General features: G+C 37.3%; 4 protein-coding genes across 6 annotated transcripts; 2 read left to right on the plus strand and 2 right to left on the minus strand.

Moving 5' to 3' along the window:
- Window positions 1–20,318: 20,318 nt before the first annotated feature.
- On the minus strand, window positions 20,319–37,943 carry LOC142345139 (glycoprotein-N-acetylgalactosamine 3-beta-galactosyltransferase 1-like). The gene is made up of 3 exons (XM_075397226.1): window positions 37,818–37,943; window positions 36,531–37,023; window positions 20,319–20,671 (listed from the first exon to the last, which is right to left on the minus strand). The coding sequence occupies exons 2-3, from the start codon at window positions 36,904–36,906 to the stop codon at window positions 20,319–20,321; spliced, it is 729 nt and encodes a 242-aa protein (XP_075253341.1). The 5' UTR covers window positions 36,907–37,023; window positions 37,818–37,943.
- A 14,896-nt stretch (window positions 37,944–52,839) lies between these two features.
- LOC142344275 (neo-calmodulin-like) lies at window positions 52,840–56,358 on the minus strand. Its single transcript, XM_075395856.1, has 3 exons — window positions 56,009–56,358; window positions 55,439–55,549; window positions 52,840–53,175 (listed from the first exon to the last, which is right to left on the minus strand). The coding sequence occupies exons 1-3, from the start codon at window positions 56,186–56,188 to the stop codon at window positions 52,915–52,917; spliced, it is 552 nt and encodes a 183-aa protein (XP_075251971.1). The 5' UTR covers window positions 56,189–56,358; the 3' UTR covers window positions 52,840–52,914.
- A 10,709-nt stretch (window positions 56,359–67,067) lies between these two features.
- On the plus strand, window positions 67,068–92,403 carry LOC142344924 (transcription factor AP-2-epsilon-like). Of its 3 annotated transcripts, none has more exons than XM_075397008.1 (6): window positions 67,068–67,336; window positions 74,503–74,988; window positions 84,890–84,956; window positions 88,193–88,445; window positions 91,137–91,397; window positions 91,750–92,403. In XM_075397008.1, the coding sequence occupies exons 1-6, from the start codon at window positions 67,334–67,336 to the stop codon at window positions 92,030–92,032; spliced, it is 1,353 nt and encodes a 450-aa protein (XP_075253123.1). In that variant the 5' UTR covers window positions 67,068–67,333; the 3' UTR covers window positions 92,033–92,403. The 3 variants fall into 3 exon arrangements, with proteins under 3 accessions (XP_075253123.1, XP_075253122.1, XP_075253124.1); XM_075397007.1 differs by lacking the exon at window positions 67,068–67,336 and adding an exon at window positions 72,849–73,783; XM_075397009.1 differs by lacking the exon at window positions 67,068–67,336 and adding an exon at window positions 72,849–73,783 and having other exon boundaries at window positions 74,542–74,988.
- A 35,264-nt stretch (window positions 92,404–127,667) lies between these two features.
- On the plus strand, window positions 127,668–128,842 carry LOC142344276 (U6 snRNA phosphodiesterase 1-like). Its single transcript, XM_075395857.1, has one exon. It carries the CDS (start codon window positions 127,683–127,685, stop codon window positions 128,574–128,576), a length of 894 nt encoding a protein of 297 aa, XP_075251972.1. The 5' UTR covers window positions 127,668–127,682; the 3' UTR covers window positions 128,577–128,842.
- Window positions 128,843–132,918: the final 4,076 nt, after the last annotated feature.

Below are 132,918 nucleotides of genomic sequence, written 5' to 3' on the forward strand. Positions count from 1 at the left end.
TCTTTATTTCCTGTTAAAATGGGTCTAGAGTGGTCAAAGTTATAATAAGCCTTTTTTTGTTTTTGTGCTGAAGTAGGGTTGTTTTTATGTTGCTCGTAAAAAAGTTCCTCGCTCGCTTGTGTATGTTTCAATGCACCACACCCCCTTTGTGATTTCAAAAATGATCTTGTCATAAACGAAGTTAAGTGAAAACGTTGACCTGGGCTTTTTTGATCAGAGAAATTAAAATTTTATATGGAAGAAACCGACAATTTCGTACGTCTAAAACCGTACAAACCGAATCTTCTCAAACTGACCATACCGAATTTTTCTTGCGTCCAAGAGTCCAATAACGACCATACCAAATTTTTCTTACTTTCGCAACCGTTAATTCCGAACAAACCGAACGTACCGACGTTTTCCTACGTTTAAAACCAAATATACCAACGATTTCATACAAAATTTTTGTCATTTTTGTTCGGTCTTCTCAACTAGGTAGTTCAGCTTGCTTCGTAGTTTGTCACCCTCCCCCTCCTCCTTCTTCTATTGCAACTTTTGATGCTCTGATCAAGTGTAGTTTTGATGAACGGGATCTTCCAGCCGAAAAATCTCAACATCAGATGAAAATGTTTGAAAACAAAGCTTTAACATCAAACTTCAAATTTGAAGAGGTGTCAGAAAATTGTCCAAATGTATTGACTTAGTTGAAAAACAATTGTACAAACTTACGGCAGCATCAAACGTTAATTTGTGTGTTTTTAAAGCACAATATAACATTTAAAAGTTAGCGCGTGCACTGTATTGGCCAAAAAGTCATATCACCCCTAAGATTGGGAGGCTGATAAGATCCAATTCCCAATTTAATCAGCCGCTCATTCGTATCGTCTGGAGAGTTTGCTGAACTCTTTTTCAAAATTTGGCATGTCTTTACCCTCAACATAATGATATGAAATTGTGTCGGGCGAACAGCAATATTCCCCGCCAAATTTGTGGATTGAATGTTTGACGAAATATTTAAAATTGCCCAGTTTCAAATGCTCGTCTTTCAGCGACATCGGATGAAAGAGTTCACGTCCTTTGGAATCGACTGTGTCATGGGCCAGTTTAACCCCAGATTCCTCCATACAGATTGCGAGTAAAACATCTTCTTCCGAAGTTACTGTCGTGTTTTGAGGACATCTTTGGCTCTGATGCAATCTTAGATGCTTTTACCTATTTGGACTTAAAAAGTGATTAACGAAAAAGTCTGACAAATTAAAATAAAGCTCCGAATTGTGCAGTGTCTCTCAAGTCAAAAAAATGAACCACTAATTATTTATAATTGAATATATACTTTTCCAGTAATGATATGCAATTGGAATTGAGTTTGTTAAGAGCCTAAAGAGATACACCCGTGTCCAGGTGAAAATATACCCAGATCTAGACTGCAATTTGAAAAGTTCCAGTACTGTTCAATGTCTACAAAAAAGTTAATCTCCAGATTCGTCACTGAAGTCACGCTAAACGGCTTCAATGTGTCAAATTCTAGATCAGGATCTGTATACTTGAACTGATATTCATTTTTTTGAATTTTTCGAATTATTAAACTTCCATTCCTTAAACAGAAAGCAACTTAAACTTATGAAAAAAATTTAGGTACAATGTTTGAACAGCATTCCTTGATGAACAATGAAACCAATGACAGCGCTCAAGAAAAAGAAACCCGAATTAAGACCTGCCCCAGTCCAAAAGACTGGACAAAAACAAAGCAAGAAATATGCGGTATGTTTAATTTCAAACGTAAGAAACCTTCGGTATGTTCGGTTTGAAACATAAGAAATTGTCGGTATGTTCGGTCTGGAACGTAAGAAAGCTTCGGTATGCGCATATCTCTTACGTTTAAAAACGACGACACCAAAACCCTCTAATGTCAATGACACTACTAATGTCAAATGACAATACCGAATATCCAATACCTTTACAAATGACGATAACGAAACTTTCTTATGTTTGAAAAACGCCGATATTAACTCTTTCCTATGGTAAATACCGAACAAAAACGATGATACCGACAAATAAGTCTTACGAACTTTTGTCGCTTTTGGCTAGAAAAATGTCGATACCGACTATTTCTTATGTTTCAAAACCGATGATCTCTTGACTAGTGTATTACAGTTGATAAAGTTATTCGGCGTTCACTTGCAAACTGTCTTGCCAAGCATTTTCAAAGCTTTTGAAGTGTTTGGAGGAAAACAATTCGTAGTGTAGCGCCCTTTTCTTACATTTGCTAGTTCAAGGCTTGTGAATTTTTTTGCAGTAGCTCATCCGCTTTTAGTAAACTTTTGCCGCTCATAAACGAAATTGGGAAACAAATATCCAAATTATCTCAACATTCTTTGTTTATTGATGATGACATTATCTCAAAAAAGGAGCCCAATGGTTTGTTTAAAAAAATAACAGCACCTCAAAAATCATTCGTTTGGTGACGAATAAACAAAAATTCGAACTGCGGTCCGTTCATGATATGAAAATCATAGATAAAATGGTCAAGAGTAATTGAGCCGATGGAATTAAATATCTAGGAGCTGCAGGATGCTCTACTAATCTCTTTTCTAGAGATGCGTGTCAAAAAGTTGGAGCAGTGTTTGAAACTTTAACAAATGCCGATCATCCTTTCGGGGCTATTATTGGTATTCTACGATACTGTCTTGGAGAACAAAAAAAGGTCTATTGTTTCCAATACAACTCGGTATCAAATGATAGCGTCCATCGAATTACTCTGAAGAAAATTCTGGGAGCCCTTTTGGGTAATGCTCTGCGGTCAAACAAGCCTGCCTGCCAATCAAGAAAAGGACGGTCTGAAATGTGGGGAATAATAAGAAAAAGCTGAGAGCAGGCCGAAGTCGTCTAATGCTGTTCCGCTGCGATTACGCAGGAACCACAATTATTATTATTATTATTATTATTATTATTATTATTATTATTATTATTATTATTATTATTATTATTATTATTATTATTATTATTATTATTATTATTATTATTATTATTATTATTATTATTATTATTATTATTATTATTATTATTATTATTATTATTATTATTATTATTATTATTATTATTATTATTATTATTATTATTATTATTATTATTATTATTATTATTATTATTATTATTATTATTATTATTATTATTATTATTATTATTATTATTATTATTATTATTATTATTATTATTATTATTATTATTATTATTATTATTATTATTATTATTATTATTATTATTATTATTATTATTATTATTATTATTATTATTATTATTATTATTATTATTATTATTATTATTATTATTATTATTATTATTATTATTATTATTATTATTATTATTATTATTATTATTATTATTATTATTATTATTATTATTATTATTATTATTATTATTATTATTATTATTATTATTATTATTATTATTATTATTATTATTATTATTATTATTATTATTATTATTATTATTATTATTATTATTATTATTATTATTATTATTATTATTATTATTATTATTATTATTATTATTATTATTATTATTATTATTATTATTATTATTATTATTCAGACTGGGTATTCGGATATTTGCTAATCATATTAAATCCGCTTATATTCGTTTGTTGTCTCATACGTCTTTACTGTTAGAAAAGTTATAAGTCAAAAGCTGGTCAACGAGTTTTCTCGGAAGCTGTAGAACAATTATGTAAAGTTTTAATTTTGCGTCCATTTCGGCAAATTTTCAGGAGAGTTTTGACGAAACAACATTGGTTTTTCCAATTGAAAATTGAACATACTCAAGAAAACGAATGGGCTGATATTACTCGTTTTAACGCTACCACAAGCATGATTGTCGTCACCACAAGCCCTTGGAAAATACCTTATTTCGGTTAGTTTCGTTCAGCTATTAAATATCGTCTGGTTACCGGCAGAGCTTTTTTTTTGTAAATCGGAGGACTATGAAAGTCATGGGCAATCTTGTTGTTTCATGCCATGATTGTGGGTGGAGACATGATTTGATTCTCTTGTCGGTTAGGAGATTTGATAATGTAGTACGTGCTACAGCTGGTCTCTGTCCATTACGCGAGCCAGATGATTTGTGGCTTTCCCTCTCTGTTACGTAGTAAATGAAAGAATATTAGCCAATCAGAATCGAGTATTTCTGAACTTTAAAATAAGAATTAAATACGTTCTAATATACGTAGAAAGTTCCGAAAAAGTTCATTTAACCTAATTTTAAGTAAATATAACCACTATATGTATCGATTAAGCTGGTTTTCGGCTTAATATTTTTAGGTTATCTAGACAATTGTTGGATGATTACGAACTGATTTTACGTCAATAACATCAGACAAAAAACCAGTAAAAGAGCATCGAAAAAACCTTGCCGCCTAAGTTTTCACTTGTTGCTTTGGACATTACTAATGCTTGTACGTTGCTTGCTGTATAACACGCTGTTACTTTATACTGAATGAATTCACAATCGAACTACAGGTTTACTGAGTTTATATGGTACCGCGCCCTAAGCGGAAAAATACGTTTAGCCTAATTGTTATGATAAACTGATTAATTATATATTAATGTCATCGGATGGTTATGACATTTCTGTGTTATTTGTGTGTCGTGGCAACACCTGCAGATCACCAATAGCTCAACAGATTTTTACCAGCATGGTTGAGGAATCGGGCTGCCCGAGAGTTATAAAGAATCGACAGCTGTGGAACTGCAGTTTTCAAAGGTAGCCCACCGAGCTCTGGAACTGAACTCATGCAAAGAAGCATGGCTATCCCAAGTTGAGTCACGAAGCCAGACAATTTGACACTACAGGGACACGCAAAAACTGTAAGGCAAAACCAAAACAAATTTTTACAACTTTGTTTTGCTGTAAATTTATAGTTTAAACAAAAAATTTAGACGGCAAGAAACCCAACCATTGAACTTTTGGATATTGCATGGGGTATTAGAATTTAACTAATTTTTGTAGAAAACATTGGTAAAGGGGCCCACAACAAAAAAAAACAATTTTTGCGACGAAAAAACATCGATTTTGAAAATTTTTGGTAGATTTACCAAAAATTCGAGAAAATTGATTTAGTCGGTTCGTATATCAAAGAATAACTTCTGATATAGAGAAAATTGATAGATAATTAAACTAAATTGTTCGATTTTGCAAATTTTTGGTCAATTTCGATGCCATTCAAAAAAAACATAGAATATCAATAAAGAATATTGAAAAACCGTATTTTCAGGCATAAAACCGTCCAATTTACTGGAATACTGTTCCGTACTCAAAAAATTGCACAAATGTTGACCAAAAATAGAACAAATTGAACAAAAGTATAAAATTTTGACAAATTTGTCAAATATCAATTTTCCGGTAAGAAGGTTCGTAATTTGAGTGAAACTCAATTAACACAAAAATTTGTGAAATATTTCACGACCTCCGGCCTACTGTAAAAAAAAAATATCGAATTGCTATAATTATTCCTCGTCGCTCGTTTATGTACCGTTTTGTCCGCGTCCTTTCCGTCCTTTAAGTTTTCAATTCTCCGTTTGGCCTTTTTTCTCCATAACGTCGCTCTCCTAAAACTTTGCTTTTCGTTTTCTCCGTCGACTTTTTACGTCATATGTGATGAAGTATGTTCTCGTTTTTGCTGTAGTATGTTGAGTATGCTAGTATGCTGGTTTGTTGTTTAGGTCCTATAGCTTTCTAGGATGTGACTTAAGTTTGTTCTCGAGTCACGGCTGGATTGTCCTTTGACTTTTCAATTTGACTAATTTACTAGCCTTCCTGTTGTAGTATATTGATTTTGCTGTTGTATGTTTGTGTGTAACTGTATGATTGCTAGTTGGTTTGGTCTTGTTGCCTTCTAGGGTGTGACTTAAGTTTGTTCTCGAGTTACGGCTGGAGTGTTTCTTGATTTTCCAACTGTAATAGTCTACAAACACCATTCTGTGGTTATTAAATTTATCCGTAGCTTTTTTTGATATTATTAGTATGTTGATCGGTTGTTTTGGTTTGGGTATTGCTGGGATGTGACTTGAGTTTGGAGTTACGGCTAGTAAATTTCTCGACCTTTTCCTCCTTTTAGTGTACTACTTCATTGCCGTAAATTAGATTGTCGTTAAATTTGTCGTTATAGCCCCATAATGAGCTATGTTAGATTGTTCTGCAGTAGCTTCTCACCTTCTTCCTAGGGTGTGACTTAATTTTGTTCTGGAGTTACGGCTAAGTTGTTTGGTTGAGTTTTTGCTGTGGTCTGCTAACATAGTTCTTTCCGACCTCATTTCCCGCCCGTTCTTTCCCACCGTCCCGTTTCGTTGCGTTGCGCGTTTCTCGCTCGCTTTCCCGCACATCCCGTTTCCGCTCCGTCGCGCACTGCTCGCTCGGCTTCTCGTCTGTCCCGTTTCCGTTGCGTCGCGCGTTGCTCGCTCGACTTCCCGTCCGTAACGTCTCCGTTTCGTCGCGCGTTGCTCGCTCGACTTCCCGTGTGTCTTTAGTCTCCCTCCGCGTTGAGCGCATAGCGTTCAGCGCTCCACTTCTGTTTGTCGGGCACTGTGTGCTCGACAACCTTTTTTGCTCTTTGGGCGGTTTGTTTACAGACTGTCTACAGTGTGCTGTGTTTGGTGCCTTTTTTGCGTTGGGATTGATTGTGTGGGTTTGATTTGTTTGGAGTGTGCTTATAAAAGATAACCGTGTGCAGTGGTAGCTTTGCTGGTATTTAGAAAAAAAAACATCGTGATGTCTAATAGTCTTGATCAAAAAGTCAAAAAATTGTACGCTGCCTGGTCAAAGCGTGAAGCTGAATTGCATGCTATACATGAAGATATTCTTCATTGTATAAATAGTCAAAGTAGGCGACTGAAAGTTGAACGCCTAGTAACAAAGTGCAACGAAGCATTTATGACTGTTGTAGACAAAAATGAGGACCTAATTGCATTTGCTGGAAAAACGGAGGATCCAAGTGCACTTGTTCCTTCATTAGAGTCTTACTTGGAGGCAATGACAACTAAGAATGACAAGATACTCACTTCAGCACGAAACTACATCAACTCTGCTGATGATAAAGTGAGTGAGTTCCAGGAACCAAGGGCTCCCATTCTCTCTTGACTTCCCTCAATTATGACCTCGTCAAAAACATCTAGTCATTGTAAACATGATTACGTAATTGCTAAAATGAAGCGCGAAGAAATTGAAAAACAGAATGAGGCACCCATTCGCCTTGCTAAACAGAAAAAGCAAATGGAATTAGATGAACTGGAGGAAAACAACAGGAAACGTTTGGCAGAGGCAACTCTGCAAGAATTTGAATTGCTGGACGCCGTTTCTAAAGGTAGCCAGTCTGAAACCACTGCAAGTGCTAGGAGCTCAATGAGAAGTGAAAAGGCTGTTCAAGACTGGATTAACACCTCACTTGCTTTAAGTTTTCACAATGAGGAGAAAACTAGTGAACCACAGGTTATGATTGACCCTCCAGAATGTCCTAGCCCCAACAATGGCAAAACAGTGGAAGATCAGAACACTGAAATTTCAAGGCATTCTATTCCCAAAAATTGTCGAGGCAATTACATTTTAAGCAATGAGACCTTGCAGCAACTCGACCCCTATTATACTCCACCTGAAAATTTTTTGGCTGCTGCTAACACACAGGCGTTTTACCAGGCGCACCTAAGGGCGCAAATGAATCAAAGAGGCCAGCAAGGCACGGCGCTTCCAAGCATAACTAACCAAGGAAATTCGGATAGTCACCCGCCTTCTGTACACGCCCCAGGGGCTTCTTCACCACCCATTCAACAGCCCATTCCACCACAGCCGTTCGCACCGCAAGAAAATCAGAATAATGCGACAGAGTTATTTCCAAACGCACAACTTCGATTTTCACAATCCAGGGGACCTGAAACCTCAAGTCTGCCCAAGAACAATTGGGCCCAGCAAATATGCTCCCGACAACAAATTAATTTTGTCCCCCGAGCACCAAACGCCACTCTTCCTCCTTTTCCGACAACAAATCATCCAGCCCCCGCAATAAACGTTCCCATGCACCCAAGCGCCCCACCAAGTCCAAACACTCAACAGCACAACTCCGAACCCGCTCGTCCTATTGACTTTCCCATTCCGAACCCAGTTTTCGTACCTGACCTCACCGCTGCCATCGCACACGCCCCTTTGATTAATCAGCCTCTCGTCAACAACACATTTCAGAATAATAATATCCGAGTACACAAAGTCGTACGTTCCGTTGCTCCTCCTGTCCCAAATATGCCTGATATCCCTCTTGGCCAAAACTTTGTGCCAAATATGAGTCATTGGCGGTTTCCACAGCATAGACCGTCAATAGTCAACCAAGACACAACCACCGTGAATAGCCTGCCTCCAAATGTACACACCCATATTGAACCATCAAGCACTAATGTTCAGCTACGAACATATCAGAATTCACCAGTTTTGAATGATTTGCAGTCACCATCAGGCGCACAACAGGAAAACCCGTTCGCAACTACTAGTAATATTGTACCAGTTCTAGCCACTCCGGTTTTTCAGCCGACATACCCTTATGTTGGGCCCACTCCGTTGAGTTGGAGTGGTCTGCAGGTGTCTGCACCTGCCCCTCCGATACCGGACAATGCGTCATTGATTAGGGAATCAGCTGATGCAATAACCAGCAAGAAAAATGATCCCTTGCCAGAATGGAAACTTGCTCAGTATAATGGCGATCCATTGCAATGGCACGAGTGGTATGGTCAATTCAAAAGCGCTATTGACTCGCAGTCGCTCACTGATGACGTTAAATTGACGTACCTTAAAGCACTCGTCACCGGTAAAGCAAAGATTGCAATCGCCGAATTTGCTTACTGTGGTTTAATGTACAAGGATGCACTGAGGACTTTAGAACGTAAATTTGGCCAGCCACAGGCAGTCGTAAGTGCACACTTGGATAAACTAAGCAACTTTCCGCCTCTTAAAATGCACAATAGTGATAACATCATTAACTATTCTGCAGCCATATCCAGCCTCGTTGGGGTTTTCAAGTCACTATCATATGATGCTGACATGAAGAGCGCTTCCCTACTTAACCAAGCGGTACAGAAGTTACCACCAAACATGAAAGAGTCATGGTCGCTCTTTACGGTTAAGAAGCACTGGGTTAAGCCTACCCTCCTCGACTTTAACGATTGGCTTAAAGAAAAGGCTGAGGCCCATGATCTTATGAAACAAAGCGCAACCAAAGCAAGGCCTGAAGATAACATTACTTCAGTAACCAAGACCAAAACAGCCTCAAAAGTATTTGCATCAAATTCACAACAAAGGGAAACAAAGAAGCAAATGCCATCTTCTTCCACAAACACTTACTCTCGCTGTATTGTATGCAAAGGTAATCACCGGCTATGGGAGTGTCGAGTTTTCAAGGAAAAGACTCCAACCCAGAGAGCTAAGTTGGTGGGGGATAATAAACTTTGCTTTTCGTGCTTACGCGAGAAGCACACGTTCCACCAGTGCCCTCAACCAAGAAAGTGCCAAGCAGAGGGGTGCAATAGTTCGCATAACACACTATTGCATGGAGCAGATAGGGTTTTTCCAGCAAAACAGTCAACAAATACCAATACTATCCAGCCTTCTGGCAACACAGGTCAAAGTAAAGCAACTAATAGTCAACAGCCGTGTAAAAAAAACCACAACAATGTCATCTGTTACTGATATTAAGGGGCTCCTTCAGGTAACGGAATTGCAGTTGGTCAATTCGTCCGGTTTAGATACCAAGGCTTTAGTATTGTGTGATACCGCCTGCAGTAACTCTTGGGTGGCCGGTAGTCTCGCAGATAGACTCGGTTTGCACGGTAAAGCACTAAAGCTATCTGTCAAGAGTATTAATACCGAAGAAGTAGTTGACACTGGGATTGTCGAAGTTACTGTGAAACCAAGAGAACATCAAGATTTCGAACCATTTACCATCAACCCTTTCGTTAAAGAAAGTCTGAACGTCGGCTCTGATATAATTAATGTACAGGCCCTGCAAAAGACTTACCCACACTTAGCGATCCTCGATCCCGTGACATATTCCTATAAAGACATTGAGATGATACTCGGACAAGATGTCTATCATGCCATCCGCCCGTTAGAGTACTTCTCTGCCGATGAGAAGCGTTCACCCGTTGCCGTACGCTTACCCATAGGTTGGGTCTTAAGCGGTCCGTTACCATCAAGTTCTTGTTTGACCTCAACGGGCTTTAAAGTGAATATCGAACATGAGAATGAGTTAGCAAGTCAAGTAAAGTCATGGTACGACATTGAATCATTCGGGGAAAACAAGCAGGTCGACTCCAGATCTGCAGCAGACGCAAGGGCTCACGAGATCCTTGAGAGTACCACCATACACAATGGCTGAGATACGATGTCGGAATGCTGTGGGCAGCAGACAACATCCAGCTCCCAAATAATTACTTCTCCTCCCTTGTGCAACTAAAATCGCTTGAAAAACGTTTGGCCAAGGATGAAGAGCTCAGAGAGAAGTACTCTAGTACAATTAAGAAAAATCTAAATAAGCGGTATGTAATTGAGGTTCCGGACTTTCACAAAGTTGAGAGCCGGTCCTATAAAGAGTGTACCTACCCCACCATCCGGTTTTAAACCCGAACAAACCGGGTAAGGTGCGGAGGGTGCTCAATCGAGCAGCAAAACTTCATGATTCCTCGATGAATAAGTTCTCGCTCACCGGCCCTGATCTGCTCCAAAACCATAATTACGTACTTTTTCGCTTCCGAAAACATCCATATGCCGTCTCTGCTGACATCGAGGGAATGTTTCTACAGGTTGGTGTATTACCATCAGAACAACCATCACTTCACTTTCTGTGGCGAAAGGACTGCCCAACTAACGTTGTAGTGTATCAATATACGCGCCATATATTCGGGGTTAAAGACTCGCCCACATGCGCCAACTATGCATTACAACGCACTGCAAGAGACAATACCAAATTTTAGCCCGCAGCTGCAAAAGCCGTCCATAAAAACTTCTACATGGACGATTACCTTGACTCAGTGGAGTCTCCTGAGAAAGCCATCAATAGATCGAAGGAATTGGTACATCTCCTCCATCTCGTTGGGTTCAAGCTTACGAAGTTTGCAAGCAATGTGCCAGATCTAGTTGATCGAATTGATGGTTCTCTTCAATCTACTGAGCCCAAGGTTATTGTTTCATGTCAAGAGGATTCATCGCACGCGCTTGGGCTAAAATGGGATCACACTAATGACACTTTAGTTGTGAGTCGGGGTACAAGCTGCGCTATCACCAAGTCCCTCACGCAACGCTTGGTCCTAAGTCTTGTCTCGAAAGTCTTTGACCCCATTGGTCTTGTCGTACCGTTTACCGTCGGTGCGCGACTGCTCTTAAAAGACATCTGGCGTGTCACAGGACAACAATGGGATGACGAGCTCCCACAGGACATGGTTCAAAGATTTTTGGTTTGGAGTGCGAACTTACCAAAGCTTGAAAACATCAAAATTCCTCGAAGTTACTTTAGCGGACCCTTTGATAGTATAGAGTTGCATATGTTCGGTGACAGTTCTCAGGATATTTTTAGTGCCGCTGAGGTTTTGCGACTAAGCAGTTTGGTCAATGGACCACATTTCTTAACTAAATCAAGGTTCCTTTTCGTGCCGAACAAAGACGTCATTAATAACATCAAACTTGGCGTCAATCAAGCAGTCATTATAGAAGACACTGTTTCTCTCGGTACATCTGTTAAAAAACAGACAACTCCCGTTCCGTCGTTATTCCCATTTGATAAGTTTAGTTCTTATTAAAAGTACTTGCGCATTGCCGCATACGTTCTCCGGCTTTTGCCGAAACATGCCGGCTACCGTAACCCCGATGGTGGCATTACCGACCCTACTGAGCTTGACGAAGCCGAGCGTCATCTACAGTATTTGGTGCAAGGAGAGTCTTTTGAAGCCGAAAGAAAAGATCTTCTTGGCAATAAATTCGTTAAACGGAGTAGCCGAATTGCTCCACATTCACCGTTTATTAGTCCAAATGGGCTAATCCGTTTCTCGGGCCGCATCAAGCGGTTAATTGAAGTTGGGTTTAACGTAAAGTACCCAATCATCTTAGATGCACGTCATCCGTTTGTAAAACTGTTCCTTGAACACACGCACGTAAAGCAGTACCATCAGGGCTTTGAATACCTAAGATCAATTGTGCAGGAACACTATACAGTACTGAAACTAAGATCGTCTTTACGTTCCATCAAAGCACACTGCCTGAGATGCCGAGAATTCCAAGCTGTAACTATGCAACCAATCATGTCTGACTTACCTAAGGAGAGACTTGCTTACCAGTCTCCTCCCTTCACGAACACCGGCGTTGACTACTTTGGGCCACTCTATGTTACTGTCCGCCGTACTAAAGAGAAAAGGTGGGGCTTCCTCTTCACCTGTCTCACTACTCGCGCTGTCCATGTCGAGATAGTTACATCCATGGACACCAGTTCTTGTGTTATGGGAGTCGAGCGGTTTGTGTCACGTAGGGGTACACCTGCCATGATTTGGTCGGACAATGGCACTAACTTTATTGGAGCGGAGAAAGAACTCCGAGAAAGTATGGAAAAGTGGAACGTTGTCAACATTGCAGCTGAGCTCGCTCACAAAGGTATTAAGTGGAGGTTCAATCCACCCAGCGCACCACATCAAGGTGGTATCTGGGAGAGGCTGGTACTGAGCTTCAAACGCGTGTTGTATACTATTCTTGGCACGCGTCGCCTCACGGATGAGGTACTGCATACTACCTTTCGTCTCGTAGAGAATGCTCTCAATTCGGGTCCTTAAACACACGTAAGCGCCGATCCGTGCGGTTTGAACGCTTTAACGCCCAACCACTTTCTTTTAGGAGAACACTCTCCCGGTATTCCGTCTGTTGTCGGCAACATTGAGCTCGACCATCGTAAACGTTACGCCCGTGCGCAGTCGTACGCTAATGCGATCTGGTCCCGTTGGATCAAAGAGTACGTACCGACGCTGAACCGACGCTCTAAGTGGCCGACGCCTGCCGAGCAACACCTTAAGAGCGGTGACTTGGTTTGAATAGTTGAGGAAACCAACCCTAGGGGTTACTACCCAACCGCTCGGATTGTGGAACTCCGTTACGGCTCCGATAGCGTCGCACGCTCCGCCGTTTTACAAACGCCGACCGGTTCACTCGTCCGCCCGCTTGTAAAACTTGTACCAGTTTTCACAACATCTTCTTCCGGGCCGGAGGATGTTACGTAGTAATTGAAAGAATATTAGCCAATCAGAATCGAGTATTTCTGAACTTTAAATAAGAATTAAATACGTTCTAATATACGTAGAAAGTTCCGAAAAAGTTCATTTAACCTAATTTTAAGTAAATATAACCACTATATGAATCGATTAAGCTGGTTTTCGGCTTAATATTTTTAGGTTATCTAGACAATTGTTGGATGGTTACGAACTGATTTTACGTCAATAACATCAGACAAAAAACCAGTAAAAGAGCATCGAAAAAACCTTGCCGCCTAAGTTTTCACTTGTTGCTTTGGACATTACTAATGCTTGTACGTTGCTTGCTGTATAACACGCTGTTACTTTATACTGAATGAATTCACAATCGAACTACAGGTTTACTGAGTTTATACTCCCACCATTTTCCTTGTAATGTTGATTACAAAATGGAAAAAAAATTAAAACCAGGAACATACTTTCATGCTAGAACAAACACAATTGCTCGAAGAAAGCCAAATTCATTCGTCTCATAAGCTCATTCGACAAGACATGATAAACAAAAAACAAAATAAAACAAAACCCACTAGCGTCGGGCGAAAGGCTCTCGAGCGACCAGAGAGCAGTTGGCTTCGGTAGCAGCCAGCTGGGGCTTAGGGAAGATTGCATTAGGATTGAGGTGGACGGGGCTTAAGAAGGCCGGACGAGAGAGGGGGTTCGAAAAGGCCAAGTGAAAGAGGGTGGACGGAGGAGTCTTAGGGGCGGGGATGACTCAGTGTGTTAAACTCTTCAGATCAAGCGCGGCCCTTATTTTTTCCTCAAAAGATTTGGCGAATCGCATACATGAAAAGGCGTAAGGCTCAAAAAAGCTTCTTAGTAACTTAACACACTCCGGCTTTTTTCCCTTTCTGTCTCGTTTTTTAAGACTAAAAGTTAAAAGCATCAGACGAAATGTTGGTCAAGCGAAAATTTGCATAAACGGACCATAGGACTATTATAATTGATACAAACTTTGTTTGACACTAATTAAAAGAATAAAAGAGAAATTCAAAGCCTGTCATCCATTGAAGTACTACGGGTTAGAGTCAGAAAAATTGATATCACACATATGGGAAAAATGATCTATTAAATCAAAAGAGCCGTGCCTAATTTAGATGCTAACAATAGAAACTACCAGAGCACTTAAGCTTGGGAATCGATTTAGGTGCATTGTATTGACCTGCACGAATACTGAACAAGGCAGTACAAGTCGTGAAAGACCATCCAAAGACTCACAAATGCAAAACACCCCATAATTGCAAGAACAGCCTGATATATACAACAATTCAACATTTTTCAGTCAAAAAAGGTTGTTGCTTTGAATCTAAATCTTAGCTTGCAAAGTTAGCATTTTTGATTTCAAACAGATGTTGAGAAAAGTGGAACTCGTTTCTAAGAATCAGTTACATTTTCATTGTCACTGTTTAAAGCAGAAAAAAATGCCACCCACAATCTATGTGGGGTGCCTCCAATTATGACTGTATGCGGAACGATATTAACCGATTGTAAACCAAGCAGTTTTCTTAGAAAGTACAAAATCAAAAACAGTTCTATATTTTTTTAATGTTAATTTAATAGTTCAGCTGAAAATTGTGTCTGGTGTGCCATATTTTGAATTAGGGAACGATTTAACATTGTTAAGAGAACTGTCGATTTGAGACAATTTTCGAGACTGTTTCAAGACAATATTTCTGTTTGGAAATTTTTTACTCCAAGTTATATTACATGGGGCGGATCATTGATATCTGGTACCCGTATCTTCATGTTGTCTACATTCAACTTCTTTAAACGCTCAAAAGGAATGCCAATTATCTGTAATCTCTATAATCTCAAACTAGTGTTATGCATTTTTTCGTAGATTGATTTATCCTTCACAAAATCAAAACTTTAGAATTTTGCACGATTGATTTTTTTTTCTCTTATATACAAAATCAAGCTAGTATAATGACTCAAAAATCTCCTGGGTTCTTAACACTTTCCCTAAGCAAGACCTCATTTTTTTTTCAGCTGTCCTTGAAAGATGGGGTGTTAAATGTCTACCACAATTACATAGCGTAGAGGAGAAAACTAATTAATAATGAACCCGAAAAATTTTTCATTGTCTAAGCCATTTTTTCATAGGCATAGATGCGTCCCTTCAAAAAATACTGTCCTTATCTTGAAAAATTCTGTCAGATTCTGACATACTACCGTTTTTCTGCCCGAATCTCGCAAGATAGCCAATTTCTGTCAGAATCTTTAAAGATATCATTTTTTCGGTTACATTATTACAAATTATCAACGAAAAAGGTCGAAAAGCAGCTCATCGGTCCTTAAATTTCCAGGTTTCAGAACTTCAAACTTCACAACATTTAGAAGTAGACATATTGAGAAAAACGTGCAATTGTTTATTAGTAGAAATACAAAAGTAAATTGTACAGAAGAGAAGCAAAAGAAAAATTACCATTTACCACAGGAAGTCCTCTTTAAAATTTTTTAATCAATTTGGGAGATTTTCAAAACGTAAAACAGCATTGCTAGAGTCATTTTGCTCTATAGTGTATCTCAACATTAATGCGACACTGTTGGGCATAGTTATATCAATATAAGCTGCTGTTCTGAAATCAGAAAGCTATTTTTAAAATAGAATGTAATTTGCTTCATTTTCTTTCTTAAAATAAACGTGACTATATCTTGGGCAATTTTGATTAAAAATGAGAGATAATTACCTTAAAAAGATCCAGTCAGAGCGGTGCCCGACTGGAGCGAATTAGCAAGAATCTTGCATGATAACCTTTATGTAGATCTTGTGAAATAACTGTTTTTAGGCATAGCTATTTTTTTGAACAATTCTGGCAGAATCTCGCAAAACAACTTTGCGAATAAGGGTCAATCAGGGTCTCAATAAGTGTGTCAAACTAAAATCAATGACCGAAATATAGTTTTGATCCAAATCAAAGAAAGGATTAATTTTCGAGGCAATTATAAAGAGATAGTTAGTATCTTTCAAGAACAATAAATTTCTCCCTGGTATTGGCCGAGTTTTGATAAGAAAACCAAATAACAACCAGGGAGGAACAAATCGGATACATACTGCCCCCCAATCTATTGTTTTTAATACCAACACTTGGAAATTTTTTGTTGTTGTTTACAAAACTAACATGTAAAAATAGCACATTCGCCAAAAGTAGTAAACGATGTCCAATTATACCTACAACAATGTTTGCAATTTTTGAGTGCCAAAACAGAATAGGTGCAATTTTTTTTCTAACTGAATAACAATTATCTGCAGACTGGTGTTCAAAAAACCTAATATTTTGCAAAAAAAAACACTGCTGCAGTAGATTTGCAAAACTTTCTCGCACACAAAAAAAACTAATTTTTGTGCAGCCGAGACAACGCTAATGTTTGGGCTAATTTTTGTGCAACCGACACAATTCTGTGCAACCGAGATAACACTGTGAACTTCTTTTGTTTTGCAGAAGGGACCATACAATTTTTCTGAGCTTTGAACCTTGAGTTTCATAAATGGTTTCATCTTTAATTTCCTGCTGGAGTCGTATATGAAAACTTGGAGTTCATGAAGGGTTCCTATAAGAGTTCTTTGGTTTCATAGTGCAATCGCAGAAAAAAACCATCGAGTATGATCAATATTAAATCGTATATGAACCGTATAAGAAATTCAATAAACCTCGACACCCTTTGCACACGTTTTTGGCCTTCACTATTTCCCGTCAGTAACAGTAATATTCCACTAAATCAGTGTTAAGTTAAAATTCCACTGATAATACGAACCTACCCTAATTTCACTAATGATTTTTTTCCGAAACTCATTTTTCCAAGCAAAGACCGATCAAAATTTTTGAATAATCACAAAAAGTTTTAATTTTTTAGTTGTTTGATGTTGCCACTTTTTTTACAAATTGTGATGGTGTAGGCACCGGATCAACTCAGTACACCAATCCACAGCTTAGCGAGGGTCTGAGTGCAGTCTTTGAATGATGGGACTTATAGGTAATATTTCAACTGCAGCAATGGAAAAAATTTATTTTTCTTCTGAATTTACTTAAAGAGAGAAATGGCTACTCAACGAAAACCAGGAAAGTATGAGACGCATTTTTTTTCCTGTCGTCAGATTTCAATTGATTTTGTAGTAAAACAGCGATAAAAAAATTTGAGCGTGAAAAATTTAGGCCAGTAGGTGAATGCTCGTTAGTTAACCTGGATTTCTTAGGAACTTACCCAAAACAGGGCTGGATATAATGGTTCTATAGTTTTGTTTGGTTTTCTCTTGGCCGATCTAAAAAGCTTTATCATGTTTCAATCAGCTCCGATTTTAACAATTGCAGCCTCCGGAACTGGTATCATGTTCAGTGCTCGGTCGCAAAATTCTCTCTTTATAAACTTTGTAATTCGATAACCGGAGTATATAAGTTACAGTATTATCATAGGCAACTGTGGGTTTTCCAAATAGAAATTTCCATAAAGAGATATTCTTCATTGTAAGATGTTCAAATAAGACCAAATATGCTTTGTGGTAACCCCAGAGCAAGTGGAGTCTAGATTGCTTAGCGAAATTAAAAATTAAAAAAAAAACATTCCAGAACAAAACTGATTGGTATTGTTATTTTTTGGATAATTATATAATATTGCTATTTTTTGGTATTGTAAAAGATTTTCGACCAACTTCTTTGTTTTTTCAATGGTAGTATCCAATTTGTATATGTAAGGACACCATACCCAACAATGGGCCTTGAACATAGTTTAATTAACGTTCATAATCCTTTAAAAACTTTTAAGGCACAATTGGTGCTTTATAGGTACATATGAATAGTCACACTCTATGTTAGAAGCACTCATGTATCCTTACAGGCACCACAACACAAGCTTAGGTACAGAAAAATGAAAAGACAACGCTCGACCAAAATGTACTATTAAAAGACAATAGTCGACTCATTTGAGCTATGAAACAAACTTTAGCGGGACTTTAAGACATTGTGGACTTTGGCCGGGCCCAAAATTTTAACAAAGGACTTTAGTTCTGTCCAGATATATGGCTGGGCATTAGATCGACCAAATTTTTGCAAAAAAAATTAGCTACGCTCTAAAAATGATCAAGTAAATTTGTCTAAACTCTTTTCAGGTGGTTGCAGCTTCAGGTTAAATTCAGGTGTTCATTTTCTTGAATGAAACCAGAAGGGTAACTAGCATTACTTGACTTGGATAACAAACATAAGGCTGAAAACAAAATTTTCAGAAACAGCGGAACCTTTAATATGTTTATCAATAAGCATTTAAATTTTTGCTACAAATTGAGAAGCGGCTAGAATGTCAACAGCGATAAGCAAGCTATAGTTTATATATAGTGTATCATGGTCTGATATTCAATTGTCAACCTCAAAGCAAAACGATTTTAAAAGCCTAGTTCGGTGATCACCATAAACAGTTCTTAACAACCATATCCAAGTACTATATGGAAATTATGGTAACTTGGATATATTAACTAGTTAATATATCCAAGTTACCATAGACTCCTTGCATGCTTGGATATGGTATTCAATAACGGTCTGTGGTGCCCGGGTCGAATATCCAACCCTAAAATCCTCACATTTTGATGTAAGAGTGGGGGGGGGTAATTTGTCTAAGGGGGGTGAATTGATGTAAGAGTGTGGGGGAAATTTGTTCAGAGGGGATAAAATGATGTAGGAGTTGGGCTGCAATGGGAGGACTTTTGAGGAATTACACCCCTGACTGAAATTGCCACGTAAGAGTGGGCTGCAATGGGCTGCAAAGGGAGTACTTTTCAGGAATTACCCCCTGAATGAAATTGCCATGTAAGAGTGGGCTGCAATGAGAGGACTTTTCAGGAATTACTCCCTGACTGAAATTGCCATGTAAGAGTGGGCTGCAATGGTCTGCAATGGGAGGACTTTTCAGGAATTACACCCCTGACTGAAATTGCCACGTAAGAGTGGGCTGCAATGGGCTGCAAAGGGAGGACTTTTCAGGAATTACCCCCCTGAATGAAATTGCCATGTAGGAGTGGGCTGCAATGGGCTGCAATGGGAGGAATTTTCAGGAATTAGCCCCCCTGAATGAAATTGCCATGTAAGAGTGGGCTGCAATGGGATGACTTTTCAGGAATTACCCCCCGACTGAAATTGCCATGTAAGAGTGGGCTGCAATGGGCTGCAATGGGAGGACTTTTCAGGAATTACACCCCTGACTGAAATTGCCATGTAAGAGTGGGCTGCAATGGGCTGCAAAGGGAGGACTTTTCAGGAAATACCCCCCTGAATGAAATTGCCATGTAAGAGTGGGCTGCAATGGGAGGACTTTTCAGGAATTACCCCCCTGACTGAAATTGCCATGTAAGAGTGGGCTGCAATGGGAGGACTTTTCACGAATTACCCCCTGACTGAAATTGCCTTGTAAGAGTGGGCTGCAATGGGCTGCAAAGGGAGGACTTTTCAGGAATTACCCCCCTGAATGAAATTGCCATGTAAGAGTGGGCTGCAATGGGAGGACTTTTCAGGAATTACCCCCCTGACTGAAATTGCCATGTAAGAGTGGGCTGCAATGGGAGGACTTTTCAGGAATTACCCCTCTGACTGAAATTGCCATGTAAGAGTGGGCTGCAATTGGAGGACTTTTCAGGAATTACCCCCTGACTGAAATTGCCATGTAAGAGTGGGCTGCAATGGGCTGCAATGGAAGGACTTTTCAGGAATTACCCACTGATGTAAGAGTTGGGCTGCCAGGGAGGGTAAAATGATGTAAGAGTTGGGCTGCCAAGGGGGGTAAAATGATATAAGAGTGGGGCTGCAATGGGAGCATTTTTTAGGAAAAAGCAGCTCAAAACTCTTACATTTTTTTGGGCTGCATTGGGCTTCCAATGGGGGTAAAATGGTGTACGAGTGTAGCATTTTCCTAAAAAATCCTCCCATTGCAGCCCACTCTTACATCATTTTGGGCGGAAAAATTCAACCCGGGTGGTCAACCCGGGATCGTGGCACCCGGTTTGAGTGTCCATTAATTTCCGCCTTGATATTTTAACTGATCAAAATTTTAGATGAAAAACAGGTCTAAGATTTGCATCCGTTCCTTGAATCCAGCGTTGACCAGTCTGGACAGAACAGCTTTGCTAAAAACATATCCAGCTCCTCCACTTGCAAAACCTCTCTTGGTTCTCGCATTTAGGAGAACCTTGCCATAGAAGAACATCTCGGAAGAATTCTTTGTGAACAGAAATCTCCTCAAGTTGTTCATTATTACGTATGTGTCGTCATCCGCTTTCAGAAACCATTCATAATCATTGAAATACTTTTGGTATAATAGCTCTAATGTGTTTCTTGTCTTAGCCCAAAGTTGGTTATATCCACTGGCAATCGTTACTTCGATTGTCGGAAAAGTCAAGTTTTCTGGAATTTTTTCAGTATAGATGCCACCTCGGAATTGAATGGTGTTCCCGTTCCAGTTTTTTTGGTGGTATAATTTCTACTTTTTAGGCTAATTACTCTTTAGGTTAAAAGTTTTAAACGGTGTGCGTGTGTGTGTGTGTGTGTGAGAGAGAGAGAGAGGGAGCGAGGGAGGGAGAGAGAGAGAGAGAGAGAGAGAGAGAGAAATTAAAAACTTTTCAAAAAGTAAAAGAACGTTTTCATTCTATATAATTCCACTCAAATTACCAGGTACATTGACTCTTACTGTTATTTCTGAGAATAGTGATATTCTTAAATAAAATATCACCCGGGTCGAATGCCCTCCCTAAAATCCTCCCATTTTGGTGTAAGAGTGGTGGGGTAAGTTGCCTATGGGGGGTAAACTGATCTAAGAGTGTGGGGGTATTTTGTTCAGAGGGGTTAAAATGATGTAAGAGTTGGGCTGCAATGGGAGGATTTTTGAGGAAATACCCCCCCCCACCTGAATAAAATTGCAACGTAAGAGTGGGCTGCAATGGGCTGCAAGGGGAGGACTTTTGAGGAATTACCCCCCTTGACTAAAATTGCCATGTAAGAGTGGGCTGCAAGGGGCTGCAATGGAAGGCTTTTGAGGGATTACCTCTCCTGACTAAAATTGCCACGTAAGAGTGGGCTGTAATGGGCTGCAATGGGGGCCTTTCAAGGAATTACCCCCTGACAACCATGCCACGTTAGAGTGGGAAGCAATGGGCTGCAATGGGAGAAAAAATGTAAAATGGTGTAAGAGTGAGGGGGTAATTTGTTCAGAGGGCGTACAATGAATTAAAAAGTGAGCTGCCAAGGGGGTTAAAATGGTCTAAGATTTAGGGTTAGTTTGTAGGGTGAGAGCAGGGCTGCCACGGGGGATAAATTGGTGTAAGAGTGAGGGGGTAATTTGTTCGGAGAGGGTAAAACGAAGTAAGAGTTGGGCTGCCAAGGGTGTAAAGTGTTGTATGAGTTGGAGGGGGGCGGTATTTTGTTCAGAGGGGGCAAAATGATGTAAGAGTCAAGCTGCCAAAGGGGATAAAATGATGTAAGAGTGAGGGGGTAATTTGTTCAGTTGGCGTACAATGAAGTAAAAAATTGAGCTGCCAAGGTTGATAAAATGGGGTAAGATTGAAGGAAAATTTTTTTCAGAGGGGGTAAAATGAGTTCAACGCTTGGCTGCTAAGTGGGTTAAAATGGTGTAAGAGTGAGGGAGTATTTTTGTTCATAGGGGCTAAAAGGAGGTAAGAGTTTAGTCACGAGGGGGATAATGGGTTAAGAGTGGAGGTTAATTTGTTAAGAGGGAAAAAAAGATGTAAGAATTGATCTGCCAAAGGGATAAAATGATGTAAGACTGAGGGGAGAGTTTGTTCAGAGGGTAAAATGAGGTAAGAGTTGAGCTGACAAAGAGGATAAAATAGTTCAAGAGTGAGGGAGTAATTTTTCAGAGGGGTAAAAAAGAATTAAGAGATTAGCTGCCAAATAAGGTAAAATGGTGTAAGAGTTTGGGGATATTTTTCAGAAGAGGTAAAATGAGGTAAGATTTGAGCTGCCAAGGGGGGTAAAATGGTGTAAGAGTGAGGGGGTATCTGTTCAGAGCGTAAAATGAGGTAAGAGCTGGGCTGCCAAGGGGGGTAAAATGGTATAAGAGTGAGGGGATAATTTTTTCAGAGGGGTAAAAAAGAATTAAGAGATTAGCTGCCAAATAAGGTAAAATGGTGTAAGAGTTTGGGGATATTTTTCAGAAGAGGTAAAATGAGGTAAGATTTGAGCTGCCAAGGGGGGTAAAATGGTGTAAGAGTGAGGGGGTATCTGTTCAGAGCGTAAAATGAGGTAAGAGCTGGGCTGCCAAGGGGAGTAAAATGGTGTAAGAGTGAAGGGATAATTTGTTGAGAGGGGTAAAAATATTTAATAGATCAGCTGCCAATTGGGGTAAAATGGTGTAAGAGTGAGGGGTAGTTTCTTCAGAGGAGGTAAAATGAGGTAAAATTTGAGCTGCCAAGGGGGAAGAGTGATGTAAGAGTAGGGAGTTATTTGTTCAGAGGGGGTAAAATAAGCTAAGAGCTGGGCCGATAAGGGGGGTAAAATGATGAAAGATTTTGGGGATAATTCTTTCTGAGGGGGTAAAATGATTTAAGAGTGGGGGGTAATTTGTTAAGGACGGGGAAAATCTAACAAATATTATTCATATAGATAGACCGTCAAGACTTGGACAAGCTTTGATAGTCTGGAGGTTAAGGAGAACCAACTGAGGATACAGAGCTGGTGCGTTTAAGACTGGCAGTCTTCAAGTATGGGGCTAAAACAATGTATGGTTGATGGGGTAAAATGATGTAAGAGTTGAGCTGCCAAGAGGGGTAAAATCGTGTGAAGTGAGTGTATAATTTGTTTAGAGTGGGGTAAAATGATGTAACAGCGGGGCTGCAGAAGGAGGATTTTTTAAGAAAATGCAGCTCAAAACTCTTACGTTTTTTTTTGGTCTGCATTAGGCGTCCAATGCGGGCAAAATTGTGTAAGAGTGAGGGGGTAAAAGTACACGTTAACCCCCCACTCTTGCATCTTTTTGGTCTGTCAAGGAGGAAAAAATGATATAGGAATATGGGGGTAGTGGAGAAATAACCTCCGCACCCTCACATCGTTTTACTCCCATTGACAGACCAAAAACATGTAAGAGTGGGGGTTAAATGGTTTTTAACCCATCACTCTTACACCATTTTACCTCTATTGGAAGCCTAATGAACCCTGAAAACACGTAAAAATTTTGAGTACAATTTCCTAAAAAATCCTCTCATTGCAGCCCCACTCTTACATCATTTTGAGCGGAAAAATTTGACTCGGGCACTTCTTTCGCTTTTCGAATTTTTTCGTTTGCGCCAACCCACTACGTTTGTGCCATCCCCACCCCATTACAGCTCATAGGTTGTTATATATAATTTTGAAACAGAGCACCAGAGCGCCGGAGGTGAGGCGTAAAACTTATACGGCTACAAAGCTTGGGAAGAGATCGAATTGTTTAAGGTAACAATAGAGTCTTCAATTGTTTCGTTGTTCGCAATGCAAAATTTCTAGAGTAAAATGACTCGATTTTGTTATCATTTTGTATGATTTAACTTATATATTTAGTTTTAAGATTATGAACCAAAACCAGTTTTTGTAGCACAAGACTCAAGGTAACCAACAACAAGTACAGTTAGAATATATCTAATCGAAATCAAGAAAAAAATTGAATGCGTAAATTGGCCCTAATTGTGCCTAAATTCTGCCTAATTGTGCCTCGATGTATCACTACGAAGAGCAGAACGAAATTCAGAATGACAGTCAAATAACACTAAAAGAGACTAACTACATATTATAAGCAAGGTCATATACTAACTAAATTAGTAAACACGAGTGTCGCAAACATAAAAATAATTAATTGGGTTCTCCTAACTAGAATTAGGCAATGTCAATTGCGCCGTAATATCCACTCGATAAAATAATCCAATTTCCAATACAATCAACTGTTGTGAATACGAATCTAAATGATAAATTGCGCAATCGAACTACGGAATCTACAATCTTCTTGCTAGAGAAATCATCAATTTGGCAAAATTGTGTAAGAGTGAGGGGGTAAAAGTACACGTTAACCCCCCACTCTTGCATCTTTTTGGTCTGTCAAGGAGGAAAACATGATATAAGAATATGGGGGTAATGGAGAAATAACCTCCGCACTCTCACATCGTTTTACTCCCCTTGACAGACCAGAAACATGTAAGAGTGGGGGTTAAATGGTTTTTAACCCATCACTCTTACACCATTTTACCTCTATTGGAAGCCTAATGAACCCTGAAAACACGTAAGAATTTTGAGTACAATTTCCTAAAAAATCCTCTCATTGCAGCCCCACTCTTACATCATTTTGAGCGGAAAAATTTGACTCGGGCACTTTTTTCGCTTTTCGAATTTTTTCGTTTGCGCCAACCCACTACGTTTGTGCCATCCCCACCCCATTACAGCTCATAGGTTGTTATATATAATTTTGAAACAGAGCACCAGAGCGCCGGAGGTGAGGCGTAAAACTTATACGGCTACAAAGCTTGGGAAGAGATCGAATTGTCTACGGTAACAATAGAGTCTTCAATTGTTTCGTTGTTCGCAATGCAAAATTTCTAGAGTAAAATGACTCGATTTTGTTATCATTTTGTATGATTTAACTTATATATTTAGTTTTAAGATTATGAACCAGAACCAGTTTTTGTAGCACAAGACTCAAGGTAACCAACAACAAGTACAGTTAGAATATATCTAATCGAAATCAAGAAAAAAATTGAATGCATAAATTGGCCCTAATTGTGCCTAAATTCTGCCTAATTGTGCCTCGATGTATCACTACGAAGAGCAGAATGAAATTCAGAATGACAGTCAAATAACACTAAAAGAGACTAACTACATATTATAAGCAAGGTCATATACTAACTAAATTAGTAAACACGAGTGTCGCAAACATAAAAATAATTAATTGGGTTCTCCTAACTAGAATTAGGCAATGTCAATTGCGCCGTAATATCAACTCGATAAAATAATCCAATTTCCAATACAATCAACTGTTGTGAATACCAATCTAAATGATAAATTGCGCAATCGAACTACGGAATCTACAATCTTCTTGCCAGAGAAATCATCAATTTGGGTAAATTTCTTCAGAATCAACCAACGCCAGTTGTCTTACCTGATGAAATAGTCTACGAGGAACCTTTAGAAGCACTCAACCAGCATCCAGAGCTCGATAGATTGACACGTTATACCCAATTGAAGGTCACTTAACAAAATCGATGGAAAAAGATTGACGAAATTGAAATTCCCTGCCGGGACAAACCCTTGGGCATTGGAGATACAAAAACAGTTTCAATGTTGTTTTTCTCAATCGGCGCACAAAGAAGGTGCATTTTTATTAGCAAACAACAACATTTGGAGATCGAAAAGACTACTACAAAACCATTGCGTAAATCCATTGAAGAGTCATTCATACGAAACAGAAATATAGCTTACAACAGATACGTTCTTGTTCTCCTTAGAGCAAAAAAAAAAGAGACAGCGTTGAAACTTTCCACTGTCGTCTAAAAGAGCAGTCAGAAAACTGCAGGCTGGGAGATGAACAAGAGTACATAATGAGAGATAATTTCATCACAATTAATTTAGGTTTTGAAACACAAAAAGAATTTCTTCAGTAGACAATATCTCCACAGAGATCAAATGAAGAAGCAATACAGATTGAAATTGGAAAAAAGCAAAAAGAATTCAGTCAAAACTGGAATGAGATTACCCAAACAGTGAATCTATTGACAAAGTCTGGATGCAGAAATCGTAACACGAATAGCTTCCAAAATAGACAACACGCCAATCACAACGCGAATGGCTTCAAAGACTACCGATTGTCTAATCACTGCAGCAACTGTGGCCACAGATGCAATAAAAATCAAAAATACCCTTCCCATGGATAAAATGCAATAACTGTGGAATAATAGTCAACCTGCAAAACTGTGTGAAAAACCAAAAAAAAACTTAGGAAACCCCAAAATTCAACCAGACGATCAAATGTGAACAAAATCGATGACGAGCAAAAAATTAATAATAATGATGACAATGAAGAGAACGTAACAGCAGCTACCGTAAATCAAATAACCAAACAAAAGACTCTATATACATTACTGACTCAGACTACTTTGTTGTGGCAATCTGCAGTGCTACGGCAACAAAAGTAGAACCACAAATTAACTTCATTGAAATCGAAAAAGATTTGAATACAGCAATGAAGGATTCATGAAGTGCTTGAAAGGTCAATAATAGACGAAGTCTGGCCAGCAAAATCCTTGACAATACATCATCAGCAGCTGATTGGATTCAATTATAAGAGAGAGAACTTAAAGTATTTGCAAACGAACCGACAAAAGTTATTGGTAGACTCAGAAAAACTTTGAAATACAACAACTGGGAGACTTTGGATGGAGTCCTAGCATTTGTAGAGCAAGAAAATACTGTGATTACCATAATCTGCATGTCAACAATCGTCATAACTGTAGTAAAAGACAACTCAATCAAACAAGCCTTAGTATCATATAAAGCAATTCATTAAAAAAATCAAACTCCAAACAATGAAACGCTAATTGATAGAATATCACATCCTACTGGAGCAAAAAAAAAACGATAAAAATGCTTCTTTTTTAACAATTGGTCTAATTTATGCCTTTAGCCAATTACAACTAGAGAAAAGTACGTCAAAGTTTAGTAACTTTAACATAATCTGCTGAAGTCAACGGAAACATAAAGATTCAAAACGTGAATTTACATTTTTAAAAGACATGCCTGCAGAAATTCACGAAGAGATGGCCTATTCTTATGGGGTGCTCCAAAACAGATTCTTTTTTTCACGATATTATAATCTTTACAAACGGATCTACAGACAAACAAATGAAATATGTCAACAATTGCTCTCAACAACTAGATGATGTCAATTTTCCCATCGGTTTCCCAAAATATCATTTCGCTGAACCTCAAAAAAAACGGTTGGTTCACAAATTTTCTCAACCATGGCCTTCTCCTCTTGCATCCAAAAGAGCTGCAATTTTAACAATACTACAATCAAATACGCATAAGATACTTCAACCATTCCTAGGCTCGGTACAATATATCAGTAATTTTGTTTCAAAACATAGCAAAAATAGGCCATCCACAACGTCCTTTGTTAAAAAGTAAACGAATTTTGTTTGGACAGAAGAATATGAGAACTATTCAGTGAAATTGAAAACAAAATCGGATAAAGCGCTTAAATCAGCCAGTTTCATCAAAACTTTGAAGAAAGTGTTAAATACGATGCATCTAGATTTGGAACAAAACAACAAAGGTGGCTGAAAACCAATAGTAGATGAATCTCAAATTTTCATTCCTAGTTAAGAGCAATATGTTGTTGAGAAGCTTGAAATAATGGTAAAAGTTTGATCAATTGGTCTCTTCGAATACAACATATATCTAAAAATTTCACAGTTATAGCTAGGCATGTGGCGTCATTTTTTTAATAAAAGAACACAGTCTAATGAAATGTTTAATAACTGATTAGCTAGGTGGCTGGACCGATGACTAACCTACAAAAACGGAAATTGTGAATTACATTTCAAGAATTCCATATGCGAAAGCCAAACTGCTTTTTACTTGTGTTGAGTGCAAATCGTATTAGTCGTAATCTTTAAATTTAGACAATCCTTCAAAAGGATTTTAAATCTTAAGATATCAATTATCCGAAATTTAACGGATAAAAAACAGAACTTAAAAGCATTGATAAATTGGATATTTCATTGCTATATCCACCTACAAAAAGAATTAGTTTAATAAACATTAAAAAGATTGTTCTAAACACAGAGTTTTGTTATTATACAATCACAGCCATCAAACCTTCAAGATATGGGCTCAAATTTACATTCAAGTACTGCAATTGCAATGCAAATTTCAAAAACTTTATTTCAAAAAACTAATCCAGCACCAAATAATTCGCCTCAAGTTAGTCCCATTTTCTTTGTTACTAGCAGTGAATTCGCGCTGCAAAAGTCGGAAATCAACTAATATGAAACGCTTGTCCCCATAAAAGCCCAATTCAATATCAAAATGCGCAGTCTGGCTAAAAAGCTTCCATTAAGAGCGGAGAAAACTGAACTTCAATTATAAACACCAAGCAAACAATGCGACTTCACTTTTTGCAGATATCGCGTTTTAATTCAGCAAAATCGAGAGTAATTTTTCAGACCTTTGTTGAATCTGATACCACAACCAACAACACAACAACAAGAGACAATAACTCGACCGGGTCAAGCATCTCTATAAACAACCTAAACGGATTGGAGGACAAAAAACTGGTCAAGATATTGCAGGGATCTACAGGAAAATTCTGTTGGCCACATTAACAGGCACAATGGCTGTCCTCAAAGAGTTTAGAGGTTGTGTGATACCAAAAAGACGAGATGCGACTAGAGGAGAGCAGCTTATTCATACACTTTTGGTTGAGAGAATTGTACTTGAAAAAGGATGCCTATGCAAAGATGAGAGAACAGCTATCCTTAAAGTTATAGAAGAAACTGTACTGAGGGACTTTCATTATTCATTCAACCCATCTAAGCAGCTTTGCGAATCTATCCAGTGCACAAAAGGGCTGTTGGCAATTTATCCATTTTGATCAACTGGCTAAAGAAGCAAGTGTCAACTTGCACGGAAATCGATGAAGACAATATTGCAGGGAGATTTTATCTCACAATAGCTCGGTCTGCAGATGCAGTGATTTGCAGCAGCAATGAGACGTAGTGGGTAATTTCAGGCGCGACTAACCTTGAGACAGAGAAGCAGTCTGAGGATGCGCCGAGTTCCGTACCAAGACCAAAAAAAGAAGTGATCATGTCCAGCTGTCAAGTAAATTTACAGACAATAAGCCACAAAAACGAAACATAGAGGGACTTTATGAGATTTGTGGGCCAAGAGGTATTTTGGGGGATATCAGCTGAACAACCAGCATAAAAAAGTACCTCCCAAAGCCGAGGTGATTTTCCCAAACCTTTGTTAGTGTAAATGTTGGAACGAAGGAAAAACTCAATATAGAATTGACTGGATTTGCCCAAAGAAGACCTTCTAAGGTAACTTTAGAGCAAAAAATACCTAACTACAAACGACACCTGAAAAAGAAGATACCAGTTGTTAAAAAATCAAAAGCTTTTGTATCGCAATCTCCAGCTACAACAAGTATTAATTTATTAAATTTTAAAAAGTTATATGCAACACATAATTTTGTTATTATATTTTCACCGCTATCAACCCATTAAGCTATAGGCTCACATTTAAATTCAAATACTGGAATCGAATTGCAAATAGAACTTCATTTCAGAATTTTTTCAAGCATCACATAATCCGCCTCAATTTAGCCGTTATTTCTTTGTTAAGAGCTGTGCAATCGGCTCCAAATTTCGGAAATCAACTAAAATGAACAATGTGAACAGCCTGACCCCATAAGTGCCCAATTCATTAAAATCGCGCAATCTCGCTAAAATTCTTCAATTAGGAGCGGAAAAAATAATTTTCAATTATAAGTAACCAGCAAACAACGGGCACTCACATTTTGCCAGATTTCGCGTTTCATTCCAACAAAATTGAGAGTACATTCCAGACCCATGTTGAATCTGATACGTCAAACTGGTCGAGATATTGCAGGGATCTTCGGTAAGAGTCTGTTGGCAAAATTGTCAAGCAAAACTGCTGTCCTCAATGAGGTTAGAGATTGTGTGATTCCAAAAAGACGAGGTGCGACTGGAGGAGATGAGCTCGTACATACACTTCTTGTGGAGTATACTTGAAAAAGGATGCCTATGCAAAGATGAGAGAATAGCTATGGTTAAATTATAGAAGAAAGTGTACTGAGGGAATTCCATTATTCATTTAACCCATTCAAGTTGCTCTGCGAATCTATCCAGTGCAAAGAATGGCTGTTGGCAATTTATCCATTTTGATGAACTGGCTAAAGAAGCGAGTGTCAACTTGCACGGAAATCGATGAAGACAATTTTGCAGGGCGATTTTATCTCACAAAACTCGGTCTGGAGATACAGTGAATTGCAGCAGCAAGGAGACGCAGTGGGTTATTTGCGGGGCAACTAACCGTGAGACAGAGGAGCAGTCTGAGAATGCGGCGAGTTCCGTACCCAGACCAAAAAGAAGTGATCATGTCCATCTCTCAAGTAATTTAACGGCCAATAAGGCAAAAAACGAAACTCAGACGGACCTTATGAGATTTGTGGGCCAAGATGTATTTGGTGGACTATCACCTGAACGACCAACATCAAAAAAATACCACACAAAGCCGAGGCGATGGTCCCAAATCTCTGATAGTGTAAAGCTTGGAACGAAGGAAAAACGCAATATAGAATTGACCGTATTTTCCCAAAGAAGACCTTCTAAAGTAACGTTAGAGCAAAAAATGGCTAACTAAAAACGGGATCTAAAAAAGAAGATACCAGTTGTTAAATAATCAAAAGCATTTGTATCGCAATCTCCTGCTACAACAAGTATTAATTTATTAAATTTTAAAAAGTTATATGCAACAAATAATTTTGATATTATAGTTTCACCGCTATCAGCCTATTAAGCAATAGGCTGAAATTTAAATTCAAATACTGGAATCAAATTGTAAATTTGAACTTCATTTCAGTATATTATTTAAGCATCACATAATCCGCCTCAATTTAGCCGTAATTTCTTTTTTACGGGCTGTAAAATCGGCTGCAAAATTCGGAAATCAAATAATATGAACAATGTGAACAGCCTGACCCCATAAGTGCCCAATTCATTAAAATCGCGCAATATCGCTAAAATTCTTCAATTAGGAGCGGAAAAAACAATTTTCAATTATAGGCAACCAGAATCAACAGGCACTCACATTTTCCCAGATTTCGCGTTTCAATCCACCAAAGTCGAGAGTACATTCCAGACCCATGTTGAATCTGATACGTCAAACTGGTTGAGATATTGCAGGGATCTTCAGTAAGAATATGTTGGCAATATTGTCAAGCAAAATTGCTGTCCTCAATGAGATTAGAGATTGTGTGCCACAAAAAAGACGAGGTGCGACTGGAGAAGATGAGCTCGTACATACACTCCTTGTGGAGAGGTTTGTACTTGAAAAAGGATGCCTATGCAAAGATGAGAGAATAGCTATTCTTGAAGTTGTAGAAGAAAGTGTTATGAGGGAGATCCATTATTTATTCAACCCATTCAAGCAGCTCTGTGAATCTATCCAGTGCAAAGAATGGCTGTTGGCAGTTTATCCATTTTGCTGAACTGGCTAAAGCAAGCGAGTGTCAAGCTTGCACGGAAATCGATGAAGACAATTTTGCAGGGCGATTTTATCTCACAAAACTCGGTCTGGAGATACAGTGAATTGCAGCAGCAAGGAGACGAACTGGGTCATTTGCAGCGCAACCAACCGTGAGACAGAGAAGCAGTCTGAGGATGCGCCGAGTTCCGTACCAAGACCAAAAAAGAAGTGATCATGTCCAGCTGTCAAGTAAATTTACTGCCAATAGGCCACAAAAACAAATCCCAGAAGGACTTCATGAGATTTTTGGGCCAAGAGGTGTTTTGTGGAATATCAGCTGAACAACTAGCATAAAAAAGTACCACCCAAAGCCGAGGTGATTTTCCCAAACCTTTGTTAGTGTAAATGTTGGAACGAAGGAAAAACTCAATATAGAATTGACTGGATTTGCCCAAAGAAGGCCTTCTAAGGTAACTTTAGAGCAAAAAATACCTAACTACAAACGACACCTGAAAAAGAAGATACCAGTTGTTAAAAAATCAAAAGCTTTTGTATCGCAATCTCCAGCTAAAACAAGTATTAATTTATTAAATTTTAAAAAGTTATATGCAACACATAATTTTGTTATTATATTTTAACCGCTATCAACCCATTAAGCTATAGGCTCACATTTAAATTCAAATACTGGAATCGAATTGGAAATTCGAATTTCATTTCAGAATTTTTTTAAGCATCACGTAATCCGCCTCAATTTAGCCGTTATTTCTTTGTTAAGAGCTGTGCAATCGGCTCCAAATTTCGGAAATCAACTAAAATGAACAATGTGAACAGCCTGACCCCATAAGTGCCCAATTCATTAAAATCGCGCAATCTTGCTAAAATTCTTCAATTAGGAGCGGAAAAAATAAATTTCAATTATAGGTAACCAGAAACAACGGGCACTCACATTTTGCCAGATTTCGCGTTTCAATCCTCCAAAGTCGATTGTACATTCTAGACCCATGTTGAATCTGATACGTCAAACTGGTCGAGATATTTCTCGGATGTTCAGTAAGAGTCTGTTGGCAGTATTGTCAGACAAAATTGTTGTCCTCAAAGAGGTTAGAGATTTTGTGATACCAAAAAGACGAGGTGCAACTAGAGGAAATCAGCTCGTATTTACACTCTTTTCTGGAGAGATTTATACTTGAAAAAGGATGCCAAGGCAAAGATGAGAGAACAGCTATCCTTAAATTTATAGAAGAAACTGTACTGAATGCATTATTCATTCAACCAATCCAAGCAGCTTTGCGAATCTATCCAGTGCACAGAACTTCTGTTGGCAATTTAAACAATTTGATATACTAGCTAAAGCAAGCGAGTGTCAAGCTTGCACGGAAATTGATGAAGACATTATTACAGGGAGATCTTATCTCACTACGGCTCATTCTGCAGAGTTCCATTGCAAAACTTTGAGTTGGTCCATTTTAGTAGAGATTTGACTGCATGTTGTTTGGCGGCATTGGATTAGCAGGCGCTGCATTTGCACTTTAACGCTACCGTGTATCTTGTTTTCATCAACTCTTTCATTGAATATGTGTGAGGCCTTGTTAGATAAAATGTTTTTTACGTTACTGTAGAACATATCATTGAGAATTCTTCCTATTTTGCTCAAAATTTTAGCTACTAAAACAGCTACGTTTCAGTTGATGAAGGCTGCTCTTTTTTCTTACTTGGAGTTTATTATGGTAGCTACAACTAAAATTTTGTTCTCATTTTTTTTGAAGCCTGAGCTAATTGGTGCAAATAGATCGGACAGCCACTATAGACTGTCGCTTTAGCATCCCCACAGCTTAACACTTGGCGGTTTTTTGAACTGTTCGGTCTTTACTAAGTGCTGGCCAAATAAATTTACATGTGGTAATTTTGAGATGCAGCGCCATGCTTTAGCTGCAATGACATTGTTGTTTGAATATGTAATCACTCGTATTAATTTTCCTGGTTGTCCAGTCGCCTGGCTAGTTATTCGCGAAACTTTGCTCAACTTCATTGCGTTGTTGTTGAAGTTTTTATCTTTTGCTTCAACTCTACTAATGTGCCTTAGTTAATTTCTAGAGGCAAGGTTCTCCAGTTGAATAAAAAGCCGGTATTGTTCTTCAATTCTTTCAATTGCTTTATTTAGACTACTGGAAATTTCAAACTGATTGCTAAAAAACTCTGCTTGTTATGGTCTTGGATCAATTGAAACAACAAAGGCCCCTGAGTAAATGACTGTTGATACTTGTTTTCTGAATCGTTTTATTTTATACCGATCTTCGCTAAAATTGCGTTCGTCTTGCCTTGATTCATCTGTTGTAGTTCTAGCCTCAAATAAAAGTCTGTCTAATTGGTTTATTTTAAAAATCAGCCTATATGAGGCTCACTCTTTTCAAAACTTCTCTATAGAGACTAGATCCGTCCATTTCCTCAAAATGACTAAAACTTGATAAACTATTCTTTTCAAGTATTCAAGGAAGAAAAAAATGAGAACTTTGCTACTTCGAAAAGGAGAACTTCAATGTTCACTCTCCAGCAGAGGATACTAGGTTTTCCTTTCTAATATATCTGCCGTGCTAATTATATTCTCTATTCATTTAACTGTGATTTTGACATCATTACAATTTACAACAATAAGGCTGCAAAGTTGGGCACTAAATAAAATTGTAAAACCAAATAGATAACTTGCGAGCAAGTTCCGTTACTCTAGGAAGCCAGTTAAAACTTATACATGCTGCTTCGAGTAAAAATTTTTAAAAAGTGTGTTTGACCTGAAATTCGATTCGTGAAAAAACTCAAAATGCAAAGTTATTTTTTAGCGCACACAAAAAATCGTATGTGGGTTGCAAATGCGACATAATAATTCAATATGTCCTCCGATTACATTCTACGACAACCTGTATTTCTAGGAATCCATTGCCACCACCAAACGTTCATACAAGTCATGTATGACCTAATTTGATTAGTAAGAATCAAATATTATATAGTATGACAAATAATAATTTTCGATGATGAGCAAGTCGGGTAATAAAGAGATACAACTAACTACTGATACTGCTACCAAGTTTATTCGTACTTTATTCGAGGGTAATGTGTACCGTATATACAATCAAAAGACATAAGCGAAAAACGTGATAGTTTGATTTTTCCAGAACAGTCTTTCTTGATGCCAATTGTGAACCAGAAGAGCAATTAGCAGTTTTTGTAAACAACCATACAACTGTTCACCAAATCAAGGAATTCACTAAAATTAGCCTATATAATTGCTAATAAAATTCGGGCAAAACCCAGGTTGAGATACGAACCGGAAGTGAACTCTGATCAGACCGTGCCAGACGAAAGTAACCTATGATCAGAATATTGCAGACAAAAGTGCTCTCTGATCAGACTGAAGTGCGCTCGTAGTGTGCTCAAAGTTGTCTCTAATCAGACCTTGCCAGACGCAAACGACATCTGATCAAAACCGAAATCAGACCATTGTCAAGACCATTGTGTGACAATGGCCCAGACCAAACCCAGACCACTAAGCTCAGACGATTGTGCGCTGAAAATTACCAGACTATCATGCGCTCGGAAGTCAGTCCTGATCAGACTATTGTGCGCTCAAAATAGCCTCTGATCAGATTCAATTGCGCTCAATTTAGTCTGATCCGCGAATGGTTTCCACAATGAAAGAATATCTTCAATATTTGCTATTTTATTTTCATTTCATAAAAAGTGATGATTGCAATATTGAATTCATCAAGGAAACACTAAGTTTTGCTAATGAAAAAAAGAACCAACTTTTGAGAAAAAAATTCTTTCGTATACCAGTAGTTCGTATTTCTGAGTCAATGGTTGAAGTTAGACCGCTCTATATAAGAAACGTCGTGGTCTAAATTTAATCCAAAATTACTCTAAAGGTGACCGGCATTTTCTATCAGCTCGACACCTTGGTTCTGATCGGAGTCATCGCACTAGATGTGTCTCTGATCAGAAAGCTGATTCTGGTTGCCTCTTGGCAGAGCCAACATCTCTCTGTAAAAAATACAAAAAAAATGAACAAAAAATGAGCTCGAAATGGTCTCTGATCAGACCCAATTGCGCTCAAAAATTTCTCTGATCAGACTAATGTGCGCCTGAATCCGCCTCTGATCAGACCATAGCCATTCAGAAGTGAGCTCTACCCGGACCCAGGTGTCCACCCTTATTCCACCTTTATTAAGCGAGAATAGGGATGTAAAACAGTTTCCACTCTTAAATAGCGGGGAAAAGAGTGTAAGAGTATAATTTTGAGGAAATTGCACGTTTTTACTCTTTACGCTCCTAACTCTAATTTTTACTTTCTTTACTCCACTCTTTTACACTTTTTTGTCGAATTTTTAGTAGGGAAAAGAATGGAAGAGTGTAATTTTAAAGGAATTACACTCTACGAAATACACTATAATTGTAAAGAAATTAAACTCTTAGAAATGCACAAAAATTTTAGAGAAATTACACTCTTAGAAATACAGTACAATTTTAGAGAAATTTTACTCTCTTAGAAATGCAATACAATTACACTTTTTTGGTCCACTTAATTGAAATTTATCTTTTTTTGATCGCCTAAATTAAGATCATCCAAAACATGTTTGACAAAAAACGAGTTCTGTCAAAGTTTTTGGTGAGGAAAAGAACCACGAAAAGGGCACTAACTGTGTAAAAATATTATTTCACTCTCTTTACACTCTTTTCCCTGTTATTTTTGGGCAAAATCCTCGGCCCGGGTAATCAGACCATCCCCAGACAAAAGTGACCTCTGATCATGCTTGAACCAAATATTGTGCGCTCGAACCAAATCCCAGACCCTGTAATTTTGGTCTGGAAAAACAGCGTGTGCGTTCGACTTGGGTCTGATCAGAGGTATAACTTCCATCTGGCACCTCAACCCGGGTAATTATGCTCAAAATGGTAGGAGCGGGTTACCTTCATTGTAAGTAACTAATCGCAGCAAATTATTTTTCAACATGATTGTGGAAAAGACCCTTTGAGACCCAATTTAATTGCAAGAGGTCATAAACTGAAAAAATTCCATCATCGCTTATGAAGAGGGTTTTATTGCACTGAGAGCTCCACGTACTCTTCACATAGCTAGCCCTTTCTTCCAGGTACTTAGGGGAGGTAGTGACGTAACACAAAATGCTAATATTGGATTCATTCCGCTTGTAACTACCCCTCCCCGGTGCAATGGATAGTAACCCCACCCCGTAACCCCACCGGAAAAGATCCCTTATTTTTGTCCATGATGACAAATCCTCTCTGGTTCTGTATCTTGTCGTAAGGAACAACACCGCAATGACAAAGCATAGCCCGTACATCACTGGCTTGCTTCGCGTTCTCTCCAGATCATTGTGAGGCATTAAAAATTCGCTTTTTGGATTTTAGACTCCTTTAAAGTATCAACTTTTATCGGCAAAAATTTGTCTGTTTTCTTCACCTGGCAGACAATTCGGATCAATGAGTCCCAGATGGATGTACTACGGAACGTCAAAAGTAAGTTAGCACCCCCTAGTTTTAAGAGGTTAAAATTCAATTTTTACGCAGTATTACTCAATCTTATTACCAAATATCGGTTCTATTCTATTCCCCCCCCCGCTTAGTGAGCATGTATCTTTTATGACCCCAAGGCGCACGTTCTATTTTTTTTACATAGTAACGTGCTATATAACAACATATAATTTACAACTGGGTGTCATAAAAAAACAAAATAGATCCCAAATATCGGGTCTTTCCCATTATAGCCCCCTCCCCATGAAATTATAGCCCCCCATTATGGTATAATTACCATGATTGGGGGGGGCTATAGGTTATCTGGCCACTAAGCTGGGGGGGGGGGGGGGGGGGGTTGGCGGTGGGCTATAATATGAAAGACCCCAAATATCTATAACAAATTTTTTCATTATTGGCTAGTGGTCTTCCCTAATTATGAAAATTACATAAGAAAAGGAAAGTTGTCACGAATTCACATTTTATTCACATGTTTTCTTTTTCATGTTTACTGCAAATGCAAACTTAATCATAGCTGAACAAACCTGAAAATGTATCAAATTTTGAGACAGCTTTCTTTTGACAACGAGCCTTGTAATAAGTTTGTCGGCTTTTCATAGGGGGTATTTGGTTAAGTTACTGTTACGTTATATCTGAATTTCATACTCCCAGAGAATCGATGGTGTAATATCAATTTCTGAAAATTGATGGCAAAATGGAGTAACATTGTGTTAAAATTTTAAATTTTACTCGGCAAATTTAGGTAAAACTAGGGTCTGCTAACTTAGTTTTGAATTTCAGTGTACTACTGAAAAAAAACGTTTGAATCACTGCTGCTGCAAACAGTCTTTTTAATATACTGGACTTAACGTGTATATAATAACGTACTGCCTTCTGACGAATCGTTTTGTTAGTTGTCTTAAACAAGGCCAGAGGCTACGTGAAACCGTTACGAAAGAACCCTGGGTACCATTTCATCGGTCATCAAAAGCTCAAGGCAGAGAATTTAAATTGGAACATTAATTTTAGACTTGATATTATATATACATAGAATCAATTAGACAACCTGTACACAAGGTTCATAGTCATAAGTGCTTTAACAAAACGGCATATATCTACATTTCTCCAATGATTGCATATTTCTCCAATGATTGAAAATCAATTACATTCTGATTCGAAAGTCAACAAATTATCGTAGGCCAATTCAATACTAAGAGATAAATGTTCTGTTTAGTGGTGAATTGGCTAGACACCAACTAGTTTTTCTTATCGCTCATGTATTTCAGGAACTTGACAGTCAAAGCTCCTAAATTCTGGTTTTTCTGACTTGAAATTTTTGCGTCTAACGGACTTGAAATTCTTCCGACATGCTTATTACCCGAGGCTCCAGACAAATGGAAAAAGTTGTAAAGGGTTACACTCCAATGGGAAAACAGTTTCAAAAATATATTCTAGTAACACACATTACGTTTTGTTTAAAGCTCGTCTGACAAAAACAGACTACCCTGAGAAAAAAATTCACTCATAGCCTTAAAAATTTAAGTACTTATGTACCTAGAATCTTAAGACTCGTCTTTGATAGCATGAGAGCAGTGTTTGCTCTGATCACGTGTTGGGTTATGGGTTTTCGCAAGCGGAATAAAAAGCGTTTTTGACTAAGTAGAAAAATTAATTTCTCAAAAGGAGAGAATAACAAGAAAGATATTTTACAGTAGAATTTATAAAGATACAGGACAGATCTGATTATTAGATCAAGATGGTGATTTGATTTTGGGGATGTCAAGAGGCTCAAAAAATCAGCTGTATAACCATTATCAGTGCGAGAAAGTCAAAATACAAAACTAATCTTAGCACCATGATTTAGAGTGGGGGTCGCAAGGGTTACCCAAAGGAAATTCCCAGAAATCACCCTTCTGAAAAATTACCTTTCTGAAAATTTCCCAGAAATCAGTCGCAGGGGATACCATAGATAGTATGCATTTACACTTTTCGAAGAATTCGTTCACATTTCCGGTGGTATCAACCATTCAATACATGTTGGGACGATTTTACATCAAATAATCTCACTCTAATATTAGTTATCTAGATTCCCCAATTTGAACCGAGTATTGATTCTAAGCACAATTTCTTGACGATTCATTTATATAAATTCTCTGATCAAAGTCAATTTGCTTTTGTCTTTTTAATCTGGTAAGTTAAACTTTCTTTCTATTTCTCACTAAGTTTAAGATTGTAGTTTGATCGATATTCTAACACCCCCACTCAGACTTGAGCTGATTGCGTAGAGTCTGTTCCCATCAAAGCAGTTCTGAATGTTTCCACCTTCGATGCGCGTGAAAATTTCGTGAAGATGTGGTCTGCCAATTTCTCAGTAGGAACGTAATGAATTGAAATGGTCCCATCTTCCGTCTTGTCCCGAATGAAGTGAAATTTCATCTCAATGTGTTTGCTCCTCTTTTGCATGACTGGGTCTTCGCACAACTTAATACTACCCTGGATGTCCTCTCCAATTGATATTGGATGTTTCGGTTGGATGCCGATGTCCTCCCGAAGTTGTTTCAGATACAATTTCTCTTGAACTGCTGCTGCCGTGCCCTGATATTCTGCTTCTGATGAAGAAAGAGCAACTGTGACCTGATTCTTGACACCCCAGCTGAGTGCTGCGCCACGCCCGTTGAGCTTGAAGTTGTAGCCCGTCGTTGATTTTCTGTCGTTCACGTCACCAGACCAGTGAGCATCACTTTCCCCCACTAATTCATAACTAGCTTCTTTCTAGTTCATAACTAGTGTAAGGAAGTTTTAAACCTTTTGAACCTTGAAGATATCGCAGAAGTCTTTTTCCGCACATCCAGTGTTGATTGGTAGGTGCATTCATAAGTCTGGACAGAATGTTGACTGTAAACATGATGTATGGCCTCGTCTGTTTGGCCAGATACAGAAGTGATCCAACCAAGCTTCTGTAGATCCTCTGATCCACTTCTTCGTCTCCGTTCTGTGCTGTCTGAAGTTTCAAATTCAGTTCAGCTGGAGTTCTTGAGGGTTTGCATTGATTTATTTGAAACCACTCAAGCGTTGTTTCTATGTAGCGTTCTTGGTCGACTGTGATTTGCCCTCTTCTCATCTGATTCTTAGACCCAGAAACCAGTGTAATCTGGCTCTGTCTTCCATGTCAAATGTTGCTTCGAGTGCCTTTTTGACATCGGAGATCACTTTCATGCTTCTTGGTGCCACTATGATATCGTCAACCCAGACCAAGATGAAGGTGTGACACTCTGTCTCTGTTCTTGCGAACAAACAATGGTCATTCCTGCTTCTGGTGAACCCCTGTCTCAGTAAGAAATTTGCCAGTTCCTTATACCTGTTGTTAGCTGCCTGTTTCAAACCATAAGTTGATTTATTCAGTCGACATACTAACTTCTCTCCATCTGATCCTTGTTTTACAAACTTCTGTGGCTGATCCAGATACACTTCTCCCTCTATTGGTCAGTGCAGGAAAGCCGTCTTGACATCAAACTGGTGCATAACATGGACCTGTATCGCTGATAGTTGAAGTGGAATCCTGAATGTCTCTGGCTTAACGGTAGGCGCAAAAGTCCTAAAGTAATCCACTCCTTCCAACTGTTTGAAGCTTTTCGCCACATAGCGTGCTTTGTATTTCTCCACTTGACCACTGGGTCCAAATTCCACTTTGTAGACCCATTTTCACGGTATGGCGTCCCTGCCCGTGGGTGGTCTCACTAGGTTCCAAGTCTCGTTGTTTTGGAGTGCCTTGACCTCGTCCTTCATTGTCGGGTGTCACTGGTCCCAATCGTGACCTTGTTTGGCTTCGTAGACTGTTCTGGGTTCCACAAAGTCACCCTCAGTCAAATTAGGATGGGTCCTGACTTCTGCAAAAAATTGCGCAAAATTCCTTGTTCGTGTCCTTCGTCTGGGCTCTGTCATGTCCGCTTGCTCCAGTGCCTCTTCAAAGAAGCCAACTGTCTGTGAGAAGTCCTCCGTTTCACTGTCTTCCAGTGACTCCGAGTCTGTGAGACTCCCTCTTGTTGACGTAGATTTTTCATCCAGTGCTGCTTCCTCAACATCTGAGGCATCTCGTCCCAGTGTTTTTTCGAGTGTTCACGCTCTCTGCGTCATGCCACTCCTCCTTTATTGCAGTAGATGTGCCCTGCTCCTCTTTATTGCCATCTTCTTGATGACCATCATCTGGGTGCCAGATCCCAGTTGCTGTGACCCCCCATCTAGTAGGTCGAGCGTCTCTGTGTTGTCAGGGATTGAGCCCATTTCGGACTCCTTGATGATCAGATCTCGAACTGCCACAACCTTACGTGTGTTGGGTACGTACACCAGGTATCCGTTGTCTCCTTCAGTGTTACCCACAAACTTTCTTTTCAGTGCCTTGGGTTCAAGTTTACTGACATCTCTGTCCCGCTTCCTCATGAAGACTGTGAAACCCAAAATATATAGTTTACTAATTGAAAGCTTAGGTTTTATACCTCGAATCAGCTCTGCTGGGCATTTTTTTTCGTCTCACAACCAAATTTTTCATCCTTGTTGCATGGGGAATTGCTGCTCCCCACATCATCTTGGAAGACACGAGTCGATGAGCAAGCATCTTGCTATCTCCAGAAGTGTCCTGTTGCACCTCTCAGCTAAACAATTCTGTTATGGCGTCTCTTGTTTGATCTTCTCCTGTAGAATGCTTGCATCTAAACAAAACATCTAAACAATGCATCCTCAATGTCTCTGACCCAACGGTAGGCGCAAAAGTCTCAAAGTAATCCAGTCCTTCAACCTGTGTGAAGCCCTTCGTCACATAGCGTGCTTTGTATTTGTCCACTTGACCACAGCATTGTCTTGTCTCAGCTTCCTGGGCGTCCCCACGCTGAGAACAAACTTCTTCAGGCTGGCCAGTGCTTCACTCTGTGCCCTAAGCATGTCCACAAACACAAATTTCTAGTACTGTACTGGTCTGCAAACACAATGCACAACCGGAGCCCTGACATTGACTCTACTTTTAAAGGTCCCATCAGGTCTGTGAACACCCTCACCAGCTTCTCTTCTGCTGGAGTTTCTGCCACTCTTGGTAATGGAGTCTTTGTTATCTTGGCCAATGCGCATACATTGCATACATCATCGAGTTCCCCCTGTCTCGGGTACATTCCTGACCACATCCGCTTGATTCAAATGACCCAATGCCACTTCCTTGCACTGTCAAGTTCCAAGCTGTTGGAACGCATCTTGAATTTTAGAACGCTGCAGGATAAGTAAAACAAATTATTTTCTTTGTGTTAGTTTTACCCCAGTTCCCTTCTGGAGTATCATACAGCTATTTTTTTTCTCGAGAGTGAAGCCATGTCCTCACTCCGTGCATCTTGAGACTGTTAAGAGGTTTGAAGAATAGTCCGGCACTCACAAAAAATTTTTGCCCTGAGTTCGCATTGGAATTCCCCTTTGTTTGAGCGTATGCTGATCTTCACACAGCCTCTGCCCACCACTCTGGAAACCTCTCCGTTGAGATTTCTGACCACTGATCGATTGGGCACAAAGTCCAGGAACGCATCGATGTTCGTCACTATTTGATCTGTACAACCACTGTCCACTAGCATGCCTGCTGTCTTCCACTGGGTAAGAGCTGCCCAGGACTCCTCGTCTGGTGAAGCCAATGTTGAACCCATTGCCACTGACTCACCTTTGCCTCCATCTCTTTGTCTCCTGCATGCCCTGTCTAAGTGACCTTTCTCACCACACATGCTGCATTTTGCTGTCTCCTTCATCCTGCAGTCTTTGGCAATGTGTCCGGGGATCCCACACACAAAGCAGTTTCTTTTCTTGGGTCCCTTCTTGAAGTGCCGGTGCCATTGAACCACTTTGTCCCTTGCGCCTCTTTGCTGTGCTCTCATGGAAGTTTTGCAGCCTTTTCCTCAACTCTGTGAAGTTCGCTGCCGGGTTAAAGCTTTCCTGTATAACAAAACTTTCATACCTCATTGGAAGACCATTGAGGACCAAGGCGTTGAAGAGGGTCTCTGAGACTGCTTCTCCTGCTTTTTGTAGGCTTGTGAGCAACTCCTGTCCTCTGATGAAGAAACTAACCGAATCCTCAGCATCCTCGAGCTGAAGTCGAGCAAGCTGTGCCACCAAAGTGACCCCTGTCGGCGTCTCCACACTCTGAAATCTCTCTTGCAAAAGCTTCCAAGCCTTTGCTCCATCTCTGATGCCGTTATCTCCAACACAGTCATGTCTCATCAGCATGCAGGTTGTTGCATCTAGAGTCAGTGCCAGATGGCACCACATATTGTTCCGTTTCTCCTTGATTTCTGCAACTTAATTTTCATATGCATGCTTCATCACCTTGTGGTTCTTTTTTTCATCATTGCTCACCCCATTGCCTAGTGGTGCAGCTTCATTTGGTTGCTCCTCTGTCGCAAGTAGTTATTTGTAGAGTCCCTTCGTCTGCATCATTGCTACAAATCTTGTGCTTCAGATTGTAAAGTCCTTTGCTTTCCTGTGTAGGTCAGCAGCTTCACTGTCTGTTGATCCATCGTAGTTTCAGCAGGCAAAACAGTTGTGAAAAGAAAAGGTACTAAGCAGAAAAAGGATTATGACTGTCAACAACAAGTTAGTTTTAATTTAGAAATTAGTTTTACGACTTAGAAAATTCCTTGGCCCATAACCTGTTGGGTTATGGGTTTTCGCAAGCGGAATAAAAAGCGTTTTTAACTAAGTCGAAAAGTTAATTTCTCAAAATGAGACAATAACAAGAATGATATTTTACAGTAGAAATTTGAGATTCACAGGAGAGATCTGATTATTAGATCAAGATGTTGATTTGATTTTGGTGATGAAAAGTGCCTCAAAAAATCAGCTGTATATACCCATTATCAGTGCGAGAAAGTCAACATACAAAACTAATCTTAGCACCATGATTTACAGTGGGGGTCGCAAGGGTTACCCAAAGGGTTTGCTTCTGCAAATTTTCCAGAAATCAGTCGCTGTGGATACCATAGATGGTATGCATTTACACTTTTCCAAGAATTCATTCACATTTCCGGTGGTATCATAATCACTCAATACATGCTGGGAAGATTTTACATCAAATAATCTCACTCTAATATTAGTTATCTAGATTCACCAATTTGAACCGAATTTCTTGACAATTCATTTATATAAATTCTCTGATAAAAATCAATTTGCTTTTGTCTTTCTAATCTGGTAAGTTGAACTTTCTTTCTAATTCTCACTAAATTTAAGACTATAGTTTGATCGATATTCTAACATACAGGATACAATCCAATTTGAGACAAAGTTCTGGTGGGCCGGTATCAAGTTTTTATCCCAAAAAAATGCCAGAATATGAGGGTAATCGGGGTACTTTTTTAGCCAATTCCCCTCCAAAATCTTACATCGTGTTAGGATAAATGGGGGTGGGGTAATTCAATGCAAATGTGGTTAATGGGGGCTAACTTTGGGGAGTAAAATGGTGCAAGAGAGGGGGTAATTATCCCCTTGCAAGCCCTAATCCTACATTGTTTTAACCCCCAATACTCGAAGACTGACTGTCTTGAACTCGCAACCTCTTTAACCTCAACTTGTCCTAACTGTTTCTAAACCATCAAAGCTTGCCCAATTCTTTTCAGTCCATCTATATGAGTTTAATCCCTATGACCACTCATATATCGCTTTATCCTCCCTAAAAATACCCTCATCTAATCTTGCATCTTTTTGGGGGGGTTTGATTTGGGGGGGGGGATATCTAATAAATTCCTCCATTACCCCAAACTGCCCCCCATTTATTACCCCAAATCTTACATCGTTACACCTCAGATAGACAATTACCCCCTTACTCAGCTTGGGGGTAATCAGTGAGGTAATTTCGACACGGCAATTGGTTTTTGTGATCTAACGATCAAAATTATTTCTTGTAACAAATGTTTTGTATGACTGTGGGGTGTCCCCCCGACAACCTCATTCCCCAACCCTAGTGGTCATATAAAATATCCGGTAATTAACGACGAGTGAATTTCACTACCGGGCAAGTCTATTTGCAATAAGTCCAATTTCAATACTGATTGAGAACTATCTATGATCATGCTTGTCACTTTTTACAAATGTCATTTTTGTGCACGTCATGTCCAAGACTTGCTGGTTAAAGTCCAATTCTTGGCCAAGTTTTGCAAGTCTAAAACAATGTCTTAGTCAACTCTTGGCAAGTCTGAATCCAAGCATACCGAATTAAGTCTGGAAAACGTCAAAACTAGCCGAAAAAACGTCAAAACTAGCCGAAAAGGCATACCGAATTAAGTCTGGAAAACGTCAAAACTAGCCGAAAATGTCAAATAGTCCGAAAATGTCAGAAACCCCAAAATTAATCAATGGCAAATTAAAGGATTTTTGGCTCTATTTCTGTTCTTGCTGACTTCCTATCCGAGTAGTGGCTTGTACCAAATTTTTGTCAGTCGGGTGACATGGCCTCGGGCCACCAAGGTACTACTTTAATAATTTTCCCTCGGTTGGACAGGTTCGACATTATGTATATATAGAAATCACAAAAGATTGACGATTTTGGCTATTTTTGGGTCTGAAACGGCCAAAAAACGGCTGGAAACAGCTGATAACAAGCTGAAAACGCTGAAAAATGTCCCATGCTATTATCTTGATATCCCCGAGACGATCTCTGTTCATCTGCATCCATTTTTAATCAGTCGGTACAAATCCACGTGGAAAAATTGCAGAAAAAGTGTTCCGTAACAAAATTTTTCAGAATTACAAATTTTCATACGAAATTTTTTGAAAAGTTTGTTTTTGGGAAAGACCCCGAATAAGTAACATTTAGACCTCAAAGGAAACTTTTTTTGGAATATCCAACAAAAATTTAGCAAAAAGAAAATGGTATTTTCAGCGCTCCGATTATAGCGATTCGTTGATATATGATTTGCTTGGCCATGTTTTCATAAATTGGATTTAGTTAATATTTGCGAGGTCAAAATTGAATTAATTGTTAGTTTTTATCAAAGGCAAATAAAATAAGCCTAATTGTCTATGTTATATAATTGTTCTGCAATCAATTGTCGGTGCCTCTCTCCTGGAAAAGTAAGCAGTGTCATCTTTTTTTGGTCCACAAGACACTTAATATCAAAAATCTTCAGGCAGTTCGGAGGAAATTCGAAGCGGGCCGGATAAGTTTAGTAACTTTGACAACTGTCAATTTTTTTATTTCAATTACCCTGTGACTTGACCTCAAACAATTTGGTCCTCGTAACTTTGAAAAATGCAAACTCTGAACAATTTTGATGGAAAAAAAACACCCTCATATCCCTCATAAAAGATATTTTGCTCCACAAAACACTTCGTTTGGCAACTTCAAATTGCTGAACTGTTTACAATTTGACGAAGAGACAGGGGTTCGAGACTGAGTTGGAGTTCTGAGTGTTATGTAAGACTTGTGATGAAAGTGAGGAAAGAATTTCAAGAAAATGTTGAAAAGAGGTAAGGCATGCACTGAAAAAATGTTTGCTGAACATACTGATGAAAAAATATATATTTCCAGTACTCAATTATTCGCTTAATGTGTACGCCATGTGTCGAATTTGTATTAAAAAAGTTTTGAAAATTCTGCTCTTTAAGTTGATAACTATGTAAGATTTATCCGCTGAAAATTTCTTTTGGCGACTATTAGCGCATTCTTTTTTACATCATTTTATGAAGAAACCTCGGCCCCTATTTCTAATAAATCTAGCAATGATATTCTAACACATATATCGCAATTATATTGTGGGTGTGTGTATAGTTAGTTATAAATTTATCCTCTAAAGCAGCAATCATAACCATAGAGCTCTTGTAACTGTTTAAAAGTTCGTTTTCCACCAGTGAGCAATTGAGAATCAACCGTGTCTTAAATAGCCTGGTCAGATTAGAGCAAGCATGACTGGGCATTCAAGAGCGATTTCTCTAATTCTAACTGCACTTATTGTTTATCTCTCTCCTGTTTAACAAGTTATCACATAAGTTATAAGTGTTTGCCTAATACCAGGTGCTCTAACATTCATGATGAGGCCCGACTGTCTTATAACTAGGATCCCACGCTGTTTCGACTGCATCTTAAAAGCCACAAAAGTGTGTAAAAATTCCATTCCTCGCCTACTTTTTACATCCAATACTTTTCCCGGTTTTTCCCGGTCGCTCCTTACAAATCATTACCCTAACTCCATAAATCGGTCGCGTGGAATAAGTAATAACCAGAATTAGTACTAGAGATAATATAAGTTGCGTGTGCATGTATACTCGATTTGAGAAACTATATAAAAAGTGTGAGTGAGTGTAGTTATGGAAAAAGGGGGTGATTTAAGAGTAAAGGGGGTAGGGGGTTGCTGGAGAGCAGGGTATAGGCAGGAATTATGCAGGGGAAGGGGCGGTTTTGCTCCAGGGCTGGTTAACATTGAGGAATATTTCTGAATGTCATCTGCCTAGCCCAGGGCAATCTTTATTGATTATTGGATCTCATTAAATCACAAAATTTTACACTTTTTACACGTCTTCAACAATGTGCCCATTGTATGTGCCCTTTTCCCAATCTTTCCATCTTTAAAAACCTCGCGTTATCCATACACTTACTTACAATGCTGAGAGAAATGAATTAAAGAATTAAATAAGGAGGACATTTTTGATCATATTCAGAGCCACCGTGATTTATACTATCAATGAATAAAGACCCCCACAATGAAAAGGTGATTCTATGCTTATCAAAACAATAAGTGAACAAATATCTGTCCATTTTGAATAAACTCTCGTTTTGCTACATTCAACCATCGTGATAGAGAAAAATAATCAGAATTCAATAGTTCAAACAACTGGCTATGAATATGTCTTTTATTCCCATTTATGAATTTAATTTTCACAAAAAAAAAAATTGTCATTGTTCCCATTCAGTGAAAATCAAATTTTTCAAGTAAAGTTTTCAGAAAGCAGAAAAAGATTTCTTATAAAAAATCTATCACAAGTGAAAGACTAAACTAAAAGCATTTTATCTGATTTATGACTTTTCCTACTTTTTCAAGTCCCATAAATAATTTTTCACCAAAATCCAGTTAAGCTATCTAAGTTAAATGTTTGCCTCTGGCATAAATTTGTTCATTTTATGTAGATAAGTAGATTCTGTGTATGTGCGTATTTGTATCTGACTAAATAGAGGGATGTATTCATCATTGCGATGTTCAATCAAATTAGATGAAAATTAAATTTCTCTAATTAAGGCACTTTTGCCCAAAGCAAAGTGGGGAATTATCAAATATTTTTCAACTTTTTCCCTGCTAATTTCTACCCCACATCACAGGCTTTGTTTTCTCCCGAAGCTCTAAGATGCCGAAACTAATAAACAACTTAAATGAGCGTAAACAAAGTTTTGCCTCACTTTTTTGAGCTTCTAACTTTTAAGATTGACTATTGTACACTAAATTTTGTCAAGTTATAAATGTGGATGTTACCGATAGGTGTTGTATTATAGTCACAAAATGGTTGAATATTCATAGCCTATAACTCATATCTAGGCAAACGCCAGCAATGAACATAAAGTTAGATAGACTGTTTGTCAATTTGACGCTAATTATAGTTTTAAAATTCAATAACCACGCTCCTGCATTTTTGTAACTTTTTAGGCAACAGAAATCAAACAAGTTAGGCAGTGATTTTCACTAACCAGCTGAGCAAAAGTAAAAAAAAGAGAGAAAGAGACAGTGGTTTTTGTCCATGAATTACTCTGAGAGGTTTAGTGAGGAAAGAAGAAGTGAAAAAATTCTTGCAAAGCGCGAATATTTTCTTCAAGTTCTGCATTTTCACCTCTGTAACTTAAGTCGTAGTGATTTTTTACTCATACTTAATACTCATAGAAATATTTTGGTTGCAGTGTAATCAGATATACAGCTCTTCTTACCTCAGCACCTGTTATAGTTCTATACGATAACAGAATAAAAATGATCAGCTCTCAATCAAATTTGTCTCATGTTCATTTAGTTCCCGCATTACCTCACTTTTTTTTCTTTTCTTACTCCGGTTTTTTCTTAAAAATTTAGTGGTTGTTTCATGTCTGAAAAAAACATAGCCGGCAGATTGCCGGAAAATAGCCGCGATAGACGCTTGGGGCCTTCCATGAATTGAAACAACTAAAGAGATTAGATGGACTGATCGACCACCGGTCCTTTAATAGACCACTAGCACTAGACTTTTCGGGTTAGCTTTGGACTGTCATTTTTATGAGACACATAAGCTCTAAGGAGAAAGCCCTAATAGGGTTTTTCAAAAATAGGATCTTTTCCGTTTGTGCCCCCACATCTTAGTGGGCGCATATTATTTGCACCCCTCAGATGCACGTGCAATAATTTTTACACAAGGACTTACTATTTAATGGCACGTGCTCCGCAACGGGGGGGGGGCATAACGTAACGGGGGCACAAACGGAGAAGATCCCAAAACTAATATCCGAAATCAAAAACTCAAGACCCGAATAATCAAGAATTAGGGCATTTATGTTTGGCACTACTTAGATGCACAATATTGACCTTTAACAAGTAAATGTTCATAAAAATTAAAGATCCATAAGTGCGTTCAGATTTCATTTTCTTGAGTGAGATAATTCATTGAAAAAGTCAATTCCAAGAAGTCAGGGTAAGACGAAACAGAAATCAGTTAGGCGAAGTAAAAAAAACAAAGAAGGACAAGTACTGAAATACAATTCAAAGAATTCAGTGAAAAACCAGAAGTACCTTGCTTGATCAGCAGATCAATTGAACAATGCTAGCCAAAACACAAACCAAATCATCTGAAACAATTGAGAAACAAACAATCAAACAAACTAAACAAAAATATACTCACTGCTAAAGCTCTTGAAGCTTTTACCCCTTAGGCAAAATTTCATCCCTTTAAATATACCTATTTCAAAAATAAATTCAACACCAATTTATGTTTTTGAAATTGGTCCAGTATTATATGTTCATGACTAGAAAAAATCATTTGCACTTGAATATCGATTAACTCAAAAGTGAACTAAAATTTTTTTAAATGAAATCAGTCAAATTTTAATGAAATGTTTCTTAAAAATTGTGATAATAATATCTTCAGAATCTTTTCTGTGTCTCTACAGGCTACCCATAAATCCAATTCCGAGCCTTAGAAAATTCATCGGTTCAAAGATCGAGAGGCAATTTTTAGAAAAAATTTCATATTTCATCAAATAGAAATTCGTTCTTTGAAATGTTAAAAACTGTCCAATTGCCCCCCTAGCAACTCTTTACTAACATACTATCAAACCTTGGATGAGATTACCTGGATACTGAGGCAAAAAAAAACTCAAAAAGAGAAATATTTTGAAAGAAACTTGAAAAAATTGTAAAATTTATTTAAAAATTTCTAAAACTCGAAAGTTTAAATTGTTGAAAACAAATCCATTGAAACTAACTACTATGAAGTAACTATTGATCAGACTGTGGAATAAGTTTTCCTGCAATTGAGATTGGACAAATATCAAAGATTGGCAAAAAAATTTAGGGAACCTTGAAAAAAACTGCAGATTTTATCCAAAAAAAGCCGAAGTTTGGGACATTAAAATGTAAAAATCAATCTATTATTACTAGAAACTATGCAATGCTCTATTATCAAACCTCAAAGGAGATTTACTGGCCCCTGAAGCTTGAAAAGTTCAAAAATTACGAAAATTTTCAAAAAAGTTGAAAAAAATTGCAAAAATTAGTATCATTTTGCGTGTATGCATTTGTAGCACCAAAACATATAGCTAATAAAATGGTCATAACAAGTAAATTTGTCTCACAAAAGGCCTTCATCAACTTTCAAAAACTTCAACCTAAGACTAATCAAGTAAAAAAATACCTCAAAAAAATCTCAAAGTTAAGCCCAAGAACTCCTAAAAATGACCTTTTAACCTTAAGTTAAGGCTAATCCAGTGGCACCACCAAGCTGAGCACTTGCAGGATTACTGAAGCTCACTTTTGGCCTCTAATGAAACTTAATGCACGCTGGGCTTTACCTGTTTATCCCGTTTTGAAAGATCAAAGTCATTGAAAAGTGTGTGAACGGATCTTCAAAAAAACACAGCGCCCCAATACAATTCAAATTCTTTGAATTGTAAAAAAAATTAGGAGCGGTACAATAGCCGCCTGGAATTGAGGACGCGGCTATTAAAAATTACCGAACAAGTTGTCGGAAAAAGTTTATATCAAATTTTGCTGATATCCAGCTCCAAGCAACTGCAACCCTGTTTCGGTTCACACAAGGACGCATTTGGCGGAAAAATTTAACATGTGAAGAGCATTTTAAGTGTTCTATTTTACTCAGTTTCAGTTTCCTTTCAAAGAATGCTGAGTTGTTACCTTTCCATTGAATAAATTAACATGTCAGAAAAGAAAATTGTAGACAATGTACAATAAAATTTTCAATATCAAATTGTAAAAGAAAAACTGAACAACATAACACTGTTAAGGGTTTCTTTTCAGACGCCGAATTACTTCTTAAAAACCAAACTATGCGTACTAGATTAACGAAAAGCAGCTGACATTGAATTAAAGAATTGACTTTTCAAGATATCGATAAAAAAAACCTGAAAACTTAAGAAAGTTTTCTGTATTGATGAAAGTGTGTTAACTACTTGTAAGTATTTTGTTAACTACCGCCGAAAAAAGAACAATTCGAATTACATATGCACTGAACTCAATCAAACAGTTTTAGTTATTTATGATAAAGTTTCTTCAAAAAAAGGTAGAACAATTGATTTTCATTAGAATAGAATAACAACAGAAAGCGCAATATTAAAGCAACATGAGATTTATATAATTTCCTTCCCCACCGAAAACCAAATCAAATCTGTTAAAAACTCTACTGCTGATGTTCCCCCGATCGAGGTTATTTTCAAAAAATTAAGAAATGCGCTGACAGCCGCTAAAAAATTTTCTACGAAATTTATGCAATGTTATACGACTAATGTGATGCTGAACTTGTCCCAGATTTACGCTTTGACTGATGAAAACACTGAAATTCTAGTTGTTCATTGAAACCACAAAATCGAGTTTCCGAATTTAAACTGAGGAAAAGTCTTTTCATGGTTCGAGCAAAAGTTTTTTCAAGGGCGTTTTCGGTCAATCATGACCTATTTATTGGTCATGAAATGACATTTCAATAGTGCGGTCATTGAACATTTGTCTGTCGAGAATAAATTTTTGAGGGCCGCGCAAAAGTCTTTTCATCAGTGTGCTTTTCGGAAATTTGTTTTGCCATTGAAAATTATGAACTATCTTTTATTATAAACAATGCAGATATTTGGTAGACAAGTGATTCTTCAGAAGAGCAAAAGGTGAATGATCATACATGTTGACTGCTTTTTAAGCAAAAATGAGCTCTAAAATTGCATTCATGATTCACCAAAAACTCAACCGAATTTTTTGTGAATCCAGAAGAAATCGAGCATGACAATTTGGGTCAAGCTAAAGTCTAGCTGTTTGCTAAAGTTGTTGTAAAGTCATATCATAGGCTATTTGGGTTGAGCACTGTTTTTTTCATACCACTTTTTGATTGTCTTTTCATAACTTGAGGCCTAAACCTAGGATGTAACAAAAAATCGAACATATTAAGCGGAATTCAAACATATTAACAAGAAATCAAACATATTAAGCGGAACATATTAATTGTGAAATATTTATGCGCTGAAAATTTTTATTCAGCGGCCGTGAGCGCATTTCTTACATTATTTATGTAAACAAAAACCTTGACCCGGGAACCTCAACAATTAATAAAAAATGTTCATATAGATCTACAATTTTTAAACTATTCACGGGGAATAAACAGATCAAAAACATCATTTTTTTCGATGAATTAGAATATTTAGACTAAATGTTTATATTTTCCATCCTGGCAGCAACAGAGTCCAGAAAATTCTCATCCTCCCTTTTCAGTCCCATCACATCATAGACAAACGTGGCCAGATCCACACTCTTGTTGACCAGAGTGTCCATTTCCAGGTTGTCAAACAACTCATCCACGTCTCTGTCTTGTAATGGACACTCGCCCAAGTGGGTCAGGTGGAATCGGAGATCAGCAATGTCTATTTCACCATTCTCATTCGTGAACACACTTAGGGCTTTAATTACCTAATTAGAAACCCGGGTCGAGATGTCAGCGCCGTTTCAGCGCATTTTTTGTAAGAAGTGCGCTGAATGCGCTGAAATTATGTAAGAAAAGCGCTGAATGCGCTGAAATGCGCTGAAACTTTGAAAATACAAAATTTCAGCGCATAGGGATCTTGATTGCATAATAATATTATGAATTTTTCCCCAAAAAGTTAACAGATAATCAGTGAGAAAACTTATTGGTGGGGATGATCAATCCTTGGGTACATTTTCTGTCTGACCCATTTAGCGGGTAAATAATCAAGAAAATTTCAAAATAAAATTAAAAAATGAAGTTTTTGTCAGACAAATAACGGAACCTATGACCATATTCGAATGGGCACATTTAAGGATATCGGACTTTGCTTACTACTATATGTATTTTAAAAACTCGAAAAGTTGAACTGTTTTAGAACACCATAACCTTAACATTTGGTTCTTTCTGCAAGACTTCTGATACCAATTGTAAGAAACAAAACTTGCCAACAATTTCTTGCGTTCAAAACCCGAACATGTCGACGATACCAAAGTCAAAAATTGCAAACCCGGATGCCGACGATTTTCTTACGTTTACAAACGACGATTCCTGAACTAGGTTGACAAAAGTAAAGCGTCAAAGTTAAGGCCGTGAGACTAATCAAAACAGTCTCAAGTTTGTTTAAAACATTTCTATGTGGTTATTATCGCACTCTCAAAATAATTCAACAGCTCCCCGGGTCGAGAAAAAAATCGGAAAAATATGTAAGATAAGCGGTGAAAAGTTGGTTTTTTCACCGCAAATTTCTTACATAACTTTGCGGTGAAATGCGGTGAAATAATGTAAGTTCACCGCTAGAGTAAGCGGTGAACTCACAAAAAGTGACCACATTTCACCTCTTACTACATGTTACCGTACGTGCATGGTTTCTAACCTCTCAGCTCCTTCATGTCAGCCACTTCTTCTTCCACTGCGCCACTTCTCACTTAACTCTAGCATATTTGTTTTGAATTCAAATCAAATTTTGTAAGATTAGCGGTGAAATTACAAATTTTAGCGGTGAAATGTGGTGAATTTTTGTAAGTTCACCGCTTACTCTAGTGGTGAAATTACATAAATTCACCGCTTTAAAAAGTTTCAAAAAGATGTATGATTGATTATTTGTGGATAAATTTTTCGTGCGTCTTTGTGTTATTTGTGTAATTTCATCGCACTCACTGCTGTTCTCACACAATTTTAACACTTTTTTCTAAGCGGTGAATTTATGTAATTGCGGTGACATTATGTAATTTCAGCGCTAACAGGCAATAAAGGTTTTTTTCACCGCATTCACCGCTTGATTTATGTAATTTCACGCCATTCACCGCTTATCTTACAAAATTTTCCGCATTCACAGCTTATCTTACATAATTTTGCGTTGAATGGCGGTGAGACCTCGATCCGGGTCAGCCTCACCTCTGATTTTGATATTTCTTAATAGCGATGATGACGAAATTCAGTAAAACTTTAAAGTTGCCCCACACTACACACTAAATAAAGTTAAGGTAATTTTACCTTAAAAAACATCCTAACTCACCTTAACTGTTAAGGTAGATTTGCCTTTCCTTAACTCACCTTAACTAACCCTAACTTTACTTGAACTTTACCGGAAAAGTTAAGACCTCAATACCTTAAAAAACCTTAACTTTTACTCTGACTTGCCTTAAAATTACCTTAAATAATTACCATAACATTGCCTTAACTAAACCTGAAATTTGCCTCAAAATTAGGGTAAGTTAGCTATAGCTTGTAATTTTCCATATAATAAATTTTCCAGATGATACGTGTTCCAGATAATTTCACTACTTTACCTCTGCAGGTAAAATACTTAAATAATCATTGAAAACAGATTTTTAGCGCAATTGCGCATTCTGAACACTATTTTTCAATAAAAGTGCGCATTTTCAAGCGTGGGCTTTTTTACTACTAAAGTTGTTTCACTAAGTTTTGTAATTTTTCAGTGGTGAGAAAGGTAAAAGCCAGGTACCAAAAAAGTAAATAAAAATGACGTCTATGAAATAAGCGTTCCATTATATATCGTTTTTAAGAAGTCAAACTGTACAAATTGGTAATTCTTTCATTTTTTTACGTTACCATGGAAAACTTATTACGGCCCTAAACGGCGCCGTACAGAGTTTTGTATGTTTTCTACGGCACCGTATAAGTCTTAGTATGTTTTCAAAGTTTCGTCTCCGGTTGTCAACCTGGGTACTAAAGTTGATCTCATACCTCCTCCCCACTCATCTCTCCCTTCATTCCCTGTAATCCCTTCATGGCTAGGAGGAACTCATTCAGATCCATCTCTCCATTCCCATCTAGATCTGCATCATTCAGAATCTCCTACACATAAAAAAAAACAACTAAAATCAATTAAAAATACAAACAAAGGTCTCGTTGGAAAAAAAAACAACTGAAACTGATTTGATCAAAACCCTAATTTATCAGAGAAAATAGTTAGTTTCAATGCAAAACCCCCGTAATATGTTCGAACTTCTAAATATCTGCTAAACTGATAAATTAAGATGACTATTATCAAAACTTTTACGAAATTTTCTCGCAGCCTGATCTTGTTTCACTTTTTAAAATTGTCGACAAAATCAAGACCTCCCACCTGCCTGCACCCCCCCTGCACTTTTTCTGCCCGGCCCAGTTCACATGCCCTTCATGCAGACGATTACTTAGCGAACAATTTTTATCATATTGTTGCACATAGCAACTTAGCTGATGATATGGAACCAGGGTGGATTTGTCAGAAATGGAAAAGATCCTGCAACCCAATTGTGCTTGCTGCCATGTTACCTGAAGTTGATCGCTAGTCAATCTCATTCCCATATCTTGCATAACTAGATCCAATTCCTCGGCATCTATTCTTCCGTTTCCATTTTTGTCATAATGTTTGAAGCTCGCTTTCAACTCCAAAATCTCCTTCTCTGTAAAATAATTTCGGATCTCTTCCGCTATCTCAGTTGTGAAACTCATTTTTGTCAAGGAATAGTTTTTTAATTGGCGAACAAGTTACTGGTACTGAACAGGTTACTGGTAGCTATTAGTTCATTTTTGCGTGAATAAACTTTCCCAAAACGACATGATCAAATCATTGTGACTTCAACCGAGCGAAGACTTTTTTAGTTTTATCTTACTGCTGTTGAAAGAACAACTATAGTTTTAAAATAGTGAACAAGTTAAGTAAGGGTGATTGGTAACTGTTTGTTCATTTGTATGCGATCACATTTTCGCAATCAGACACGATAGCATTTGTGTGACTTTAATAATCTAGCAAAGTTTTTCTTTTTTAAAAATTATCAAGGAACGTTAAGAAAAAAAACATAGCCGGAAAACTCAGGAATTGACTCGATTTAGAAACTCATTTAGGTCTCAGCCAATTTCTCACTAAAGAAAATAAACTATTTAATCATGCTAATCGTTATGATAAAAAATATTATAAGAAATTGACAAAATCAAAATCTGATATCATTTTCGAAAAAGTCTCCAGTGTCAATTCCAAAACAATTATGTGCAACAGACCTTGTAAAAATGACAATTATTAGTTGCTCTTAAACAAAATTTTTAGCAATTGTATTAGTCCTGTCGGTTTTTTTCTGCGATTTTTCGCTTGACCGATTTTTCGTCTGACCCATTTGATTTTTTATCCTCAAAAACAGGTAGCGCCCAGCGGGCATTAAGAGCTCTTAGAGCCTTTCAGCTCACTAGTCTCCAAGTAAGCGAATCACAGAAACTGTTTTAGAGATTTATACTTATGGTATGCGGGGCATTTCTTAGAGTTTAGATCCCCCTTTGTTGCCGCCAAAATATCAAAATCTAAAAAAAATCTTTTCGCAAACTCACTGCACTATGCTCCCTCCCAACGTCTCATTATTCATTTTGTGAAGGTTTTTTGCAAAGCTGCTATTCAAACAGTGACCCAAACAACACCCAAAAATACTCAAACTACACGTAAAATAGCATTCCAAAATTGACTCAATTGTTTTGGAAAAAAGGATTCAACTAAATACCAAAAAAGGTTTCGTCTAAGGAAAAGCAATCAAAGACTAATAGTTATTAATAATAATTAACGATGAATAAAAGTTTTTAATAGCGAAGAGTTAGAAAAAAATTTTAGAACACCATCAAACAGAAGACGACTAAGCAAAACAATCAAAAAATAAAAAAGGGCGGAAATGTGATTTATTTTAATCTATTTCCATCATTAAAAATAAGTCAAATCTGTAACAAAGCAAATGGCTGATGTAAATCATTTAAAGCACTTTAATAGATAAATTTCACTTTAAATCCTTAAAAAACGCTTTAAAATAGCCGCACGTGATGTAAATCTTGCTGGCTTACAAAAAGTAAACAGGGTTTTGTTGATTTCTCTGAGCACAATAAAAGAAAAAACAATAACTATTAAAATTTTCGCTGACTTTTCTTAAGCAGAATAATACGACTGGTTTCGACGTGGTGCATTGTTTTTGGTTTTTTTCGTGTGTGTGAGGAACTTTGCCCGCTCCTTTTCTTAAAAGTTGCTCAAATGTACGTCTTTAAAAACAGAATCAGTTTTTAAGAGAAATAATTTTTGCTTATTCAGTCGACTTGACACCTGAAAAGGGAGACAAATTGCTAATACTTTGATATCATTAGAAATATGCAATATTTATATTAAGCTATTTTTGTTGGACAAAAACACAGCATTTTAACGGCTTATCATAACTCACTTAACTTTTACCCATTTACAGAAAAAAACAACAAAAAATTGCAAGACCTGATTGATCCGTTGTTGATGTTTTAAACCAAATTTCGTTTGCTTTGCACATTACTTATTACTAACTTCTCTTCAGTGTATAATTTTTTAAAAAATTTTTAGCCGCTTTTGCTCAGGAGTGCATCGCTGTGCCATTATTCTGTTGATTACTGGTAATTTTTCAAACAGCGACAATCTCAAAATGAAACCATGATTTTTAAAAAATCATAAACGCTTCCTACAAAATCTTGTGAGGAAACGAGAGTCTTTTAAATAAAAACAAAACTGAAAACAGTATAAATTTGGCAACTTCAAACATTTTGCCAAATTTTTCAGTCAAGAGCTGTATGGGGGAACTGAAATTTCAAGCTCTTTGATTCGCTCCAATTCAAGAAATATGTGATCAAATAGGCATTTAAAAAGAATTCATCCGCTATAGTTTTTGTAACTTCTAACAAAAAAGTTGCTTTTTGCTTTGATGATGTCGCTTTATCGATAAGAAAATTTAAATGTAATCGAAAAAGATGAAAAAATAGTAAGACAATTTTGTATGCTACTGGTTATATGAAAAAGATGTGCTATTTTTTAGCAAAAGAAGAAAAGAATAATTGTCTAACAACTATCCTTAAAATCATTTTGTCATTCATGAAAACTAAATTTTGTTTTGGCTGCTTCTAATCTCAATTTCGAGTTAGTGGAATTAATTATAATTAATTTACTCTCATAGTTGTAGAAGCTGAACTTTGGAGAAAGAGAAAAAAATGGAAGAGGGCTTTTCTTGGGAGTTGTGGACTTGTTTTCTTCGGATTCTACTGCTTACTGCATGCCGAATGACATTATTTTGATTAGGCCAATCTGAACGGCTCACCAAAGTATTTGAAAGTTGCCTCTTTCCTAATTTCCGATAGATATGGTTGACTGTTTTAATTAAAACACGGGATCGATCGACTAAAAAATTAAATAGTCAAAATATTTTGTTCATTGGCTTTGTATGTTGACCATTGCACTCCGCAAAAAAAATTCTGTCTAAAATCCAACGATGGGTCCCAAAATTTTCAAAAGAAAACCGATAACCATTTTTCGGACGAGTGAATCAATGTAACTAATGCAGTTTCAACGGAAATCTCATCTGTTGGCAAATGAGCTCCCTATTCTCTTCTGCTCCTCTTTAAAACTCTTCTCCATATTCGATATTAAGAGTCCAAATTGACTCTTTTACTGTCTAATTGGTTTCTATGACAAAAAAATGAAGACAAAACGTGAAAAAGTTGACGTTGCCAGACGTACAATTTGATCGAGTAAGTATATGCAATTTTGCTAGCTTTTATGTCGCCCAGGATTTCAGTTTAGGATTATAAGCGCGTGTGGACAACACTGACAATAGGAAAAAACAATTCCGATTCGATCAAAATGGATATATTCGTCAAATAAATCCACATTGTTTAAATTTTGGCAATCGTGGACAATTATGACGGAATTTTGTCACTATAATCCGCATAAAATCATAAACATTCTTCACACGTGAAATTATTCGAATGGAACTTATTTCTGGGTTTGTAATTTGTTTATCCTAATCCTTGTTTCTAATTGTTTTGACTACTACAAGTTACTGATGAATACTCAAGTGAGAAACTGATGTAATAGTAATAAACAGTTTTTGGATAAAAGCCCCTCAGTAACAGTTCGTTAAAATGCTATAATATATATGCTATAAAATGCTATATTCGTTAAGTTAAATGCTATAATTTTTTCGGATTTCTGTAACTGGTGACCACGTTTTATCACAATTCTATTTTCAGATAAAGCGTGGATAATTCTGCTCAAAAAAACGTCACATATCACTTCAAAAGACGAAAATTTCTAAAAGCATACCTTTGCCAACATAATGAAATCTGGTAAATTTCTGGAAATTTTCAATCGTAGGGTGAAAAGTTATTGCAACTTTATGCTGTGCGGACCTAATCAGGGGCAATATTTGTGAAAACGAATCAGCACCTTGCCATTGTTTGTCAATTAAAACTCGATAAAATCTGCTGTACGCTATCGTGAAATTTTGTTTTTCGACAATATCTTCATTATTTCTCAAACTAGTACAAAAGTTGTTTGTGAGTTTGAAAAGACTGACGATTTTAAAGTTCAAACGATTAAGCAATTTTTGCTTTTTCTGATATTTGTGTTTGGTAGGGGTCGAATCATCATATACATACTCACCTCACTACTCGTTGCGTATTATGGTAAAAAAAGCTTTTATGCAGGAAAACAACTTCAAAATTTCCATTGTATGATAGTATGGTCTTTTTTTAAAAGATGATCTGATAGCTGAGATCTCTTAACTGCACATACCACCTAGAGTTTAAAAAATGACCGAAAATTATCATTCTTAATCTTAAACAGAAGGTATCCATTTAATGTAGCCATTTTAAATCACCGCACAGAGCATAAGAATTGACTAAAAATCGCTAAAGAATGACATTCAATGTCCGCATTTTGCTCGTTTAAAAGCACCAATTTAGCTATAGTAAAAACATCAGCATGTTGTATTTCTATTGAACAAGATTTCATTACCCAAAAAGTTAATTAATTTTGCATTTTTGCTTCTACGCTTTGGAAGGAAAAAGAATTTCACGTTGAGAAAATTGTACATATATACTGATAATCACGTACAAAGTAAGAGAGAGAATAGATGAATGTTCATAAAGTGAATCCAATTAAAAGTTTATAGGGAGCTGTAAAAGATTAACCCAACTGGGTTCATTTCATCTCAATGTCACACTCTCTCTCTCTCTCTCTCTCACACACACACACACACACACACACACACACACACACTCATATAAACATACAAACACAGTATGAAAAGAGTGTGAACAATTACTATCAGTACAAATCTGAGCAAAAATTAAGAATACTTTTCATGAAATTGTCTTTGATTGCTCGCAATTTAAAGCAACGATATCCTTCATGTCGCATACGGGATACTAAACTATACATCATATCGTTCACATTTAACACAAAAGAGATTGAAATGTAGACAATGCAATGCGTATTTATGACTGTCATTAGCAGTTGCCCCGATTGGTGGGGGGTCATTTTAATAGGTACCCAGGTTGTGACATTTTAGGATGCACTGGGCTAATCAGCACAGCACTGTGTGAATTTGAAAAAAAAGAAGGAGGAGGAGGTTAACAATTTTGGTGCCTGGGGTACTAGTATACACCGACGTCGCTTTCCTAGGGTTAAATTTCTGTCTGCTTTTGATAGATAGGTGTGAAATGATAGAAATGAAGATTTACGTAAACAGAAATAAAAACCTCTTCGTGAAAAAAAAATATCATTACTTAACTTTATTGAAATTTTAACTCTCACTGATATAGAGAAATTTCACCAACTTAGCTCAATAACTTGTCGGTTCGGTTGAGATGTATAACATGTAGAGATCTATAGCTTATAATGAATGATAAAGCTTATGATTCAGGAGCTTTTACCGTGAAAAATCTTACAAAATTATTGTAATAGAATTGTTATCTTGTCTGATTTGATAAGATAAACTTATAAAACTAATACTCCGCCGACTGGAAATGCGGGAGTGCACGAACTTACGAGATATAGATTCCTCCTACTGAAATTTTTATCGTGCAGGATCTAATCAGAGTCCTCTCTCGTAAGAGTTGTTCATTAACATTTAGAGGCGGCCTAAAAATGTTTCTATTTAACATTGATACATCTCTCATTAATTGTTTGAAAAAGCAATTTTTAGCTATACATTAATTTATGAATACAGAAACTATGAACTAAAACCCAGGCTGAGGTCCCAGACCGAAAATCGATATGTCCAGACCGAAATGAACGCACAAGGAGAGTGTCGTGCGTTCAAAATTACACGGTCTGGAAACACGAATGAACGCACGATAGTCTGGACATAGGCAACTTGGAAAGCGTGATAGTCTGGACATAGTAAACTTTGAACGCACGCTAGTTTGGACAAAGGTAACTTTGAACGCACGATAGTCTGGACATAAGAATTTTGAATGAACGAAAGTCTGAACATAGTGACCCTGGAGCGCACACAAACTTTTTGAAAGAATAAAATATTGCCAGAAACTGAAAAGCTCATGTTTGCCTAAACACACTTACTAGAGTGCTCACTCAAGTGGAAGCGTTCTACTAAGAAAACCTCAACTCACTTGAGTTCAAAAGTTGCAAAACGTCAAACGCAGAAAAAATTGAATCCAGCATTTTCCTTTGTTTTAGACAGTTTTTACGGAAGTGAGTCTTTGTCAAAATTGACACAAAAATCAAAACTTTAAAAAATGAAACTCACTTTAAAAAGACAAATTCGCACAATGCCATTGAGTTAACATTTTCAAATCGTTAATCAGCAGACAATTACCTTAGGAACTCAAATTTTTAATTCATCATAATTTTTACTGCTCCATAGTGGTAAAAAAACAGACTGTCCATTTCAATCAAGGAAGAAATTAACTCGGGGACCGATGGATTGAGCCGAAAGCTAGTGGGAATATAAGTTTTATGACCCCCAGGCGCTGGTGCGTTACTTTTACATAGTAGCGTGCTATATAACAACACACGTTGTAACTGGGGGTCATAAAAACACTGGGGGTCCGAAAGAGATAGATCCGATGTTAGAGCAGCCACACAACAGTCACCTCTTGCAATCAGCGCTCTGCCATACTGAGAAAAGCAAATATTCGCGTACAACATGGGACACTGCAGCTGCCCAATTTTGAACCAGGCTTCATTTGAGGGAAAAGAACACGTGACAATTGAGACAAAACTGCTTGAAATCGAATAATATGATTAATAGATTGAAAATGTTGTCCCTTTGAAGCATAACTGACGCGACTCTGCTTGTATTCACTGAGAACCGAGAAATTAAGTCGGATTTCTAAAGAAATTTCTGCAGAGTCGCGTAACCTTGCTTAAAACACTCGCGTGCACATATCTAATCATTAGAAGATTAGTAGATATCTAATCATTATATTCAGTTAATTCACCTTGAGACCAAAGAGTAAGCACCAGAGCAGTTTAAGATCTAATTTCTTCAGTAAGAGTGATAATATTTGTATCAATTGGTAAGATACTTCGTCTAAATTTTAACACCAGAAAAATAACTTTATTGGTATAGTAAATCCCATAAAGTTGCAACGCAAGCGAACGTTCGAAAAGCTCGGGGCATACAAATGGGCAGTGTTTTGCTAGATATCTGCATGTTTTAAATTTGAACTTTGACCTTTGAAACCGTCGATAGCGTTGTAACTTTATGGGACTGACTATATATCATGTTTAAAAAATCAGATGCCTTTTTGTTCGCTTAAAAAAAGTATCGAAACAAAAAAAATGTTGTTTTTTTCTAGTGTTGTTTTAGAAAACCACACAAAAGCTAGGTCATGCTTAACTGAGATATCCGATTCCACGAAAGTTGAACGAAAGTTGAACTAATCTTGTTCAATTTTTTTGCAAGTACTTCTTTGCTGTCCCTGCCGCGGCAAAATACAAACCTATGAAAAAAAGTGCGTTAGTGGTTTCGTGACAACCTGTCAGAATCACTGCACAAAATTGGATGAAGCATGTATTGAAGTTTGAGTGCAAATGAGAAATTCCAATCTGAACATCAGTCCAATTTAAAAAACAAAACAAGTCACGTCAGCCAAATTTCAGCTCAGTATTTTTAAAAACTTTTCAATGAAATTACTGGTCAGCAAGTTTTCAACCAACTTTCAGATTCTCGAACATATTGGGATTCTAACTATGCTCTATACTGAAAGCAACTTGACTATCACACAAAAAATCAAAAATGAAGATCTTGTATTTGTACCTTTTAATTTGTCTCATTGAGGTCATTGATTGACTCTTTTTGATTATCTCTTTTCGTCTATCCAATGAATTTTGTGTGTCTTTAAGACAGATTTGGCGTTGAAGTCCAAAAGGGCGGATGAACGTGCTGCATGTGCATGTTATTTTATCTATCCGGTATTCTGGATAAAATTTACGAGCACCCTTTTGTCTATCAGGAAGAGAAAAAATTCAAAATGGGACAAAGCAGAAATCCCGATAACGAATGACCGTTTGTACATAATTTAAACAAAATATTTAATTTAACACCTTTGTTACCAATAGGCCCTTTAAAAACACTCGCAAAATTGACATGACGAAAATGAAAATAAGCACGCGTGATAGTAACAACGATTTGATTCGGTGGCTAAGCCATGATTTAATAAAAAACACTTTCAATAGTTACTCAATTTCTTCAACCGACTACTGGGCTTCCACGACAACCTCCTTGATGGTGCTAATTGATGTCCAGAAAAAATTTACCCAAATCACTGAAGTTAAGCCATTTTGCTGCTGTTGACGTAACAACGACTTCTCTTCTGTATCTAATCGAAGTAAATAATTGGACTTAAAAATCATGCTATGCCGTGGACGCAGTTTATGAGCGCTAGTTTGTGTTTCGCTAGCCTAGTTGATCTAACCAATTGACTTCAATTGTTACCAAACAAACAAAAAGTTGGGTGGCTTTTCTTGAAGTTTTAAGAAATGCGCTCTCCTCTTTTCCGCGGACAGCAGAAATAGTCAAAAGTAGAGACTCAAGCTCATTTTTGTACAATCTTAAGTGATCAATTTTTGTCGTCATTTTTTGCAGCTCAGTTGGTAAACTGCATTCAACAAAATGGAATTAACATATTTTGCTGTCGCATTCCAGTTTTTCGATCAGAGGGGTGCCACGATGCAAGTAAGGTCATTAAACAGGTGAAAAGAAAACAAAGTCATTAGAGGGGACCTATGGTGTACATCAAATGTTACTACGCTTAATTGCGCTAATCCAGATATATTGTGGTTTAAGTTCTGATAATCTCTGGAGGATGTGAAAAAAATTATAAAATCAGTTCACGAAGCGTAACTTACCAGTTCAGTCAATTTAAAGTTGACCACTGTCAAGTAATTGATGTTTAACTTTGCATGAAAAACTTTTTTAGAAAATGTTGTCGAATGTCTCAGTGAGTTTTGTTAGCTACTGTGAAAGGTGGTTTTGTCTGTACTTTGAGTTTTGATGTTTTTAAGGCATATTTTTGCTTGGCCGCCTCTCATCTGGTCTATCTGAAATTTTTAGAAGATAAAATGCGTTCAAAAAACTTTTTCTAGAGCTTTACTCTAGTAAACACGCGCTAGGCCCTTAAGTTAGCACGCTCCATTAAATATCTTGGGGATGCTGAGTTTCTAAATGATTTCTCGGGCAAACCATATTACTAATTTTTCAACTTCTTTTCAGCTTTTGTCAGTTTATCTGTCAATTAACCCCCCCCCCCCCCACCATCCATTAATGATAAGTGAAAGTTATCATAATTGGAACCCATCCCTCGGTCCTTCCTCATTTCAGAGCATTTCGCCCGATGTTATTTGAAAATTGTGACCCAGTGGCCCAGATTGGACTAACGCTGGAGCAGACAATTTCAGTAGCTTTTGGTCAGTCGCCAGACCACATCAAAGCTATCAGCGCTTCACCGCAACCTTAACTAACTGTTTTTAGGTTTTTTGTCTAAAATTTATCAGATGTAAATGAATTGCGACAAACAAACTATGAAATATGAAATTCTGCTTCAGGAATTGACCTGAATTCCACTGCAGATAAACTTCCAAAGATAGCCTTTTCAATTTCACCTACTGAGCAAAAGTTAGGGTTTTATTCTGGCATAGTTAAATTTCAATTTGGTTGGTGACCCATATAACACCTAAGCTATAAATAATTTAATGCAATTTAAACCAGATGATTTAAAGTTTAATTCTGGACAATTAGGAAAAATTTAGATTGTGATGTTTTTGTTGACAGAGGCCCGTTAGACCTGGTCTTAATTTGCTACGAAACAATAGTTGTCAAAATTTGATAAATCACATTTAAAATTGCCATCAGTGAATATAGAACAGTCAAGAATGAATGATTTGAGTTGATAGCCAGTTTAGCAGAGCTAATTTTGCGTTTTCTTTTGACTTGTGTTAACCAATTGTGTCTCCCTATAACGCATACGCGTGACCACAGGGGGCAATTTGCAGCCGGCTTCTGCCAGAGGGCATCCGAGAGAGGAGCGAGAGATCTGGTGTGTGCCAAATCTGAAGTCTTGCCGAAGCACCATTAAGCAAAATGTTTCAACAAAAATAAACCAGCGCCCGACTATTTATTGACTCTGCTCCCGATTCCGTTCGTATTGTATAAAGCGTGAAATAACACACCCCGGGCTATAGTAAACAGCCGCGGGAGAATCCAGACGCTCACTTCTAAATTAACCCAACTAACAACCCTCAACCCCCCTCCCCTCACCCTATCTCTCAACTCTCAACCTCAAAGCCCCCCACTCCTCCGCTTTTCAACACAACCCACTGCACCCTCTGCTTCCCCCATCGCCCGGTCTGTACGTGATATTTCTCTTGAACCCAATGAACGACGTTTTCCCGCTTTTCCATTATAGTTGACAGTTTGTCTCTCCACTTCAGAGGACTTTTTCACGCCACATTTGGTCTGCTTTTGTTTCAGCCAATCAGATTGCGTTTATGCTCTTTTTGTTCTCAGCAGCTGTGCCGTAAAACAGCTGAAACTCTCTTGTCTCGGATCAAAAAGCCGAAGTCTCAGCAAGCCGAAATTTATAAAAATTATTGGCAAAATTTTTTACCAAAATACATTTTATGCTGAAATCGAAAATCGAGTTTTTTAAACTCAATTAATGAGGAGCAAACGTATAGAAACTGTTATTTTAATTATCGATAAAAGAGCTCTGTAATTAACCTGTAAAATTTCTTAATTTTCTGGAACAAAAAAGTTCATGCGAGATGTTTCATCAATTTTAGGTCTGCAGTACTATTAAGGTAAATTTCACTAACGGGTGATAGTTTAAACCGTTAACACTCCAACTCTCTGTGAAAATAAAGCCAAACAAAGACTGAGGCAAATTTGTGGCCAGAATTTGGGCCAACTTTTTTTAGCCGGAGGCCACTTCAAGCCAAAATTCTCCCTGGCAATCGTGTTAGTTTATCATAATACGTTTCAACTCAGCTAGAAATCAGCTGGTAGCAAAGATAGATTTCCACGCTTGTGGTGAAAGTTTGTTTGTAAAGAAACTTCAGCTCGCTTCCTGGCATCTTAAGGATAAGTTATAACTCACTACTCACATTAGCTTAATAGTTATAACAAAGTTAGTTGAACAAGATAACCCGTGCTGCATTTCACCTCCTGGGCAAAAAATCAGTCACAACAACACCCATAGAAGTAACTGGGCAATCAATTTTTCGCGAAGCCTCGGGTCAAAGAGCACTCCGAATCTGCACCGTCTGAACCCTCCGAGTGATATCCAGAGAGTGATCATTTACAGGCAATAATGGTAAATTGTTTTCTTTGTTCTCTTTATTTTTACCCCTAAAGGGTGGCCCTTGGCCCTTTGCCCGCCTAGCTTCTACCGAACCTTTGTTTGGTTTTTCAGACGGACATTCAATCTCATTTTCTCACAATTCATAATTATAAATTATGTCTGTAATAACCTCAGGACATTTAAACCTATTTATTCACTGTCTCTCAGTTAGAGTAATGAAATACGTTTTGTTTTAATTTACATTAGACCCTGAAAATTTGCTCTCTTATCTGTGAAGATCAATGTTGAACGGTAAGTAAAAATATCTGACCTAAATTTGTGTGCACGAAATGGAACAAATATGTACTAGTCTGATGGAAAAGTTTCGTTTGAAAAGAAGTCAAATGTGTCGTGGGTTGCACAAATTTAATCATTCTGTAACAATTAACACTTCGTTTTGTTCATAATTTTCGCTCGAAAAATTAAACATTTATTCTTTAATTTGTTGAATTCCTAAGTTCTTGTCATCTAGTCTATCACTCAAAGTAGGAAACCAGCAAAAAATGCAACAAAAAGTTTTGCATATGAAAAAAGTGCGATGGTTGTTTTAATTTTTTAGTTCGATACGCTCACTGCAAAAAAAAAATTTGGTTCAAAAAGAGTTTTTTCAGACGCTTAGGTACTGCTGATAAAAAAACTGGTTTTTAAAAAATAACCAGAAAATTATGGCAAAATAATGCTTTGAAATGTCCGGAAAGGCAATTATATATATTCGAAGATCCAAACAACACTGCCTGATATTTAATTAATTTTATTATTATTATTGTTACTATTATTATTATAATGCCTTATTATTATTATTATTATTATTATTATATTTAATTAAAAAAAAAACATTTGACGATTTTTCAAAAAGATCTGAATTATTGAAAAGACGTATTTTTATGGATTTTTTATCCCTTCATATAATTTTTGTCATTTTGAAATTTTCAGTGCTGAATCAAAACTGAATAACTGAATTGTACATATTCAGAAAACCTCTAAAGAACTTATAGTTGACCCATTAATTACTAGCAAAACGCACCGCAAGAGTAACTAAAATTTCAATTTAAATAACATGCGTAATCACACCTCAAGTTCTCCTTAAAGTAAAGAGCCGTGAGTTCGCCTAACTGTTAGCATAGCGTCTATTAAAGGAAACTCGGTAGCAACGGCCTAACGATGAAGAGACAACAGATCCAACAATTTCATATGAATTGCATTCAAGTGGGATGACGCCAGAGTTGAAAAGGTTCAGGTTAGTAAAATTGGTATAACGCTGAGATATTCCGATGGGTAGTCATCGCTGATTTTATGAAATTCCAAAGCACTTCAGATGATCAGGCTCCTCCAGAATCTTTTTCTGCTTATTGTCAGAAAACAGATAGCATTTCTGGTCGTAATTTTTGTTAATAAAGCGCTCTTTTTTCTCAATGCATATCTAATATTGTCGTGCTGCACGCTTTCAATAAGGAAAAAAAACATAGCAGGACAAATCCTGAAATAAAATTCAAAAAATTGAAGGAAAAACATAGAAGAACTCTACTTAACCAGCAGATCAATTGAACAATGCCAGCCAAAACACAAACAAAATCATCTAAAAAAGGGAGAAACTAAAACAATCAAACAAACTAAACAAAAAACTCTGGACCCTCCGAAAGGAGATTCCCTGACCCCTGAGACTGGAAATACTCGAAAATAGACCAAAAACTTTCAAAAAACTTGAAAAAATTTGCAAAAATTAACATCATTTTGCGTGTTTGTGTTTGCAGTACCAAAACATATAGCTCCTAAAACGGTCGTAACAAGTAATTTTGTCTCGCAAAAGGCCTTCGTCAACTTTTAAAAACTTAAACATAAGACTAATCAAACAAAAAACTCAAAAAAATCACAAAAAACATGAAAAATTGCACCATTTTGAGCCCAGAAACTCCTAAAAATGACCTTTTAACCTTAAATTGAGGCCATCCCAATAGCTGCACCACTCTAAGCACTTGAAAGACTACTAACGTCCACTTTGGTCCCCTATTGAAACTTCATGTCCGGTGGGCTTTACCTGTTTATCCCGTTTTGAAAGATCAAAGTCATTGAAAAATGTGTGAACACATCTTAAAAAAACACAGTGCCCCCAATACAATTCAAATTCTTTGAATGGTAATGATTTTCAGCGCACCCTCATACTTCATTTTAAAATAATAAGTTGGCTAATCATATTGATTGATAATTAGCGGAACAGTTATGACTTTAGCATGGCTGTCTCACACATTGATTAATTTGTTGGTCAAATTTTAATGAACGATCAAAAGCAGGCTAATAAATTGGTTAGATATGATACAACCTTAAATTTTATAACTGTACTAATCTTTGATAGGAATAAGTTTATTTTAAATATCAACTACAATGCTATTTGGGAAACCTGTGGGGTACTTGACTTTTGCCCCATTTATTTACTTTAATTTGCTGAAATTTTATGGGAGACTATGTTGTTTTTTAAACATATTGCAAACTGTTCACTTGAAAAAAATCTTACGGTGTTCAGCTCCAAATTTTTCTTCTTTGATTTTTATGTTTCTTCAGTAGTTTTGATGCTCTACTTTGTACATTTTGTACCATTATTGTTAATTTAAACTATATCCTATAAAATTTTTGTTGAGACACCAATGTCGTTGAGTCCAATTAAAACAAAGTGCATATTTTTTCCGGTTTTATTCATTCCTAATTGTCACATTTTTAGAAGGCAACATGTGTTTTTGTAATATTTTTGGATCTCTTCCAAATGTTTTTCAAAATATGTAAACTTTGTGACAGTTGACATTTGTTTGCTTTCCAAAAGATTCGATGGCATTTTGAAAAAACTCTTAGATTGATCGAATGTGCATTTTCTAAGTAAACCAATAAGAACACTTTTACCGGCATGTTTTAGTAAATATTTTAATTTTTTGGGCAAAAATTAGTACAGTTATAAAATTTAAGGTTGTATCATATCTAACCAACTTATTAGCCTGCTTTTGATCGTCCATTAAAATTTTACCAACAAATTAATCAATGTGTGAGACAGCCATGCTAAAGTCTTTTCACCTTAGATGTCCGTTGGTTCAGATCCAAAGGGATTTGTGACAATTATGATCCACACAAGAGCATCGTCAATAAATTTTCTTTACAGCTCACCTCTCTCGTTAAGCAAGTCCTTAACTTGACAAGGTCCTCAAAAAGCCCAAATAGGTGGCGTTTTTCATCTAACCACTCACCCGTGAAATCAATTTTTTTCTGAATTTTGAAGCTACTTAACAGAATTGAAGTTTCTGCTATTTTAAAGCAATTTTGCGTCTTTAATTGCAATTAATTCTGATACTTTGCCTTTCTGGCGGACTTTTCTTCTAACTCCAGCACTAACTAAATCAATTATAACTCGTTGTGCGAAAGCACAGGTGTGCAAGTTTTTTTTTGTATTTTCCTGACTGTTGTTCATTCACCTTATTTAAATGAATAATCAAGTGTTTTTACATTTGGAAAACGATTCCTGGTTTTTGTTTTCGCTTGTTTGCTTGTTCTAATTCTTTATGAAATGTTTCACAAGTTAAGTGTAGACTAAATCAACTATGTCTACTCTACTCAAGGTAAAAATTGGTTAGTTTTCAATTGTGTCGAGCAAAATGATGCCAGTGACTTAACCAAAAACTTAAATATTTCAGAAATTTTTTTTCACCCGACACCACGCAGCATTGATTAACCCGTTTGACCAAATAACTTTGTCTGAAAATTATCTCTCTATCAGCTTATTTTAATTCCGGCAAAAATTCATACGAAAATTGCAAACAATTTAGAGTAGAATTGCGTTGAGTTTTCTTAAGTGATACTGTGAGAAAACGGTTCGTGTGGTAGACATTATATGGGTAGGTAATTTATGGGGGAAGGGAGATTTTACAAATTCTCAAATTCCATACTCACAACTTTTAGTCCACCTAATCAGTTTCAGAAGAAATTACACTGACATTTACATTAAGACCGCAGTCATATTTCTGGTCGTGATAACGATTTATAACGATAAGCGATACTGGTCGTGATAACGATTTTTTATAATTCAACAAATTTCATTAAAAATTATGAAATCTTATAAGATTTCGAAAAAAAATTCCAGTTCCCTTTTGATCGCATTATTATATCAACTAGTGATTACGAAATTTTTAAACTTAGCGACGAATGATTTTTCAGTTTTTTTTTCATAAAAATGACATCTGTCATGATAATGCATCACATTAAATTCTTGACCTATAAATCACATTCTTATTCAAACGTTAGGCTTGCTGGAAATTGTTTGACTGATTTTTTAAGTTATTTAATTATTTAATCAACTTGGCTGGCTACTCAAGACAGTCAGGTCAACTTAAGACCTTAATTTGGATTATAGGTCTATTCGCCGTTTCGACCAGGAAAAAAATTACACTTATCATTGACGCATTGATCTGAAAGAATTATAGATATAAAACGAATCGAAATCGTGAATATTTCCTGTTTTGTATCACATTGTTCCTCAAAATTTGTTCAATTTTGGATTTAATTTTACTGTATCGTAATTGTTACATTTTGTGAACATATGAGCAGTATTTTGATTGTAGAGTATTTTGGCGTGATAGAATCTTTGATTATATACTTTTTGTTCACAGGTGTTTTGATTAAATTGGAATTTGGGATTTATATCTGCTTTGTATGTGTGGGTGCTGCTTTGTAGCAACTATTAGTTGATTACAAATTGGCAACCTGAGGCTACATTGTAATGCAATATTCATTTTAACAATCAACTAAAATAAAAAAGAGGCTCAAAATATGATTGCTTGGTTTAATTTTTCAAATTAAGAACCGCGCCTCGATTTTCACACTTTCGTTACAATAATTAGCTTTTTTCATAAATAGTAAAAACTAAATCCATGTTGGTGAAAGTACAAAATTAGAAAATTTTCCCTAAAATTGTAAACAAACTTTTCTGATTGTCGTAACTAGATAACCACAAGATATTTTGAACCTTGAGGATTAATGGAACTGTCAGTTATTATAAACAACAAGTTAACTAGTTAACCGTTGCAGCGAAGGAAAAATAAACAGTTGGGAATAATTTAATCCCTGCTCTGCGAACGGGACTAAACAGTTTTAAATTTGGCTGGTATTGAATGTCAGTTTTGCAAATTTTCCATTAAGGTTAATTCTTTTCTGATCCTTAAATTAATCTTTATAAAGAGTGTTTAATTACCATAGCTTAACTAATTATACACGAGTTTAGTTTGCTATTTTGTTTATTAAGTATTATCGAGTATTCATTTTGAAAATAGTCAAATACCTTTTTATTAACAAGCAAGACATAATTGAATATATTTAAGTGAATCTTCAGCGCTTATCTTGTAGCTTATCTGTCAGCCAATCACAAGGCGAGAACTGCCAGCCAATCAAATTGCTTTAAGCAACATTGCTTGTGGTTCAAAACATAATTTCAAATTTATGATCTCTGCGAAGAAACTGGTTGACATTTTTTGACAATTTTAAAAAATTAATTCCCAAAATTAATTTTTATCCCAAATATTTCAGCCAACCTTTTATGTTGGGTTAATAATTATTCTGCTTTTGGTGACAGTGATTAGATTTTATTTTGGGTAGCATACCTTTTTGTTAGGGTTGCTTCAACTGTAATTAAACCTACGGGCTAAAAGCGAAAATAAGTTGAAGCGAATTAATCCTAGCTTAGTGTGCGCCGCATTTCAGTCAGTTTATTACTGGAAGCTAAAAATCGAGAAATAAACTCGAACAGCGAAGATAAAAGTGACTTTTTACTCAGCTAACTTGCTTCAGTTTTTACAACTTCCTAAAGCCTTCCAGTTAAATTCAAATAACTCGACTACACACGTCAATACTGTGAGTTAGTTATAACTAAAATAGTTATAAGAAAAACGAACCAACAACAGTGCAGCTTAATTCTTTATCATTGCTTCTCTTTCTTCAATTGCAGTATAGTTTTGCTTCAACTTCAATTTCTATTCGCTCTCTGAAAAGTAGTACTTTTCCCAATAAAAGCCTCGAAGCTAGCTCATCTTTTTTGAATTACAGGCGCCGTCCAATAGCCTCTGCTCTCTTTCTCTCTCTAAGTCGCCGGGCGCCAGTGACTTTAGCCTCTAGTCAAAGCTAGGTAGCTAATAAAACTCAGGCAGCACGCACGCGTGGTGGTGTATCTATTCCTGTTTTACCCCCTTGTTCTGTTTTCATCAGCTTATAGTATACCCCCCTTTACATCCTATATAGCTCTCGATCGCGTCTCTCTTCGAAAATATCCAGAAGCAACGTCAAGTATATATATCATCATCAAGCGCTGAAGAAGAAGAGTTCTAACTTGGTTGCAATTTGAACTATCTCAAAATGCCCGGCGGAACTTTTGGATTACTAGACTCGATGCAAGAGGTACGTATACTAGTTCTAACTTTATATACCCCCTGCATCTCTTTCCTCTCTGATTTTTATTCCTAGCTCCATATGGCGGGACATAGTTGAGAGAAAAAAGCGAGAAAGGGAATATAGTTTTATTTGTTTGTGCTTCGAGGTTTTATAGACCTCTGACATACATATAAAGATCTCATTTACTATGCATAGCGCCCCCGAGGTACCACAGACATCCCGACCATGCATCACTCTCAGCCATTGACTGGACGACTTCAGAAAGAGTCCTTTTTTTCCTCTCTTAATTTTGTGACTTCATCTGATCGTTCAAAACAGACTTCCGTCTTGAAAAATTTTGCTGTCCTCAGCCACATTAAAACCACACCGATGGACATAGTTACCAATTATTACGTTTTTTCAGCGGTTATTAAAGTTTTGTTAAAATTTGGTAGGTAGTTTTTTGTTTTTATCATTCAAAAATTATATCTTTCCATAAATTTGATGAGTAAATGAGGGTTCCGCGCATTTTGTTGTAGCAAAAACTTAAGTTAAAACATATTATTTAGCATCATTGTAGAAATTTTAAACTGTAGAAAAACGTGCAAATATTTGCAATTACAATTTTTAAAAATTATTTTCTGTGAATAAAAGTTACAATTTTTAAACATTCGTCATTTACAATGATGCATTTTGGAATAATTTCGAATAAATTTGGGGAAAATGAAAACCCGCTTTTCGTTTAGGACAGAGTAGACTTTGCTCACAGAAATGCCCTTTCACAGCTTACGAATGGCAACTCGGGTCCCTTTGGGGGTCGACTCGGCGGGAACCCTACGGCCACCACCGCCGACTTCCAACCCCCCTACTTCCCCCCACCCTACAATCTGGCCGCCCAGCAAACAGCTGCGGACTTTTCACACCATATGGCAAACACCGCTGCAGTTGACCCGTACGCAGCTGCGCATCTCAATCAGTTACATCAGAATCAGTGGAATCAGAGAACGGCAGTTAGCAATGATCCCCTCTACATGCACCAGAGTATGGCAGCCGCAGCCCAATTTGCGCCCGGAGCGGCAGCTATGAGACGTCCAGACTTGTTTGGAATGCACACAAATGTCGCCAGTACTGGGACTGCGGCGGGGGCCCATCACATCAGCCCGGACGCAGCCAGCGATTTGTTCCTACATTCCGCAGTGTCCGCCGGCTTTCACGCAGTTGACGACGCACAGGTATAAAAAGTTTAATTATATGCATATGTGTATACTTACTAATTTTTTGAAACACATTATTTGTGCTTTGTTTTAGCCGTGTTCATGATTTCTCTAAAAATTTGTTAATTTACAACTTTCATTTCTAGGATTACAACTTTTCATAGACGACATAATAGAAAGTTGTAATTTTACAACCTTTCCAATTATGAATTCAACCCGGGTATAGGGTGTACCCTCCCTGTGGACAGAAATTTTGTTTTCATAAGCTTGTGTGAACAAACTGATTATTGTTTTCTTCTTTACTGATATTAGTTTACACAGCCTGATATTAGGTGGAACTAGCTATTACAATTTAATCAAAACTAGCAGGTCCGTAAAAGCAATCTAATTAAACCTTTTTTTCAAGAACTCTCTAAGAACTTTGGACGAACAAATATGCGCATCCCAATATTAATTTCACTGATACAATTAACGAAAACTAAAAATTGTATTAGATCGCGAAGTAACTAAAAAATATCCGGCAAAATAAGGAAAATGAGCGCGATGGTAACAAATATTAAGATTAGGCAAAACTTCTAAACTTGTATGTATTTAAATTAAAGTTTTGTGTTCTGTTCTGATGACAATGAAACATCCGACTAACATCCACAGAAACTCCCTATAAAAGTAGGGGATAAATCCAACCTGCGTTGGCGGTAAGCTAAAAACTTCTTTAAGCATCTTAAATCAATAACAGAACCTCCGATATACTTTTAATAATTTAACTTTGTGCAAATTCCACCTCACATTCGAAAGTAAAAATGGTATTTGAAAATGCGAAAGAGAAAATCGTGAATACAAAGGCAAACAAGTGTCTCAAAAACCTAGATCTGTCAGCCAAAGACATTGCCTGAAAAATGTTGGTGGAAAGCAATTAACGGATAAATTGTTCAATCGTGAGTGAAAAATCGCAAAACTCCCCAGGCCAACAAAACCTACTTCGCAAAAAATGAAACATAAGCAACTAACGTCGGGCGAAATGCTCTCAAACAGCCGGCAAGGCGTTGGCTCCGTCAGTAGCTAGCCACGGTTTACTGAGGCTAGCTTTAGCTTAATTGAAGGGGCATGAGGTGAGCAGAGGGGTGCACCGCAGCGGGGGGGGGCAGTAGGGGTGGAGGAGGCAACAGTGTGTGGTGGGAGGGGGTAATGGCGGTAGGTAGATCTTTGGCTGCACGGGGCCCTGAAGAATGTGCAGTGCTGGGGATTGGTAGGCGGCTGATGAGATAACTGAGCTGAAAGGCTCTAAGAGGACTTAATACTCACTGGCCGCAACCTCTTTATCTCGTTTCCGAGGACGAAAAGTAAAATGTGTCGAACGAGAAATTGGTGAAGCGAACAAGCATAAAAAAGACCAAAATGATTAAGATTGCTACAAATTTTGTTTGAGATAGAGTGTGAGAGATAAAACGTGAACGAGAAGGAGAAGGAAAGGAACCCCAACCAGCACAGAAAGAGATTGAAATATTTTCTATGATGAGATTCGACTCCGTAACTTCCAGTTTTCTAGCATGATTAGTAATTAAATCGTATAGAAACTGAAAGTTTCGAAAAAAGATAAGTTTCCAAATTTCGCAGCAGAAAAGATGTTTAAAACCATTTTTTTGTCTCTGGAGCTCTGTCAGAAAACTCATCTGCAAAACCTAAAAAAATTCGTTTCCAGTAATCATTGTTAGACTCAGAAAAGGTCAAAAACATTCATTTTTTTTAAATTGCAAACTTCAACAAAGTCATGCTAAAACTTCTCATATTAATATCTTCAGAACCTTTTCAGTAACTAGAGAAAATCCAGTATCCCTATTTCAAGCCTTAAATAGTTTCAGTGGATCATAAAGACCCCTAAATTTTGAACACCAAAATAATTTTCTGAAAACTCGAAAAAAGTTAAAACTTTCTCAGGAAACTGCTAAAACTCGAGTGATTAAAATATTTATAACCATTCCATTAACTCCAGATACTTTTCAGTAGCTTATTGTCAAACCTTGTAGGAAGTCCTTGGGCCCCGAAAAAACCAAAAAAATTCAAAAAATCTTTAAAAAATTAGATTTGATAAGCTAATATCAAATACTAGAGGAAGTTCCTTGGCTCTTGAGACTGGAGAAACCTCAAATAAATAATAGAACTTTTCACAAAAACTTGAAAAAATGGCAAGTTTTATTTTAAAAAATTGCCAAGATTTGTGATATTAAAAAGTTGAAAATTATTCGACGGCCAATAAAAATTCTCCAGTAACTTATTATTTAACCATAAAGGAGGTTTTCTAACCCCTGAATCTAAAAAAAACCTGAATAATGACCTTAAAATTCGTGATGTTAAAATCTTGAAAAACATTCCACTACATCCAGAAACTATGCAGTAATCTTTTCTCTAACCCTAGAGGAGATTGCTTAGCTCTTGAGACTGGAGAAACCTAAAAATTGCAAAAAGATTTTAAAAAAAAACTTCGAAAAAAAAGCGAGTTTTATTTAAAATTGCTTAAATTTTTTGATGAAAAACTGAAAACTGTTCTCTGTCCAGAACAAAAACTTTTCAGTAGTTTATTATTAGAACATAAAGGAGGTTTCCTTACCCCTGAGGCTGAAAAAAACCTAAATAATGACAATGAAGGTCAAAACAATTAAAAACTGCAGGTTTTGTCAAGAAAATGTTTAAAATGGTGATTTTCAAAAACATTCCATTACATCCACAAACTATACAGTAACTTATTATCAAACCCTAGAGGAGGTTCCTTGGCTCTGGAGGCTGGAGAAACCTAAAAATTGAAGACAAAATTGAAAAGAATAGAGTTTTATCAAAAAAATTGCTAAATTTGTGACATTGACAATTATTCCCTGGCCAACAGAAATTTTTCAGTAGCTAATTATTAAACTCTAAAGAAGATTTTCTGACTCCTGAGGCTAAAAAAAACCTAAATATGACAATGAAGGTCAAAAAAACTGAAACTGAGTGTTTTGTCAAAAAAATTCTAAAATTCGCGATAAAAAAAACTTGAAAAACATACCATTAATTCCAGAAACTGTGCAGTAACCCATAGAGGATATTCATTGGCTTTTGAGGCTTGAGGAACCTTAAAATTGGAAAAAAAACTTGAATAGAGTTCCAACAATTGAGAAACTTTAAAAATGACAAAAAAAATTTCATGTTTAGTCAGAGAAATGCAAGAATTCATGGAGATAAAATCTTGAAAACTATTTCATTGCCACTGAAAATGTTTCGATAACCTATTAACAAACCCCCTAGAGAAGGTTCTTTATCTCTTGAGGCTGGAGAAACCAAAAATTTAAAAAAAAACAGAAAACTTGAAAAAAATTGTGACAATTAGTACAAATTTGCGTGTTTTTGCTTGGAGTATTAAAACAAATAGCCATTAAAATGATCATAAGAAGTATATATGTCTTGCAAAAGATCTTTACCACCCTTATTTTTAGACTGGTCCAACAAAAAATTCGAAAAGTAACAAAAAAAAACACAAAAAATGTAACATTTTGGGCAAAAACTCCTAAAATGACCTTTTAACTTTAAACTACGGCCTTCCAAGTAGCTTCTCCACACTAAGCACATGAAGGACTACTGAACGCAACTAATGGCCTCTAATGAAACTTAATGCCCGCTGGGCGCTATCTGATTATCCCGTTTTTAAGGAGGAAAAGTCAAATGAGTCAAGAGAAAAAATCGGTCAAGCAAAAAATTGCATAAAAAAGACCAACACGAGCAGCAAAAGACCAAAACCAATTAAATATAGTAGTTTAATTTCATGTGTCCGCAACTAACAGATTGTCAACAAAACAAAGAAATCAAAACATAAACCGACTAATGTCGGAAGAATTGCTCTCGAACGACAGGCGGGTGGAAAAACATTTGACCCCACCGGGATTCGAACCGCTAACCTCCCGCTTCATTGCCATATGCACTGCAAACTGTGCTATTTGGCCCTTAAAATTCCTATTATGCGACCAAGTTTATATTAGCAACAAGAGTGAGCAATAGAGATCACTCAAAAACGAAGAACGAAAGCGTGAAAAAGTAACTTGAGATGTCAAAAAAATTCTAGAAGAAAAGCAAAAAATGGTCAAGCAAAAAAATTTGGATAAAAAACGACCAACACGTTTTTAATAATTGCTATGAACTTCGTTCAGGAGCAATTAATAAAGCCCAAAATTAGCAATACCCTCTTTTTGGTCTGTTTCTAATTGACATTTTTTCGATGAATGACTTTTCTTGCATCCCTGTTTTTTTTGCGGCGCTTGAACTTTTTGAGAGCTGGATTATCGGTTATTGACTCTTTTCGCATTTAGGTCAACGACTCTTTTGTAGTCTGCGCTTTTTCGGACATTGACCTTTTACGAGTAATTTTTTCGGTCATTGATCTCTCGCAATCTGCCCTCTGAACCATGCTGCTCGAGAGCTCTTAAACATGCTCTTCGATAGTTCTTAAACATGCTCTTCAGAGGCCTCTTAAACATGCATTTTCGCCTTATGTTAAACACGGTGCCTTATAAACTGTCATACATTTAATATATAGGATTTTAAAAGTGTAACCGATATAAAGGTGGAATATTAGGTGGTTATTACAATTTAAATACAATATTTAAAATGTAACCCCTATAAAGGAGGAAAGATTACATTTAATTCATATCACAGGCTAGAAATGTTTAATTAAATTTCTTTGCAAATTTTCTGCAATTGTTTTGGTTGATTGCTCTTTTTTAAGCGTAAGCAGATCAAAACATCTGTGTGATAAGAGTTTGAAGGTGAAAATTGTAAGGCCACAAAAGACACAGAGGCTGTGAAAATATTTTGTTTCAAAAGGTGTGAGTTAAATAATTTGGATTGAAAGATAGGTAACTGAATTAGATTGGAAATTGTTTCAACAAATGTATAATACTAGAAAATATAAACTCGATGGGGCTTGGTCAAACTTGTAGTTTTTGTGCAGTTTCGGTAACTTTTGTATTCTTGAAATTCTCTAAGGAAAAACAGCTGCAATAATCAGAATTGAGCGTGCAACGCTTGATCACCGTCCGCGAATAAAAATTATTGCCCGTCGGTTGATCAGAATTTAAACTATATTATACTCTTGTTAAATTATACTATATTAAACTTTTTTATATATAACTAGGTAGCGAAATTTTTGAAAAAGCTAGGTTGGAGAAATTTATTTGTTCAGGGTCTTTGAGTTTAAAATAATTTGAGTTTTCAATTATCTACCTTGAGTGAATTGAATTTGAGTAGTTTTCTTCTAGAAAAACAAACGAGCTCCTAAAAATTGTTTAATTCTTTCTGAGCTCCACAGAAACAATTCGAAATTGATAAACGTTTTCAGATATTTTCAGTGAAAGTTGCTTTTTGGTCAAACTAAAGCCTAATGTTCAATGAATTATGGCATTTAAAAAGAATCAAAAAATTTCGCGCTTGAAATAATTTTTTAGAAAAAGTTAAAAAAGAAAGACAGCAGTTTTTGGTTACTACTGAAAGGTATTGAACTGGTGAACTAGGCAGCATTCTGGCTTCCAGTACTAACTAATTTTCCAGTTTTTCCATCATTTTCATAATTTTTGTCACAATAATCAAAACTGTTGATCAATTTACACAGTTTGTTAATAAGGAGAACAAATTTTTAATCGCTTGAGCAACATATCAGCTTCTGCAATATTAGAAAACCTTTTCAGCAGCTGTTCTTACCTTTTTTTTGTTTTAATGTTTTTTTTAATGTTTTTTCGGCTAAAGTTAATTCAAATTTTAAATATACGTTCCATATTCTTACATTGTAAAGCTGGTTACTGCATTTTTGTGCGACTCTTTCCATGTACGCTTATACACTCACTTGAGTGAAGTGGGGATATTTGAGTTGAAGTGGATTGAGTTGAGGAGGGTGTCTGTGTGCCCTGAGCCCGGCTGTCTTCACCTGTCACCAGAAGACATCCCGATCTCTCCTCTTTCTCTTTCTCCATTTGGCATCTAACCTCCACCAAATCAGCTCCTAATTAGCCCTCCGAGAATGTCACTATTATTCCTATCCATCTATATTATAACTTTCTTTTCTAATATTTTGCGAATGTCCTTTAATGTTGCGTTCACACTAAAAACATTTTTGACTTTTTAATGCGAAAGAAAAACATGTTAACGCAGAATATTTTTATGAAAAATTGTCATATCTTTCATTTTAAATGATAATTGAAGTCAAATGAGCAAACTTTTCTGATAAAATTTCTGACAAGTTGGTCGAAATTCTGTACCGAAGTACACACCTTTTTCCATGTTTTAAAAATGAAGTTTTTCTTCCATCGGCGATAATTTTTCCGATCATCTGCCGAATTCACCCCTTATTGGGTTTAACGTAATACTTTTGCCCAGAATTTTGATTTTTTTCAGATCATTTTTTGGTGAATTGATTGCGGACTCATCATAAAAAAGCTCTCCGATGTGATTGGCTGAGCAATTATGTGGTCTGTAACTATATGGCAAGTGACGGAATTTTTGCATTAAAAAGGTTAAATTTCTGTGTGTATGAGATTGATGTTTAAGAAAGAGATATAGAGTGAAAAAGTAGAAGAAAAAAGTGACTTTGATAAATTGTCTCTGAATGGGACTTTTGTTTCTGCCCCGGGATTCAGTCTAAAGCCCAGAAGCTCAATTTGTTTTTAACAGGGAATCAACGGCGTTTTATTCCTAATCAATCTTTTCTTTACGAGAGAGGGAAGATGCAATACACTTTTTAAAATTGCACAAATACTATCGTCCCATGAAAATCATGGATTTTATTCGAGCGACTTTTCATTTTATGATAACTGTGTTAATAACTACACATATTGTGTTTAAACATTTTTGTTTGAACAGTTCAAGAATTTTATAATTTTCGCTCAGAAAGAAAAGTGTTTAATTTAAACCATTTGAAAAAATTTCACTTTTTCGCGCTCTAACAAACGTTGATTGTTTACAGCCACATAGACAGTTTTATCAAACGTTTCCTTTAAAAAGTTTGCTAAAACAAGAATCAAAATATTGAAAAGTTTGATACAATTTTTAATTTTGGTAAAAAGTCAATCGGAACACAGAAATTAGGTCTGCTTATTTTTAAAGTTTCCTAATTTGGCTTAGTGTTTTCTAGAATTTTGTTAAAAAAAACTTCAAATTTTTGTTATTATTGCATTCTTGAGAAATATTTTGGTTAAGCTTATTTTTATTCTATTCTCACAAAATATATCGAATGATATGACAAATATCGAGATTTTTATTCTGCACCTTTTTTTCAAATAATTTCATATTTTTTCTTTCTATTTAGGTCATATGAATTATTCACAGGTTTTTGATTTCGGCGCAATTCCATAATCAATTTGTTGCAACAGAACTTTTTTTAAAAAAAATGGAAAATTTTTACATTTGCGTCTTTGTCTAACCGTCTCTTTTCCTGTCTCTGTTTCTATGTGTGGCTGTTTCAAATTTATGGCACTCAATCTCCTTCCCATTTGCGTGTAATCCCCCCAGTAAATAACAGACAATTCCACAAATAACATCCCAACACTCCCCTAATCGGGGTCCATAAATTGTGGCCGCTACCCACGACAATTACAGGTTTAAACCATCCCATCCCCTCTATCCTTCCATCCTCCCTCTCTCATCTATCCCCCAAAACAACAACAACAACTGAATAAAAACAAAAACAAATCCCAAATCATTTCTACATATATTTTTTCTCAGCCTCTGTCGCATTTGTATCAAATTTTTATTTTTAGTAAGATTTTTTCACTTTTTCCATAAAAACTGAAAAAAAAACTAGAAATTGACAAATTTCAAAGCTCTCAGAATTTTGCGCATCTGTTTATCTGATAGGTGGATTCGAAACTTGCCAAATTCCACTGAGCCCACAAGTTCGAACTATTCAACGCAAAAAAAAAATATGCTAAGCTCCAGTCATTATATCTACTTTCAACCATGTGGATATAAACCCTGGCCCTCAACCATTAAATAAAACGTTCACAGTGAAAAAAAACAGATACTAAAAAATAATTTGCTTCAAAATATCGTAAAATTTTAACATAAAGAACATTGATTACAATTTTCTGTTCTTTAATCGCTAACCTAAGTACGAACAATTGAGCAGAATAATTGTATCAGTTAAAACTGATGATTAATGGTAACGATTAATGAAATTTGTATGCCTTAATTTCTCCTCAACCGAACTTACATGTGTGTCTGTGAATATAATGAGACATGGAATCAGAGAGCCCAGTTTGATTGCGGAACCCAATTGTGTTGTGTCATAAATCAACCCCAATTCACCTGCACTAAATTAGTACAGCAATAGGAGCAGCACCCCCTTTCCCCAATGTCTTAGCCCATAAAAACTTGACGTTACCCAATTACGTTCACACTATCAATTACTCACGCTGGCCCAAAACCTCTGAATTATTAAAAACCCTTTTCAAACTCAAATTGTGCCCCAAAATCTCTTTACTAAATGAATGCAGCTTTATATGCCAGCGGGATTTTTTTAGGTTAATGTAATCAAGTTTTTGCATTTTTATTGGGGTTTTTCTTTGAAAAAAAATTGATGGATTGCTCAAAAATATTTACCTGCATAAAAATTTGCAAAATGTGATCAAAAACAAGTTCATGCAATGTGTCTAAGTACATCGGAATATTGAGATTAAAATCAATTTTCAACGAAACCTTTTTCCGCTTTTTTCAAAATATTTTTTTTTCAAAATTACATGTTTTTTCATTTTTCTCGATTTCTCGGTTTAGTAAATAAAAACTGGTCCTCACCTTTTCTTATTGAATTTTTTTTTTTTCAGAAAAACGGATGAAAATCATTTTACGAAAATATACGACCGGTTTATATGAAGCATATTTCTCGCTCGTGAAAGAAAAGGCAAAAATAAAGAAAAGGCAAAGCAATAATTTTTAAAAAAATTATTTTTCTTTTATTCAAAGAATGAGTGGAAACAATTATTTCTCACTCGTGAGCTAATTTTTAATACGTAAATTATTAGTTAGTTGTCTAGTTTATGACACTGTGGGATTTCTCAACAGAAATTTTGCGATTAGGCGCCGCTTAAATTTGAGCAGGACGTTTGTTCGTCTTTCGTTTGCCTTAATGAACCGCTTTTTCCATACTTCCCTTTCATAACTTGGGAACGCCCGGGGCGCAGTAGCAGAGACTGAAGGGGGAGGGGTAAAAAACAATGCCCAATAATGTATATTTGTATAGGTACAATGTGTATGTACATGATCATACTACTATCTATCTATCTATCAAAGATGGGGAGGAAAATAGCGGAGAACAATTTATTTGAAATTTCACATATAAGTGAAAAGATAAAAGAGGGATGAAAATTATTAGTTTTCCATTGTAACTTTGATTTGTGTAATCTTTTTCGCTCCATACTGGGGAGTATGTTTAAAATACTATCTCTGCTCATCATTGTTCTGCTAACAAATGAAAGTCATTCATCTTATTATGTCTGTAATCAACCCCATCAATACAACAATCGGATGAACAAATTCAAGAAAACTATTTCAAAAAGCATGGAAAACATATGGAAATATTTTTGAGTTAATGAATTAACCGTTTGCTAGCTAAAGTCTGGTAATTACTGAAAATTTTCAACTAAGGTTAAAAAATGTGATGACTGTTTCAAATTTGCTGACCAAACTTTGAACTTTGCTGATAATGAGAAACTGAGCTATTTAAAAAATTCTCAATTCTTTTTTTTTGAAAAAATGATAATTTTCAGCCTGAAACCAAAAATTATTGGTAAATAGTGCCCTAAAAAAACTTGATGACCAGTCATTTAATGGCAAGGAAATACTGGAAAAAAATTGAATATATATGAAAAAATCAAGTTGCCGAATTGAAACAGATTCATGTTGATTGTTTCAGAACGGACTGTTGGCTGACGAAATGAACAACTTTCTCTCAAATGACCCTGGAAACGTAATCAGAAAAGGTAAGCAAACATCAAATTCGGCGCGGGTTCGAACCCCAGTCACTACCTCCATGAATTTCATTCAAAAATTCGCCTGTAACTCTGCATCTGGCATATTACACTTTTCGGTAGAGCTTGCCACAATTTTTTACTAATTTTATTTAAATTGAGAGACCCATTTTTGCTCAATTTTTTTGGGTACTAAAGTTATCGATCTAATTCCTGATAGAGTTCGAGGTCTTTTTTGGTTGATGAAAGAACTGTTATTGATTTGATGATGCCATATTGTTATTGTTGTTGTTTGGCACAGGTGGTTGTTGTATGTCAATTATGTCTGGCTGACTGAAAAGTTTCGTCACTTAGGTGTCCGTGTGCTGTGTGTTTGTTTGTGTGACTATGATATGACAGGACCCTTAGGGTGACACAACACACAACAGTTTAACTGTTGCTGTCACTGTGTGCAAACTAGACACTAAGTCTAAATGGGAGGTCGCTTTAACTTTGTCTTTATTTTTTGCGTTATTCTGACCAACTTTTGCTTTAAGCAAACGTTTTTGTCGTGAAAAATAGCTTTTGAAAGACTGAGCTAAATAAAATAAAGTTAGCCAAGCGCAGATGTTTTGCTGGCGTCTTTTTTGCTTATAGTTTTAATGTTTGCCATTTTTTCAGCTAGAGTGGCTAATTTAATTATAATTGTATAATTGGTTAATGAAACTCAATTACCGCGGTAAGCAATTACTGGGTGAGTTTTATGCAGGTAAGAGCAGTATGATAAATAATAAAAGAATGAGAGTAATTTTAATCTTATGTTTTCTACTCACCAAAACACTCTTACCAAAAGTTTTTCTATGACGGCGGTTGAAACGCATATTACCATAAACTAATCAAGCTATAGACCAGGAGTAGCCATGCGTTGAGAGAGTACCACACTAAAAGAGCTCTTATAATGGCATTAAAGAGCAGTAATACATAAAAATAAGAACGTAGTTAACAATGGTCTGTTTAGTTAATCGTTCTCTTAAAAAAACATCATTTCATGGCACCTCATGTTGAAGCAGAGAAGCTTTCTGGCTCCAAAACTCTTCAACTTTCATTCACTTACAATCAAGTGTACATGCAAGCCAGCCATTCGTTGCTTGAAAACATAGTCAAGTTTCACTCGATTGTTAATTCATCTTATACCACTTTGTTGATAAAATCAACTCAAGCTATGCTAAAACTACAAGTCGCCTGTTTTATGAGGTCCCCCCTTACGCGCTCATCAAGTTTTTCAGCCCCCCTCGGGCTAAGTTAAATAACACATGACAGCTTTCTGCTTGCTATTTCCTTTCGGGCTATGACTAAAATCGAAGTTTTTTGAGTCGTTTTGTGATCTTTTAATAAACTAATTGAGGTTTTTGAGATAAATAATCGCAACATAATTGCTAATTATTGTTTTTCTATCGCTCTAACTTTAAAAACCCGCGGGCTCAGCTCAGTCTCAAGTTAACTGTAATGAACATCAATCTAAATATTAAGAAAAACAGACAGTCAGTTTCATAAATTAACTTTTTTATTACTTAGCTAATAAATCATTCCTCATAACAATCAATTAATCGAAGTTATCCTTTTTTGAGAATTTTTCCTTAATTGCTTTTCTTTGAGAAAAAGTTAACACAAAAATTAATTAATTGAGTGTTATCATTTTTAAAAAATTATCAAAGAATAATGTCATTTAAAAATTTTATTAAAAAACAAGCACGCTCAGAACGTGGCTACCCTTAAAAAAACTTAAAATGTAATGATTGTTGTTCTAAACTTATGAAAAAGTGTAAAAAAAATAATGACAATTTTGTTGTTTTGGATGTTCTGTTAGCCGACCCGACCCAGTGTAAAAACCATAGGAGGGTGAGAGGGTGAAATTTTCCCCCGAAGCAGTAAATGTGCGTGAAAAATATTTCAGTCGAGCGTGAAGAAGAGATTAAATAGGTGTGACTTTTATCTAAAAGTATCCCGCAAGAACTTGTAAAACATTGGATGATTCTTGTCAATGAGAATAGGGCTAATTTCGAAAGGAAAGTGGAAATTTTTATACGGGTGAGTTAAGGAAAAATTGGGTACGGGTGTATTTTTTTGTGTTCAATTAGGGGTTATGCATGACAGATTTCTGGGGTGGATGTCAGATCTACCTGTCATTGATAGCAGGGTAAAAATAAAGGGAGGAGGCTAGGGGGGAGGGGGGTTAGAATTGGATCCCGTGTGTCGTGAACAATTCCTTGTATCCATAGTCTGAACAAATTAACCTGGGAAGCAATTAAGTGTCTAAAATATACACGGGTAATTGTCAACAATAACAATGGAAGTTACAATACGTGTGAATTTGATACAATTAACAAGTAACATGCATGAATGGATATCTCTTTCTACCCGTCGAGGGGGGCACGGATGATAAAAAAGACTGTTTTTTGACTTTGATTCAATTACAAAAGGAAGATTGAACCGAGGAAAGTGATATTATTGAGAAAGATTATTTACCCAACCCCCAATAATTACACTGACAAACTTCGAAAACTGAAATTTAGTTTATGTCTTTTCCGCAACTTCATTTTCAGATTAATTTTTTACAAAAATTGGGAAAGATTTTTGCGAACATAAAATTTTTTGTCATAAATTTCCTTGGGAAAATTTTGTACTAAAATTGCTTTTTTTGACAGACAATTGACACGAAACTGTACAAGAATCTCATAACTATGAGTTAAGATAACAGTTTATTGAATTTCGCCCTTGAGATGCTCGAGGTTTTCACATCAATATTTCTGGCCAAAATTTATTTTAAAAATATGCCCAATGTTCTTATTAAAAATTGGCGGCGACATGGTCAATAATATTCAAACATAATATCATTTTTTACCTCGCGATAATACTGCTGGTTCATAGACGACCCCTCATTTGCAAACCAAATCAACCCTTTCATTTAAGACTTTAATTGACGGGAATTTTCGCTCCCGAAAGAAATGGACGAGACTGTGAATTTCGTGCAAAGTCTTGGAACTATCTCATACACTTTTTTAATACTGAACCGTCTAAATCAGCACTGAACAGACTTAAAGAGCACTGCACAGAATGTTTCAATTATGAACACACCATTTTAGACCTTCGAAGTATCTTTTTAGGAAAGTAAACCATTGCCATAGATTTATCATAGGCATTAATTGGTTATTCAGAATTCGAAGCAAAATCTTTTATTAAATAGTCGGCATATATCAACTGTGTTTCAGCGATGAAGGCGAAACACGACCCGGGTTTCTTCAAAGACGGTTCCATGGCTTTTGGGAACCCGAGTGGGGTGGTGACTGGTGGTCCCGGGGGAGGGGGCATGTCTGTACCTACAGATGTGTTCTGTTCAGTGCCCGGAAGACTGTCCCTTCTGTCCTCTACCTCCAAGTACAAAGTGACAGTTGCAGAAGTTCAGAGGAGACTCAGCCCCCCTGAGTGCCTCAACGCATCTCTCCTCGGGGGAGTCCTACGAAGGTTAGAAAAAATTACATTTTTGGAAGGGGGCTCAAGTCAGTCTTCCTAATTATACCCCCCCACACACGAAAGTATAACCCCCTTATGGTACAAAAACGGTATTGGGGGTATGGGGTATATGTCCGCAAAACTGCGGGGCATAAGCAAATTTGGAAGCTTAAGACTACCTGTAGTATAGGTTACGTTTTTCTAGCATTTTTTGAATTGCTTGAAATATTTTTTCTGCAAATTGTAAAGTCAAGCACTGTATTATACTTTTTCAATTAGAAAATTACTAATAGTCAGCCCGACTTCACATAGTCGATGCTGCAAATAGCTTAAAAATAAGTTACAAAATTTGACTGTTATTTTTTTGTCTAGAGATCTATGTTCTATCATAAGCTTTTCTGTCAATTATTTTAATGAAGGCTTGTCTGATTTTGTTTTTTTCTGGTTCGCTCTCTTCTATCTCTTAAATTGACTTGCCTATAGTTTCGGGCTATTTCATCAAAGACTGTTGGCCTCAATTGGAAAATGAGATTTTTCATATTTTCCTTTGAAAATCAGAACATTTCAATATGTTTCATGGGGCTTTTTGGGCACAAAGAGGGTTTCAGGGTTAGTCCGGCCGGCTGGGTTGGGTAGTGAATGAGGGGAAGTGTAAAAATTACTGGAGGATTCGTTGGCTTACAATTGGAAGCCAGTGCGCTTTAGCCCGGAGTAGAAAAACTGGGCTTTTCAACCGATGGGTGACCAGTAGGTGCACACGTGTGACCCGCGGGCACTCGCATTGTGCGCGTAAATTGATCACATTGATTGAGTAATAGAATAAATTAAAATATCTCAATTTCGCCCCCAGACATCTCAGGGCTCTTCAAGTTAACCAAGAGCCTGTCAATAGGCCTGATTAAAGGGAAACAAGAATATCCCCCACCCCTCCTCCCCACAACCCCCTACGCCCCACATCAATGCGCATCCATACTTTTGTTCATACTCCAGCTATTTAAACACACTTACATGCACAGCATTCCGCTGCAGCAATCTTTTCCCTAATTTTTCCATGATTTTCGCAAATTCTTCCTTATTTTTAACTTCTTTGATTTGGAAAATGAAGTATCTATTACGAACAAAGAAAACAGTTTGAGAAAAAAAACTAATAGCATTTAGAGTTTAAAAACAAGAAAAGCTCATTGTAAAGCCAAAATTGGTCGTCTTATAGAAGGGAATTTTCGGATGTGATAAATTGAACAAATTGATCAAATTTTCCTTCTTTTCACGGGAATTTTTACCCGAGGCAACTTTGGGAGAACTGCTTCGTTCCCTTTTCTTTTCATCTTTGCATCAATCTGGATGTGGTCGAGAGGTTCCCCCTTTTAAACATCTAAGTGGGGGTATTACAACTCTACTTAAATTACTACTCTTAACAAGTAGTCTTTCCTTTTTCTCCAGTCTTATGTTTTCCTTTGCCCACTTAGCTGACTATGACGCTGTTTATCTAAACTGGGCAATCTACCTAATTCAGTTGTAATTCTGGGGTGTCTTTTTAGCCTTTTAAAGTCCCCTTTTTACAGATATGTTCATCATTATAGAGCTTAACAGGAACCGGATATCTATACAAGCGGGGATTGATAGCGCGATATAGTCACCTGTTATTTTAGGAGTAAAAAGGGTGAACTAATGGGTGGGGAGGGGGAGGGGGAGGGCGTGATAAAATGTTAGCACAGAAGCACTAACAGTAATATTCTAATCTAGTAATCTTTTACAAGCTCTGGCTACCCGGGTTAGAATTGTTGGAATTTATCTTGTGTTCTGGCTTTTATCTCTCTCTGGTTTTCAAAGTCCACTTAATTTGATCACTTTTCTAGTCTCTCTCTCCCTCTTTTCAATCTCTTCTCTTTTGGGTCTAGCGGTACCCTTGGGCTAAATCGTGTCCATCCTTTCAATCAAATTAACAATATCGCTAATTGAACACATTTTCAGCTAACAAACATACTTTAGAGAACTCTTAAATTGGTTCAATATGTGTTCACAATAGTTCACTCAAAAAGAATGAAAAATATTAAATACACGCTTAGTTTGTGAAAACCTAGAACTTTTCGAATTATTTCACAATTGTGATTGAACAATCAGAATGATTTAATTTTTGAATGAACCTCAATTCAAATTTTTGCGGCCGTCTCTCTTATTTTCAAACTTTTTGTATATTTCTGTTAGCGTTAAAAATTGGAAGTTTTTAAAACCCACTGCGCCCGAGGAATGGGGTACTAGAGTGACATCTTAGCTATTACCAGGAATGAAAATTAAAGTATTAATTTTCTTCTTAGAGTGACATTTTAGCTATTATCAGAATTGAAAATTAAAGTATTATTAATAAAAGCTGATGAAAATTGAATTATGCAACTAAACGAGCAACGGACTACTGTAAAAATTACTGTGAAAATGGCCCAGTACTCGACTCGAAACAGCATCTCCTACTTTCAATTCTAACGGGCTAACCGTTGCACCAACTGGTCTTAGGCTCTCGAACTTGGACATCTAAGCTCTTATAGCCCATTCTCATGTTCTTTCCAGTTTCTCAAAGCTTTATTCCTCTAGCCAAGTATACGTTGAACAAGTAGAGCTTCTGTTCCAAGCTATGGCGAACTTATAGTACGTACAATACACGCTTCGTTGTTTTTTCAAACTTTCTCAATTAACATTTTTTTCTTTCAGGGCGAAATCCAAGAATGGCGGCCGACTTCTTCGCGAGAAATTAGAAAAAATAGGCTTGAATCTCCCGGCTGGAAGACGAAAGGCAGCTAATGTGACCCTTCTGACGTCACTGGTCGAGGGGGAGGCGATACACCTGGCCAGGGACTTCGCATACATCTGTGACACTGAGTTTCCTGCGAAACCTCTGGGTGATTGGGTGGCCAGACAGCACTCGGAACAGACCGAACACCTCAGTCGCAAAAACATGATATTAGCCACTAAGTAAGTCAAGATAGATCCTTCAGCGAATACATAGAACACCATGTATAAAATAAAACAAAATTCATTGCAGAAATCTACATATTTTGTCGAAAAAAATCGCAATTTATTTAGAAAAATTAACCCATTAATAAAGTACAATTATCGTCTGTATCACAATTTTGTGTGATAAGAAAATTGTGACTGGCTACAAAAATCTCATTTTTTGTTGAAGATTTGGTTTACATTTCAGGGTTGCAGTTAACTTATTTTTTTTTTCTTTTCTGATAAGTTTCGAAATAAAATACAGTTACCGAGCGCTGAAAAACACGATACCAATGACGTATAGATTACTAATATCTGCTGACTATTTTAGGCAAGTGTTAAAAGAGTTCCAGGATATCTTGAGTCAAGACAGATCTCCTCTGGGCAACACCAGACCCAACCCCATCCTAGACCCCGCCCTCCAAAGACCCCTCACCAACTTCAGTCTCATCACACACGGGTTCGGAACCCCCACAGTTCTGGGTGCGGTGGGCGCAATCAACAACTACCTTAATGAACAGCTGAAAGCTCTAGAGAAACATTACGGAAAGACCTCAGAGTCGCCCAACATCAACTGTGAAATATCACCCAGTCAAAAAGACGACCCTAAGTAACTTTTTTACACCCCATCAAAAACTTTCTCAGAAGTTCAAGAAAATCAGTTACACTGCCTTGTTCTGACGTCACGATTTGTGAGAGCTGAAAAAGTTTTGAAACGGACTGAACTTTTATTTTACTCAAAGTTGCCGCGATATTTGACAAATACAAACTGAAAAAACTTTGTCTTGTTTTTTGACACAATTCAGAGAGAATTCTTCTGTTTTGGTGCTATAAAAAATAAATGATAACTATAGATGACACAAACCTTTAAATTTTGTCTTGTTCGGCAGTTTTGTTAAGCAGGACATTTAGTGCAATATCTACCGATCACAATTAATCATTGCAAGTGTCTACCGATACCGGCGAACTAAATCGATACTTTCAAATAAATTGGCTGCAAATTACAGACCAATTATCAGAATTGAAAGTATAATTTAAAAATGAAAGCAATTAGTGTCAATTTTTACTATGTAAATTATGATTCAAATGTTGAAACCAGTTTTATAAACTTAGTAAATTATAATTAAATATAAGAGTAATTGTTATTAAATTTTTAGAAAATTAATTTTTAAAAAATCGGTACCGGTAGAAACGTGTAATGTTTTTCCGCTTGGTAAAAAAAAACTATTTCTCTTTGAGAATTGTAAAGATAGTATTGGTTAAGGAAAAATGAGTACTTTGTTTATGCGATAAACTTTGTTGATTTATTTTGTTCTCCATTTGTGTTTACTCAGAGTCAATCTCTGTTTCTCTCTCTCTCTCTAATCTGATTCAAGCTACATAGATTTAATGATACTTTTCTATTATTATCGTTAGTTATAATTTCTTTGCACAAATCGTTATCCTAACTGATCACTATACGAATTTTAATTCTTCTCTCCCAATTTTGTTTTACCACAGCAATATGTCAAGCATTTATGAGCACTTATATTTTAAGAATCGTCTTTCTTGCAAATTTTCAGCTAGAGCTTTTTACAGACAGATATTACGCTTAAAAATGTTGCAAAAATATTCCTTTTTATTATCATTTGAACTATACGCTACCACCGAACGAACAAAACTGCTTGAAGTGAAAAAAATTAGTGAGTTCGAGAACAATAAATGAACTTTGTGACACATACAAACTAATTTAGTTCTCGTTGGAATATCAGTTAGTTAACCATATCTTAGTATTTACGTTTCCATCAAGGGATTCCTGATAGAAAAAAAAGATTTTCTTGATGAGCTCTGCATTTGATCAAATTGTCATGTGAATGAATTTGATACTCTGAATGATCTAATTCATAATATTGATTCGTTTCCTGCGTTTTCTAGAATTCGCTTGTTCTGAGTATTTTCATTCCGCAATTTTTAACAAAATGGTCTCAGTTAATTCGCTAGGCAATATAAATTATTTAGTTTGCTGCAGATAGTTACCTAATAACTAGGTTTCAATTTGAATTTTTTAGAGAATAATTGTCTCCCATTCAATTGCATGAAGAAAAATGTGCTACATGTTGTGTTGGGTTATGGACTTTCGCAAGCGGAATAAAAAGCGTTTTAAACTAAGTAAAAGAATTAATTTCTCAAAAATGAGAGAAGAACAAAATGACATTTTACAGTAGAATTTAGAGATTTACCGGAGAGATCTCATTACTAGCTCAAGATGGTGATTTGAATTTGGGGATGAAAAAGGACTCAAAAATCAGCTGTATATATACCCATTATCAGTGTGAAAAAGTCAAGATACAAAACTAATCTCAGCACCGGGATTTATAGTGGGGGTCGCAAAGGTTACTCAATATGGTTTGCTTCTGCAAATCAGTCGCAAAGGGAACCATAAATGGAATGCATTTGCACTTTTCTAAGAACTCATTCACACTTCCGGAGATATCATCATCATTTAATACATGCTGGGAAGATTTTACATCAATTAATCTAACTCTAATAATAGTTACCTAGATCCACCAATTTGAACCGAATATTGATTCTAAGCACCATTTCTTGACGATTCATTTATATAAATTCTTTGATCGAAGTCGTATTGCTTGTCTTTCTAATCTGGTAAGTCAAACTTTCTTTCTAATTCTCACTAAGTTTAAGAATATAGTTTGATCAATATTCTAAGACCCCTACTCAGACTTGAGCTGATTGCGTAGAGTCTGTTCCCATCAAAACTGCTCTGAATGTTTCCACTTTCGAAACACGTAAGGACATTGTGAAGATGTCCGCTGCCATTTTGTCTGTAGGGACGTAATGAAATGAAATAGTCCCATCCTCCGTCTTGTCCCGGATGAAGTGAAACTTTGTTTCGATGTGCTTGCTCCTTTTGTGCATGACTGGGTTTTGGCAGAGTCTGATACAACTTTGGTTGTCTTCTCCAATTGCTATTGGACGTTTCTGTTGGATGCCAAAATCCTCTAGAAGTTGTTTCAGGTAGAGTGCTTCCTGAACTGCTGCTGCCATGCCCTGATATTCTGCTTCTGATGAAGAAAGAGCAACTGTGGCCTGCTTCTTGACACCCCAGCTGAGTGCTGCGCCACGTCCGTTGAGCTTGAAGTAAAAGCCCGTTGTTAATTTTCTGTCGTTCACGTCTCCAGACCAGTCTGCATCACTTTCACCAACTATATCATAACTAGCCTCTTTTGTTTAAGTAAGTGTTAAACCTTTTGAACCTTGAAGATATCGCAAAAGTCGTATTCCGCACATCCAGTGTTGATTGGTAGGTGCATTCATGTGTCTGGACAGAATGTTGACTGTGAACATGATGTCTGGCCTCGTCTGTTTGGCCAGATACAGAAGTGATCGAACCAAGTTTCTGTAGATCCTCTGGTCCACTTCTTCGTCTCCGTTCTGTGCTGTCTGAAGTTTCAAATTCAAATCAGCCGGAGTTCTTGAGGGTTTGCATTGATCCATTTGAAACCGCTCAAGCATTGTTTTTATGTAGCGTTCTTGGTCGACTGTGACTTTGCCATCTTCTTGTCTGATTCTTAGACCCAGAAACCAGTGTAGTCTCCCTCTTTCTTCCATGTGAAAGGTTGCTTCTAGTGCCTTCTTGACATCAGAGACCACTGTCATACCTCTTGATGCTACTATGATGTCGTCAACCCAGACCAAGATGAAGGTGTGATCCTCTGCCTCTGATCTTGCGAACAAGCAGTGATCGCTCCTGCTTCTGGTGAACCCCTTTCTCAAAAAGAAGTTTGCCAGCTCTTTGTACCAGTTGTTAGCAGCCTGTTTCAAACCATAAATTGATTTATTTAGTCGACATACTAACTTCTCCCCATCTGATCCGCGTTTTACAATCTCCTGTGGCTGTTCCAAATACACTTCTTCCTCGATTGGTGAGGGCAGGAAAGCAGTCTTGACATCAAATTGGTGCATCACGCGGCCCTGCTTCGCTGATAGCTGAAGTAGAATCCTGAATGTCTCTGGCTTGCAGGTAGTTTTTGTTTTTGTCCACTTGACCACTGGGTCTCAATTTCACTTTGTAGATCCATTTGCCCGGTATGACGTCCCTGTCTGTGGGTGGTCTCACTAGGTTCCAAGTCTCGTTGTCTTGGAGTGCCTTGACCTCGTCCTTCATTCCCGCTGCCACTGGTCCCAATCGTCACCTTGCTTGGCTTCGTAGACTGTTTTGGGTTCCACATAGTCGCCCTCAGTCACAGCAAGATGGGTCCTGACTTCTCCAAAAAATTGCGGAGCATTCCTTGCTCGTGTCTCTCGTCTGGGCTCTGCTCTGTCCGCGTGTTCCAGTGCATCTTCATTGAAGCCAACTGTCTCTAACTGTGAGAAATCTTCTGTGTCACTGTCTTCCAGTGACTCTGAGTCTCTGTGACTCCCTCTTATTGCAGTAGATCCTTCATCTAGTGCTGTTTCTCCAACATCTGAGGCCTCTTGTCTCAGTGTTGTTTCTTGAGTATTCACGCTTCTTGCGTCATGCCACTCCTCCTTTATTACAGTAGATGTGTCCTGTCGTTCTCTGTTGTCATCGTCTTGATGAACATCGTCTGGGTGCTAGATTCCCAGTTCCGACCCATCATCTAGTAGGTCAGCCGTTTCGTTGTTGTCAGGTATTGAGCCCATTTTATTCTCCTTGATGATCACATCTCGAACTGCCATCACCTTGCGTGTGTTGGCTATGTACACCAGGTATCCGTTTTCTCCTTCAGTGTAACCCAAAAACTTTCCTTCCAGTGCCTTGGGTTCAAGTTTGCTGACTTCTCTGTGCCTCTTCCTCATGAACACGCGGCAACCAAAATTAGATAATTTACTAATTGGAAGCTTAGGTTTTATACCCCTCATCAACTCTCCTGGGCATTTTTCTTCTCCTCGTCTCACAACCAAGTTTCTGATCCTTGCTGAGTGAAGAATTACTGCTCCCCACATCATCTTGGGAAGTCCTGAGTCAATGAGCAAACATCTTGCCATCTCCAGCAGTGTCCTGTTGCTTCCCTCAGCTAACCCATTCTGTTGTGGCGTCTCTGGTATGGTCTTCTCCTGTAGAATGCCTGCATCTAAGCAGTACGTCTTGAACTGCTCTGAGAGAAACTCCTTCGCATTGTATTGCCTCAGCTTCTTGGGCGTCCCCACACTGAGAACAAACTTCTTCAGGCTGGCCAATGCTTCACTCTTTGCCTTAAGCAATTTCACAAACACAAACTTCGTGTACTGGTCTGCAAACACTACGCAGAACCGGAACCCTGACAGTGACTCTACTCTGAAAGGTCCCATCACGTCTGTCAACACCCTCTCCAGCTTCTCTTCCGATTGGGTCTCTGCCACTCTTGGTACTGGATTCTTTGTGATCTTGGCCAATGCACACACATTGCATACATCATCGAGTTCCCCCACTGTCTCTGGTGCCTTCCTGACCACATCCGCTTGATTCAAATGACCCAATCGTCTGTGCCACTTCCTTGCACTGTCAAGTTTTACGCTGTTGGAACTCATCTTGAATTCTAGAATGCTGCAGGGTAAGTAAAACAAATTTGTTTCTTGTGTTGGTTTTACCCGAGTTCCCTTCTGGAATTTCATGCAGTTGTTTCCTCTCTCGAAAGTGAAGCTATGTCCACACTTCGGGCGTCTTGAGACTGATAGGAGGTTTGAAGAATAGTCCGGCACACACAGAACATTTTTGAGTTCGCATTGGAATTCCCCTTTGTTTGAGGGTATGCTGATTCTCACACAGCCTCTGCCCACCACTCTGGAAGCCTCTCCGTTGGGATTTCTGACCACTGATTGAATGGGCACAAAGTCCAGGAACGCATCGATGTTCGTCACTATGTGATCTGTACAACCACTGTCCACTAGCATGCCTGCTGTCTTCCACTGGGTAAGAGCTGCCCAGCATTCTTCGTCTGGTGTAGCCAATGTTGGACCCATTGCCACTGACTCATGTTTGCCTCCATCTCTTTGTCTCTTGCATGCCCAGTCTAGTTGACCCTTCTCACCACACTTGCTGCATTGTGCTGTCTCCTTCTTCCTGCAGTCCTTGGCAAAGTGTCCAGAGATCCCACACACAAAGCAGTTTCCTTTCTTGGGTTCTTCTTGAAGTCACGCTTCACTGCCAGTGCCACTGAACCACGTTTTCCTTTGTGTCTCTGCACCGTGCTCTCATGAAAGTTCTGCAGCCTTTTCCTCAACTCTGTGAATTTCGTTAACGGGTTGAAGCCTTCCTGTATAACAAAACTTTCATACCTCATTGGCAGACCATTGAGGACCAAGGCGTTGAAGAGGGTCTCTGAGACTGCTTCCCCTGCTTCTTGTAGCCTTGTGAGCAACTCCTGTCCTCTGATGAAGAAGCTGTACAAACCCTCAGAATCTTCGAGCTGCAGTCGAGCAAGCTGTGCCACTGAAGTCACCACAGTCGGCGTCTCCACACTCTGAAATCTCTATTGCAAAAGCTTCCAAGCCTTTGCTCCATCTCCAATGCCATCATCTCCCACATAGTCATGTCTCATCAGCATGAGGGTTGTTGCATCTAGAGTCAGTGCCAGATGGCACCACACATTGTTCCGTTTCTCCTTGATGTCTGCAACTTCCTTCTCATATGCATCCTTCAGCACCCTGTGGTTCTTCTTCTCATCATTGGTTGCCCCATTGGCCAGTGGCGCAGGCTCATTGGGTTGCTCCTCTGTCCCCAGTAGTGATTTGTAGAGTCCCTTCGTCTGCATCATCACCACAAATCTTGTGCTCCAGATTGGAAAGTCCTGTGTCCTTCCTGTGTAGGTCAGCAGCTTCACTGTCTGTTGATCCATTGGAGTTCGAGCAGGCAAAACAGTCGTGAAAAGAAAAGTTACTAAGTAGAAAAGAATTATGACTGTCAACCACAAATTAGTTCTGTTTTGGAAATTATTTTATGACTTAGAAAATTGCTGGGCCCATAACCTGTTGGGTTATGGACTTTCGCAAGCGGAATAAAAAGCGTTTTTAACTAAGTAAAAGAATTAATTTCTGAAAAAGGAGAGAATAACAAAATGATGTTTTACAGTAGAATTTAGAGATTTACAGGAGAGATCTAATTATTAGATCAAGATGGTGATTTGAATTTGGGGATGAAAAAGGACTCAAAAATCAGCTGTATATATACCCATTATCAGAGTGAAAAAGTCAAGATACAAAACTAATCTTAGCACCTTGATTTATAGGGGGGTCGCAAAGGTTACCCAATGTGGTTTGCTTCTGCAAACCAGTCAAAAAGGGAACCATAAATGGAATGCATTTGCACTTTTCTAAGAATTCATTCACACTTCTGGAGATATCATCATCATTTAATACATGCTGGAAAGATTTTACATCAATTAATCTAACTCTAAAAATAGTTATCTAGATTCACCAGTTTGAACCAAATATTGATTCTAAGCACCATTTCTTGACGATTCATTTATATAATTTTTTTGATCGAAGTCATATTGATGCTTTCTAATCTGGTAATGCGAACTTTCTTTCTAATTCTCACTAAGTTTAAGACTCTAGTTTGATCGATATTCTAACATGTTTACCAAACCAAGTCAATTTTACAAGTCTGTGAGATCATTTTTTGTTTTCAGTTTTGCCGCCATTTGATTGATGATCTATAAATTGTTTCATGATTTGTTTTTTTTTCGCTCAAGCTGTGATCGAAATTGATCTTCTGAATGATTTATTTTGTCCTACTAATCCCGTTTCTGGTTTGTTTATATTTCTTTTACTGTGAGAATTTCTATTCTGCTATTTTTGGGAAAAAATTAAACAGGTTTTTCGCTAAATAGTTCATATTAATTTAGCTTGCTGTAGCTAGACGATAAAATTAAAAAAAATAAAGTTAACTTGAACAAATTTAAAAACTAAATCTAAGTTCAGACCAAAGTGACACATAAAACAAGCATACAGGTGAAGCTGCTATCTTTTGCAACAAAAAAATGAAAACAAAAACATTAGTTAAGTCCAGACCGTCGAAAGTGAATTGCCGCCAGAATTGGTTTACTGCGTGCAAATAAAACATTTACTTATTTGATAAAATAACCAGCAAAGATTTTTTCAGTTTCTTGCATATGAAATTATTTAAAATCTAAGTTGCAATATAATCTTTTCAAAAAGTTATGTAATGTAATATAAAATGTAATCTACAATATATGAAATACAAGAAACATAATATATGTTGACCAAACCAGGTCTAAATTTGAGTATCTGTGAGCTCATTCTTGCTCTTTGAGTTTCCCGCCATGTCTGTGAGTTCATTTTTAGTTTATAGTCTTCGCATCATGTTTTTAAGTTTCTCTTAATTAGTCAATACTCACTGGACTGGATTTATTACGGAATCTAATCCATGTACCCATACGGTTCAGACGACTTTCATTCGCCGTGTCACCTGACATCGAGGAAATGTTCTCAAAATTTGGAGTACGAAAGCGCCATAAATCAGCATTTCAGATTTTGTGACTCTAGGCCCCACATCGAATGTTTTGGTGGATCAATAGATGCGCCATCTGACCGGTGCTAAAGAGTCGCCTATCGGTGCGGACTACGTACTTCATAGCCAACCACGTGATAACGCTGCCGATTACCCGCAATTAGCAAAAGGCTGTGCGACTTTCTTCGTTGGCTATAACCTGGCCTCACTGGATGCCCCCATAATGCCCTCAATATATCGAAGAAAAATAAAATTCTCCGTCTATGTGGGTTCAAACTGACTAAATTTGTAAGCCAATTACCAGATCTGGCTGGCCATATTGACGGGTATGCTCAATCCAATAAAATGAAACTAATCACTTCATATTAAAAAGAGTCCTCTGACGTGCGCAGATATAAGTAGGCATTTGTTCTCCTCCAGAAGGCATTTGTTCTCCTCCCTGCACGCGACTCCGTTGTTCACAAAAAAATTAGAATTAATCATTAATAAAAAGAATTCAAATTCAACACCAAGTATATGGACGATGATAATCTGGCAGATGACTCTAAATTCGTTGGAGCTTAAAAACAAAATTTAAGTTCGGAGGAAGTGTTTGTCTTGAATAATAACTTGGCAAAGTGTGAGTTGCAAAAAACGACTCCGGATCGAAAAATAAAAATGTAAACTAATTCTCAAAAGTATGCCTCGGAATAGAGGCTACAGCAAAATATGATCTTAGTGCTACAGAGACGCAATGACAAAAGCCGTTCTCTGCTTTCGAAAGAAATTAAGGACCAGGAAAAGGTGAAAGGCAAGCTTAAAGTTTAAAATTATCGGTTTGTGTTTGCTACTGTGGGCAAAGTGCTCTTGTGGAGAGATAGCACCACATTTTTGAAGTGGGTCACTTCATAAATCGAGCAGAAAACACCAAATCTTTATTGTGAATCGAGTAGGTTTAATACTGGTGTACATCTGACCAATAGAGTCAGGTTGCCACTTTTGACGGTCCGCCAGATGCTGGAACTGTTAATATCTAACGGTAATATCTGAACCGTTGATATAAGTGGCAGACACCTGCCGGGTTGCACCTCCGAAACAGTGACTTCGTTTGAATACTTGAAGGAGGCAACCCTAGGGCTGAAAGTTTCCACTGCTCTGATTGAAGAGCTTCGGTATGGTTCTGACAGCTTTGCACGCCCAACCAGCACGTCGTGTTGGCTCGTCCACTCACTCGTTAAATTCTTCTCGATCTGCCCAATATCGCCATATGAGTTGGAGGATATTGCATAGTAAATGGAAAAGACTAGCTCTGCTTCGAAGTATGAGTTAACAAAAAAGTTTTTCCCTAGGTTCTCTAATTCCTCCAGTTTCTATTTTTGGAACGGTCTCTCACAAGCGATCGAGACTTTTGTAAAAGCATAGTGATTTCAGCTAACGGTGCACAAGCTGTACCTGACGATCTATACCACTAGGTACTGAAAGAAAAGGTCTGAATATCCAAGGGCATCCCATGTTTAGGGTCTTGAAAAATTTAACCAAATTAGTCTTTATCGCTGCAGATAAGAAACTGAAATTGCGGAAGCTTTTTTTAGTTTTTTGAGCAGAATTGATTAAGCCAAGTAAAGTTGACGGCGGTTTTGTTTCATTAGCTGCCAAATGCAAAGTAGATGTAAGACTTATTTTGGTTTTACCCAAATTAATTGCAGAACTATTAAGGGTAGAGAAATACCGGCTCATTATTTTACAAAATTACTGGCACTGCCCTCTCCCGCAACTGAACTTTTCTAAAAGCTTTCTTTAGGAGTGTTTTCGTACAACGCTACGTTAGAGCTACTGTTTAAATCTATACAAATCTGTCTTGTTTCAACCCTGTTTCATAATTGACTTCAAAGTTATCAAATTTGGAGGCAGGGATTCAACCACAAGAGCTAGAGCCGGCTCCGTTGTTTGCAAAAACAGTAGAGTTGATCACTAAAAAAACAAGACATTACTCAAAACTAGGTATTTGGACGATGACAATCTGGCAGATGATATTAAAAATGTGCTAGAGTTCTAAAATAAAGTTTAGGTTCTGAGGAAGTTTTGGCTTTGATTCATAATTTTGCAAAATTTGAGTTGCAAAAAATCGACTCCTCCGCATCAAAAAATAACAAATTTAACCAAATCGAAAAAATATGCCCGGAAATAAAGGTTAGAGCTAATTATGATCTCAGAGCCCTAAAAACACACTAGGAAAAAAATCCGTTCACCGCTTTTGGAAAACTTTAATGATAAAAAAGATCAGAAAACTATGAGGAGCACGGTTCAAAAACAAAAGAGCTTTGTTTTTTACTGTGTGCAGAGTGTTCCTGTGCACAGATAGTTAAATTTTTTAAAGTGGATAAGGTCAAACATTGAACCTCAAACAACCCATCCTTGTTGCGATATGATTAGGTGAATTATAAGTGTATACGTGCCCTGAACAATGGAAACACGTAGCCATTTTTGATGTGTCGCCAGATGCTAGCAAAGTTAGTAACTACCCGCTCCGAAACGTAGATCTAAGTTGCGAACGCCTGCCGAGCTGCACTTGAAAACAGGGATTTGGTTTGGATACTCGAAGAAAGCATGCCTGGGGGTGAAAGTTTTCGCTGCTCTGAATAAACAGCTCCAATACGGTTCCAACAACGTTGAACGCTCCACCAGTTTGTGTACTTCATCCGGTTTGCTAGCCCGTCCACTTGTAAAGCTCTTTTCCATCTTCCCAACATCTTGTTTTGAGCCGGGAGATTTTGAATAGTAATTGGAAACAACTAAGCATTGCTTCGAAGTATTTGTTACAAAAAAGTTGTTCCCTGGGTTCTCTAAGTTCTCTCATTTTCTGAATTTGCAATGGTCTATCACAAGCGATTTGGACTTTTTTAAAAGCATAGAGTTTTCTGCTAATGGTGCCAAAGCTGTACATGACCATCTATCCCCCTACATTTTGAAAACATTGGTCCGAATGTCTAGAAACATCGCAGTTTAGGATTTTGAGAAATTTAACGAAAATACAATTTCTGGCTGCAAACAACAAGTAACTCAAACTTTGAAACCTTTTGTTAGCCTTTAGAGTAGAATTGATTAAGCTAAGTAAAATTAAAGGGGTTTTGGCCCAATAGCTGCCCAAAATGCATTACGTAGAAATGTAGGACGTATTTTGGTGAAACCCATGTTGACTGCAGAACTATGGAGTATACAGAAATTGCGTCTCATTATTTTAAAAATTACTGGCACTGCCCTCTGCCGCAGCTAAAATTTTTCTGAAAGTTTTTTTTAGAAAAAATTTTGTATTACGCTACGTTAGAGCTATTCTTTACAGCTATACATACCCGTCTTTGGTCAACCCTGTTTCAAAATTTACGGCAAAGTCATACATTCTGGAGGCAGGGATTCGACAAGGACAGCTAGACGTGGCTCCGTTGTTCGCGAAAACAGCAGAGTTGATCACTGAAAAAAAACAAGTCAAAACTCAAAACTAGGTATTTGGACAATGACAATCTGGCAGACGATATTAAAAACGTACTAGCGTTCTAAAACAATAATTAAGTTCTGAAGAAGTGTTTAATTTGAGTCATAATTTTGAAAAAAGGACTTTTTTTGGATACTCGACGAAAGCAAGCCGTCGGATGAAATTTTCCAATGCTCTTCAATATGGTTCCAAAAGCTTTGAACGCTCTACCATTGTGAGAACTTCATCCGATTTGCTAGTCCGTCCACTCGTCAAGCTCTTCTCAATCTTCCCATTGTCTTCTTTTGAGTCTGCATAGTGAATGGAAACGACTAAGTTTTGCTTCGAAGTATGCGTTACCAAACAAATTGGACCCAAGGCTCTTTAAGTTCTCTCAGTTTCTGAATTTGTAACGGTCTATCACAAGCAATCGAGATTATTATAAAATCATAGTTTTTCTGCTAACGGTGCCAAAGCTGTGCCTGACGATCTATCCACCTTGGTTCGGAAAACATTGGTCTGAATTTCTTAAGACAACCCAGAATAGAATTTTGAGAAATCTAATGAAAATAGCATTTCTGGCTGCAGATAACAATTAACTGAAACTGTGAAAACTTTTTTCTGCTTATAGAGCAGAATTGATTAAGCTAAGTAAAATTAACGATGTTTTTGGCGCAATAGCTGCCTAAATGCATTACGTAGTGTTGTGGCACGTTTTTTGGTAATCCCCAATTTGACTGCAGAACAATCGAGTCTACAGAAATAGCTCAATTTTTCTAAAAGTTTATTTTAGGAATTCTTTCGTTCTACGCTACGTTAGAGCTATGTTTACAGCTATACATACCCGTTTTCGGTCAACCCTGTTTTTGTTTACGGCAAAGCTAAAAAATCTGGAGGCAGAGATTCAACAAGGAGTGCTAGACTAGGAGAGCAAGAAGTCAAACTCAAAACCAAGTATTTGGACGATGACAATCTGGCAGATGATATTAAAAACGTACTAGAGTTCTAAAACAAAATTTAGGTTCTGAGAAAAAGTTTGTCTTGAATCATAGCTTCGCAAAATGTGAGATCGAATAATTGACAGAGGATTACAAAAATAACTTATTTAGCCATTTCCATAATATATGCCCCGGCATAGAGGAGATCAGGAAAAATGTGAGAACTTTTTGATAACTATGTGTGCCTTTGGTACTTTATATTCTTTGTATTTCTCTCATTATGCCAAAATTAATCAGCCTATTATAACAGACCTTTGTTGCTTGAAAAAAAAGTTGTCGGGGAAAAAGATGCAGTTTTGTAAACAGGAATGAAGAGGTTGCAAATAAAAATCTGTATGAAATTGCGTTTCGTGGCAATCTCTTGCTCTCCTAGGGAGCTGGACTTGATGTCTCATCCGCGCAAACCCTGCTCCTCCCCTTTTTAGCTTTACTAGCGAGCTCAGGCTCTAGTTCACCTCCTTGATGAGAATTTAACTACTCGGCTTTCAAACATGGCTTAGAGAAGCGGTATGAGAATTCAGCTTCCACGAATTAGCTAACGTCGAAAACCAAAAGGACTGGTCAGAACGATTCTACTAAAAACTCATTCGTGACCTAATTTACAAAAATCGTCTTCATTGGTTCAAACGATTGAACAGCTCACAACACTTGTTTATTCGTCAATGACTAAATGTAATACCCTGCAAAAAACTAATTGCGAAGCTGTTGAACTAAAAATTCCGAATTTTAATTGATTTTTTCCTAGGAGCCTGCTTACATGAACCTCGCAATTGTGTGCGTGATAAAAGGAGAATAACACGGGCTGCACGGTATTCCATGACCTAAGAGAGCATGAAGATTTCCTCTCCACGGGAACTCCACCTTTGTTTAATTACTTCAGTGATCGAACGATGTAATCTCAACAAAAAAATATAAAGAGACCCGATCGGCTGAAACTTGTACCACTGACGCCAGGTGATCTGTTTTTGTGGTTTCTTTCAGTAGTGAAATCCAATGAAACCGTGGACGGGAACCGTCACAATTTCAAGCATTGAAGTTGCCGAGGCTGGTGAGCTAAAACGTAAGAATATTAGAGAACTCAATGAGAAAGCGGGTTTGCTCCAGCCTATCCGCCCCTGCACAGAAACTTTTCTGAGAGATCTCTTTCAACTGTTCAGCAACGACGTTATAAACAACCCTTAAGCTGGCGCCTTTCTTAAACGAGAATCTCTTGGCAATAAGTATGTGCATGTTGGAAACCTGAAATGAAACAAATTTTGACTTCATTTTTCATTTGTGTGTTTCTAATTTTTTTTTACCGAGTTCAACTTTTGGATGTATTTTTAAAGTCTCTTTACAACGACTCTCAGGCCCAGAGATTAGAGTTAGAATGCTTATTGAGTAAGAACTATAGCAGCCGCCAGTGCACAATATAATTTATCTTTAATTAATTTAGCGTGGCAATAGTGAAAATACAAAGAAGAAATTGAATTGATAAGTAGGTTACGAAGAGATGAAATTTCAAAACTACAGTAAGTTTCTGTAGCTCGTCTGGTGGGATTGGTGTTCATTGTATGAAGAAAAATTTTTTGATTAGTACCAAATGTCCGTTCAGCGGTAATTTAACCAAGTCAACAATGATACGTCAAACTTTTGATACTGCTCAAAGCCCTAGTTTTGTCTAGGCAAATGTCTATTTTGTTTTTCTGAAAATTATAAAACTTTTGTGAACCATAAATCTGGTAAAATGATAACTTTTAAAAGAAATTTTTGATCTTTAGGCCCAACGATTTTAGTACTTTTTAATGTACGGGTGACACTCACAGTGCCATCTCATAGTCAAAATAGTCTGTACCACCCTTTCAAAATAGTGATCCCATATTTTTGTATAATGGTAGATGAATCTTTGAATATGAAAATGGTTTGCGTTTTCCAAGTTTTAATGTCAGTTTTTTTGTTGTTCAGATTTTTCTCGGCCTTATCAAGCATAACAAACTTCTCGCGCTGCATCATTGGACAGCATTTGGAATGCTGGATTGGTGGTGTTGAAGAACTCTTCATCTCCTTCAGCATCAGTGTGCTTCAACAGACTCACGCAGAGGGCCGATGCATTTTATTTGTGTTTTGAGCTCGAAAAGACATTTCTCAGTCGCTCTTGCTTTGATTTTCTCGTTTTTCAATGAATTCTTTTGTCTATCAATGACAGTTTTCTCTCTTTGACTTTTGTTCTTCTGACCGCAATTGATCATTCTCCTTCCCCGCCTCTCGATGGTTCGTTTTTCTTAGTAGCATTGGACTTAAAATCTTTCAAGTCCTGTTTCAATAAAATGATTGTTCTCTCTTTTGTGGCATTTCTGACTGCCGCTTCCTTTAGATTATCTCATCGCGCCACACTCTCGTCGCTCAGCTTGCACATTGCTTCTTTTGTTGCCTATTTGGCCCTATCACAATGATTGTCTTGTTTATGGTAAAGCTCGACAAGTTCTATTGAAGTGATGAAATAGTACTCCTGGTGTTCTTTAATTGCCCGCACTAGCTTTGCAGCTCTAATTCAGTCTGTAGAACTCAAAACCGAATTTTGGTGGGTGCTCACTATCTGAATTAGACAAATTCACAAGCTGAGACAGACATGATTCTTCTGGGAAAGTTCCTTGGAAAATATCGTTCCTTGGGATACAACTTTCCACAAATCATATATATACATATTCAACGAAATGTGGGGTTTCGCTTTCTGCTCTACTGGGTGAGAAGCCATTTTGCTTCTGAACTTTATCTGTTTTTTTAGTGTTGACGTTATGACTTTTTCTCTGTTTTTTTCGTGTTTTACTAAAAACGTATAAAAATTTTGTCTTGAACTCAAGAAGTATTCACTCTTTGGTCTTTAACTCAAGACAGTATATATCTCTTTCTCTTTCTCTTTCACTCTCTCTCTCTCTCCTTCTTTTCTCTCTCTTTTATTTGGAGTTGTAGTCAAGGAGTTTTAATTTTTGTGGTCCTGACCTCAAAACTTTTCATTTTTGTATAAGTTACAACTCTTCATCTTCAATCATTTTCTCTTGTTCTCGGCGCTAATTAAATAATTTCTGTAATTAAGAGAACATAAGTTTTTCCGTTACGGGGTCGGGACTCCGCAACAATTTTTGCGAGGATAGTCCATTCACGACTAATCCTAAAAAGGCAAACAATTTAGGAAAATTTTTCACAAACTGAAATATGAGGTAGACTGTTAAGACAGACACAGCAGTATTCTGAGCTTTTATCCAAACTATTAAAGTTTTGGTACATAAATTACAAAAAATTTTTATTTAATCTAGAAAAACTTGCTTTTCAAACTGGTTGTTCCAATGTATAAAAATTTCATGACTGCATTTTCCATCCGAATCTCGAAAAGCTTCTCAATTGATAATTCCTTTACCATTGTTGCGAATTAATAGAGCAATTTGACTCTTTTCAATTCTAATGTTGAGGAAAGGCTACTAAGAGGGTTTTGATCACTAGCACTTAAACCAATATTTAATTCCCGATGATTTGTTTTGTGATTGAGTTTCCTCATGTCTCGTGTCTCTCAATTTTGTGGATAGCCGCCGTCTTCAATTTTGACAACATTTGAGTATAGTGGTTTACATGCAGCGACTGCATAGTTATAATAACAAAATATAGTAAAGTGTACAAACATTTGGTAGAAGAAAAATCTGATCCTCTATTAACACGGAAATTCCTTCTGTGTTAAAAGGAAACTGGAACCACCGTTGCAACCATCTCGGTACATTTATGAACAAACAAAACAGATTGTGCTCTTTCAATGTGATTTCATGGCTCAAAGTGCGTTACTGAAGAACTCACAGCTTTTTTGAATTTTCTACAAACTGATTGAAATTTCAATTGCTGAATCTCACATTGAAGTGTATCACTTTTCATTAAAAATGTCCTCTTTTTCGATCAGTTCGAAGTTGAAGTGGTCAAAAACGCTCAAAAGAAAACTTTCATGGTTTCTGTAAGATTACCAGTAGCCAGTTGAGATCTTTTCTTGGAGTAAAATAATATCTTGAACTCCGGCTATTTTTACCTGCTGTCTACACTAAACTGAAATTTCCTTAAATTTTTTCTAAAATTCTCGAGAACTCACGAAAATTCCTCCAAAATTTCTAATAAAAAACTTCTACTTTGTTTTTACACCAAATTTTTTAGCTGAAAACTTTGTCTTGCCGTTAACAAAAATTAATGCATTTTTATTGGTTTTAAAACTGCAATAGCTGGACAAGCTTGCAAGCCTTGACTTTCAAAAAATTATTCACTATGTCGTCTTCAAAATATGTGGTTTTGATGAAAACAGTTTTTGAAAATCCTTTAAACTTAATATGCTTCTTTATATTCAAGATATCCAATAAATTTCTCTCCTGTAGGTGAAACTCACGATACAGGCTCAGCATAAGTTGTGCCTTTCGACCATCTTTTTTCATGAAGCTTCTGCTATGCTCCTCGACTTAACAATTCTCACTCGCCTGTCGTCATTTTTGTTGCAACCAATCTGTTGAATTAAAACACGCATCTTCTAAGACTCCTATGGCAAGACTTTTTGTAGCCAAATTTTTCTACAAGTTTCAACATTTTAGGGATATATTGATTTTAAGAATCTAGATTCTTCTGTAACAAAAAAGACATCGTCATAAACGTTGCTCTTTTTAGAAGCAGACACAGTATATGCCAATTCGTACCTTCAAAAATTCAAATATATCAGTGGCTGAACCTCAGCGTATATTCAGCAACATTTTGAACAGTAAGAACCTATTTTGCTTCTCAATTTTATCCGTTTTTTTAGTGCTGACCTTATGACTTGTTCTCAGTTATTTTCGTGTTTTACTAAAAACGTTTAAATTTTTTTTCTTGAACTCAAGATGTATTCATGTTTTGGTCTTGACCTCAAGACAGTATATATCTTTTTCTTTCTCTCTCTCTCTCTCTCTCTCTCTCTCTCTTTCTCATTTCTCTTTCTTTTAATTGGTCTTGAAGTCAAGGAGTTTTCATTTTTGTAGGCTTGACCTCCATACTTTTCTTTTTTGTACAACTTACAACTCTTTATCTTCAATCGTTCTCTCTTGTTCTCGGCGTTCATTAATTAATTTCTGTAATTAATAGGACTTAAACTTTTCCGTTACGGGATCGGGATTCCGCAACAATTTTTGCGAGGATAGTTCGTTCACGACTAATCCTAAAAAGACGCACATTTTAGGGAAGTTTTTCACAAACTGAAATTTGAGGTAGCCTGTTAAAACAGACACAGCAGTATTATTAGCTTTTATCCAAACTATTAAGTTTTGGTACATAAATTATAAAAAATTGTTATTTAATCTAGAAAAGCTTGTTTTTCAAACTGGTTGTTCCAATGTATAAAAATTTCACGACAGCATTTTCCATCCAAATCTCGAAAAACTTCTCAATTGATGATTCCTTTACCATTGTTGCGAATACTTAGAGCCATTTGACTTTTTCAATTCTAATGTTTAGAAAAGGCTACAATGAGGGTTTTGATCAATAGCACTTAAACCAATATTTAATTCCCAATGATATGTTTTGTGATTGAATTTCCTAGGTGTCTCTTAATTTTGTTGATAGCCACTGTCTTCACTTTTGACAACATTTGAGTACAGCGGTTTACATGCAGCAATTGCATGGTTATAATAACAAAACTTAGTAGAGGATGGTTATAATAACAACATTTGGTATAGGAAAAATCTGATCCTCTTTTAACACGGAAATTCCTAATCTGTTAAGAGGAAACTGGAACCACCTTTGCAACCATCGCGGCACATTTATGAACAAACAAAACAGATTGTGCTCTTTCAACGTGAATTCATGGCTCAAAGGGCGTTACTGAAGAACGCACAACATTTTCGAATTTTCTACAAATTGATTGAAATTTCAATTGCTTAATCTCACAATGAAGTGTTTCACTTTTCATTAAAAATGTCCCCTTTTTCGATCACTTTGAAGTTGAAGTGGTCAAAAACGCTCGAAAGAAAACTTTCATGGTTTCTGTAAGATTACCAGTAGCCAGTTGTGATCTTTTCTTGGAGTAAAAAATATCTGGAACTCCGGCTATTTTTATCTGCAAACTGAAAACTGCTCTAAAATTTTTCTAAAATTCTCGAGATTTCTCGAAAATTCCTCCAAAATTTCCAACAAAAAACTTCTACTTTGTTTTTACACCAAATTTTTTAGCTGAAAACTTTGTCTTGCCGTTAACAAAAAAATTGCATTTTTATTCATTTTAAAACTGCAATAGCTGGACAAGCTTGCAAGCCTTGACTCTCAAAAAATAATTCACTATGTTGTCTTCAAAATATGTGGTTTTGATGAAAACAGTTTTTGAAAATCCTTAAAGCTTAATATGCTTCTTTTAAACAGCTTTACCGAGTTTGTTCCCTTGTAAATGCTTCCGTTGATAACAAGATATTCAATAAATTTTTCTCCTGTAGGTGAAACCCACTCTACAGGCTCAACATAAATTTTGCCTTTCGACCATCTTTTTTCATGAAGCTTTTGCTATGCTCCTCGACTTAAGGGGTTTCACTCTCCTGTCGTCATTTTTGTTGCTACCAGTTTGTTGACTTAAAACACGCATCTTCTAAGACTCGTATGGCAAGACTTTTTGTAGCCAAAATTCTCTTTAAGTATCATCGTTTTAGGGGTATATTGATTTTAAGAATCTTGATTTTTTTGTAACAAAAATGACATCGCCAAATACGTTGCTCTTTTTATAAGCAGACACAGTATATGCCAATTCGTACCTTCAAAAATTCAATTATATTACTGGCTGAACCTCAGCATTTATTCAGCAACAACCTTCTCTCTTTTTCGAATTCCAAAATCTGTTATCACACTGCGATAGAGTGAATAAATTTTTGTTGAAACGATATTGTCTAAACTGTTCAATAACTTAATTCAAAGTGAGGGAAAAGCAAGAATGAATAGCAATGACAGATCAGATACAAACAAAGTGATGCCCCATCACTCGTTGCTTGGGGCGAACTTCTTGCATTTCTTTTGAATCCATTATCCCTTTCTGAACTTTCGTGAAACAAAAACATTAGTTTCCTCACTACTGAAGTATTCTTTATCTTGCTTAGTAAGTTAGTCGTTTAGTCGTTTTTTTCAACATAGACAAAGTAGCCAATTTTGGTGTCTCCCGATTGCTTTCAAGTTTTTTTCTTCGCTAGTTTTTGTTTTCTTTTTGCTTCTTAGTGCTAATTCTCCGTTTTTGTAATTTTTGTTTGTGCTGTTTTCTCTCCGGTATTCGCTTTTAAACTCAAAAAGGATTCACCTCATCTCTCAGCAATTTTTGCTGGCCTTCTTTTGCGTTTTAGGGGTTTCAAGCTCTGACTCATTAGCTTCGCTTTCAGACTCGTCATTAGTATTATTTTATCGGATTGTTAGCATTCTCGGCTACTCTTTGATCTTCTGATTTTACATTACTTGCACTCTCTCTTGACCTTTTTTTCTCTATTACATTATCAGCGTCTGAGCAGTCCAAATACAAATTTTTATCCAACTCAAATCTTGGTTTTCGTTTTGCCTGAAGCTCGCTAAATTGCTTTTGTCCTATTTCGTTTTTATTAAAAACTTGTTTTGAAGTAATTCAATATTTTTTGCTGTCTTTTTATCTTCAGCTTTGAAACTCAAATCGTTTATGAATGAAACAATTGTTTAAGGTCCTCTATAAAAAGAAGTAATTTTTTAAACTTAATTTTCTAACGTTTTTAGAAAACTAACACCTGTTCTCCAATTTCTCAGTTCCATCTATAACTACTCTTATCACAATAGGTCTTCTGGCGTTCCTGTTCCACATTGATCAGAAATGGATGCGTTTCCTGCAGTGTTTGCTTTGCTGTGAAAACACAGTTACTTGGTGTTGCATCTTTGTGGTGTTCGGTTTGTTCTTTCAATCATCGCATTCCCTTTTCCGTGACCAGATCTTGATGATGTTCGTGGTTCACTGAACAAACTACTGATAAAATATGACATAGAGTTAACCTCTTGGTCACAGTGTGATTTAAGTGGACAGCCCAATCTCTATATCAAGTTTTCATTAAACGCTCTTACCACGGTTCTTGCCTCTTGACTGGGCAAAGCTACAGCTTCATACCACTTAATCAATTGATCTAATAGAATTAATCTGTGCTTGATTCCTTGCAACTTGAGACTCGGTAAATGGATCCATTATATTAGAAGGTAATTGCCAAAATGGCTGACTAGGTTCAATTTCGTGAAAAAATATCGATGTTCTCGCTTGTTGCCTTTTTGTTTTAGACACGCGTCATAGCTTTCTATCTTTTTTACGTCCCTCCCCGTGCTTGGCCCAAAAAACGTTTCAAAAGCCCTTTGGTATGTTTTCTTTATCCCAAAATCTATTTGTAAAGTATTTCGCTTTAACTCGTTTGAGTTGTTTGCCGCTTTTCTTCGAATATCGCTGTTTCACTCTCAGCAGCATCTTGTGTATTTGCCAACCCCGAATCCAGGAATCAACATCGTTCATAGCGTTAACAAAAACTTTTTATTCCTCGACTTCTGTGATCATGCGCAATAGAAAGTCAACGTTATGATTTTCTTTCCTATTCTGAGCTTGATATCAAACTAATCTGCCCAAATTGCTCGGCCATCTGCGACCAAATTGTCTGGTTCTTTAAAGCTGTAGATCCAGACAGGAGCACTTTATTCCGGTTTAGATAGAAACTTTTGACCATGTAATTAGTTTTTAAAATGTTGCATAGAGAGAACAATTGAGAATAGTTGCTTTTTAGTTGCTGAGCAATTATGTTGAATTTTTCGCAGAGTTGCGCTAGCATATGAAATACCTCTATGTTTGGTTGCTTGTTTTTTAAAAATTGCAAATGGCCTGTTACCGAAACATCCCTACTTAAAATGCACGTTTGCTATCTTTTTGCTATCCCAAAACCATTGCTTCCGAAAGTTTTTAAAATTCAATTACCGCAATTTTGCACAATGGACTCCGTTCGATTTTATTTTGATACCTGTGTAGTGGTTCTGATGTTATCCCATAAACTGGAATAATTTGTCGATAATAGCTCACAAGATTTGGAAAGGCCCTGACGTCCTTAAGAGAGGCTGGTGCTTTCATTCTTTCTACCGCTTATAATTTTTTTGAGTTGACCTGGACTCCACTCTCTTATATAATGTGTTCAAGACGCTGACACGTTTTGGAAAAAATTGAATTTTGATTCTTTAATCTTGATTTCATTTTCCGCCAAACGTTGGAAGACCATTTCTAGCCGTTTCGGATGTTTTTAACTCTACCGGCAACGATATGGTCATCTAGATAAAATAGAACCAAATCGTTAGAGGCCAGCAACAATTAATTTCATAAGATTTTAAAAAGTTTCTGGCGCATTTGCTAGTCCCAATGGAAGTGTGTTCTTCTTATACATGCAAAGCAGTGTTAAAAAATCTAATGAATACTGACTTTCTTCTTCGATCGGTTTTTGAAAGTTTCCCGCCAAAAAATATATGTTCAAGAAGTACACGTTTCGCTCTAGAGAACCAGTAACATAAATAATTTACATTAAAAGCCAGCACGTTTTCTCTGTTTGTTTGTATAGATCACGATAGTCTACAGTTAAGTGATAGTAACCGGCTTTTTGATGCCATTAATCATGTTGCCACCCAATCAGAGTGTGTCAGAGAGGGTCATTATCAGTTCGCCTTTAATCATTGTTTTTGCAAACAATGCCTCCAATGGCTTTTTTCCTACACGGAAAAATTCTATTTACACCGCTACAAATCAAGCCCTGCCATCTTTAGCTAATTCTTGTTTAAAAACGAAAATTTTATTTGAAATTACTTGAGCTCCCACAATTCCTGCTATCTATGAATGCAAGGTTTTGTTGACCGCAATGACGACATTTTCATGCTGAAAACTTACTGCTGCCTTTGACTGCTCGACGTAACTCTCGTGCGACCTATCTTTGCTTCTGCTTTTGCCTCTTGGTGTTGGTGATTTGCTCTGATGTCGTTATTTTGTTTCTATTGTCAGTGCGGCATCTGACATAGCTGTTGATTTTTTTATTCCTAGCTCCGGTTTCTCTTGAACCTCACTCATTACCGCGCAGAAACTCCTTTGGTCGCGCTCCTTACGACGAGAACTACTCATTTTCTTGCCTGTAGGTTTGACTAGTCTGCAAGTTTCTCTCTAAATTATTAATCGGACTAACTAATTGAAAATTTTCATTAGACTTGATGGCAGGAAACAGCGGCTCATTTTCCACCTCCTCAAATTTAGTGACTGCTTCTATATGTATTGCTCTTTCTAAAGCTTCGCCTAAAATCATATCCCCGTCGCCAAAAGGAATTCTTATGTCGTGTGGCACCCAACTTTTTTCTCTACCTTCTGGGAATCCCTACAAAAATATATGTTTTTTTATCCAGTACACTTTAAAGAATACGCCTTCAAGGCTATCGTCTGCGAATCACCAAAAAAAAATTTTGATTTTTCACCAGGATGCTTGACTCTCATAGCCAGCCAACGCCGGAAGAATACTCGTTTCGCATTAAAATGTCTAACAGTTTTTACTGTCTTTACATAGATCATCGTAGTGTCTTCAAAAAAAGTACGATAGAAATAAACAGCCAACTATTTTAAGCTTAACGCAAAATAATGCGCCGTTGATAAACTTCACTCTCGCTGCCGTTCGCTGTTACTTCTCGTTGCCACATTTGAAGTTGAGGTAAGAGCTCAAAATGTGTAACATAACTTTTAAAATATTTGATTGCGTAAATGATTCCGGTAACAGCAATTTTGGAGAGTGCCTCGCCATCCGTGTTTTATTTGCAAGCTGTTGTTATTCAAATTATATCAAAAATTCTGATCAAATTCAAAAAAATTTTGACGGTCAAACTTGACAATTTTTATATCATATTGACAGTGTATTTCAATCTTCAAGAATTGCAACAAAACTCCAGGTTGAATAGAATTTTTCTGTAGCCAAAAACACAAATCCAAAAACAGATGACTTGGAAGGCTATTTTATTATCCAGAAAACCAGTGACAACCGGTTTATGATGTTCCAAATTTTGGGGGATACGTATTCGACAATTTGCCGATATAGTTCACATTTCTTCTTCCTCGTCTTGATGTTGATACGTCAAACTCGAAAAAAAATTCAACTCACTAAAAAAATCAACCATCATTTTGTTATCCAATTTTTGTAATATTATTGTCTTAAAATTAAAAAATTGTGTAAATCTCATATCAAAAACGCCAATGCCAGTTTTTGTCTGTCCAAACATTGTCGGCCTTCTCAAGCCCAAAAATGTTTTATACTTCCTGCTCTGCGCAAAATTTCAGAATTTGGAACACCCGACTGATGGTCTTGAAGATTTCTGTGTCTCCACCGAGATCAGGGTGCAAGAATAGGTTTATCATGTGTTAATGTTTTCTAATTTGTTCTTATAAAGTTGAACTCTTTACCAACAAGATATCATTAAGCGCAGAGGGTCAATGAATTCTTTTGTCTATCAATGACAGTATTCTCTCTTCGACTTTTGTTGGCCCAATGTTGATTGTAATAATCTAGCTTCTCTCAATCTGATCAAAATTGATCATTCTCATTCCACGCTTCTCGATGGTTTGCTTTTCTTAGCAGCATTGGACTTAAAATTGGTCAAGTCCTGTTTCAATTGATAGATGGATTTCTCTCATTCGGCACTTCTGACTGCCGCTTCCTTTAGACTATCTCTCAGCGCCACACTCTCGTCGCTCAGTTTGCACATTGCCTCTTTTGTTGCCACTTTGGCCCTATCACAATGAGTGACTAATTTTTGCTGTAGCTCTACGATGTTTTTTGAAGTAGAGAGGTAGCACTGCACAACTTCTCTAGTTGCCCGCACTGGCTTTGCAGCTCCACGTCAGTCTATAGAACTCGTGACCGAAAAATGGCGGTTGCACGGAACCTAGCGTAGACACGTTCCCAGTCTGAGATTGACTGACCTATAAGACCCAAGCTTCCTGGCTAGTGTCTAAATCTCACAACCTATCTACAACGTCTGCATTTGTTTACGAAAACTAAAAAAATTCGTGACATTGGTATGAAAAATGAAAACACAGAAGAACGTGTCTTCGAAGATTACCTGCGGCAAACTTGAAACATAAAGAACTTCTGAACGTCAGCGTTTTCAAATTTGATGCAGATTAGCAAATAGCGTTTCACATCAGCGCTTGATGTGAAACGCTGTACAGGAATTGGATGTTTTCCGCGTGACCTTCCTCCACCCCACTAAGTTATGCACCTAACTAATAAGGCAATTCGATAGAAAGTGATCTCAAACACTTTTTTTATCGAAACCTCAACATTACTAAAGCAAGGAAGCCTCAACTCCCTATGTGTCCTCACTAAATTGTGGTACATGAATCAGATCGCTTAGCCGTGGGGACATATGATTTAACATCCAACGGTAATTTCAGGAAAAAAAGAGGTCTAAATCACATACTTAATGTATTCCGTGAGCAAAGTACTCCGAAATTCAATTGGAACATTTGTTTTGATAGTTTCTAATCCAAATTTTTGAATTCTCCATTTTTTCCCAAGCCTAGTGGTTGCATATTTATTGCAGACGCACGTGACATGATTTTACATAATGTTATAGTAAGAATTGTACTGTGAACGTACTGTGAAAATAAATTCTGTTGCCACTATTGCTGCCGCCCGTGCACAATAACAATCTTTTTTTATTTGAGTGGTATTTTGTGGTAATAACGATAAATACAAAATGAAGTTGAACTAAGAAAATCCGATTTTGGTCAGTAACAAATATCGGTTCTAGCACTGTGTCAAAATAAACAAATCAACAATGACATATCAATTTTGTTGATATTGCCCTCAGCCCGAGCTTTGTCTAACCAAATGTATATTTTGTTTTTTTTACAATTATTAAATTTGTATCAGACAAAAATCAAGTAAAAATATAATTTCTAAACTAAATTATCAATCTGGAAGCAAAAGTTTTTGTTACTCTTTTTTATATATCCGCGATACTGCACCCTCTTATTAAGTGTTGAGTGTACCACTCACTAAAAACTCAACCATCCGTTTTGTATCCAATTTTGTTATATTGTTGTCTTAGTATTAGAAAAAAGTGTACTTTTGAAGCAAAAAATCCTCAAGTCAGTATTTTTTGGTCCAAAATTTATTGGCCTTCTCAAGCCCCAAAATAAAGTGTACTACCCGCCTTGTATCTTTGGACAGAAATTTAATAGCCCGACTGATGGTCTTGAATTTCTCTTCATCTCCACCGTTATCAGGGTTCGACAATAGGCTCATCATGTGTTAAAGTTTTCTGTTTTGTTCTTTATAAGAAGAACTCCTAACCAACAAGATACCCTTCAGCGCTGCGGGCCGATGCATTTTATTTGTGTTTTGAGCTCGAAAAGACATTTTTCGGTCGCCCTTGTTTTGATTTTCTCGTTTTTCAAGGAATTCTTCTGTCTCTCAATGACAGTGTTCTCTCTCCGACCTTTGTTGGCTCCGCATTGATTGTAGTGCTCCAGCTTCTCATATTCAGACCACAATTTATCATTTTCTTTACACGCTTCTCGATGGTTTGCTTCTCTTAGCAACAGTAGACTTATAATCTGTCAAGTCCTGTTTCAATAAACTAATTGATTTCTCCTATTCATCATTTCTGACTGCCGATTCTTTTAATTTATCTCTCAACGCCACACTCTCGTCACTCAGTTTGCACATTGCCTCTTTTGTTGTCTCTTAGGCCCTATCACAATGATTGGGTAATTTTTGCTGAAGCTCTACAAGGTCTTTTGAAGTAGAGAGGTGGCACTCTTCAACTTCTCTAGTTGCCCGCGCTGGCTTTGCAGCTCCACGTCATTCTATAGAACTCGTGACCGAAAAATGGCGGTTGCACGGAACCTAGCGTAGACACTTTCCCAGTCTGAGATTGACTGACCTATAAGACCCAAGCTTCCTGGCTAGTGTCTAAATCTCACAACCTATCTACAACGTCTGCATTTGTTTACGAAAACTAAAAAATTTCGTGACAATGGTATGAAAAATGAAAACACAGAAAAACGTGTCTTCGAAGATTACCTGCGGCAAACTTGAAACATAAAGAACTTCTGAACAAAAAGTAAAATTTTCGCGAAGCAGTTTTGAAAAACGAAAACAAAGAAAAAATCGTCTTCGAAGGCTACCTGCGGCAAACTTGAAAATGAATAAATTGCTTAATACCTGCGTAAACAATTTCTGATGCAAAACAGCAAAAAGCGTTTCACGTCAGCACTTGGTCTGAAATAATTCCTGGATTTGACGCTTCTATGCAGCGGAACCCAAACTCTGCCATTGGCAGAGCCCAAGATCCAATCACCCCAAAAGCAATCCGAGAGGGAGACAAGATGAACCAGCCACCTTGCCTCCTAGGGTGCTGGCTGGGCTGACCATCAAGGTTCTTCTGATATTAGGCGGCATTGAATTGTTTCCAGGGCCAGGAGCCCAAAGATTTCTGTGGCCTCTGCAATAGCCTGCGCATCAAAAGACAGACAAACGACATTATGGTGTCGCAGTGGCAAATGGAGTCACCTGAAATGCAGCGCTCTTAAATCAGCTAAACAGTGGACCAATGTGTTTTATTGCAAGAATGGCGTGTTCCGCACCCAGACACAAACTCCCGTTGGTGCCAGTTGCAACTGACACTGTTTTGACAGCCAAGAAGAGTTTTAATGGAATCGAAAAGAAGATTGTCATCGAGAAGAATAAATAAGATTAAGAAACAAACATGAACATCAACCGTAACCAAGCCTTCACATTCCTCCAATTCAATGCAAACGGCCTCGAGGCGAAAATGGATTCTGTTGTCAAGTTCAAGACAGACAGAATTGTGAAGATCGCAGCTATTCAAGAAACGTTTTTCATCAACACTATCAAGGCCCCATGGGCTTCTAGCTGAAAACAGAATACCGAACCAAGGAAAGCGGGAAATGCGGTTGAGTAGCCTTTTTTTTGACAATTCTGACCAAATTCCGATCTTTTCAACTCCCAAAGCCAATCGGCTCTCACATCTAACAGTTAAGCAATTGAGCATCGGCCATTAAGCTGGTGAACAACTACATTCCATCTCAATTCAGTTGTCAAGCAGGATATTCATCCTTGATTAAACACAAAGTAAATCTGTAGGATGCAATAAACCTAGGTGACTTCAATGCTCACAGCAACCTCTGGTTCTCCCGAGTCAAAAAAGACCCACGAACACAAAAGTTTTCAGAGGAGATTGATGAAACAAACCTGATGGTTTTGAACGAAGATTTCCCAACAAGAGTTGTGAAGAAACCAAAAGCTCACCAGATATTTCACTAGCCAGCAACTCTCTAGCGATGAACATTGATTGAATGGACAACTGAGCCGGCACTCGATTCTGACCACAGACCTATCGTTCTTACTTTGAAAAGAGATATCACTCTAATTGAGGCGACAGTAAGGACTTTCATCAACTTCAAGAAGGTAGGCTGGCCCAGCTTCAAGTAGGAACAGGAATTGACTCTTGCGAAAACGAGCTTCAAATAAGCAGCAAAAGGTGAGGAAAGCTCGTAACCAGGACCCAGATCAGGCATATCCCTCAAGGTAGAATAAAAATTGTAATTAATAATTTCCAAACTCAAGACACTAAGTTGACCAAAGAAAGAAGTGAGCTACAAGAAGATCAACCCGGGGACCCTAAAATAGCTCATTTCAACATTGAAATTGACAAAGTCAGTCATTACTATAAGCGTGAAGCCTGGCTCAAGTTTCTAGAAAGTGTCGACTATAAAGGAGGAACAAGCAATTTATGTTGGCCATCCTGTCGCTAAATGGATCGAAGCAAAAACCAGCAGTAAACAAGCCAATTGAGTTTGAATCAAGATTGCATACATACCGATGAAGTGCGCAAATTGGTTCAACAAGCAGATTATGGCCCACACAAGCGCAGCCGATATCGAAAAACGACCAGCAGTAAGGAAGATCAGACAACTAAGGAAGGCAAAGGTCGAGCTAACTCCGAAGATGGTAACAGAGGCTATCAAGTCAACCAAAAAGAGTAAGGCCCTAGGGCCAGATCGCATAGCTCCCATCCACCTGCATAAAATTGATCCAGTTTCAGTTAGCTTTTTCACAAAATTGATCAACTTTTCCCGGAATTCATCGATGGTCCCAGCTCCATGGAAAGTCGGAAGAGTGATCCCACTACCTGAACCAGGCTTGGACCCAGAGCAGAAAAAGAGCTACAGGCCAATTTCTCTACTTTCCCCTGTAGCAAAACTAGTTGAAAAGACTGCGAGAATTCGAAAAGTCTGTTCAATTAAAAGATCACCAACATAGACATAGATTCAAGAAATTGAGATCCACTACGACAGCACTGAATTGTTTGAATCATAACATCAAGATTGGACTGAATGAGTGCACACCATTTCATCGAACACTGATGGTAGCCCTTGACCTTGAAGAGGCAATCGATACAGTTTGCCATGGTTCAATGCCCACGGATATCCTCAATACACTTCTATCCAACAATTTCAATCGATGGCTACTGTCGTATCTGCAAGATCGATATACGCATACAGAATTAAGAGAGAATAAATCAACATAAGGAAAGTGAAGCAAGGAGGAGTACTTTCCCCGTTCCTGTTCATCCTGTATATATGATCACTTCCCAGTCCATCGGAAGATGTCAAAATCATCACCTATGCAGACGACATAACAATAACAACTTCGGGACCAGATGTCAAAAAGTTGGCGGTGAATGTCGCAGAACACCTGAAGAAGATCATCGAGTGGCTGAAAAGCAGGAAGTTAGTGCTCTCAGCGGAGAAGTCAACAACCACCATCTTCACAAATTGGTTAAAAGAAGTCAGTTTTGAGCCAGAGGTCTACGTGAACGTAGAGAAAATCCCATTAATAAAAACACCAAACGTACTGGGAGTTGTCTTGGACAATGTGCTTAAGTTCACTCAAAATGTGAAAAAAGTCTGCGAAAAAAATCCAGAATTAAAACAATGTCCTGAAGAAGCTGGCTGGTACTAGCTGGGGGTGCACCAAAAGAATTTTAAGTACCAGTTATAAAGTAATAGGAGGATCTGTTATCAACTACGCTGCACCAATCTGGACACTAGACCTGAGTCAAACCAATCGGAACTCTCTTCAAGAAAAAAACAAAATCAGCGTTGCACACAGTAACTGGTTGCGTTCGAATGACCCCAGTGGAGCACCTTAACGAAGACACAAAGATGATACATGTGAAGGAGCATGAACAATGGATGTCAAAACAGTTTCTCCTGGCAACTTTCAACAAACCAAAGAAGACCATCATACTGTTGCCAATAAAGATAACACTAGAAACACCAGTGTCAGCCTTTATAGTGAATTTGGAAAAAAAATTGATGAAGTGACAAATGGAACCAAGACAGTAACGGCAGAACAATGCAAAAATTGACTGACGAAGTTGCATTCCATAGAAGTGAAGAAAGCGGCAGCCGTAAAATCGAAGCTTCCGGGAGAGATTCCCCCGAAATCTCTGAAGTTGAAGAAGAAAATTTATCAAGGCACGAGCGCACCAGATTAGCCCAACTAAGATCCGGCTACTGCCCTCTTCTAAACAGCTATCTGTGTCGAATTGACGAAGAAATCCAGAACAGCTGCATCCTCTGTAACAACGAAGATAATCACACTTTGAAACCCCTTTTTGAAAGTCTAAATAATCCAACTAGCCCGAAGATTAGGGACCTCTGGAACAATCCGAATGAAGCAGTGAACTTTTAATTTTTAGTGTATAAAAAGAGTTACTGGGTTTGTCAACGCCAAACCGGGGTCTGTCGTTCTCCGGCAGATAGCGGCGATGGTGCGACGTCAATCTGCCAAGGAGTTACTGGGCCTCCTCCGGAAACCAGGGGTTTCCTGTACACTGACCAGAGGCATGGAAAGTGCGCCCCAGCTGATCAACACAAGCAGTGCTCCGGAGAGTCAGAACCGGAACACCAGGACGAGAGGGGCCTAAGATCTTCACCAAAGAAATCTAATCGGATTGCAGGCGGTTAAAACAACAACAAATTGATGTAGTCGTGGTTGTTGTTGTAGGGGATTTTCTTTAAAGAAAGAATTTCTCCCGATCAAAACAGTTATAGAAAATTAGTCCATATCTCTCTGTAATGTTGAAAGTCACAACAGATCTGCCACGTGCAGACGTTTTCTGGTTTGTACCGCATTATGATATCATTCCACATTTGCTTTAGAATTCTGTGTTTTAGGCCGTAATTATTTCCGAAGTTAATGATGTGATAAAGTCTGTTGGCTATCCTTTGAATGCGAAAGAAGAAATCGACGCGAGAATTTTCGAGTCGTATTTTCGTTAAGTCAAAGTAATCGTCTCTTCTCATTGATTTTTTTCCAAACAGCATCGGCTCTTTTGTATTTGACGGTTGAATTTGTTGAAAACTTGATAGTAGTAGAAGATCATTGAGCTGATAGTACATTGGCAAGGGTAGTAGGTTTAACAAACGTAGTTGTTCGATGTAACTCACTGTCTTGCTATTCGTTATCCAAGACACAGCATTTCGTTGAAACCATTCCAAATTTCGCATACCTCCTTGGTTTAAGTTACAGCACGAGGATCCGTACATTAGAACTGACAGAACCATCAATTTTGAAAGTCCAAGTTTGATGCGCATATTAACTTTAAGTCTACATTTCTTCTCAGGGAAGAAAAGACTCGGTTAGCTATCTTCATTCTTTCTTCTAAAAGGATTTTCCAAGTCAAATCGGATTATATCCGAATCCATTTACTCCAGCTGAGGTTTGGAGGAGATTTCCACGAGGTAGAAGTAGCTTTCCTGTCCTTTGAACAAAATTTTGGCGCATTTTTCATTAGCTAGACCCATTTTGTTTCGGGTGACCCAGTCTTCCAGTGCATCGAGATTACTCTGTACTTGGTCTGCTGGTGTTCCAATGTGGAGTGTTTTTAGGTCATCCGCGAACATAAAGGGTTCGCCAAATCTGAGGGCAGCTGACAGGTCGTTGATGTATATGCAAAATAAGGTCGGCCCGAGTAGTCATCCCTGTGACCCCACTTGTCAGTGGTAAAGGTTTCGATTTGATGTTGTTCACTCGGAAAAATTGTTCTCGTCCGTTGAGATAGTCATATAAGAGTTCAAGGAGACAACCTCAAATGACAATTTGCCCTGCTTTTAATAGAAGTTCGTAGTGGGGTACACGATCGAATGCCTTCGCAAAATTAGTATAGAATACGACAACTTCACTCTGAACGTTTTTGTCCAGGGCTTCGTGTATTTTCTTCAAGAATAGCAGCATGTTCGTGTACACTGATCTGTGTGGTACAAACCCTTGTTGTTTCGAGTAAAGAAACTTGGTGAAGTGCGCGGACAGTTCTTCGTAGATGCATTTCTCAATTATCTTGCTTTCAATGTTAAGCAACGACAGTAGTCTGTAGTTTTCGACAAGTTTGCTTTCACCCTTCTTGTGGATGGGCGAAACAGCTGCTATTTTCCAGGCTTTGGGTAGCTTCCTGTTCAGCTTGACAAAATTTCAAGAATCTTTGTTTTACAAATGGAAAAATTTGAGATAGTGGAATTTTGCGGATTGACATCTTTAAAACAGAAATCTTTTCGAGGTGAGAAGACTGAGTGGAAGTATTGGTTTAGCATATTTGCTTTTTCGATGTCGTTTGAGCTACATCTGTGAAACGTTGTAGAGGATTTGGAAATCTTCCGCTTGACCCCCACCCCACTAAATTATGCACCTAACTAATCTGGCAATTAGATAGAAATTGATAACAAATATTTTACTAACGAAACCTCAACCTTACTAACGCAAAGAAGCCTCAAGTCCCTATATGTGTTCAGTAAATTGTGGTACATGCGTCAGATTGCTTAGCCATGGGGACATGATTTAACGTCCAACGGTAATGTCAGGAAAAAAAGGACGTCTAATCATGTACCTAATGTATTCTGTGGGCAAAGCACTCCGAAAATCAAATGGGACATTCGTGTAGATAGTTTTTAATCCATTTTTTGTCTTCTCCATTTTTGCCCCCCCCCCCAGCCTAGAAGGTGCATATTGTTGGCAGACGCACGTGACATGTTTTTACATAATGATTTGATAAGAACTGGCACGTGCTTTGTAACTGGGGGGGGGGGGTGCATAACGTACTGGGAAACGGAAAGGCACAAACGGAAAAACTCCCAATCTTTATTTTACCATTATTGAACCAAATGCTTTCCAGTTGTTTGCGGGAGTCATGTGCATTGTTATCTAACTTAACTCCCTCACTTTTTCGGTAAGAGGAGGCTACCAAAATTGGTTATTGCAGCAACTATGATTGATATTTGCTGAAAAGGTGAAATTCAGGCAAAGAAGGATTTATATGAAACATTCAGAATATAACGTACAGTTGTTGCATGATATAAGGGCATCGATGTTTACGACAAATTAGCTGGTTGTTCATGCTTAGCGCTGGAATAACTTTCCCTAATCTTTGCTTAATGTCAGGATGGGTTTAAAAAAATGTTTTTCAGTTCAGAATAATGCAGCATTATGAGCTTAAGTCTCCTGCAGTGTTATCAAGATGATGATGATGAGTCAGACGAACTTAATGAGTTCATTGAGGCGAGGACATTGGTTCCTCTCATTGGTAACTTTAGTCAGGACAGACATAGTCAAACCGTGAACCCGCACATTGAACAGTCGAGTCAGTTGTTTGTTTCAACATCACAGCCTCCTACAAGAAAAAGGGAAGCTAACAGCCTAGCCAAAGTGTCGAATGGAGACAAGTGTGAGCCAAATAATGGACTTCAGGAATTTAAACGCGTTCGGACGTTTGACCATGTTTGCTTTCACCCTTCTTGTGGATGGGCGAAACAGCTGCTATTTTCCAGGCTTTGGGTAGCTTCCTGTTCAGCTTGACAAAATTTCAAGAATCTTTGTTTTACAAATGGAAAAATTTGAGATAGTGGAATTTTGCGGATTGACATCTTTAAAACAGAAATCTTTTCGAGGTGAGAAGACTGAGTGGAAGTATTGGTTTAGCATATTTGCTTTTTCGATGTCGTTTGAGCTACATCTGTGAAACGTTGTAGAGGATTTGGAAATCTTCCGCTTGACCCCCACCCCACTAAATTATGCACCTAACTAATCTGGCAATTAGATAGAAATTGATAACAAATATTTTACTAACGAAACCTCAACCTTACTAACGCAAAGAAGCCTCAAGTCCCTATATGTGTTCAGTAAATTGTGGTACATGCGTCAGATTGCTTAGCCATGGGGACATGATTTAACGTCCAACGGTAATGTCAGGAAAAAAAGGACGTCTAATCATGTACCTAATGTATTCTGTGGGCAAAGCACTCCGAAAATCAAATGGGACATTCGTGTAGATAGTTTTTAATCCATTTTTTGTCTTCTCCATTTTTGCCCCCCCCCCAGCCTAGAAGGTGCATATTGTTGGCAGACGCACGTGACATGTTTTTACATAATGATTTGATAAGAACTGGCACGTGCTTTGTAACTGGGGGGGTGCATAACGTACTGGGAAACGGAAAGGCACAAACGGAAAAGCTCCCAATCTTTATTTTACCATCATTGAACCAAATGCTTTCCAGTTGTTTGCGGGAGTCATGTGCATTGTTATCTAACTTAACTCCCTCACTTTTTCGGTAAGAGGAGGCTACCAAAATTGGTTATTGCAGCAACTATGATTGATATTTGCTGAAAAGGTGAAATTCAGGCAAAGAAGGATTTATATGAAACATTCAGAATATAACGTACAGTTGTTGCATGATATAAGGGCATCGATGTTTACGACAAATTAGCTGGTTGTTCATGCTTAGCGCTGGAATAACTTTCCCTAATCTTTGCTTAATGTCAGGATGGGTTTAAAAAAATGTTTTTCAGTTCAGAATAATGCAGCATTATGAGCTTAAGTCTCCTGCAGTGTTATCAAGATGATGATGATGAGTCAGACGAACTTAATGAGTTCATTGAGGCGAGGACATTGGTTCCTCTCATTGGTAACTTTAGTCAGGACAGACATAGTCAAACCGTGAACCCGCACATTGAACAGTCGAGTCAGTTGTTTGTTTCAACATCACAGCCTCCTACAAGAAAAAGGGAAGCTAACAGCCTAGCCAAAGTGTCGAATGGAGACAAGTGTGAGCCAAATAATGGACTTCAGGAATTTAAACGCGTTCGGACGTTTGACCATGATTGCTTTCACCCTTCTTGTGGATGGGCGAAACAGCTGCTATTTTCCAGGCTTTGGGTAGCTTCCTGTTCAGCTTGACAAAATTTCAAGAATCTTTGTTTTACAAATGGAAAAATTTGAGATAGTGGAATTTTGCGGATTGACATCTTTAAAACAGAAATCTTTTCGAGGTGAGAAGACTGAGTGGAAGTATTGGTTTAGCATATTTGCTTTTTCGATGTCGTTTGAGCTACATCTGTGAAACGTTGTAGAGGATTTGGAAATCTTCCGCTTGACCCCCACCCCACTAAATTATGCACCTAACTAATCTGGCAATTAGATAGAAATTGATAACAAATATTTTACTAACGAAACCTCAACCTTACTAACGCAAAGAAGCCTCAAGTCCCTATATGTGTTCAGTAAATTGTGGTGCATGCGTCAGATTGCTTAGCCATGGGGACATGATTTAACGTCCAACGGTAATGTCAGGAAAAAAAGGACGTCTAATCATGTACCTAATGTATTCTGTGGGCAAAGCACTCCGAAAATCAAATGGGACATTCGTGTAGATAGTTTTTAATCCATTTTTTGTCTTCTCCATTTTTGCCCCCCCCCCCCCCAGCCTAGAAGGTGCATATTGTTGGCAGACGCACGTGACATGTTTTTACATAATGATTTGATAAGAACTGGCACGTGCTTTGTAACTGGGGGGGGGGGGGGGGTGCATAACGTACTGGGAAACGGAAAGGCACAAACGGAAAAGCTCCCAATCTTTATTTTACCATCATTGAACCAAATGCTTTCCAGTTGTTTGCGGGAGTCATGTGCATTGGTATCTAACTTAACTCCCTCACTTTTTCGGTAAGAGGAGGCTACCAAAATTGGTTATTGCAGCAACTATGATTGATATTTGCTGAAAAGGTGAAATTCAGGCAAAGAAGGATTTATATGAAACATTCAGAATATAACGTACAGTTGTTGCATGATATAAGGGCATCGATGTTTACGACAAATTAGCTGGTTGTTCATGCTTAGCGCTGGAATAACTTTCCCTAATCTTTGCTTAATGTCAGGATGGGTTTAAAAAAATGTTTTTCAGTTCAGAATAATGCAGCATTATGAGCTTAAGTCTCCTGCAGTGTTATCAAGATGATGATGATGAGTCAGACGAACTTAATGAGTTCATTGAGGCGAGGACATTGGTTCCTCTCATTGGTAACTTTAGTCAGGACAGACATAGTCAAACCGTGAACCCGCACATTGAACAGTCGAGTCAGTTGTTTGTTTCAACATCACAACCTCCTACAAGAAAAAGGGAAGCTAACAGCCTAGCCAAAGTGTCGAATGGAGACAAGTGTGAGCCAAATAATGGACTTCAGGAATTTAAACGCGTTCGGACGTTTGACCATGAGGTCGGAAATTGGTCATCGTTTTTCTACGTGCCGTATCCGAATTTTGAAGATTTATACCAAATACTGAGACCACATCTGTCTGAATTCGAATCCTGTGGCTTTCACCTTTGCAACGATTTTCATATCAGTTTGTCACGGACTATTGTGTTGAAATATTTCATGATTGACGCGGTTTTCTTGGCTATGAAGCCATTGATAATGGGCCTCAATTCTACACAGTGTCTTTTAGCAGGGGTTAAGCCGTATGAGAATGATGAAAAAACGACAAGCTTTCTTTCTGTAACTGTAGCAACCGGATCGAATTTAATGAACAAAGTAATCGACTTAATTGACAAAAAAGTGTGCGATTTTTACAAGTTTCCTCGTTTCTACAAAGATAGAGATTTGCATATGAGTGTGTTTTGGAAAAATGGACCAATAGATGAAGTCGCTCACCGGATGGCCACGAAGTTGGATCAAATTTTGGACCAATGCACTGCTGAGCAAGGAACAATGTATTTCAGTGCAGTGTATGACGATGTATTAACTTTTGACGTTGAAGAAGTCAATTTTAAGTCTGGATGCAAAACTTTGATCTTGCCTTTAAACTCAACTAGATAATTGGTAGATTTTCAAGCAATACTGTTCTTGTACAACTGAATGTAGTTTGAAACATACTCTACATTATTAGAACACACTACCAATTTTTACTCTTACGATTGTTTATGAATTTAGAATAGCTTAATTTTCAAATTATATAGATTGTCAGAAAATTTTTCTTTAGGTTTCTTTACTCTTTGACAGAAATTTTGAAACGTTTTGTGAACGAGCGATTTTTTGTTTTACGAATTTGGTCATGATTAAATGAAATTAATTTTTTGATCTGTGACATAAATTATCAAATGCGAGCAGTCTTCTTCATCAGGTCTGTGTACTTAGATATCTATTTCTCTTCAGCTGCAGATGATTTTAGTTGAAAGTCTTGTCGGAAAACCAATGAAGGTCGTCTGTCAAGCTTATCTTCAGTTTACCGATAATTTTCTAGAATTTAATTTTTATAGACTAACGCTACTAAGGGAACTGGAACTAGATTAATAACAAAATGGCTGACTTTGCTGAATATAGTGACAAATTTTTTCGCCATATTTTACATTATGTTTTGTTGAAAACGAGATTTGAAGACTGGAAACTTGTTTTTTCTAAAGTGGCCTTAAACAATCTTCAAAGCTAGTTGTAGTTGTTGATTAAATCGGATAATATAATTGAATTTCGGATAATGAAATAATTGTTTCTATAATAGCTGTGCGAAATTTCACAAATTATTGAAATTACGAATTTTTTTTTATCATACTTTAAAAATAAACAGTCTGTTCAACCCTCCCCTATCCCTAATTTCATAGGAAGAAATATGAAATCTTTTTTCATCAGAGATGAGATCTTTTTTCATGCAGAGGGTATTTTCAAAATATTAATTACTGATCACTCTCATACAGAGCGATTTTCCAGAAGTGTGGAATCTCAGGGAAAAATTTTGTATCCCATGGCAATTTCCAAACATTTTTTAAAACCATAATTCACATTTTAGGCCATTTTTTACATGTTTAAAGATGCATTTTTTGGAAAAGAATGTGAAATGAACCGAATAGTCCGTCCCAATTCGATAGGGGCGCTAGTATGTAATATTTGATGACACAAGAGGGTTCGGTAATGTGCGAATGCGTGTATTATTCCGATCCCTCTAATTCGCAATCTGGGCTTCTTTTTGGCATCTATAGAACCGAAGGTGAAATTTCAACAGAATGAGAAATGAGAAAATAAAAAAAAAAGGTTTTTGTTAAAATATTTTAGAATCATTATCCATGTTTTGCCAACAGAAACACAAATTATGAAACGTACAAAAGATACATGTGGGCCTGCTGAAAAATTCGACGGCCGAATATTAATTGCTCTCAAACAAAGTTGCAGTAATCATATGAGTACTGCTGTGTTTTTATTTGCTCTCAAACGTTTGTAGCAACTATATTAGTCAAGTATACTTCTTATGCGATTTTTAGTGCCGATTTTTGTCAGATTGTACCGAAATGTATCGCTTGTAATGATTTTTGAAAACAAGAAAACTTTAAGCCGTTTTGTTCTTTCATCTGACTACAGATGAAAGAACTCCACTTATTAATGTTCAACGTTCGAAGCTTGCTATCGCTATATAGAAGAACCCACTTCTCAAACTTCATCTTCCATCACAATTTTGACATTTTATCGTTGTGCGAAACACGGCTGGACAACTCTGTATCTGACGGAGGAATGTTCCTGAACGATTACAACCTAGTTCGTAACGAGCGCAATGTCTCTAAAAACATGGTGGAGTCGTCATTGCTCTCAAAAACAACATCGAATACAACACAATAGAATTTTTATTACCTGAAAACTGCTGCTGCGTAGCAATCGTGATTGAAACCTTAGAGCCATTCATTCTGATTAACGCTTATAATCCTCCAAAAAACAGCTGCTTCCAATGGCCGCATGATGCAATGCGGAGCATTCTCAGAAACGTGAGAAATCTACAGCCGAACCTCCCTATTCTTTCAATGGGGGACTTCAATCTGTCAGAGGTCCATTGGAATGACTTATCGAGTCCAAGCTCATACGAAATGGAATTTGCTGAAAACTTACTGGAATTCAATTTGAACCAACTGGTGACTTCAAAACAACCTCCTCAAAGATTCTTGATCTTTGCCTGTCGTCTTTGCCTGAACAGAAAACATCCATTGATGAGGTCTTCCAGAATACACCTTTCCCCTCAGATCATAAGCCAATATCAATAAAACTCAATTGTGCTTGCAGAATCACGTCGCAAATCCACAATAGTCATACAACTTAAAAGCGGATGAAGTCGGACCTGCCGAATCGATACAGAAGAGTCCTTTCAAACCTTACTGCTTGAACAATCCTACCTTAATGGTCTCACTGTGGCTTGAGTGGCTATCATCATTCCTCAAAGAATTTGTTCCTATCAAGACGAATCATAGAAGGAGTCTCGCTCCCTGGGTCTCTCCTATGGCTTCAAATCTGATTGAAAGAGTTCATACAATGGAAAAAAGAAAATCTCAAAGATAAAATAGATGAGAAATTCTCTAAACGAGCAATTGGAGCAGGATCTCAGTATGTATGAAGGTAGGATCTTTGCAAAGAGATTAACTGACAAATTTTTTCAATACCTGAGAAATGTGAGAGGAAATGTAACACTTCCTCCTGTTCTTCGAAATGAAGTCTCGGAGGCAAAAACCCCGGCTGAAAAAGCCAATTTGCTGAATATCTACTTGAGATCTGTTTACTCACCCAAAACTACGTATGACATTCCAGAAGACCCTATCAAATATCACGAAGACGGTGATTTCAATACTAGCAAAAACTATGTTCTTAGTATTCTGATCAATCTAGACATCAAAAAGTCAACTGGTAAGGATAACATTCCGAATTGTCTCCTGAAGTCTCAGGCGAAGAGCCGAGCAAAATCACTGTCTTTTATTTTCAGAAAAGCAGAAGATACTGGCATCTAACCAGATCAATGGAAAATCTCTAAAGTTGTACGGATATTCAAAAAAGAAAATCGAAGCCTGGTCAGCAACTATCGACCTGTCTCAATTCTTCCTTGTGCAAGCAAAATCTTTAGAAAGATGCTTGTTTGACAAATTGTGGTCTATCATATCACCACAGTTAACGAATGCTCAATACGGATTTCGGAAAGGTAGATCGTGCTTATTGCAACTCTTGGTGTCTTTAAGATCTATTACCGAGGAATCGATAGTAGAAAGGCAACTCACATTTTATATCTTTACCTTGAAAAAGCTTTTGACAAAGTTGATCACGCATGCTTACTGAAAAAGTTAGTATCATTCGGTGGTCGCGACTATCTCCTCAAGCTAATCGAAAGCTATCTGAGCGACCGTTACCAACGCGTTACCATTGAAGACTGTTCATCATCACTACTGGAAGTAACAAGCGGTGTCCCTTAGGGCTCCCCTGTGGGACCTCTCTTCTTCTTGGTACACATAAACAGTTTGCCGGTACTGTTTCTAACTCAGGCAGCCTGCTTCATCCGCGCTGATGACACTAAACTTTTGGCCTCCGACTCAAATTTACTCACGGTTTAACCTGAATCGGAAAACTGGGCAAGCAAAAACAAGATGATATTCCATGCAGAAAAGAGCAAGATTATCAATTTCTATGGTGATTATCCCCATTATATCCTAAATTGTGCAAGTGTTGAAATCGTTTCCTCGCACAAAGACCTTGGTCTCACCATGACATATGATCTAAACTGGTCCCTTCATATCTCGACACCACTTCAAAAAGCCCACAATACGTTCTTCTTTGCCAGACGTAATGTCTCAGGAGCAATATCTGTGAAATCGAAGCTGGATCTTTACAAAAGCACTATTCTCAGCACTTTATGTTATGCTTCATGTTGCTGGTTTGCATCCCGGGGAGACATGAGGAAGATTGAACAGCTACAGCGCCGAGTTACCAAATGGGTTTTGCCTTGGAAATCGATTATAGGGAACGATTAATTTTACTTAATCTCCTGCCAATTCCAATGTACATTCAAATACTTGACGTCCTCACGCTGGTGAAGTTGTGCAACGGCGGCTATGACATTGACGCACAATTCACTTTCAATTTTGGAAGAGCGAGTTCTCGCGACTGCAGAATTATCCCACACATTGAATACCCTAGTATTGAGCTTCAATACCAAGAATTCTTTGTGAGAACTTGCCGTCTCACATTTACCAGCAGTTGATGTTACCCAGCCCTTGGGCCTCAAGCCAAGGCTCCTGTCGATCTTATGGACTTTTTTCCATGAAAACTATTCAGAGACTAAATTGTGCTCTTGGCGCTATTCATGTAGATGCTCCATATGTATTACCTGATTTCTGTAAGAGGGATATTGAATCCCTTCAATTTC

Source organism: Convolutriloba macropyga, chromosome 8 (assembly GCF_964194025.1).
Source record: "Convolutriloba macropyga chromosome 8, txConMacr16.3, whole genome shotgun sequence".
Taxonomy (NCBI): domain Eukaryota; kingdom Metazoa; phylum Xenacoelomorpha; order Acoela; family Convolutidae; genus Convolutriloba; species Convolutriloba macropyga.

What these genes read in the sequence shown, in the direction of transcription:
- LOC142345139 (XM_075397226.1), bottom strand. Translation starts at nt 36,906, where the DNA reads ATGCCTCACAATGATCTGGAGAGAACGCGAAGCAAGCCAGTGATGTAC. An exon ending in ATTAAATTGGGTCTCAAAGG is followed by an intron (nt 20,672 to 36,530) that starts GTCTTTTCCACA and finishes AAAAAATTCCAG; the next exon opens with AAAACTTGACTTTTCCGACA.
- LOC142344275 (XM_075395856.1), bottom strand. Translation starts at nt 56,188, where the DNA reads ATGAGTTTCACAACTGAGATAGCGGAAGAGATCCGAAATTATTTTACA. An exon ending in TGACTAGCGATCAACTTCAG is followed by an intron (nt 55,550 to 56,008) that starts GTAACATGGCAG and finishes TTTTATGTGTAG; the next exon opens with GAGATTCTGAATGATGCAGA. An exon ending in GAGAGATGAGTGGGGAGGAG is followed by an intron (nt 53,176 to 55,438) that starts GTATGAGATCAA and finishes GTTTCTAATTAG; the next exon opens with GTAATTAAAGCCCTAAGTGT.
- LOC142344924 (XM_075397007.1), top strand. Translation starts at nt 73,742, where the DNA reads ATGCCCGGCGGAACTTTTGGATTACTAGACTCGATGCAAGAG. An exon ending in TACTAGACTCGATGCAAGAG is followed by an intron (nt 73,784 to 74,502) that starts GTACGTATACTA and finishes CTTTTCGTTTAG; the next exon opens with GACAGAGTAGACTTTGCTCA. An exon ending in ACGCAGTTGACGACGCACAG is followed by an intron (nt 74,989 to 84,889) that starts GTATAAAAAGTT and finishes TGATTGTTTCAG; the next exon opens with AACGGACTGTTGGCTGACGA.
- LOC142344276 (XM_075395857.1), top strand. Translation starts at nt 127,683, where the DNA reads ATGAGCTTAAGTCTCCTGCAGTGTTATCAAGATGATGATGATGAGTCA.